Raw genomic sequence first — 144179 nt, 5'->3', positions numbered from 1 at the left:
GAATTGTAGGTGATCTCCACTTCCTCATTAATACTCCCTTCTCAAAATAATATCCTACTGGCACCTTCTCAATTTCACTATCTGGAAGAGCTTGTTCCTTTAATTTGATAATCTCAGGGTCTCTACTCTGCTCTGCTATCATCTTCTTCCGAGACAGAGTCAAATCTTCATGGTCAGACTTACTACCAGAATCTTGATTAAACAATGAAAGTAAGAAAGTTTCTGACACATCCTCAAAATCTGAATCCTGAGTTGAACAGTCATGAGCAACAGACCTATCCTGTACATCAATTTTTTTAGCCATAGCTCAGGTTTCAACACAGGAGGAATCCATCTTTGGTTCCTTGGAAAAGGGCTTTATTGTCAAATGCACTTCAAGAAAAATTTGTTCATCTGTTAAGTCATTCCCTGACAATAGAGAAACATCATTCACGGGTAAACTGGGTTGTAGTCCTACTGTAACAGGTCCTATAACTAAACCTGACCTTAAATTTACTCCATGCAAATGTACAGGCATAAGGGCACTACCAATACCTTATATATAGTTTACCTCACCAATTTCAGACTCATCACTAAACTTTAGACTAGTGGGGTACCGCAAGGCTCAGTGCTGGGACCCCAGTTGTTTACAATATATATTAATGACTTGGATGAGGGAATTAAATACAGCATCTCCAAGTTTGCGGATGACACGAAGCTGGGTAGCAGTGTTAGCTGTGAGGAGGATGCTAAGAGGATGCAGGGTGACTTGGATAGGTTGGGTGAGTGGGCAAATTCATGGCAGATGTAATTTAATGTAGATAAATGTGAAGTTATCCACTTTGGTGGCAAAAATAGGAAAACAGATTATTATCTGAATGGTGGCCGATTAGGAAAAGGGGAGGTGCAATGAGACCTGGGTGTCATTATACACTAGTCACTGAAAGTGGGCATGCAGGTACAGCAGGCAGTGAAAAAGGCGAATGGTATGCTGGCATTTATAGCGAGAGGATTCGAGTACAGGAGCAGGGAAGTACTACTGCAGTTGTACAAGGCCTTGGTGAGACCACACCTGGAGTATTGTGTGCAGTTTTGGTCCCCTAATCTGAGGAAAGACATCCTTGCCATAGAGGGAGTACAGAGAAGGTTCACCAGATTGATTCCTGGGATGGCAGGACTTTCATATGAAGAAAGACTGGATGAACTGGGCTTGTACTCGTTGGAATTTAGAAGATTGAGGGGGGATCTGATTGAAACGTATAAGATCCTAAAGGGATTGGACAGGCTAGATGCAGGAAGATTGTTCCCGATGTTGGGGAAGTCCAGAACGAGGGGTCACAGTTTGAGGATGGAGGGGAAGCCTTTTAGGACCGAGATTAGGAAAAACTTCTTCACACAGAGAGTGGTGAATCTGTGGAATTCTCTGCCACAGGAAACAGTTGAGGCCAGTTCATTGGCTATATTTAAGAGGGAGTTAGATATGGCCCTTGTGGCTACAGGGGTCAGGGGGTATGGAGGGAAGGCTGGAGCGGTGTTCTGAGTTGGATGATCAGCCATGATCATAATAAATGGCGGTGCAGGCTCGAAGGGCCGAATGGCCTACTCCTGCACCTATTTTCTATGTTTCTATGTTTCTATGTTTAGAACACTGTCTAACATAAGTGACTGAGAAGCTCCAGTATCTCTAAGTATGTTTATTGGCACTGGAGTGGATCCCTCTTTCAAGGATACAGATCCTTCGGTTATAAAATGATTATATCCCCTCTTAACTTGGTCAGACTCTGACAAGGTTTCATTTGTATTTATCGAACCCTGTGGATTTACAGGTGTTTCAATATGCTGCACACAAGCACCTGGGACTGCTTCCTTCTCTTTCTTTTTCAATCGAAAACAATTAGCTATTACGTGACCAGGTTTCTTACAATAATTACAAATCGGACCAAAATGTCTTTCCCTTCATCCTTACCTTTCTCACTACCTTCTGATTTAATTTCTGGTTTACCTAGACTCTCTGTGCTATTTTTCATTTTAAAAGTTCTACCTGGAAGAAATTTACTCTTATGGACTAAAGCATAATCATCTGCTAATTTAGCAGACTCCTGCAATGTGGCAGTGTCCCTCTCATTTAAGTATGTCCTTACTTCAACAGGGATACTCCTTTTAAATTCGTCCAATAAAATCAACTCTTTTAATTTATTATATTCCCAATTCACATTTTTAGAGGAAACCCATAGCTCAAAACACATAGATTTATTGTAGGCAAATTCCATGTTTTTTCCACGGATTTCTTCAAATTTCTGAATCTTTCTCTATAAGCTTCCAGAAGCAGATCATACACTTTTAGCATATGCTGCTTCACAATATCATAATCAACTGCTTGCTCAGCAGTTAAAGCTGTATAAACTTGTTGTGCCTTACATCTAATTACACTTTGTAACATCTTTCGGCCACCCTGAATCAGAGCAACAGTTTCGAAATGCTGGATATAATTATCCACTTCTGTCTCATTAAATGAAGGATCCAATATAACTTCCCGACTAGCAACTAACTGTCTCTGAGAACCAGAGGACTGATTCTCGGACCTTAACTGCTCTATTGCTAGCTCAAACTCCCTCTGTTTATTTGCAGCTTCTAACCAACTTCGTTTCGAGACAGCTTCTAATTGTTTCTGTTTTAAGTCTGCTTCTACTCTAAGCTTTTCTAACGCTACCTGTTCCAGGTGTAACTGGATTGCTGCTTTACTTACAGGGAACCTACCTAACTCCGCGTCATCAAAAACTCCCGGATTTATATAGTGTTCTGCGATTTTTCTCTGAATTACTGGCTTTGTTGTAACCTTCGATATTCCTTCAAGGTCCAATCTTCTAGTAATCTTGGATACATCATCATTTTTCACCTTCGCTAATAATTCCGGGTCTGGCGATGCCATAAACTTGTCAATATTCATTGCTGCTGAATGCCACCCACAGACCAATCAAACAATAGAATTGGGTATTTCCCTGTTCCAAGTCAGATTGATAATTAAACAAGCACTTAAGCTCAAAATCGGAACAATTCAGGACGAGCCCCCAATTTTGTCACGTGACCAGCAACAATGAATATAAAAATGAGCTAAGTCTTATAAACAAACATAAACATTTATTAAACTCTACTCAACAATAGCGAAAAGTATTCAAACAACTAATTTAACCAGAAGTTAACTGCTATACGGCAACTCTGGAACAGTTCTTAAAGTAGTAAATTCGAACACAGTTCTTAAAGTGGTAAATTCAAACATAGTCTTAAAGTGGTAAATTCGAAAGTCCAAGTGATTTACACAGTCAATAAGGAGAGACTTCTCTGGAAACGGATTTCTTCGAAGACATGATATTATTGCCGATTCTCCAAAGGATTCACGACGAAGGAAATAAAATGGCTTAAAGAAACTGACCTTTTTCTGGTGAATGAACACGGCAAAAAACTCTCCTGATCTTACGGGGGTTACCTCAGATGCAGGTTACTATTTCTGAACGAAGATTCAATAGGGTCGATCCTGTATTAAACCTCCAAACGACACCAACCTTTACTCAATCCTTCGGGTTCCCATACTTTAGTAAGGTCTTCACTCTCCAATACTAGACTTACAATAGAAAGTAAAACTCCACTTTAAAACGAAACTGCATCGTGAGACGAATACGCAGCATAACAGAGTAACTGACGAATTAAACAATAAACTAAACTGCATAACAACAGGGGTTTCCCGTTATATACCTGTCGAGAACATGTCATCACGTGACCTCATACTGGAGGGAAAATTACATCACCCCACCATCATAAGATCATTGCATCATTCTCACAAGATACTCAATTACATCATGGTCATAAAACAGTCACAAGATACCTACGAGGTATGTAACATTTTATTTTCCCTGTCTAAACCTTGTATATTTCTATTAAATCACCTCTCAACATCTTTGCTTCAAGGAGTCCACCTCAGTTTCTCTACTCTAACCTTACAACCTATGTCAGTTATCAATGTGATTATTCCAGTAAACCTACTCTGCAAACATTTTCGACCCATGCTGTTCCATCAGATCTGCAGATCCTTCCCAAAGTTAGCTGATTTCAACTGGATGCTCTACTCTATTTGCTCAATCGTGTCCTTTGCATGTTCAACATGCTCAGTAACAAATTCCTTGCTTTTGACTACAATATGTATATTTATGAATCTGAGGATCCCATATGATTTACTAATCTTTCCTTCAACATGACTCATCATTTTCATAATCATAAATCATCATCATAAATACACTCAAAATCCAATCAGGTTTAATATCACTGGCATATGTCATTAAATTTTCATCTTCAGGACCAGAAAGAGAGGAACAAGACACTAGAGTAAAATGGTGGGGAGAGGGGAAGGAGGACAGCTTGAAGGTGATAAGTGAAACTAGGTGTGTGGGAAAGATAAAGGCTGGAGAGGAAGGAATCTGACAGGAGAGGAGAATGGTGCATAGGAGAAAGGAAAGGAGGAGGGGATCCTGGGGAAGAGAGATGGAGGAATTGGCAGATGAGAAGGGGTAAGAGGGCCAGGGTGAGAAATAGAAGGGGAGGGGAAGTTGTTTTTCCAGAAGAATAAATCGATATTCATGTCATCAGTTTGGAGGCTACCCAGAAATAATTTGAATTTCTCTTACCACTTCTCACCTGCCTATTTTGTAAAGATAGGTTTTTCACATATACAACTAGCTTCCCTACTCTTATTACTCCTGCTGTCACTTTTCAAAATACTAAATTGATAAACTGGTTTATTATTGTCACACACATCTAAAAATTACCTTGTATTCTGTTCTTACAGATCCATTTATTACAATAGTGCATTGTGGTAGTACAAGGTAAAACAATAAACACTTCAGAATAGAGTGTTGCAGTTACAGAGACAGTGTGGTGCAGACAATAAGGAACAAGACCATGACAAGGCAGATTGTAAGGTCAAGAATCTATCTTTTCTTATTAAGGTAACATTCAATAGACCTATGACAATTAGATAGAAGCTTTTCTTGATCCTGGTAGCATGTGCTTTCAGAGTTTTGCATCTCCCGTGCAATGGAGAGGGGAGAAGAGAGAGTGTTTGGGTTAGGTAGAGTCTTTGATTACACTGGATGCTTCACCAAGTGGTGAGAAATATATCCAGTGTCCATGGAAGGAAGTCTGATTTCTGAGATGTGCCCACAACTCCTTGTATTTTCTTGCAGTCACAGGCAGAATACTTGCTGTACTAAGCTATGTGCTTCCAGATAGGATGCTTTCTATGATGCATTGATAAAAATTTATGACGGTTAAAGGGAATGTGCCAAATTTCTTTAGCTTCCTGAGGCATGGGTGAGCTTTCTTGGCTGTGGTGTCTGTATGGTTGGACCAGGATAAGCAATTTGTGACGTTCATTCCTTCGAACATGATGTTCTCAACTTCAGCACCATTTAAGTAAACAGGAGCACGTACAATGCATCACCCACCACGCAGTCAATTACCACCTCCTGTTTTGCTGACATTGAGGGAAAAGTTGTTGAATTGTATGTTGTCAGTAGGTTTTCTATCTCCCTCCTGTACTCCGAATCATTATATGAGATATGGCTTCGTACGGTGGTATCATCTGCAAGTGTTTGGATGAACAATTTGGCAACATCGTCATGAGTTTATAGGGAGTAGAATAAGGACAATGCTGGCAGACAGATTGCTTGAGACCTGGGCATACATGGTCTGGCCCGCAGAGCACAACAGCTTATCCCAAAAATGTCTCTGTTTTATCACTTTTGCTGATTGTGATCAGCTTGTGCCCAGAACTAATCCCCAGGATGCTGTGCTGATCACTGCTTTACTGTTGAGACAATTACAATGAATCACTATCATTTGCCTTCTCATTTTAACCAATTTAGCATGTGCTATATTCATCCATTATTCCAACAATATTCATTTTCAAAACTAGTCTTCATGGCACCGTGTCAAATTACTTTGGAATATCTGGGTATTCAAGCCTGGAGGCTCCATTGGAATTCTCCCAGTTTTGCTGTCATATCTCCATCTTTTCCAGAGACTGCAATCAAAAGAACTTGCAGATGGGTTAGGTAAAATCTGTAGAAGCAGGGGGATGCTTGCTGTTGTGTGCTGGGGCAGCAGGCTGATGGTAGCAGACACCAGCAGAATCAACAAACTCATTCGTAAGGCCAGTGATGTTGTGGGGATGGAACTGGACTCTCTGACAGTGGTGTCTGAAAAGAGGATGCTGTCCAAGTTGCATGCCATCTTGGACAATGTCTCCCTTCCACTACATAATGTACTGGTTGGGCACAGGAGTACATTCAACCAGAGACTCATTCCACCAAAATGCAACACAAAGTGTCATAGGAAGTCATTCTTGCCTGTGGCCATCAAACTTTACAACTCCTCCCTTGGAAGGTCAAACACCCTGAGCCAATAGGCTGGTCCTGGACTTATTTCCTGGCATAATTTGCATATTACTATTTAACTATTTATGGTTTTATTACTACTTAATTATTTATGGTGCAACTGTAACGAAAACCAATTTCCCCCGGGATCAATAAAGTATGACTATGACTATGACTATGACTATAGTTGGCACTTAATGCTGTTAACCTATACCACAACAGATAATTTGCAATAAGCTTCTACTGAAGCAAGGAGGAACAAGAGTAAGAGAAATTCTCTACAGAATTCTGGGACCTTATTATTAATGCAATCACCACCTGCCAAGTTCATTTAAGAAATTCCTTTTAAATATTAGCTTGGGCATATTCAGATGAGTATTACATGGAGCATCATTTAAAATTTGGATCCATGTTTCACCAGTAGAAAAAGTACAGATTATTAACTTTGCAAAAATTATGATCAGATAAAGGTTGAACATTCTGGCTCTCAGGTGGATGATAAACAGACTTTGGAAGTGAGCTGCAGCTCACTTGTTAATAATAAGTGTTCGGGTGCTGGTGCAGAGGCTTACGATGTGGTTCAGCTCCTCAATTAACTGCACGGCTGCACTGTTTGTTTCTGAAGCCAAAAAAAGATACTATGGAGGAATTCAGCAGCTCAGTCTGTACCTGTAGGCAAAGAGGAATGATCAAGACTTCAGGTCCAGACTCTACACCAGAATCCAGAGTGTTGAGAAAAGTTAGAGGGGAGGGAGAGGGGTTAGACAGAGCCTGGTAGGTAATAGTGGAACCAGCTGAGGTATTGAACAGAGGGCTAACAGAGCAAAGTAGAGGAGGGAGACTGCGTAGTTTTAAAGACAAGAGCTAGTAAGTGACAGGTGGAAGCAGATAAGGTGAAAAGAAGAAAAATAATAATAACATGTAGATGGAGCCAGGTAAGGAGGGATAGGGTAGGGACAGAGGCTGGTAGGTGATAAGTGTAACCAGACCTGGGTGGGTGTGGGGAAGAAGAGCTGACTCAATGTTTTGGGAACAGCCCCTTCCCTTTTACCATCAGATATCTGAACAGTCCATTAGCACATGAACCCTATCTTGTTATTTATGTTTGCACTATTTATTTAGGACATAGTTTTCAGTAATTTTATGATTTTATGTTTTGCACTTTACTACTGCCACAAATCAACAGATTTCACGATATCAGTGATGATAAGCCTGATTTAAATGGGACATGTTACAGAGGGAGTATGGAGCGTCGGCTGGGCCAGTGGGAGGTGGGGGCAGTGGGAGGACCGTTGGTAGTTAGGTGTGTGGGTGAACAACAAGGCAAACAAAACACAGTGTGCTGCAAGTGAATCACTGCCTCACCTGTTGAAGCTGCTGGATGGCAGGCGAGGGAGGTGGTGTAGCAATGATACTGCTCCTCCTGCAGGTGTTCATATTTGAGACTCTCCTGTATGAACCCAAAGTTTAGAAACTATGAGATGAACTTCTTACTTGTTACAGACACCTGTTAGCGTGCATTCTCCAGATACCTTATAAGGTAACCGTAGCCTTCAGCCAGGAGCAGATGTCATCAGCTGGTTCCCAACATTCACTGAGTGTTTCAACCCTTAACCACAACACTCTCCAGTTGGTGGGCCGGCAGTGGTGGCCAAATCACTGGCCATCTGCTCCTGGCTTCCAGCTTCCCTCCTCTCGCCTACTCCAAATCCAACAAGAGGCTCATTCTGCCTCTTCCCCCATCCTACGAGCTGCTTGTTTTTTGCTCCTTTCATCCAGGCCCAGGTCTGACAACAACTGCCATGCTCAATTGGCTGGGAAACCTCTGCAGCCGACCTCCACAGGGAACAGCCATGCCTGCCATCCCTTGTCTTTACACTCCTGCACTAAGGGCTGGTACTTCAAGGCCTTTTTCTCGTGGGCCTCTTCCCATCCCTCCTCCCACGGCACAGTCAGCTCAACCAGAATTATATCCTTGTCTTCCGTTGACCACAGTACAATGTCAGGGCGTAGGGTTGAGTGCACCACATCCGGGAACTGCAACCTCCTTCCCACACTGACCCTCATCTCCCAGGACCTGGCCGTTAGCAGCAGATTGGGCTTTGGTTGTTTGGTTATGAAAGGCCTGGCTCTCTCTTTGATGAAGTTGATGGCCTTCCTCAAATCTGTGCCAGCCATCCTCTTCTTGCATCTCTCCTGCTCTAGTGTGTCAGCAAGAGCCAGAAGCACCTTATCGTGGCGCCACCTATACCGTCTTTGAGTTAGAGCTGTTTTACACCCGGACAGTATATGAGCAGGTATCCCCTTTTGACCAAAGAGCTTACAGTTCGGGTCCTCTCTCATCTCCCATGTGTACAGATGTAATGGCAAAGGAAGGGTGTCATACACGGATTGCAAGAGAAAGGAAATACGGAAAGGCTCCAGTCTCCATAACTCTGCCCATGAGATCTAGTACTTGGGCAGATCCCGTTTTGTCCAGGCACCCTGGGACCCTTGTTCCACTACCTTTGACATCTGCTTCTCTTCCTCAGGGATCCGTACTTCTGCCTGTACCATGTCTCGCCTGTTCCTTATGCTTGCCTTTCCCTACTGCCGGAAGTGAACTGGTCCAGCTGGAAAAATGGGCTGAAAAATGGCAAATGGAGTTTAATACAGACAAGTGTGATGCCACTTTTAGGGAATTTTGTATCTGTATTCCGAGATCCCTCTGTTCTACTGCACTCCTCAGTGCCTTACCATTAACCCTATATGTTCTACCTTGGTTTGTCCTTCCAACATGCAATACCTCACACTTGTCTGTATTAAACTCCATCTGCTATTTTTCAGCCCTTTTTTCCAGCTAGTCCAAGACCCTCTGCAGGCTCTGAAAACCTTCCTCATTGCCTACTACACCTCCAATCTTTGTATCATCAGCAAATTTACTGATCCAATTTACCACATTATCATCCAGATCATTGATATAGGTGACAAATAACAATGGACCCAGCACTGATCCCTGTGGCACACCACTAGTCACAGGCCTCCACTCAGAGAAGCAATTCTCTACTACCACTCTTTGGCTTCTTCCATTGAGCCAATGTCTAATCCAATTTACCACCTCTCCATGTATACCTAGTGACTGAATTTTCCTAACTAACCTCCCATGCGGGACCTTGTCAAAGGCCTTATTGAAGTCCATATAGACAATATCCACTGCCTTCCCTTCATCCACTTTCCTGGTAACCTCCTCGAAAAACTCCAATAGATTGGTCAAACATGACCTACCACGCACAAAGCCATGTTGACTCTCCCTAATAAGTCCCTGTCTATCCAAATGCTTGTAGATTCTGTTTCTTAGTACTCCCTCCAATAACTTACCTACTACCGACGTTAAACTTACCGGCCTATAATTTCCCGGATTACTTTTTGATCCTTTTTTAAACAACGGAACAACATGAGCCACTCTCCAATCCTCCGGCACCTCACCTGTAGACAGCAACATTTTAAATATTTCTGCCAGGGCCCCTGCAATTTCAACACCAGTCTCCTTCAAGGTCCGAGGGAACACCCTGTCAGGTCCCGGGGATTTATCCACTTTAATTTTCCTCAAGACAGCAAGCACCTCCTCCTTTTCAATCTGTACAGTTTCCATGATCTCACTACTTGTTTCCCTTAATTCCATAGACTTCATGCCAGTTTCCTTAGTAAATACAGATGCAAAAATCCTATTTAAGATCTCCCCCATTTCCATTGGTTCCGCACATAGCCGACCACTCTGATCTTCAAGAGGACCAATTTTATCCCTTACAATCCTTTTGCTCTTAATATACCTGTAAAAGCTCTTTGGATTATCCTTCACGTTGACTGCCAAGGCAACCTCATGTCTTCTTTTAGCCCTCCTGATTTCTTTCTTAAGTATTTTCTTGCACTTCTTATACTCCTCAAGCACCTTATTTACTCCCTGTTTCCTATACATGTCATACAACTCCTTTTTCTTCTTTATCAGAGTTGCAATATCTCTTGAGAACCAAGGTTCCTTATTCCTATTCACCTTGCCTTTAATCCTGACAGGAACATACAAACTCTGCACTCTCAAAATTTTTCCTTTGAAGTCTTCCCACCTACCGATCACATCTTTGCCAGAGAACAACCTGTCCCAATGCACGCTTTTTAGATCCTTTCTCATTTCTTCAAATTTGGCCTTCTTCCAGTTCAGAACCTCAACCCTAGGACCAGATCTATCCTTGTCCATGATCAAGTTGAAACTAATGGTGTTATGATCACTGGAACCAAAGTGCTCCCCTACACAGACTTCCGTCACTTGTCCTAACTCGTTTCCTAACAGGAGATCCAATATTGCACCCCTTCTAGTTGGTCCCTCTATATATTGATTTAGAAAACTTTCCTGAACACATTTTACAAACTCTAAATCATCTAGACCCCTAACAGTATGGGAGTCCCAATCAATATATGGAAAATTAAAATCCCCTACCACCACAACTTTATGTTTCCTGCAGTTACCTGCTATCTCTCTGCAGATTTGCGCTTTCAATTCTCGTTAACTATTGGGTGGTCTGTAATACAATCCCACTAATGTGGCCATACCTTTCCTGTTTCTCAGCTCCACCCATAGGGACTCAGTAGGCAAGCCCTCTAATCTGTCCTGCCTGAGCACTGCTGTAATATTTTCCCTAACAAGCAATGCTACTCCCCTACCTTTCATTCCTCTGCCTCGATCACATCTGAAACATCGGAACCCTGGAATATTAAGCTGCCAGTCCTGCCCCTCCTGTGGCCAAGTTTCATTAATTGCAACAACGTCATAATTCCACATGTCAATCCACGCCCACAACTCATCCGCCTTCCCCGCAATACTCCTAGCATTGAAATATATACATCTCAGAAGATTTTTACGACCACTGACAACCTTTCTATTAGCGAATTTACTTGAACTTTTAACATCATTTATTTTCACCCCAGCCACACTGTCAGCTCTGGCACTCTGGTTCCCATCCCCCTGCAAATCTAGTTTAAAGCCTCCCCAATAGCCCTAACAAACCTCCCTAAAAGGATATTGGTCCCCTTGTAGTTCAAGTGTAACCCGTCTCTCTTGTACAGGTCCCACCTGCCCCAGAAGAGGTCCCAATTATCCTGAAATCTGAAACCCTGCGCCCTACACCAGTTCCTCAGCCACTTGTTCATCCTCCAGAGCATCCTATTCTTACCCTCACTGGCACGTAGCACAGGTAGCAATCCTGAGATTACCACCCTTGAGGTCCTGCTTTTCAACTTCCTACCAAGCTCTCTATACTCACTCTCCAGGACCTCCTCACTCTTCCTTGCTATCTCATTGGTACCGAAGTGCACCACGACATCTGGCTGATCACCCTCCCACTTCAGAATGTCATGCAATCGATCAGAGACATCCTTGACCCTGGCACCCGGGAGGCAACAAACCATCCTGGATTCTCTGTCACGACCACAGAACCTCCTATCTGACCCTCTAACTATCGAGTCCCCTATCACTACCGCTCTCCTCTTTTCCCCCCTCCCTTCTGCACTGCAGAGCCAGACTCAGTGCCAGAGATCCGGCTACTGCAGCTAGTCCCAGGTAAGTCATCCCCCCCAACAGTATCCAATGCGGTATACTTGTTGTTGAGGGGAATGGCCACAGGGGAACCCTGCTCTGTCTGCCCTTTCCCCTTCCCTCGCCTGACAGTGACCCAATTTCCTGTCCTCTGCTCCTTTGGCGTAACTACCTCCCTGTAGCTACGATCTATAATCTCCTCATTCTCCCGAATGATCCGCAGGTCATCCAGCTCCTGCTCCAGTTCCCTAACGCGGTTTGTCAGGAGCTGCTGCTGGATGCACTTCTTGCAGGTGTCATTGTCAGGGACACCGGAGGGCTCCCTGACTTCCCACATCCTGCAAGAGGAGCATTCCAACATCCTGCCTGGCATTCTCACTGCACTAAATAATCTGAACAAAAAACTTACCGGAACCTACCCTGGACTCTGCCTGTTCTCGCCGAAGCCTTTTGAGCCAAACCCGTCCCATTCTGACTCAGTCCACTCCGACGATGGCTGCTACAATGAAGGCTGCTGTATATGGTGGTCTGCTTTTAAACCTTGGCGCGCTACGTCACGCGCCTGCGCAGTGCAGACCCTTCTCCCCGAGCAGTGTTTCAAAAAGAAACGTCTTTTTCTACCCGATTTCTTCACTCCCTTCTTCTCAGCAGCTTGCTCCTCTGTTCTAAAAGCACACCCTTCTATTCAGAGGCTGTGCACTCTGAGTCACTCTGTGACTCTCCTGCCATAGGAAACATCCCCTCTAGATTCCTAGATAAAGGCCTTTCACCATTCAGTGGGTTCCAATGAAGTCACTCCTCATTCTTCTGAATTCCAGTGAATACAGGACCAGATCTAACAAATATTCTGCATATGACAAGCCATTCAATCCTGGAATCATTTTTGTGAACTTCCTTTGTACCCTTTCCAGTTTCAGCAGATCCTCTCTATGATAAGAGGCCCAAAACTGCTCATAATACCCCAAATAAGGCCTCACCAGTGCTTTATAAAGTCACAACATTACATCCTTGCTTTTACATTCTAGTCTTCTTGAAATGATTGTTAAAACTACATTTGCCTTCCTCACCACAGACTCGGCCTACAAATTAACCTTTAGGGATTCCTGAACAAGGACTTTCAAGTGCCTTTGCACCTCATTTTTTTGTATTTTCTCTCCATTTAGAAAATAGTCGACCCTTTAATTTCCTCTTCCAAAGTACACTCCCCAGCACTGTATTCCATCTGCTATTTCTTTCCTCATTCTCCGAATCTATCTAAGTCCTTCTATAGCTTTTTGACTTCCTCAAAACTACCTGTACCTCCAGCTATCTTCATATCATCTGCAAACTTTGCTACAAAGCCAGCAGTTCCATCATCCAAATCATTGACATAAAATGTAAAAAGAATCGGTCCCAACAAAGACCCCTATGGAAAACCACCTAGTTATTGGCAGCCAATCAGAAAAGGCTCTTTTTATTCCAAGTCTTTCTCTCCTGCCAATGTCCCACTGTTTTATCCATGCTAGTTAAAGAGTTAAAAAGTACACATGGACTAAGCTGTCAACTGTCCTGTGCTATCACCAGTGGGATCATCAGTTGATCTGCTACCTGTCTTCAGGAGTTTCGGCCCGCTTATGATCAAGACTCCCTCGAGGTGGTGGGCCAGCAGTGCTAAAGCACCACCTCCCACTGGTGAGATTAAAAACTTGGCATCTGCCTCTATCAGAGTTGATGGTCACTTCCATCCAACAGGTAGTCTGCTCTTCAGGTGTCCATGTAACTACTGAAGGGTTTGCAAGATATATATACACTGTCTGACTATCTGCCCCTCTGGACATACTTGGTCCACGCCCATGCTGATCCTTTCTCTGCTGCCTCAGCTACAGCCCTGCTGGTTGACTTGATCTCTCTTCTACTGAAGCCAAGGTCACGTAGCCACTTCTGGAGAGTGAACACAATAAACTCACGGCAGCCTACTTCGAATGGATAGCATGAGACCTTCCACCCTCTGTCCCTGCACTCTGATCTTAATTCTGCATACGTGGTTAACTTGCGCTCATGGGCTTCATCAATGTTGTCTTCCCAGGGGACTGTGAGTTCACCAATAACCACTTCTCTACTGGTGTCAGACCATACGATTATATCTGGACTCAATATGGTGAAAGCTATTTGCTCCGGGAAACTGCCTTTCCCGTCCAGGTCAGCATTGACACACCAATCATTGGCTGAAGAAAGTATGCTTTATCGTGAGCCTGCGCTGTACACCCTTGCCTTGGAGCCCTCTTTCACAAATGATATGCGATGTTCTGTGCAACATGGGCATGAGAAAACTTGTGCTGCAGTACTCTCTGCTCACCGGCTTCTGTTACAACTTTGAGAACGTTGTTATGTCTCCAAGTGTACATGCCGCTGGAAAGATTGACTCTGCATGCACTCAAAATATGTTGAAGTGTTCCCTTCTCACCACAAGCAGCACACCTGTCTGTCTTATCTTCATACCAGGTGCTGAGGTTGGCAGGTGTTGGGAGCAGATCGTACGCTGCTCTGCATAGAAAAGAAATGCGGAGCAGTTCCATCTACCACAGAACATTCCAAGATAGGTGTCATTGTTCAACACGTTCCCACTAGGTCCAAGCCCCTTGTTTGGCCAGGCCAGCTGTTTTAGTTAACCTCTTCTCCTCTTCTACCGCTCGTATTTCTTGTGTTACAAGCTCACGGCGCTCCTTACCTGTAGAAGATGACCAGCACTTGTGGGTTGTCCATCCAAGTCCCTGGCGGCCTAGTTGGATAGCCCCAACCGTCTCCTTGTGCTTCAATCTAGACTCTGCCTCATCAACTGCTACACGGGCTGACCACTTCCTGCCTGATCTCACATCCGGCTGGGTGTTCTTGATGACAGCGTCTTTTAAGTCTCGAAGCATCAAGAATGATCTTACCTTGGCCACCTCGACCTCTTCAACAAGGGATTGCACTGGGATGATAAGCTTTGTGGATTGCAACATTGGTGAGGCTGCTCGGTACTCCAAGCCACTTCTTCACGTACTTGTTGATCTTCCGTTCCATTGCCTCAACGTGGGACATTGCCACTTCATAGACAGTTAGTGGCCACATTATCCGTGGCATTAGTCCGTACTGCAAGCACCACAACTTCAACTTGCCATGCAAGCCACACTTGTCGGCAGACGTCAGGCCTCTGCTGATCTGTTCTCCTGTCTCTTGAACCCTCTTGGTGTCTCTCAGCTCCTCTGTGTCCCATCGCCCAAGGCTCTTAAATGGTTGGTCCTGAATGGATGAAATCTCCTCTCCACAAAGGGTGAAATGAAAGTCAACCAGCTTTCCTCTCCTAAGAACAAGGCTCCGTGATTTCTTGGTCTTGAACTTCATTCTTCCCAAATCCAATAGCTCCTTGAGTCTAGATAGTACATTTTCCACTGCCTCCGTGCTGGGACCCAAAAGGGTAAGATCGTCCATGAACGCTCGTATTGGTGGTAACTCCCCTCTGCCATCAAGTGTGACACCTGGTCCCACTGATTCTGCAGCCCTCACAGTAACCTCCAGGGCTAACACAAAAAGGATGGGTGAAATTGCACATCCCATTGAGATTCCAACATCCAAGCTCTGCCATCTAGTTGTAAACCGCTCAGTGGAAAACCTCATCCGGAAATCGTTGTAGTACTGCATAACAAAGCTCCTCACCTTAGCAGGAATCCACAGGAATTCCATCGCAACCTCATTCAGGACAAGGGGAACAGAACCATACGCATTTGCCAGATCAAGCCAAACTACAGCCAGATTTCTTCTCAACTTTTTTGACTCCTGGATGGTATGCCATATCATACCAGAATGTTCAAGGCATCCTGGGAAGCCTGGTATTCCTGCCTTCTGCACAGATGTATTTACTAATCCATTCTCTATCACAAATGAAGATATTCTTTCTGCCAGAATGCCAAACATAATCTTCCCCTCTACATTCAGGAGTGAAATTGATCGGAACTGATTCAATGTAGAAGAGTTCTCTTCTTTCTGGATGTATACTCCTTCAACCTCACTCCATGACAAAGGAACAATACTTTGTCTCCACACCACCTTTAACAATCTCCACAAGTATTTCCTCAGCTCTTCACACTTCTTGAACACCTTATACGGCACTCCATTAGGTCCTGACACTGAGCCTGACCTTGTCTTTCTGATGAACCATTCGACTTCTGCCATTTTGGGTCCTGACAGATTGAACTTCACTCCGGGCTTGGTAGGCTTCACAAGCCCTGAAATGTCAAGCAAAGGAGCCTCCCGCTGTTCGTTGGAGTAAGTGCTTGCCAGGTGATCCTCAAGTTCTTGTTGAGAGATGTTAAGCTGCCGGCTGTTACTTTGTTCAAACAGTTTCTTTGTGAACTGGTGAGGGTTCTCAAAGAATGACTTTCTTGCCTTCTCTCTCTTCTTTCTCTTTTTACGTTGTGACTCTGCACGATGGAGTGATGCTAACTTTATTCGAAAATGCTCTCGGAGATCAGCAAGCCCTGGCTTGTCACCCTCACTTGCTACCTTCCACCTCTGTCTCAACGATCTAAGCTCTCTCCTCAACCTACTAATCTCCTTCTGGCGCCTGCTTGGTTGCTGTGTAGGCTTTGCTTTCTTCAACTCAACCAAAACAAACCTGTGCTTTCCAACATCATAAATCATATTGCCCATCACTTCTAACTTTCTCTTTGATGTTCCCCTGAGAGTGTTCTCCAACATCATACTGATATCCTCATCAAACACACACCAAGCCTTCTCACCTGCCATTGCTGGCCACTTGACCTTCCTCTTCTTCTCTACCTCCTCACCACCGCCATCATGCGAAGGATCTACCTGGGTACTCTGGTCTGAAACCTGACCTGGGTTATCTCTTGTCTGACCTGGAGTATGATGACTCTCTCCAGAGTGAATCACTGTGGCTTGTGAATCAGTGGTTGAAAAGACCACATCATCTTTGCTTGGTGAAGTAATCTCATCTTCATCCATTGGGATGGAATAGCACTTCAACTTTGCTTGGTGGACTCATAAACCTTTAATGCTAGAATATTTTCTGTAATAACATGGTCTTGTATCTTGTTAAGTAGCCTCGTGTGAGGCACCTTGACAAAGGCCTTCTGAAAATTCAGGTACACAACATGAACCACTTCTCCTTTGTCTATCCTGCTTGTTATTTCTTCAAAAAATTCCAACAGATTTGTCAGTCAGATTTTCCCTTGAGGAAACCATGCTGATTACGGGCTATTTTATCATGTGCCTCCAAGTACCCTGAGACCTCATCCTTAATAATTGACTCCAACATCTTCCCAACCAGTGAAGTCAAACTAACTGGCCTATAATTTCCTTTCTTCTGCATCTCTCCCTTCATGAAAAGTGAAGTGACATTTATAATTTTCCAGTCTTCTGGAACCATTCCAGAATCTTGTGATTCTTGAAAGATCATTATTAATGTCTCCACAATCTCTTCTGCCAGCTCTTTCAAAACTTTGGGGTGCACACCATCTGATCCAGGTGACTTATTTACCTTCAGACCTTTCAGGTTCCCAGGAACCTTCTCTCTAGTAATGGCAACTTCATACACTTCATGTCCCCTGACACCAGGAACTTTCTCCATACTGCTAGTATCTTCCACAATGAAGACTAATGCAAAATACATACTCAATTCATCCGCCATTTCATTATCCCGTTACAACCAATCTACCAGCATTTTCCAGTGGTCCGATATACACTCTCACCTCCCTAACATCTGCAGAAACTTTTGGTATCCTCTTTAATATTATTATTAATGTATTGGCAGTAGGAGCATTCAGGTGGACATGGGAGACCCAAGTCTGAAGTGCTGCTTACAGAACTAATGTGCCATTTTGGTGCGGCTGAGTGACACAGCAATTAGTTTAACTTTAAGATTAGCTTGATCTTGACATTGGATGGTGCCTGTGCAGAATCTGCATGGTCTCTCCATGACTTTATGGGCTTCCTTCATCTGCTCCTGCTTTCTCCCATAACAGAAAGAAATGCTGGTAAGGTATGTTACTTATTAAAATAGGTGAAAGGATTACGGGGTTGAAGGGAAAGTGATGGACCAGGCGTGAGAAGGAACAAGTTTGGAATGTGCAGGGAACAAAGGAAAGGAGGAATGGGTTAATGCTAACAGCAGGGGACGTCTCAGTCAAATAACCCCTTTCTGTGTAATCGTAAGTGTGAAATATGAAGACCAGCTGACCCAAATCTGAGCCAGGTGATAGCTCAAGCATGAGGATGAGGAGGCGTTGTGATCCTCAAGTGGTAGCAGAAGGTTGCAAGACTGTCTCTGAAGACAGTCCAGTGACGTTAGCATTACTTTTGAGAAGACTAGACTATAAGAGTAAAACTGTAATGCTGAGGCTTTAAAAGGCATTGGTCAGACCATACTTGGAGTATTAAGAGCAGTTTTGGGCCCCATATCAATGAAAAAATGTGCTGGAATTGGAGAGAATCCAGACGAGGTTCACAAGAATGATTCTGGGAATGAAAGATTTAATAATGTATGAGGAGCATTTGATAGCTTTGAGCCTGTACTCACTGGAAGTTAGAAGAATTGGGGGTGATCTTATTGAATTCCATCAAATATTGAAAGGCCTAGATAGAGTGGATGAAGATTTTTCCTATAGTGGGGCATTCTAGGACCAGAGGGCACAGAGTCAGAATGGAGGATGCCCATTTAGAACAGAGTTGAGGAGGAATTTCTTTGGTCAGAGGGTACTGAACCTGTATGGCTGTAGAGGTCAAGTCATTGAGTATATTAAAAGCTGAGATTGATAGATTCTCGATTAATCAGGGCATCAAAGCTTATGGGAGAAAGCAGGAGAATGGGGCTGAGAGGATTAATAATCAGCCTTAAGGGAATGGCAGAGCAGAATCGATGGGCCAAATGGCCCAATTTGTCTCCTCTGTCTTATGTCTTGTATTTGGTGATATAAGGCTGCCCAGCAGTGTCCGTGACTGGTCAGGGAAGCAGAGAAAATCATCATCATAGCTTGTCACACCAGACAGCCAGCCACTCTAGTGTTGTTCGGTTGATGTTGAGCAGGACAGTATCAGCTAAATCAGGTGAGAGTGGGCAGATGTGCAGAACGTGTTCAATGTTCTGCACCCTTTGCCACACTCACAAGATTCGCTGATCTTTAAACCCCACTTCACCATATTGTCTCCCGTCCTACAAACTCCTGCTCTCGCTCTGTTGAGAGTTCACCACTTCCATCTGTCAAGCAGTTTCCCGTCTGGTAACATTTCTGTGGGGTCCTGCACTGTATTGTTTTGTGGGGTTCTGGGTTTGTTGCCAGAGGTCAATCCTGGATGCTCCGTGCGGCAGTTCCTCCACTGCAGCAAAGCTTTTCCTCGATCTTAGGCGGTTGGAAACTGGCACATGGTGATGTAGTGGGGGTCTTGAATCCGAGTTCTGTTTACCCTTTTTCAATTTTTGTTGTAGTGTGTCTTTGGATCTCTGCGGGAGCAATGCCTGCAAGTCTGTAAATGATGTTAGTGGGTGTGGGGCACAGTGTGCCTGTGATTATTCAGCAGACTACGTTAAGCAACATGTCTATTTTCTTTGCATGGGCTGATCTGCCAAACACAGGTGCACGGTGTCCTGCAGGTGCATAGCAGAGTGCTAGGGCAGTTGATCTAAGTGTGTGAGCATTAGCTCCCCATTTCGTGCTTGCTAATATTTTCAAGAGAGAATTGCAAGAGCCAGCTTTCCCTTGGAGTTTTAGGATGTGGGTGGCAAATGAGAGCGTCCGATCCAGTGTCACGCCCGGGTAAATTGGAATCGGACGGTGTTCGAGCTCCTTCCCACACCAGAAGATCTTGAGTTTCCGAGCTGCTTCTCAATTCCTCAGGTGGAATGCACACACTTGAGATTTTGATGGATTTGGGTTCAGAGACCATTTTTCATAATACTGCTTCATTGTTTTGAGGACTGCTGTACGTCATACTTCAACTTCTTGGAAGGAGTTAGCTTGTGTTGCTATGCATAGGTCGTCTGCATAGATAAACCTGCATGTGTTAGGAAAAGTTGGTTGGTCATTTGTGTAGACATTAAATAGTAGAGGTGCCAGGACTGATCCCTGTGGTAGTCCGATCTTTTGTGGATGCCACCTACTGTTAATTCCATTTATTTCTACATAAAACCTTCGATTTTCTAGCAGGCTTCTTATTACTTTGCCTGTGGTTTTGTTCATTAACATTTTAGATAATTTCAGTAGAAGGCCTCTGGGATTCACAGTGTCGTATGCAGAGGAAATGTAAGCACTATAAGAATGAAGAGTGTAGTTTCAGCATAGTATTTCGAGCTTCAGAGACACTATAAAAGCTCCTTGTTACTCTTTGTCTAAAACTATAATCCCTACTAATGCCCAGAAACACTCTACAGTACAGTAATTATACCTTTGCAGCTAAATTTGATGTATGAAATAAAATCTTTTCAGCTGTTTTGCAGCCTGAGCCCCTCTCAAGTTCCTCACTGGTACCACAACTGAAGTCTAATATCAGCAGATGGTTAATTCTGAAAAATATCAACAACTATTTTTAGCTCTTCAGCCAATACTTAAGTGCTTGACCTCAGCAGACATCAAGCATGCTACGGCTCTAAAGACGAAGCAAGCACCATGTCATGCTGCTATTTATTATTAATTTCATGATTTTCACACTGCCAATCATTGTATTCTAAAGGAAATATAGATACTTGAGGGTAATTTCAGTTTAATGTAGTATTTTAAATATTACTGTTATCATTTATTTCAATTGGCAGCAAGGCTTGCAAGCTCTATCTTCCTGATTTAATTTGTAAAATTTCTTGGACACGTTGAACATTGATCCATCACTTTCATTCACTGAGAATACTACTTGGATTTACTGTATACAGCACCTTTAATGCAGTTACACATCCCATGTTATTTGACTGCATCATCAGGAGCGTTATTCAAATAGAAATCTATGACAATAAGCCTCACAGGGAGGTAATAAAACCAATAACTGGGTGCTTGGTCATAGATAAAGGTTTTAAGCAACATTGAAAAGAGAAAATAAAGTTAGATTGTAAATTCATTTTTGCTTAGGAAATGGGTGGCTGATTATAGACCAGATGTAGGTGTGTCAAATTCCAAATATTGCAGATTAAAAACAATAAATGATAATAATATTGTTATGTGAAGTTGAAAGTTTAAAATTGTGATTTAAATATTACCAGAGATTCTGGTTTAATTCCAACATGGACTTTGGGTTTTTGCTGAATTCATGATGCATAATTTTGAATTTATTTCCATGAAAGAATTCCAAGTCTCCAAGTCTGTGGTGTTCCAGATAATTTACATATTGTACAAATTGCACAATAATATGCAATGCACCCAAGCACTGAGGTGCAGAGTTCTGAGCATCAGTTCATGAACTAACATAGAACATAGACATAACCTAGTACAGCGCAGGAACAGGCTATTCGGTCAACGATGTTGTGCCAAACCAACTCAAAAGCAAATCAGAAACAGCCAAACCCTAATCGCTCCTACCTACACATGTCCATATCCCTCCAGCTTCCTTACATCCATGAACCCATCCAAATATCTCTTAAAAACTTCTAATATACGTATCTGCCTCTACTACCATACCAGGCTGCACATTCCAGGCAGCCAACGCTCTCTGAGTAGAAAACTGACCCCTCAAATCCCTCCTGAACTTACCTCTTCCCACCTTCAGTGCATACCTTCTGATATTAGATATTTCAACCCAGGGAAACAGATACGCTCAGTCCACTCTATCCATGCCTCTCATAATCTTGTAAACCTCTGTCAGATCTCCCCTCAGCGTTCAATGCTCCAGAGCAAACACCCCATATATAAACAACCCAATAACATGTACAACCTATGTAGCCATCAGCTCAAATACATATTTCTACAGCAATTATTGTCATTAAGCTTCAAATTTAAATGATATTTAAACTGAATTTAACGCTTCTGAAAACTCCACCTCTTTCCAGTAAGAACTACCCACACAAAATACTAACATTTCAAACTCTGGTAGAGTGACCTTTAGAAATGTTGAGATCATTTCTGATCTCTCATAACTTCAAATACACCAAATAACGCTCTTTTAAAGTGATGTGATGTTAACATATAAACATTCAGGATGAAGGTTGGTTTCTGAAGAAAAGCCTCTTATGGAGTAACAATAACAGGAGTTATTCCTGGTAGCAGTTCCATCCACCATGATGAAGTGTTTTAGTAGGTTGATGACGAAACACATCAGCTCCTGCCTGAGGAGTGACTTGCATCCTATTCAATTTGCCTATTATGACAACACATAATAGCAGATGCCATTTCATTGGCTTTTCTCTCAACACTGGAAAATCTGGCAGTGAAAATGCATACATCAGGATACTCTTCTTTGACTACAGCCCATCATCCCCTCAAAACTAATAAATAAGCTAAAAGACCTAGGCCTCAAGATCGCCTTTGCAATTCGATCCTCGATTTCCTCCTTTGCAGAACCCGAGTCCGTTTGGATTGGCAACAAAATTTCCTCCACAATCAGCATCAGCACAGGAGCACCACAAGGCTGTGTGCTCAGACCCTGCTCTGCTCACTTTACACTTATGACTGCGAAGCCAAGCACAGTTCCAATGCTATATTTAAGTTTGCTGCTAACACTGTTGTTATTGGCCAAATCAAAGGTGGCGAGGAATCAGCATATAGTGGAGAGATTGAAAATCTGACTGAGTGGCGTCACAGCAACAACCTCTTCCTCAATGTCAGCAAGACCAAGGAGCTGATTATTGAATACAAGAGAAAGAAAACAGAGGAACATGAGCTAGTCATCATCAGGAGATCAGGGCTGGAGAGGATCATCAACTTTAAATTCTTCAATGTTATCATTTCAAATTATCTGCCCTGGGTCCAGCATGTGACTGCCATTACAAAGAAAGCATGGCCAGTACCTCAACTTTCTTAGAAGCATGCACAAATTTGGTATGTCATCTTAAACATTGACAAACCTCTACAGGTACACAACAAACAATATACTGACTGGTTGCAACACAGCCTGGCATAGAGACTCCAATGACCTTAAGTGGTAAAGCCTACAAAAACTAGTGGCTACAGCCCAGTCCATCACAGGTAAAGTCCTCCCACCATTCAGCACATCTTCAAGAAAGCAGCATCCATTCTCAAGGACTGCTACCATCAGGAAGAAGGTACAGGAGCCTCAGGGCCTACACCACCAAGCTTAGGAACAGTTATTACCACTCAACCATCAGGCTCTCGAACTAGAGAGGAAAACATCACTCAACCTCAGTCGGCCTGACACAAATTGATCCCAATACCTATGAATTCATATTCAAGGACTCTTCAACTCATGTTCTCAGTATTTACTGCTTATTTATTTATTATTTTTATTTTTTTTTGTAATTGCATAGTTTGCTATCCTTTGTACATTAGTGTTTGGCCATCTTTGTTGTGTGTGGGTTTTCACTGATTCCATTGTGTTTATATGTATTTACTATGAATACCAGCATGAAGATGAATCTCAAGGAAGTATTTGGTGACATATATGTACTTTGATAATAATTTTACTTTGAACTTTGAACATTTGCCTTGAGTTTGAAGTTTAGATCACGCTGAGCAATGCAGAGTTGTCTTAGTCTTTAATCCAATAGACAGCAGACCAGCAGAATATGCCACCTGGCTTATTTTTCAGCAGTGCAAATTTTAGATCAGATTTTTATACATTCACAGCAGCATTAATTTGCTATGATATGTCCTAGGAATGGCTATATTCAGAGAACCAGCCCTGTACAAATTCAATTGTCCGAATGTAGAAGTGGAAGTAGAGCATCGTTTACGGCACAGAGGTCACAACAGACTGTTGCTTCATTCCCAACAACCCACACCCCCACATCCTCAGATCATTTTCTCATTTGGTATAATTTCCTATTCCTCTGTTACGATCGCCCACTCTTACAGTTGGATTATCCAGCAGCCCTAAACATTCACACCTTTCTGAGGAACCTATTCGTTTAAGTATTCTCTAGAGTTGTTGCAAATATTGCAGTAGCAATAACAACACACCAAAAAGATTCGCAAGGATGTTGTCTGGATTGGAGAGCTTGAGTTATAAGGAGAGACTGGATACACTACGTTTGTTTTCCCTGGAGCGAAGGAGGCTGAGACATGTCATGACGGAGGTTTATAAAATTATGAGAGGGCGGATAGCCAGTATCGCATGGTATAAGTCTTTAAAACTAGAAGGTAGGCATTTATGGTAAGGGAGAAACAGTTTAGAGGTGATTAGAAGTGAAAAGAGTAGTTGATATCAGCAGTGAGCTGTAGGTGGTGGAGGCAGGAACTACAAAAAAGATTGAGAGTTATGCATGTCAAACACTTAAATAAGCAAGGTATAGAGGGATATGGAAGTAATTCAGACACATTTGTGTATCCATGTGTACAGATAGTCATGACAGTCAGCACGGGTGTGGTGGGCCAGTGGACTTGTTTCCATGCTCTACAGTTCTGTGACTATGACTCTGCACTCTCAACAGGCATGCTTCGATGCTCTACAATTCTATCATTACGACTCTGTAACAGCAATTTGTATTTGTAAAACAGTTTTAATAAAGTAATGCATCAGCAACTGCTTCATTGGTGACTCGATGTCTTGTTATTCAAAATTTAGCAAAACATGGATGATAATGTGGTTAACAGGATCAGCAAATTTACAGATGACCACAAGTCTGGGAGTGTAGTGGACACAAGGAAGACTGTCATGGCTTGTGGCAGGATCTGGACCAGCTGGAAAAATGGGTTAAAAATGGCAGATGGAATTTAATGTAGACAAGTGCGAGGTTAGACCAACCAGGGTAGGTCTTACACTTCGGTAGGACCAATCTGGGTAAGTCTGATACAGTGAACAGTAGGGCACTGAAAAATCCTGTAGAACAAAGGGATCTGGATATATAGATCAGTATTTTATTGGAAGTTTTTTTGCACATTGCCCTACATAAATCAAAGTATTGAGTACAGGAGATGAGAAGTTATGTTGAAGTTGTATAAGATAATCGTGAGATCTAATTTGGAGTATTGTATGCAGTTTTGGTCACCCCCAACAGGAAAGATGTAAATAGGGTTGAAAGAGTGCAGAAAACATTGCAAGGATATTGCCAGGTCTAGAGAACTTGGGTTATATGGAAAGATTGAATAGGTTAGAACTTTATTCCTTGGACTATAGAAGATTGAGAAGAGATTTGATAGAGGTGTGCAAAATCATGAAGGGTATAGACTGAGTAAATGCAAGCAGGATTTTTCCACTGATATTGTTTAGGACTACAACTGGAGGCTATGAGTTAAGGGTGAATGGTGAAAAGTTTAAGGGGAACATGGGGGGAAACTTCTTCAATCAGAAGACCATGGGAGTGTGAATCGAGCTGCCAGCACAAGTGAACAGTGAAGAGAAGTTTGGATAGGTACATGAATGGTAGGGGTATGGAGGGCTATGGTTCCAGAGCAGGTCAATGAGAGTGGTGCAATTTAAATGGTTCGGCATGAACTGGATGGGCCAAAGGACCTGTTTTTGTGCTGTACTTTTCTATGACTCTATAACTAACCCTCATGCTGGGTTTATGGTCTTTGTTCAAGAGGTAGATCATCATTATCATCATCCCATCATTATGTGCCATGTTGTATGATGTAGGCAATCATACTACATCCTGAAATCATACCATGGTCTCATGACCATGATTGTTCTTAGCAATGTTTTCTACAGATGTGATTTGCCATTGCTTTCTTCTGGGCATTGAATTAACGAGACAGATGACCCCAGCCATTCTCGATACTCTTCTAAGATTGTCTGCCTGATATCAGTGGTCACATAACCAGGACGTCTGATATGCACCAGCTGTTCGTTCAACCATCCACCTCCTGTTCCCATAGCTTCATGTGATACTAAGTAGTTCTCCACCTTGCCTAAGGGCGACCTGTAGACTAGCAGAGGGAAGGAATGCCATATTCCTCCCTTTGTAGAGACTTAACTCCACCACGCCACCCAAAGAGTTAAGTAGGTTTTAATAAATGCCTAAAAGGGTGACAAGCAAGTAGAAAGACAAGGAGCTTGGCAGCTGAGCCACTGGTATGGAGTGTCTAAAATCAGAGATGCTCAGAAGTATGAAGTTAGAAGAGTGCAGATGTCTTTCAGGTTGTATAGTTACATAGAAGATATATTGTAACTGAGGAGGCAAAGCACAGAGGAATCTCAAAACAAGGATAAGAACGATTAAACTCAGATGGATGGTAGGTTGACTGATCACTGCAAATAGGCTTAAATATGTAGTTGAGTGTTAGAATCTGGGGGCAGCTGATAAGAATAAGATATGGGGAATATTAGTGGTCTGTGAGCTGGCATTAACTCAGAAGGATAATCTGGTCTCCTTTTGTGTTGTAAAGGGAAATGGCCAAATATCGTTGTAACCCAGATACCAGAGTATCTTAGCAAGCACATGAACAGGGGTGAAGGGGATTTAGGGAAAGATAGGACACAGAGGAAAAGTTTCAGATTATTTGTGAGGATAGAAAATATGATGCTGTGAAGTGGTTCTGTTATCATATCTAGATATTACAAAAGACTTGCATCGGAAATCCAATAACAGCTGGGTAAGACAGAGACAGAGAAGATGTTTGAATCTGTTTGCTGCATTTCTCATTCAAAAATTTCCAGCTTTATGACAAGTCTTTTTTTAACGGCAGCCCAATTGAATCAAAAGAGAAGGCTATACATAGGTCGGGGCAAGAGAATTGAAAAGGAACCTTCACAGGCTTTTGGCTTTTTCCAGTGGCCCAATCAAACCACAATTGATTAGCAAAGGCAAATTAAAAATATGGCTCAGACAAAGGGCATGACCATTTTTGGAGTGGACCAGAGTTAGAGTGGGAAGGCTTTTGTGAAACAGGCTTGGATGAGGTAAGATTTTTCATCATTCTTTGTATGTTAGGGCACAGTTAGTGCAGTGAGAATGGGTCCAAGAGCTATATTGCTTTCTTTGTGTGAGATGTGGGAATTCTGAGAGACCTCCAGCCTTTTGGATAACTACATTTGCATCAGGTGCACCAAGCATCAGCTCCTCAGAGAACATGTTAGGAACTGGAGCTGCAGCTCAATGACCTTTGGCTTATCTGGGAAGCTGAGGAGGTGAGAGATGGGATCTACAGAGAAGTAGTCACCCCAGAGTTGCAAGAGGCAGGTACCTGGGGTGACCGCCTAGAAATGGACGGCCAGTGCTGAGTACCCCTGTGGCCATTCACTTCAATAATAAGTATACTGCTCTGCATACTGTAGGTGGGGGTGGGGGGGTTATAAAGCACTGGTGAGGCCTCATTTGGAGTATCGTGAACAGTTTAAGACCCCTTATCTAAGAAAGGATGTGCTGACATTGGAGAGGATTCAGAGGAGGTTCACGGGAATGATTCAGAAATGAAAGGGTTATCATACAAGGAATGTTTGATGTCTCTGAGCCTGTACTCACTGGAATTTACTTCTGTGCAGTTGTGACCAGATTTCAAACCTTAGTGAATGGGATACTGAAATTCTTCAAAGGAAGTTAAATATTCTGATAAAGTTTCTCTTGAATGAAGCAAGAGGATAGTTCAGCCTTGCTCGGTTGATGAGCTTCACAATGGGGCAGAATGCAATTAACACGTTGAGGGTACATTGTATCAACATGAAGAAGTACCACAATGAAAAGGGGTTTGACTGGTTGGTGTACAATGCTAACAGTGGCTGCCGCTTGTCGTTTTGCTGCATCTATGAGGATATCATTTTCCAGTGAATGTTGAGAAGCCAATGCTACCATAGACATAGACCATATAACCAGACAAATGGCATGTTGCTGATGGACAGAAGAAGTAAGGAGGAGGAGAAAGGGCTGGAGGAAGAATGAAAGACACAGGCACTTTTGGAACAGCCGTCTGATCTACTTATTCAGCTGTGGTTGTACAACCCCATACCCCAAACTCAATTTATCTCCATCATTTGTTGTTGATTATTGCAGCTTCTGCTTGACAAACATAAGATAATCACACTAAACTAAAGCAAAGATTATAGTGAGGTGAACAGCAGTTAATAATCCTCATGCATTTCCAGTGCAGTTGTCGCTTGCATGCTTGCTTCTGTCCTGTTGTTCCCTCAGGTGGTTGCAGTAACACGTGGAAGGCTCCAAAATTGATGACCTTGAAAGTGGACAGCAACCAGCTCTTAGCTGAGGATGCCCAATATTAAATTGTACCTTCATGACATTAGTGGCCACTCTCTAGATTGGTAGCTGACAGACCCCATCAAGGGCATTGATTAGCATGTCATTAGTGTGGTCCTGATGAAGGGTCTCAGGCTGAAACATTGGCTGTTTACTCTTTTCCATAGATGCTGCCTAACTTGCTGGGTTCCTCCGGCATTTTCTGTGCATCGCTCTGGATTTCCTGCATCTGCAGATTTTCGTGCACGTGTGTGGTTATAATCATTGTTAATCTCATGGTGGGCAGTAGATTCATGCTGTGCAGAGGCATGGCTGAGCAATCCAAGGTATTGGTTGAATGGCAGGTTGTTGGAGAGCATCATAAACACGAAAAAGTCTGTAGAAACTGGAAATACACACAAAATGCTGGACAAACTCAGCAGGTCAGGCAGCATCCATGGAAATTAATAGAAAGTTAACACTTCGGACTGAAACCCTTCTTCAGGACTGAAAAGGAAGGAGGAAGATGTTAGAATAAAAAAGTGGGGGTAGTGAATAGAAGCAAGCTGGAAGGTGATAGGTGAAGTCAGGTGGGTGGGATAGGTCGAGGTCTACAGAAGAAGGAATCAGATAGGAGAGGAGAGTGGACCATAGGAGAAAGGGAAGGAAGAGGGGATCCAGGTGAGAGAAGGTAAAATGTCAGAGTGGGGAATAGATGGGAGGGTGGGGAAATGTGTTTACTGGACGGAGAAATTGATATTCATGCTATAATGCTCACAGCCACAAATGCAGCAGTCTAAACTGCAGTCCTGGCTTCCAACTGCAAGCTGCATCATTCCTCCCTCCTACCTGCTCTCCAAAGTCTCTCATGAAGCATCAAGAAACAATAAGCCTGCACACTCATGTACAAAACCTGTTTTCTCTAGACTGCTGTTTATTTGCCTTGCTGCTTCCATCATTTGAGTTGCTTGTTTCTGCTCCATTTCCATTTTTAGTTATAATTTCCATCTCTTTCCTCATCCATCAACTGAATTGGTCGTTTAAAGGTAAAATTATATATTTTACTAAAAAGCTCTACTGTCAAAACTTACCTTAGAAAAAGCTTTGAAATTTATGCCCGTGTTTGTTTGAATGACAAAAACAAACGCATTTTTATTGCTGCAAAGTGTCAGACTTCCCGTACAATATCACAATTTAGCTGCTGAAAATGAAACCAATGCACGCTGAGAATTGCTCCACAGTGCAGACGCTCAGACTGTGACACATTGGGAATGCTAGAAACAGATGTTTGTTGAGATTTTATTTGTTAACTGCTCTCAGCTGCTAGAGTCTGAAATAAATGCCTCTTCAATCTCTTCACACTCAGCAACTCAAGATACTAACAACAAATGTAATTAATCCATCGGGTGAATATACATTTTTAATATCTAATTATGTGCAACTCATATTTTCAGTGTGTTTTGCTTTGCCTAGATATGCTGCCAGAGGTATTTTTTAAAACATATTTTGATGGTTTTGATTGATTATACCATATCTTGTGTAGAGGCAACAGTTGTAATCACCATTTTTTCCAATTGTTTTAACCTTTGTGTTCCTCTTTATCGCTTGTTACTTGCCTCAGCTGCACATTTGCAAAAGTTCCTTTCTTTGGTATCAATGTCATGCAACACAATGCAGCACAAATGTCACTGACTTGTGATGATTCAAAATTAAGATAGCATTTTGCAGTATTCTGAGATGTATGTTTTAGAAATACAGTCAATGACCTTGATGATTTCATAATGAAAGCCTCAGCTTTATTAGAATAGGTTAGTTATGCTTTCTGTAGGTTTTTTTCTGAAAACAAAAATCTATTTATCTACAAGAAAACAATTATTATCTATTAGATTTAGGATAAGTACCTGGACTTTATTAACACAGTAGTACAAGGAGTCATGGTGTTCAGAATGAGTGAAAGTCTTTTACTTTATAAAGCAATACACACAAAATGCTGGAGGAACTCAGCAGGTCAGGCAGCATCTATGGAAATGAATAAACATTCAATGTTGCTGACTGAGACTCTTCTTTATTTCCCTTTCTTCCTTCTCAGTCCTGAAAAAAGATCCTGGTCCAAAATGCCAACTGCTTATTATGACCTGCTTAGTCTGACCTGCTGAGTTCCTCCAGCATTTTATGTGTATTGCTTTGGATTTCCAACATGTGCAGTTTTCCTTGTGTTTATACTTTTGCTTTATAACATTGTTCTAAGATTTGTCAGTATTGGCATTGACTCTGGGCACATGAGACAGATATTGTGAAGTTTGATATCATTAATGTACTGGACCTTGCACTTTGGTGCATGTCCTAATGTTTAAGAGTATGAGAAATCCCTAGATTTAGTTCTGATTGCAGAGAAATTGCATAGGTCAGCTACAATATAAAAAGGAAATCTGTGTAATGTTTATGAGTCTGCACACTTCTGTGTGAGCCTACTGCATGTATGTATGTGTTTGTGGTGGCTTGCAGAAGTGCCCATGATTGTATGTCTGTGTGTGAAAAGCTGGGTTAGAAAGATGAGAAGGACCTGCCACTCAAAAATAACAACCTTGTATGACTGAAAGTTCTGGTAAAACATAGGGAGAAATAATTTGAGAAATATTTTTGGAAAAGAATGGATCCATTTCTGCAGGCATGTACACACAGGAAACATGTGTTATTCTAATAATCTGAAATTCCACAAGATACATCAGTGTGACTGCTGCAGTGAAACAGCAAGAAGAGAAAACTGCTGTCGTGTTGGTGCTGGATGTGGAAGCAGTATCATTGGTAGATGACTTTAGAAATAGTTACTGAAGACTTTGGCCAAGAATCTATTCAGCAAATTGACACTGTGTTTGGCTTCTGCAAATTAAATGATATTTCTTAGTATCTAAAATTCTACATCAAAATATTTATATAGGTAATTATTGCTTTTAAATTCTGGCTGAAATAAATAATAGGCAATTTAACATCTACTTCACCCACTTGATTGCCTCTAGGCCAGTATCTATTATGACATTCTATATCAACAAGCCAGAAGACCTTTCAAAGTCATTTTGATTGAAATGCTTGAAACAATGTGTTAGATTCAAACATCATTACGCAAGTTTTCAAATTTGCTTGAGAAATAAAACTTCACATTTTCAAACAGTTGGTCAATTTAATGCACAAATGTTCCCACAAAGTGCCCTCTTATAGTCAACCATGTTTCTAAAAATACTTTAGATATGAACATGTTAATTTGATATATACATTTTAAAATAGATTAAGTACAATAAACATTCAATATTTAGAGAACAAATGACAGGCAGTGAAGAGATGGAAACATAGTCATTGATTTCATTGAATATTTTCTGATTTTAATGATTATAAACTGTAAATTGTCATTTGCACTTAATGTAGTGCTGCAACATGGAGGTGTTTTGCTCCAGAATTAATCATGTTTGTAGCTAAACATTTTAAGTAAAGTTACAACATGACTATCTATCTAACAATATGGAAACTTATTGAACTATATCATAAAGTCAGAGGGTCACAGAGTCAGACGGCAGTGATTGTAGTTTTGGAGTCAATTACCTGAAGGCCAGAGCATTGTTACCAAAATCTCTTATGAAAACTCTAAGGCCCAAATGTCTTCAGCTGCTTTACCAATAAGCATCCTTCAAACAGAGGTGATTGCTTTATACTCTTTTTCATAAGAACTCAGAAAATGAAGTACATCGTTTGTAGACTACGTGCAGCAAGGCCTCAAATGATTGACATGGAAGTAACATTCATAAGGCACAAGAGCCAAATAATGGCATGTTTCAACGAAAACCACATTTACCCTTGATTTACCCTTAATACTTTCAGAGGATGACACTGAAATTTTCGGTCTATGATTTATGGATTGGACTGTAGCTCATTTGGATTCTTTCAGTTTTATGTTTTATATTCTTTGTTTTTGCCCATTCTTTCTTGTTGCTATTCGTGCAATTTGGTTGTTCTTTTACATGGGGGTTGGGGTTTGATGTTCTTGTTGCCGTTTGCACAATTTGTTTTTTTTCATGGGGAGGATTTGGGGTTTGATGTTCTTGTTCAATTTTTTTTGTGTGGAGGAAGTTAGGGTTTGATAATCTTTTTGCCATTTGTTTATATTTTTTTTCACAAAGGGCTATTCAGGTTTGATGTTCTTGTTGCCATTTGCATGATTTGTTTGTTTTTTTGCATGAATGTTGTTTGGGATTTCATGTTATTTTTGATGTTTCTGTAATTTATTTGTTTGTTTTGCATGAGGGGTGTTTGGGACTTGATGTGCTTGTTTCCACTTGTACAATTTATTTTTAGCGCATGAGGGAGTTGATGTTTTTCTTTTAGTAGCTCCATGATTTTCTTTGGTTCATAGCTGTATGAAGAAGATGAATCTCAGAGTTGTATACACCATACATACTTTGGTAATAAATTAACCTTGAACCTTGAACCTTGAAATTCAACAGCAAAACTGTCATTGGGTCCCTAGCTATCAATATCCTTGAAATCAACTTTGATTATAAACTAAATTACCAACCATGTTAAGTCCTGTGACTGCAACAGTAGGGCAGAGGCTAGGTATCTTTCAATGAGTAATTAGACCTCTGACTCTTCTCTAACCTTTCGTCTGTCAGACACAAGTGTGATGGAGGGATGATGCTGAATGATTCAGCTCCAATAGCACACTGGAATCTCAATATGAAACAGGACAAAGTAACCCACTTAGCTGGCACCCAAAGTGTTTACTCCCTCCACTACTGGTTAACCGTGACTACAGTGTCTGAACCATCCCACCACCCCACCACCCCCTGCAGTTAATTGTGCAATTATAATAGGCTGCAAACTGGACAGCTGGACTCTGAATCGGTTATAATAATGAAGTGTTCTGTCAACAGCAAGATACTCGCACACCATGAAACTTCCCACTGTGAAAGTGGCAGTGGGAGTCTAAATGCAAGCAAGTTCCACGTCTTAAAGATTAATCCATCTCCAACATTTATATCTTTATCATTTTTCTCTTGAATTCTGGTTACCATGTAAATAAGGCAGATAAATGCAGCTGAAGAAGGAAACATTATGGAGTATCCAGAAATTATTGAAGTAACATATCGTGTGTGCATAGAAATTGCTTGCTAAGGGTAAAAATTTTAATATAAGAAATTAATACATAAGTAGTTAGATAATTATGAACGTACTGACCCAAACAATTTCCTTGTCATGCAAGTACAGTACATACATGCATGCATATATATATGGAGCCTTTCTCTATGATGCTTCAATTCCGACCACATTCACATTTGTTATACCACCCACTCCACTTCACTATACATTCAGGTGTTTATTCCACTCACTCCATTTCACTATACATTCAGGTGTTAATTCCACTCACTCCATTTCACTATACATTCAGGTGTTTATAGCACCCACTCCACTTCACTATACATTCAGGTGTTTATTCCACTCACTCCATTTCACTATACATTCAGGTGTTTATAGCACCCACTCCACTTCACTATACATTCAGGTGTTTATTCCACCCACTCCATTTCACTATACATTCAGGTGTTTATTCCACTCACTCCATTTCACTATACATTCAGGTGTTTATTCCACTCACTCCATTCCACTATACATTCAGGTGTTCACACCCCGGGCTGTGGAACGCGTTCCCTATAACTCCACCTTAATTTCTCTCCCATCCGTGGCAAAAATGAAAAAAGGTCATTCATCGGAAAATAGTTTTGGTGGCTATGATATATATTATTGCTCCCTTACTATTTCAGAAATTGAGAGCAATTTTAATTAATTTGTTCATTAAATTCGTTTATTTCAATTATATTTTCCCATTAAAACTTCATTTAAATTGTGCTTTCTTCTGGATCAAATTCATTTGGTAATGTTGCATTTCATACGTTAAACAGCAAACTAATCGACAAGCTTGGCCCAATTACCGGTGGAGACAGAAAATCCCTTCTGACCATTAATTTATTTGGAAATATATGCCACAATATAGAAGTTTATGAAGTTGGGGGGGAGGGGAACAATTGGTTCTGATAGACTTTTGCATCAACCGGTACTGCCAAACTTTCTGATATGAGCTTCCTCTGGATTTCAGACTAACCAGCCTCTCGACGGTCCCTAAACAAGACCGCTAATCCCGGAGTGTAACAATGAAATCGATATTGCACAGAGTACGGTCATACAAAGCAGAGTATTTTCCTGGGTGTATAAATAACCGGAGTCGGATATATGGAATGCCTCTCCGTGGTTTATTTTCAAATATTTTAAAGCAGCAACCATGTTACAGTCAATTAGGTGGCACGACACATGTCAGGGATTGTTGTGAGAATGTAGACTGAGTTCAATTATAGAGCAGTTTAGTGTTCATCTTTCTCCGCCAGCTTCAGAGGCAACAGAAGCAGGTGGGCATTGTCCACTTGTATGGCTTTCTCTTTGACTGAGCTGCTAGTTCTGGGTTTTTACTTTTAAAAGAGGCTTTGAGACTGAACTCCGCTTGAGTTGCAGTCCGCACAAACTGATGGCTAAACAGCAGGGCACGGTACTTCCACGGCGGTCTCAGACTGCGAAGCTCGTCCTGCTCTGAGGACTTAACCATTTACAAAATCCACAGGAGGGCATAGCTGGAGATGGCGCTAAAATAAAAAAAAACTTCAGCAAATCGAAACAACACAACGCCGTGGCGACCGATTCACTGCCTTCGGAAGATTCCTTCCAGTGCTTTGCACTTGGACAGGTGACATCGATCTCTCACTCGCTGCCTCGTTTATCTCCCTACAATGCCACTCAGCGTGGCCCTCCTTTCTGCCGAGATTCCCTGTGCGCATGACTCGGTCGCTGTTGTTGGGATGGAGCTGGTGCTGTGGTGGTGACAAGCAAGGTCTATTTAAGAGAGAGGCCGGCGTTGCCTGTCTGCTCGGTTAAGCACAGCTGAGGGCGGGGGTTGGGAGGGGTGGAGTATTTGTGGAGATAGGGGCCGGTCAGTCCTGTAGTTCCGAAGCCATCATTCGAGGCATCCGGCAGCTCGGGCGAATAGTGCCAGAACCCAGGTTCGTGCTTCTTTATTCGAACAACACCTGGACCTTCTGAACTTTCCATTCTTCTCTCCGAGTCGGCTCCGGGACGTTGGACAGCTCCACTTTCGGTATTTTTTTTTGGTGGGGGGTGTCGTCTCAGTGCGACTGCTGAGAACAAGGCAAATAGGTAGCGAAAAAAGATTCTCACTAGCAGGACTGATGCTTCCTTTGAATCTTTCTCAATGCAAAAGGATGGGCTCTGACCAACTGCTATAAGGCTACCTTTAAGAGATGGACTTTGCAGACGTACTTCTGGTGCTGTTCATCGTTGTAGTGCTGATAGTCTCCTTGCTCTCTAACTTGTTGGTGTTGATATGCTTTATCTACAGTTCCGACATCCGTAAGCAGGTGCCGGGTATATTTATAGTTAACTTGTCTTTCTGCAATCTGCTTCTCACGGTTCTGAATATGCCAGCAACATTACTGGGGATTGTCAGAAAACAACAACCATTTGGTGATTGCATCTGCCAGACCGTTGGATTTTTGGAGACCTTTCTTGCCACGAACACAATGCTGAGCATGGCAGCGTTAAGCATAGACAAATGGATTGCCATTGTGTTCCCCTTAAGTTATGTTAGTAAGATGAGATACAAGGACGCCGTACTCATGATGAGCTACACTTGGCTCCATTCTCTCTCTTTCCCCGCCGTCGCGATGTTCTTCACCTGGGTCGGCTTCAATAACATTTACGCATCATGTACTTTGCACCTACAAGAAGAGACGGGACGAAGACAATTCACAATATTCACCGTCGTCTTTCACTTCACCAGCTTTATGCTCTCCCTTGTTATACTGTGCTTTACATACCTGAAGGTTTTGAAGGTTGCTCGATTTCATTGCAAAAGAATAGACATTATCACAATGCAGACTTTGGTTTTACTTGTGGATATCCACCCCAGGTAATGTCTTGTTTAAGTTTGTTGCAACAGGTTTTCAATTATGTTACAATCTTAACTATTGAATATCATGAATTGCCAATGTACAGTGTGAGTATTACTAAGCACATTCTGAGTGATATGAACGACGTTTGTATGAACTGATCATTAACATGTATGCTAATTGCAGTTTACAGCCAGCATACCAATTCGTTCCATTTCTTTTACAAAGTTTAGCTTTAGAAACCATTAGTTTAATTTTAGAAACTTAGAAAAAATGAAGCATTTACGTGGGTCTCTAGGTCATTATATGGGCAATGTTACCTTGCAAAAATGACCTGTTTGAAAACAAAGTCGTGTTATATTAATGCAGCAGAGGTAAATGGTTAAATAATAATATCATTTGAAGTTCATTTATATGTTTGTTGTAATGATTGTTTTAATCAATTAAGTAACTAGGCCTATCGTAGGAAAACTTCGACAAAGGAGGCCATTCGGTCCATCATATGTGTGTCTTTAAAGAGGAGTACTTAATTCCATTCATCTTTCCGGCATAATGCAATGGCCTGGCATTGAATCAGGTCTCTTTAAGCTGACACCGAGGCTTTTTGTAAAATGTGGTGAAAGCGTTCTTTCAAACAGTAGGTTTAACCCTCGGCATCTCACAATCTTTTCATCAATTACTTTAAATCTCTGCCTCCTGATACATGGTCATTCCGCATAAGCGAAATGAATTCCTGCTATTTTTCGAGTCCCCTCTTAATCTTACGCGTGTAAACTAAGTGTCGCCCAGTTTCGTCTTTAAAACCAGAGTACCTGTACCCCAGTCTACTCAATCATTCTCCATGGATAACATTGTACAGTAACGTTCACTCAGTAGTTAAATTCCTGGTTGATAGGACCGAACCTCGTTGCTACGCCATGGAATTAAGTGTCGGATTTCTCATTTCAGTGTTAAACAGCGTTGCATCGCGGAACAAAGGAGCAGAAGACAGCGTGCAACCAAGAAGATCAGCATTTTTATAGGGTCGTTTATTGTCTGTTTTGCCCCTTATGTTATAACCAGGTAAGGTACCTCAACCATCCAGCTTCCATGGGTTTTGGTGGTTTGCCTAGTTAATCAGTTGAGTTTTATTTTTATTTTATTAAGGGAAAGACGATCCAATAATTAATAGTGTATCTTAAACCAAAATCAGAAACATTCACTATTTTATTAAAAGATCTCTTGTAATATGAAACATCTGTTTTGTTTGCACTGCTAACTGTGGTATAAGTTGGGAGAGGGCAGTCATAGGGTAGTTTCGACTGAAAGAACACAATCAAAAGTTGAAATCGCAGATGCTGCTCAAATTATGGATGGTCCAACAGTTGTACGTGTCCACCAAATTAAAGCCCATTCAGTGTAAGAGCAATGCGTTTTCACATGACAGTGCTATTGGGTTCCAGGTGTGGGTGAGCATCTCATTGCCTCTGGGTGTTAATAACAGTTCAATCCTCCCCCCTCCCTCTTCACCCCCTCACTCTGGAGGTACCAAAGGTAGCACCTCGCTACTCTGACGTAATGGTGAAATACTGAGTGATTATCTGAATGCTCATTCTCGCTCTGTTAGTATCCATTATCCATTACGTGGACGGATCGGGTAGACTCTCTATCAAGAGTGGACTGCATCTTCGTTGCACAATTGTTAAACGATCCGCACCCTAGCAACTCGCAAACAGCATTGTCCTTTGCAATCTACCAATAGAAATCCAGCGTGATTCTATGATGAATGTTACATATTTGTATGAAGGGTACAAATACTGAAATGTACAAATATGACGATTAGAGTTTATTGGCTCACATTGAGATGAAAGCGCGGTTAGGAAAGGAGTGCGTTTCAAGTTTACCGCGTTGGCTCTTAAAAGAGACATTTCCTGCCATCTCTTAATGGGCAGAAGGCGCTGGGCATTTTTCTATAAGTTGACAATGCGCGTGTATTTTAGATAACGCCCTGAATCCATAAAGATTGATTGCATCAATATTTTATACAAGCAAATGTGCTCTTCAAACTTCTCCATGCATCACAAAATCCCACCAAGCATGTGGTGACAGCCGACCGGAAAAGTCTGAACTAGTTATCGATGTGCGTTGTGATCTATTTTGATTCACCATCGCACTGTCATGCCCACGGCCACCCCCACTTAGCACCCGGGCACACAAACTTCAACTGATGCGAAACTGATCTGTGAGTTCAGCGGAAAGAAGCGGTCCCACACTTTAAAATAACAAGTAAGCATTGGGGAAAAGTTAGAGTCTGAGGCGATGTGAAAACTTATCTAAGTCTTAGTTAGATCACTTAGTAGAAATCCATTATATCACAATCGCATCTTGTTTTAAGAGTGCGTATTAAACGTACAAATCTTGAACACTAATTAAAATGCAGTTTCGCCTATTAATGTCAAACTATTTTGCTACTAAAGTAGGATGCGTAGGGGATGCCGAAGGGCCTGTACTGTGCTATACTACTATTCTACTCTAGGGGATCGATCATTTGAATACGGCCACTGGTTTCATAACTAGGCTTTAATTTCTAATATTGAAAGGGATCTTGTACGTGAAACACAGGGCGTTAATGTCAAGCACCGGCTGTTGGTCGAAGGACGATAGGGCAAATCTATGTGCCCCCATTGTATATCGACATTCAGTTTCAGTCTCGTAAACGCTAGTTTAACAATGAAACTTTTGGAAGTAATAACATGGGCAGTTTTACCAGGCCTGCAATCTCTAATCTATTTTTAACTCTCTGGAATTTAGGAAGTGTTCTCCATGTACTCACAGAACGTTTTCTGTAGTACTCTATGGCTCCATTAAGTACATGGATGGGCAGGCAGGGTATGAAGAACTGTGGTCCTAGTGTGGGTCGATGGGATTCGTCCGAGTAGCGGTTCGGCACAGACTTGTTGCGTCGAAGGAAGAACCCGTTTCTGCGCTATAGTATCAATTAGACAGTGACAGGTCTTTAGAAAAGTAAACATTATTTGCACGTGGCGTCTCTATTTTTGAATGATAGGGGCTATTTTCCTTGTTGAAATAATAGAGACGACAAAGCGAGATGGCAAACCTGTTTCCAGTGCTAAGTAGCACACAGGCCGATGGCAATATTTATAAAACAGCCCTTCTCTCCGTATGAAAACCCTCATTACTGAAGTAGAAATTGGTCTCTCCTCCTCTATCACCCTATTCAATTCTAGTCTGTCAAGTTTTCGGGTTTTCTATTGTGCAGACTTCCATTTCTTTAACTAGAAGCGAGAGTTTCGCTGTAACCATTCACAGGACTGCATTATTAACACTTAGCACCTTACACGCTACCTCGCCAAGCTGACATCGATTAGGGAGTAAAATAAAATAGAAGAGGCAAAGACATTACAGAATTGTTTACATGTAAGTACTCTTCTTTATACTTGTCTGAGTAGCGAAAATGTACTGGGTTTTACAGGATCAGAAATAATTATATTCATAGTAATCATTTATGATCTAAGTAAGATTTCCGATTGTTTTCAAGTCGGTAAAGAACGCGAAGAGGTTTAGTGAGGAAATTCTATGGAGATACTGACAATTGAAAGCGTGGCTGTAAGTTCTGGAGTGATTGTACTCCTCAGAATACAGCTGGAAGTCTTAAAAATAAAGGGCTTAAATGTTGCAATGTAATGAGTGGCGATAAGGGGAAAAGTCATGCAAGGTCATGCAAAATAGGGTGCCAGATTTTAAATGGAGGTCGTATTTCTACCCACTTCAACGGGCCGGGCCGATAGGGGACTTTGGGATGAATGGGATTAGTAGCCCAAATGTCTAAGGCCATTTTGATTGAATGGGGTTAGTGGGAGATGGTGCCGTTTACAATGATTATGTTTCCAGTAGGTTAGATGATAATCCTGGTCCTACTATGGAAGCTAACAATGTGTTCTCAGGTAATATCCCACAAACAACATATAAATGAGAGGAGGCCTGGGAATAAAAGTTTAACATGAAGCGGGAAGGCAAGCTATTTATTGTGTGCGGTTATCTGACTGGACAGACAAAAACAAAAAGGGCCTAATAATAACGAGAATACTCAGCTGGTCGGGCAATAATAATGGATAAAAAATCGTTCCTTCTTTCGATTCAAATACTATGGTCTAAATGTACTGGTTTTATAAATTGTACGCTGTACTCAAGTTCCCGCTCAAATTAATTTGCATATTCCAAAATATAACCGTGAGCATATCCTTGGACGAGTGCAATGTTTTAGTATACGAATCTCTTTTCTGCTATTTTACCAAACGCCCTATAGTAACTGAGTGGTAAACTTTCGTAGTTTTATTAAGGTTGAAAATGGAGACCTCACAGAAAATGTACTGTAATCTCATTGTTCATAGAAGAAGGTTGGTTTGAGAATAAAGCCATATAACAATACACTGGTCGGTTCCTTGATAAGTTTGATACTTCGCGTAATAGCTACTTGTCGGGGCCCTCGAACGTGATATGAAACGTCAGAAATACATCAAATGGTCATGAATGGGTGAATTTTACTCGGAAACTCGTCATCGTGGTTATTTTTTCCTGGAAGCAGTTTTGCGAGTTTGTGTGTTTGCGGAAGTGTTCAGATGCAGAGTTTCTCCTCAGTGCTTTTAAACCAATGCACAACATCCGAGGAACTTTATACCTGAATTACCCGAGTATGCGGTTAGAATTCCTTGTTTTGGTTTATGGCCCACAAACAGGGAAATTTCAAACATCCAGTCATCCGGCAGGAAGTGCCGCCCCTTTCCTTCTATTCAGAATGCAGAGAAAAGTATCTCTTAAACCATTAAAGGAGCTGGAAGGAATGCCTCAATCTCTTACACCTGCTACTTCTCCTTGCAAGCGGAGCAAATGTCACGCCTGCCCCTACACCTCCTCCCTCACTACCATTCAGGGTCCCAAACAGTCCTTCCAGATGAGGCGACACTTTACCTGTCAGTCTATTGGAGTCATCTGCTGTATCTGGTGCTCCCGGTAGAGCTTCCTATAAGTCGGTGAGACCCGAAGTAGATTGAGTGACGGCTGTGCCGAGCACCTATCTCCCCCCACCACCACCCCGCCCCCGCGCAGAAAAAAGTGGGATCTCCTGGTGACCACCCAATTCAATTCTACTTCCCATCCCATTCCGACATGTCTGTCCATGGCTTCCTCTACTGCCGCGAAGAGGCCACACTCAGGTTGGAGGCCACACTCAGGTTGGAACACCTTTCATTCCGTCTGGGTAGCCTGCAACCTGATGGCATGAATATCGATTTCTCGAACTTCCAGTAATTGACCACCCCCCCAACCTTCACCATTCCCCATTCCCATTTCCCTCTCTCACCTCATCTCCTTACCTGCCCTTCACCTCCCTCTGGTGCTCTTCACTGACCTTTCTTCAATGGTCTCCTGTTCTCTCCTGTCTACTTCACCCTTCTTCAGCCCTTTACCTCTTTCATCTATCAGCTTCCCAGCTCTTCACCCCTCCCCTTCTCTCAGTTTCACCAATCACCCGCTACCTTGTACTTCTTCCTCCCCTCCCCTCCCCTCCCCTCCCCACTTGCTTAACCTGACTTCTCATCTCATTTTCCAGTCCTGATGGAGGGTCTCTGCCCGAAACGTCCACTGTTTACCCTTTTCCATAGATGCTGCGTACCCGCACTTTGAGTACAATGTTACATTGATTTCCAGCATCTGCTGATTATCTCTTGTTTGGTATTCTTTCTGAAAGACTTATTATCAAAAACAGCACAGACTGCTGTTTATGATGCGGGAGCCATGAGCAAAAAACGATTGATAATTTACGTAGGCCTTGTGCCCAAAGTGGTAACTCCGAGCCGGAGGTACATGAAGCAGGCCTGTTTGATGTGCATAAAGTGAAACAGTGGAAAGTGATGTTGGCGAATGCTAGGCTCTTTGCGCCGGGCCACTGCGAGACAAGCTCAGCAGATGCACCAGCGAGGTCGAAGTGAACCACCACGCATCACTCTCTCCCCTAAAATCAAAGGAAAACAAAGCACACACGCAGCTGCAGGTTTTACGTGTCTGTACGTGTTGCATTTGAATCAAAACTTGCCAAATTGTGAACGCGTTTATCTCTAGCAAAGCGTGTTTGTGCAGAACAGACAAATATCCAGTCCCCCAGCTAAGAAAACTACATGGCGATTGTTTGATAGAGATAGGCAGGGGGAATATTTATGCAGAATATTGTATGTGGGCCGAACGGTTTGTTTCTTTGCTGTCACGTCTATGTAATGGGAAGACGGGGTCCTAACGACTCGCTGCTGATTTAACCACAGGTAAATTACGTGGTATTAAAAAAGAAACAATACTAATAACATCTATACGATTCTGCCACCCCAACCCCCACATAGGTTGATAGAGCTACTGTCGTTTGTGTCTATAAACTATCACTGGGGAGTTCTGACTAAGTGCCTCGCATACTGTAAAGCAGCTGCTGACCCCTTCGTCTACTCACTCCTGCGCCAACAGTACAAGAAGGCTCTCGTCAACATTGTCAACCGGATATTTAAAAGAGATTTGTACCCCTCTTCTGGACACAACAGCTCCTTGGATACCGAGAACGACTACTGCCTGCAGAGAACATGAGCGCCACCTCAGCCGTGCGTGTTGTGACCTTTTCACCCGCTGTAAGTGAAATCTGGCCACCCGGAAGCACGCGAGACTACATGCACTTTTTCATCATTCCAGTGTTATGAGGAAAACTAGAGCCAAAGGCAAGCGTCTTTTTATGATAAATATTTTATTGAAATAATGTAACATGGTCAATTCTTTGTCTTTTTCCGTAAATATTTGTATTTTCGCAGTTTTTGTGCAAATTATTATCAAGCTTAAGTATTTGTATATTGGGAAGGGGAGTTGTAAATTGCAACTATCTGTTTGCACTGTATCACTTAAGCTTCATTAAGGCTTTCTGTAGAGCTGTTGTGGGATTAATAGACTCCCTGAAGAAGAAAATGTTCTTTAACTTGTCCAGGTCCTGTGCCAAAAGGGTAAAACAAAAGCTAAAACAAAAAAAAAGTAACTTTATCATAGGTCAGGGAAACTCCACCAAATATTGGAATTGAATGGAGTCCGCAATGAATGTTTAAAGTCAAAATTGATTTAGACAAGGTTTCAGGGTGAGTGGGGGTGCGAGAGATCGGTGGAGGCGTGTGATTAATACTGGATGTGTTTATGGTGTTTACATACGATGTAAGCTTCACGACCGAAGCAACAATAAATTTTCATGAAAACATTGTGTGTCGCGCAGAATTTTATTTAAACACTAGCCGGCCGTTTGAGAAAAAGATTCGACCGCAAATAAAGCATGTCACGTGGGTAAGATAATCATTCATACGAGTTTTTACACGTTAGTGTGAGTGCAGACTTAGTTGGAGCCCAAATGCTTGCAATTACAAGCTTTTCCCATCGGCTGCTTTTTCCTTGTAATGTCACCATTGTAACTGGACTTCCACGTGGCAATACGGTAACATGATATCCCACCGTATTTCTTATAAAACATGCACATTGCCTTTCAGATCCTATTTCGCAAAGCTGCACACATACATAATAGAAGCCAGTCGTCTAGCGGCGTTATCACAGATCTGTGCAGACAAACGGAGCGAAAATGAACCTGGCCCCGTTTGTTCTGCACGCCCTGCTTGTCACAATAGTGCATTGTGCTCCAAGGTGTGAACCCGTCGATCAAGCACTAGGTAAGAAACAGAAACAAATGTATAAATGTCTGACTGAGCGCCGCAGTCCGGGAGTAAAGACTGGCCATCGTACGTGCTACCCTGTACCTCGATACTACCGAATGCTTATGTTTAACACAAAAAATGTAGGCGTATTTATATAACTTCAGTTTAATTTTGATGGATTAGAAAACAATTCTCACTAGACCCTGCCTTTCTACAGTAGAGTGAGTAATCTCAGACAAGGATTTCCACTGTTCCCATCAACCAAACAACACCGAATACGAAACTTTTCTACTCCCCATGGGCACCATACGTCGACGGCCGGGTTACACGGCTCTGTGTACAGTCTGATTTATTGTTTTAAAATGCGAGAGGTTTGCGCATAAATCGCGAGGAAACAGGTAGAAAAATAAAACATTTGTCCCATACTACCAGGAGGATGCAACGTGCTCTTATCGCACGAGGGAGAAATGTGATTCTCATAGTTTTAACTATGGTCCAAACTTCTTTGGTCATTTTGAAAGGGAGGTATTTGTAGCTAAGATAGCCAGTGTTCCAAATTCGGGTCAGCATTTCATTATTACCGTGGTTGCCGGCTGGTATCTGCTAATATTCGCAAGTACATCTTGCTGGGGTATTTTCAAATTCATCCGAGGGAAATATAGAAACATCCGCCCCACGCACTGAATATCAACAGTTTCGGAGTGCCTTCAGGATTCAATCAGCAGTGCTTTGCAATCTATTGAGAATGACCGAACTGCCCACGTTCTATCTGTATTAAACACTGGAGGCTATCATTGCTTTTGAGTGAAGTAGAGTATGGAAATGTGTAAGATATTATTTCCGAATTAATTTCACCCAGGCTAAACGCACATCATACTCAGGGTGCCAATTAAAGTTTCCATCGGGTCCTGTGCGAATTCAATTATATCTTCCAGCAGATGTTTGTTTCTTCGTCTGTTCAAAGGCGGAGTGGATTTTTAAATCAAGGGAAGAAAATGAAACGACCAGATGACACATCGAGGCGCTTTTGACATTAAATCAATATTAAGCACCTTTCTCCTGTTTTATTCACTAAAGACTGTAGTTCGAAAACTTTATTTAAGTTATTATGAAGTTACTTTTTGTTGTCGCCTATCGCAACTTGTCAGTTTTATTTTCCAAAGCGAGCATAGTCTCTGCTGCCACCTGGTGTCTTTGTGTAATGTACATGCTTGGTCCATCGTTGCAGGAAGAAGCTGTGCTGTGCCCCCCGTTCAGGGCTGCCTGCACCCGATCTTCAAGTCAACCACCTTTAAACTCTTTCCAACGGTCCCAGCCTAGAATATGCTCCTTGACTGAGCGCTCATAGAATCGCAAACCTTCAAAGTAAAGATTTTACCTACCGCTGTCCTTAAATAGACAATTTACAGTATAATCTTGAGACTTGGCAGCTGGTTCCAGCTCTCCAGAAAGAGCTTCTCGCCATCTCTTCTGCCAGTCCCTCTTGCATTTGTCCATGCGATCTATGTAAATCTTAAACTATGTAAATTTCGGCCACCAAATGTTCATCTATTAGATTTAAAAAAATTCTTTAATAAAAAAATTGAAGAGCAGTTTTAATTAACACACACACAAGAAAAAAAGAACTGGTACCAGATGCTGGAAATCTGAAAGAAAAAAAACAAAAAGGAATACAAAACTTTGCCAGCATCTCTGGAGAGGTAGAGAAACTGAGTTAATGCTTTAGGTTGATAACCGCAGTAAACCAAAGACTTCAAGTACAGTCTGGGTTGCCAGTACAAATGCAAAGCTAGCATTTCTGTTGTGATTTTTGGATAGGAGATCAGCAAGGAATAAATTAAAAGGAAATATAGGTACTTTTGTTATTTTATTCTGGGTTACACCATCATCTCCGTGACAGTGGGAGAGTCACTAAGAAGCTCAAAACTATGCATAAAGTGTTATACACCACTGTACACAGACCTGGAGATTCAATTGGCTAACACTGTCTGTTTAAACAAATACAAGTGAAAATCTGTTTTTCCATGGCATGATAGTAACCATTTCTGGATTATTCATGTCACTTAGAAAATTCAGACAGGCACTTGTGAGCATCAAATCCTTGAAACCGGAATGAGGAAATTACAATGAATGTTGCTCCCATTTTGGAACATTTCAGTGCAGTTTGGACTTTGTTCAGGAGTGTTCACCTTCAACCAATACTGGGACAACTCTAGTCATATGGTGGAAACCTAGAGAACACTCACAGTAAGTAAAATACATGCTTAAATTCTTTACAACACCCGAATCCTCCCTCCGTTCTCACATGAAAACCAGGCCTCAAAAACAATCCTAATTTTCAGGCAGCTCTTCACTTCCAATCGGCAAGACCCAAGCTGTGAATACCCATCAACCACTACCCCATCCTCAACTCCACAACATTGGAATCCTTTCTCAGCCAATCTCCAGCCTCTGATCTCCCCACCCCCACCCCCCACATATTGACTGCTGTTTCCAAGCTCCATTTCTCTATCCCTCACAGGAAGAGCTACAGTGTCACCTGTCACTGTAAGAAGACATTCAGTTAATTCACAATCTTCCAACAAATCCTATCCACCTGTCATAGGCCCATCTGGAAACATAACCAATTTTCTGGAGGTTTTATTTTTGAATGAGGAATTAAATCACAACGGAATTTTGGAGCACATTAAAGCCTTTCTCCTGGCTACACTGGACCCTTTCCAGTTCTCTTATTGCTCAAATCGATCCACTATTGGTGCAATAGCCTCTGCCCTCCACTCTGTCCTATCCCAACTGGAAAATGGGGTCTAATATGCTAGGCTGCTGTTTACAGAATTCATTTTGGCATCCAACACCGTCATACCTCAGAAACTAGTGGGGAAGCTGTCCTCGCTGGATCTCAACACTTCCCTCTGCAACTGGATACTAGACTCCTTAACAGTAAGGCCACAGTTAGTCCGTGTGGGCAGCAACAACTCTTGTTCCATTACTCTGAGCACCGGCACTCCCCAAGGCTGTGTGCTCAGCCCTCTGATTTCACACTGTGTCACAGGATCCAGCTCAAGCCGTGCCATTGAGTTCGTGGGTGACACAGCAGTGGTTGGCCTTACTAAGGTCAATGACGAGATGGAGTATAGAGAAGAAGTGGGTCAGCTGGTTGATTGGTGTAAGAAGGACAACCTAACCCTGAACATGGAGAAGACAAAGGATAACATTACGGACTTCAGGAAGGTGCAGACAAACCATCCACCTCTACAAATATATGGTTCCTCCGTAGAGAGATTTAAATGCACCAAGTTCCTAGGAGTTCACATCATGAATGACCTCAGCTTGTCCCTCAATATCACCTCCCTGAATAAAAAGCAAAAGCAGTGCCTCCTCTTGTTGAGGAGATTGAGACAAGCAAGGCTCCTACCACCCTCCCACCCCTCTCCCTCCGGCCATCTTAACTGCATTTTACAGGAGCACTATTGAGAGCATCCTGACAAGTTGCATCTCCATCTGGTATGAGAGCAGTGGAGCATCAGACCAGAATTCTCTGCAAGGACTATGAGAATGGCTGTGAGGATCATAGGGGTCTCCTTACCATCCATCAGGAACATTTATCAGGAGTGCTGCATACGTAGGGCACCTAGTATTATTAAGGATCCTACCAATCCATTCAGCATCCTCTTTGATTTTCTGCCATCAGGCAGGTGACTCTGATGCATAAAAATAAGAACAATCAGGATGAAAAACATTTTCTTCCCTCAGGCCATCCGGCTTCTGTACTCCCAGCTACATCACATTCAATGTGTCTCTAGTTAATCTGGTCTGTTCCTTACAGTAATTTAATAGGAATGTACTTTAATTTGTTACTTATGTGTGATTATCCTTGCCTTCATAAGTTCCCATGTATTATGTGTGTTATGGTTGGTTCAAAAGAACATTGTCTCATTTCTATATATGTTATGTATGTTATATACATGTATGTAGTTAAATGACAATAAACTGGACTTGACTTGACTTGACTTGATGTGGTGAAGTCCCACCACACTAATAGTGCACTAAAGTTTCCAGGCAATGAAGTGTTCTTCTGCCATATTCTTTTAACACCGCTTGTTTATTGCTGCATCAGAACATTCTGGGGCCAGTTAGAAGTTTTTTTTTCAGATAATTAAAAGCAGTAAGACATAACTGTCTCTCTCTCTCACATCTTAGATATATTGTTATGAAGCAAAGTGTAACTCTAAAGTCTGATGTGCAAAATGTGATTTTGCAGTGATTAATATTCATGTGTAGAAAGCAGCATGTGAAATGTGCTGTGGTAATACTACTTAATAATTACAAGTTGTCACTGTTGCTATAAAAATGGCACAATAGGAAAAGACAAAGATGTGAAATATGAATATTTTAAATATTTGCTGTCTTGGGAAGGAAGGGATTTGAGAAGGAAACAATGCAACAGAGATAAAATGCTGAGAAATAAGACATAATTCTTCATACCTGAGAGGGAGTAAATGGAAAAATATATATGTATATCGTCAAGAATAAAGCACAGTAGGGAGAGGAAACTGGAAAATACATGAGAATGAAGGACACCTATTTGATTACTTATTCTCATAAAACATGCAAGAGTACAAGGAAATTGCTAAAATAGCTTTTCCAATTGTGGAAGTCTTAGACTGTCTCAAGATTTATTTGAAGGTGTAAGCTGTCAAGCTGAAAAAGAAATTAAAAGCAAACTTCTTGAAAGCAACATTGACATTGGGACATTACTTCTATCTGGTTTTAGGAAAGGAATATATGTTTTTCAATTGTTGTGAAGCAGAAAGTGAGGCCAATGTAGAAAAAGAGGTGAACTCTTCAAAAAGTATGACATTGCTTTGTTGGGTATATTTATAAGATATGAGGAACAAGGTTTATTTTTGTTCATTTTCTTACAACATAAGTCTTACAACCTTAGTTTATTCCCTCATTAAGGAAGAAGATTTGCTAGTTCTAAACAAACAATGGAATTCTTCAGTTTTTTTTATTGTTTCCCAACTCCCTTATTATTGAGAATTAAACTCCCAGTACTTGTGCAAGTAGTTTCTAATATAAACAGGTACAGAACAACACTCTGCTATCTAAACAATATAATTTCAACTAAATCAGCTTTACTGTGATGCTTTTGTTGTTTTACATATTTTTCCCTTAAATGTCACATTCCATTGAATGTTGGGAATGTGTATCCCATTAAGGGCTTTGGAACCAAAACCCTAAGAATGTCATTTTGATTGTGAGTCTTGACAAGCAACCAATTGTATTTCAACCATCTTGCATGCATTTGGATTGTATGATAAAATAAACCCATGCCTCTTTAATTGAAACTTGTACATACCTGGAAAATTATACTTTAAATCAGAATACGATATTCAATTAAGTTTATCTTATTAAAAAATCTTATATGCTCTAAATCTTTTTGATGAATTATCTTACTTTGCTAATAGTTACTGTATGTTGCCAATCAGAATGAAGGGTTTACTATCCATATGAATATATATGCAACCCTCCCACCGGGGCTTGTATACCAACTTGGCTTGTTAGCTAACTCTAATAACAGCCATGTGTCTCAGCTGTGATGTTACAACCAAAGTACGTCTAGGGTTGGGATGATTTGGGGTTAAATCAAACTGGAAGGTTGGGACGTTCCAATTAAGGAACATTGATTGTAATGAATCTCCACTGTCCGTACACAATTATCGGTTGCCAAGAAATGACAGATTACACACCAGTATAAAATGACAAACAAAGTATCTTTTCCAATTTTCAACTTTATCAAACAATTAATAGGAAAACAAAGAAAAAAAGTTACAGTTAACCAGTCAAAGTGTGCACATAAACGCTGGAGCTTGTTTCTGTACTAGCTGGGTGTACCGCTTTAATCACGGCGCTGAATTTTCATTACCAACCATAGACAGAACTTCCCTTCTTGGAATCCTACTCTCACAGAGCACATCATGCATTAGGTTCTCCCTTTCAGAGGGATCATCCAGGTGTTTTCCCTGGTGGTCTTTTCTCCACACCTGTCACCAAAAGCCCCCAAACCAGACTACTGTACTCTGAAATCTCATCCCGCCAAGCTCTCTAGAATCTTCTCTCACATCCCACTGGCAGAAAGTTACAACGCGTACCTTGACAGTCCTGATTAGCTGACACAACATTCCTAAGTTGGGCTGCATGTCTCCTTATCTTTAGCTGAAGCCAAAGCACTCTTCCAGCAGAACACGCTGGTTTTACAGGAAACAGCTAAAATAATATTCCTCACGGCATAGTAGTAGAAATCTTATCCAGGGCATTCCTTTCTCCCTCCACCAAAAATAAGCATGTCCTCATGAATTTGGAACTTATTAAACCATTATTAATAATACAATGTTTAAATGAATTTCATGATTTCAGGACCCCCAATCCATTTGTAAATAGAGGTAATATATCTCACTATTGGGATGGATGCAACACCTTGTTATCCCTGGTGCATTATATGCCAGCCTATCTGGGGGCTTCCTGATTCTCTGAGACCTTCTTACCTCATCCTTGACTTCTTCAGCTTCAGCCACTCCTTCTGACTGTCCTGTCTATTTCAGGATGCCTCACCTTGCCTATCAGTGATATCTTCCAACAACTCAGGTCCCCCTGCGACCTGACTGAACTTGGTTTCATCTCTAATTATACTGGAGACCAGCTTCCCTTCACTGTCCATTATCACATCTGACTGTCTACAGTAGTCCTCCCCTCTATATCCAGGTCAGGGCTGGGAGATTCAGGTATCTCTTCCATCATAAGGTAAGGCATACTATTCTTCCATTTCCTCACCCTCTGAGTCTGTACAATACTCATTGGCTGGTCTCTCTTCTGGTCTTTCCAATGAAATCACACAATTGCTAGCTGGTTACCTTTCTGTTCTCCTCCTTCTGTGCAGAGTTCTCCTACTAGGTGTAGGTTCCATGTCAGGCTCTGGGTCAACACATACTTCCCGCCCTGTGGGTAAAAGATTATTCTGATGGAGAATTTTGACAGGGACCTAATCTTTTGATAATATCTCTTCTTGTTTCTTTGGTTTTGCTCAGTAGCAGAGATAGCAGCTAGCTCATAAGCTTTTTGCAATTTTTCCTCATGTCAGACACATACTTGAGAAACGCCAACTGCAACAAGTCTTCATGGCTGGTTCCAAAACAGATATCTACAGGTAATCACACTTCATGTCCAAACATCAAACAGTATGGCAAGCAGCAAGTAGCTTCATTCTGTGTACAGTTGTAGCAGTGAACCAAATGCCCATTATATAACGTAAAGCATCCTGACATTGATTAAAATCATAACTTCAGTTATATAGGTTAAAATATTCTGGAAATTTATGTTCTCAGTGAAATAAAAATAATTGTAATGTGTTCAGTTAATATTGTATTCCACTTGAATAAAAAGACCCAACTACTTGTCTGTTAGAAATCCATCTTCTTCTTCTTGGACCCTCAGGTCCCAGTGGAGTATAGGTGATTGATGACCTCCTATTTCCATCATCCAAAGTGGATGGTATGGTTGGAATTCATTAATATTTCTGTAATCCATTGTATCCACTGTACAGAGGACTGGTCTATGCAGCTTCACCAGAGTCCTGGTGGCCTGCCTTACCTGCTTCCACCTCTCACGATGAGGACAGAGGGTTGGACTTGGAGAGGCATTAGAAATCCAGTTGAATACAAAATGGCTAAAGATAAATTCTGGGAAACATAATCCAGCAATTTTTTCTTTGAACAATGATATGGGTCCACTCTGAGGTTTGTCCAATAAGTAATTTATTTAAACCCGATTATAGATTGTAACATTTTAAAGACACTACCCAATTTCCTGTGGAGACAAATAAAACACTTTCTATTTTTAAAATTCATGCATATTAAGCTCCAAATATGTGTCACACAAGCTATGCCAATATTTATGAATACTTTATACTATTCAACAGATATACTATATTTTATTGTTTATAGATTTTAATGTAAAAATTCGGCAACTCGTTTTGTGTCCTTTTTCTAACTCTACCCATTATATTCAATGACTTCCCCTTCGATATGTTCTCCAACTTCAGCAACATTCCTCTGTCTAGGACAAGCACTATATTGCGCCAAGCCTCATATTGTGCAGATCATAGACCAAATATTCATCAGCAGTGAACAGAATATAGAAACAAAAAACATTTGATTTCTGATTAGTACTTTAAAGCAAAAGACAATTTACTGCCTCAGCTTTTTCCATACCATTTCCATTATTAGGATTGCAAAAGTGTATTATATATTCTGGTAACAATATGTACTGTATATTTATCAGTTCTCCTGCTACTTTTTGTGCTGTGTGCATGTAATTGATAATATTTATATTCAATATTTCATAGTGTTATCGTTTTTTTAACTCATTGCTTCATCATGTACATCCTGCCATTGCCTTTATTTCTTTGACTGCACTTTGTAAAATTTTACTTCTGTTGGTTTGACTATTTTTGCCCTTGATATTGAGCATAAGGACAAACAAATGTTTAGAGGCAGCCACCCCATCAAGTTTGCTTCATACCATGATGGCTAAAGCATCCTGACTAAACACTCCTAAAGAAAGCAGGCATTTACAAACCCTATAAAACAGCAATAGAACACAATTTTTGCTTGTCAGCTGTGCTATTTATAAACTTGGCACTAGTCAGCAACTTAAATTCTGTCATTTGTAAATGCCATAGAAAATCATTTCTTTAGCTCTGCTGCAAGTACTCTATGGTTTAAACCATTGTCATGCTTTGCACCATACAGATTTGGTAGAAAAGAGTTATAACACAATTGCAGATGATGGTATCCTGAAAATAGTTTGCTAAGTGAATCATCAAAAAATAATTTTTAATACTGAAGTTATTTACATAGATTAACTGTTAAATTAAAATAATTAGAGACATCAGTTGGATATGATTATAGTGTGCATTAGCAAAATAAAGAAACAGAAAGCACAATGTAATTAAATCAGAAAATTCAGACCGGGTATATGTAGCCCACAATAACACATAGGAGACATTGTTGTATATAAAACATTCACCAAAATATTTACAAAGTAGAGAAAATCTGCAGATGCTGGAAATCCAAGCAACACACACAAAATGCTGAAGGAACTCAGCAGGCCAGGCAGCATCTGTGGGAAAAAGTACAGCAGATGTTTTGGGTCAAAACCCTTTGGCAGGACTGGAGAAAAAAAGCTGAGGAGTAGATTTAAAAGTGTGGGGGGGGTGGGGAAGACAGAACCACCAGGTGATAGGTGAGATGTTGACTGTACTTTTTCCATAGATGCTGCTTGGCCATCAAAATATTTGTCTGAGATGTTGTGTTAATTTGCCTGTCTTCTTTTATTGGATTTGAAAGGAAATTAAATAATTTGTGAAGAAATCATTCTTCATCCAAATAAAAATTCAGCATGTGTATTGGTCACTGCTTCTCCTTAAGTTCTGAGATTCATTGATTTCGGTGAATCTAAGTGCATGGAAGTAGTACAACCAGTGGCTAATCTCACACATGTGTAAGCCGTTGGTGACCAGACACAAATTTCTTCTCCAAAGATATTATGTCTTTCTCAACATCCAATGCCCCAAGTAACTATGGCATGACACCTGAATGGTGCAAAACATGACACTGGCTTAAACCAGAAAGTACTTGTAGCATAGCTAAAGAGTGGTGAATTTATCAGGATTGAATCTCTATACAGTAATATCGTTACACACACCACCACCCACATTATAGTAACGTGCCTTTGTTTGGTTTTCACCCACGAGTGTAATTGAAAAAATTGCTGGGAAGTTTGTTTATGCAATATGGATTGATGGAAGAGCACAGATGGGAGCATTAATGGAAGTAATTTCCTGTATTACCCATCCCTTTCACAACCCCCAGATGAACTGTGGGAAGAGCAGAATTGATCACTGACAAAATGTACAAACACCTTTGCATGAAGTTCAAGTTCCAGTTCAGTTTATTGTCATTCAACTGTGCACATGTATACTGCCAAATGAAGTAACATTTCTGCAGACCAACATGCATAACACAGTACACACACAACACATAAAGTAATAGTACCACTGGGAAATCAACAAATAATAAGGTGTGTTTATGACACAAGTCAAAAAGTAAACAGTATAACACTACTGGCTTTTCATGCATGATGAGATCTGGGTGGTGGCAGGGAGCTCAGTATTCTTACAGCCTGGGGAAAGGAGCAGTTTCCCATCCTAACAGTTGTTGTCCTACTGCTGCAGTACCTCCTGCCTGATGATAGGTGCTGTTTTGTAACTCCAAAACATAAAAATAATTGAAAGAAAAATACAGAGCCAGGGATAACTCATGTAAGTTTATTTTTCACTTTAACGAGGTGATGTGGTGGCGTGATGACTTATGTCATTCACGTACTTTTACATATAACCCACAATGAATTATGGAAACAAACGAAGAATGCTTACTCAAACAATATATTTACAATATTACTCAAGTATTACTGAAATATTAAATACGCAACAGTAGGAGATCAAAGAGATTGATGAATGAATGGGATAGATCATTGAAAAGTGGCCTGTGTATGCAGCACTCCTAATATATATCTCTGGTGGATGAATGAGAGAGCCCTATGATCCCCTCAGCTGTCCTCACAATCACTTGTAGGGACTTGCAGTCAGATGCCTTGCAATTCCAGTAACGAATAGTAATGCATCTGGTCAGAAAATTCTTGATGGAGTTCCTGTAAGAATCGGTTAGTGAAGGGGAGGGGGGGAGCCTCACTCACCTCGATCTCCTCAGGCAGTGGAAATGCTGCTGTGCCTTCTTGACCGAAGAGGTGATATTGAGGGATCAGGTGAGATTGTTCATTATGTGCACTCTCAGACCCAGGAAAAGGTTAATACCTTAACTACCTATTTTTGTAGAAGTCTGACTTCAAGTTCCACATATCTGGTCATCAGAAGAAGAAAAGCACTGAAGCTGCAGGAGAAAATCCATGAGTTTTATGACCTCTGATGAAAAAATGCCAACTTATTATGTATTAACACGTCTGCCACTGCGAATAACTGACTTAAATGTCTAGTATTCATTATACTGTAATTTCGCAGTCGCAGCTCCCAATCGATTCCAAGAACAAAGATAAAACAGGAGAAGGAGTAGGCCATTCTGCCCCTCAAACCTGTCCCATCATTCAAGATGATCATGGCTGAGTTGGTGCCGACCTTAACTCCTGTGCCAGCTCCCATTATTTCCTATTTACTAATCTTTCAAAATTGTATCTTCCTCTTCTTCTGGTGCCTCTAATCATCTAGCCTCCACAGCCCTCTCTGCTTTAAGATTTACCCTCTATATTTTAGAAGAAATCCCTATTAATCTTAGTTTTAAACAATCATCACCATTTCCTGGGAATTTCTTTACTTCCTCACTTCTGTGTACTTGCTCAGTTGTTGCCGCCTATCCTTCCCTTGTCCATTTATCAGTTACCCTCCCCACCCGCCACTTCCACTTTCCTTGTTTTGGCTTTTCATCCAAGTTGCTTCCCTCGTCCTACAGTTCTGCTTAGTTCAATATTGGTTACAAGATCGCCCTGCAAGAGCAGATCCTCAGCTTGATTGTGTTTCATCTGTGATCACAGAGGAAATCCCCGTGAGCGTGGAGAGAATGTACAAACTCATTACAGACGTCAGCGAATTGGGTCGCCGATGCAGTAATAGTATTACACACACCACCTCTCACCTTATAGTAACGTGCCTTTGTTTGGTTCTCATCCACAAGTGTAAAAATTTTAACACGTACCCTCTGTTAAGCCCGATAGAATCTTATATGTTTAAATAATGCCACCCCTCATTATTCTAAACACTAAAGAATACAGGCCCAAAGTACTTAGGCTTTCTTGGTAGGTCAACACTTGCATCCCAAAAATTAGCTTGGTGAATCTTCTTTATACTGCCTCCATAACTTTTCTTTAGCTAAGAGGACAAAAACTGTACACAATATCATACCTCGACTCTGCTTTATCCCCCCTTGTTCAGTCTCTTCCTACCTACATCTGTGACACTTCACATGCTCTGGATCTTTTCAATGATTTCATGTTCCCTGGGCCCCCATCATCTTATTTTCACCATGGATGTCCAGTGCCTGTACACCTCCATCCCCCAGTAGGAAGGCCGCAAAGCTCTCTGTTTCTTTCAGGACACCAGACCCAACCAGTTCCCCTCCACCACTACTCTTCTCCATCTGTCGGAACTTGTCCTCAATCTAAGTAATTTTGCCTTTGGCTCCTCCTACTTCCTTCAAACAAAAGGTGTAGCCATGGCCACTCACATGGGTCCGAGCTACGCCTGCCTTTTTGTTGGCTATGTGGAACAGTCCATGTTCCAAGCTTACACTGGTGCTGTCTCTCACTTTTCCTACACTACATCGACAACTGCGTTGGTGCTGCTTCCTGCACCCACGCTGAGCTCATTGACTTTGTCAACTTTGCCTCCAACTTCCACCCTGCCCTCAAATTTGCCTGTTCCATTTCTGGCACCTCCCTCCCCTTTCTTGATCTCACTGTCTCTATCTCTGGAGACAGCTTATCCACTGATGTCTATTATAAACCATCTGATTCCCACAGCTACCTGGAATATACCTCGTCTCACCCTGCAACTTGTGAAAATGACATCCCCTTCTCTCAGTTCCTCCATCTCTGCCACATCTGCTCTCAAGATGATGCTTTTTATTCTAGAATGAAGGAGATGTCCTCCTTTTTTAATAAAAGGGGCTTCCTTTCCTCCACCATTTATGCTGTTCTAAACCACATCTCTTCCATTTCACGCATGTCTGCTCTGACCCCATCCTCCTGCCACCCTACCAGGGATAGGATTCCTCTTGTCCTCACCTACCACCCCACCAGCCTCTGCATCCAGCACATAATTCTCTGAAAATTCCACTGTCTCCAACGGGATCCGACCACCAAACACATCTTTGCCTTCCACCCACTTTTTGCTTCCTGCAGGGATCACTCCCTGTTCAACTCCCTTGTCCATTCATCCCTCCCTACTGATCTCCCTCCTGGCACTTATCATTGCAAGCGGAACAAGTGCTACACCTGCCCTTACACCTCCTCCCTCACTACCATTCAGGACCCTAAACAGTCTTTCCATTTGAGGCAACACTTCACCTGAGAGTCTATTGGGGTCATATACTGAGTTCGGTGCTCCCGGTGTGGCCTCTTGTATATCGGTGCGAACTGACGTAGATTGGGAGATGACCTCACCAAGCACCGATGCTCAGTCTGCTAGGAAAAGCAGGATCTCCCAGTTGCCACCCATAATCTGTATGAGTAGCCTCCAACCTGATGGCATGAACATCGATTTTTCGACCATCCGGTAATGCTCCCCCACGCCCCCTTCTCCTTCATCATTTCCCATCCCCTTTTCCTGCTCTCATTTATCTCCTTGCCTGTCCATCACCTCCCTCTAGTGCTCCTCTCCCCGATTCTTTCTTCCATGGCCTTCTGTCTCTTTCTCCAATCAACTTCCCAGCTCTTCACTTCATCCCTCCCCCTCCAGGTTTCACCTATCACCTTATGTTTCTCTCTTCCCTCGCCCCAACTTTTAAATCTACTCCTCAGCCTTTTTTCTCCAGTTCTGCCGAAGGGTTTTGGCCTAAGACATCGACTACTTTTTTCTATAGATGCTGCCTGGCCCGCTGAGTTCCTCCAGCATTTTGTGTGTGTTACACAGTATTTCACCAGCATTCCACAGGATTGCAACAAAACATACCTGTTTTTAAACTCCAACTACTTTGCAATGAAGCCAAAAATGTCGCTTGCTTTCTTAACTATTTGTTGAACCTGCCTGCTACATTTTAGTGGTTTGTTCATACACATATTGGGCATCTTCTGTAATTAATGTAAACAATATTAGGATAGTGAGTTGGTATTCATGCATGGCTCCAAAAGTAACTGTAGATTTTAAGTTTTAAGTTCAAAGTAAATTTTATTATCTCAGTGCAAATATGTCACCATATACAGCCCTGAGATTCATTTCCTGTAGGCATACTCAACAAATCTATAGAATTGTAACTAAAACAGGATCAATGAAAGAGCAACGAGAGTGCAGAAGACAACAGCAGTGCAAATGCAAATATGAATAACTACAAATAAATAACGAGAACTTGAGATGAAGAGTCCTTAAAAGTGAAATCATTGGCTGTGGGAAACATCGCAATGATGGGATAAATGTGTGTTGCTATCCCCTTTTATTCAAGAGCCTGATGGTTGAGGGGTAGAAACTGTAATTGAACCTGGTGGTGCGAGTCCTGAGGCTTTCGTACCTTCTATCTGGTGATAGCAGCAAGAAGAGAGCATGACCTGTGTGGTGGGGATCTCTGATAATGGACGCTGCTTTCCTATGACAGCATTTCATGCAGAAAGGATGAATAGAGTGGCAGCATAGCTTCTGATGTAAAGACTTTTAACACCAGTTCAATAATTATCTAGTTTTCTTTTAAATTATTTGAATAATATACCAACTATGTTTACAGAAATTGTTATGAGATTCATTCTGAAACAGGCAAAAATAAGGCTAGAATGCAAGAAAATATTATTTTTTTGTAAAATTTATAACCGCTGTAGGAAATGAAGTCATTTTTATCAATGACAATTAACACCGTGAATAATAACATTTAAAGGCAAATGAATATGGCTCAGACTGTATTTTCATTGTCATTGCAAATCAGATATTCTGGCTTTTATATAATTCTGCAGGACCTCCTGCAGTAATCGCTATACTTTCAGGCACAGCCTTCAGAGTGGATTCTGAGCTTTCATTCTGGAACCTAGAGAATCAGTCAGGAAACCTGTTGGGACTTGCATGATCATTAGATTTCTTTGTGTTCACACACTAATGCATTCTGCACTGTGAGGCATTTAACAAGGTCTTTCACGGTTAGTTGATCCAGAAGATTATAGGCATAGGATCTATGGTGACTTGATAGATTAGGTTCAAAATTGGCTTGCCCATAGAAGACAGGAGGTAGTTGTAGAGGGGTGTTACTCTAACTGAAGGTCAGTTATGAGTGGTGTTCCAAAGGGATCAGTGGTGGAATCTCTAATATTTATACTGTACACACAACCCCACCAAAGTTTGTGTCAGTCACAAATTTACTTATTAGCATATGTTGCTGGACAAATCATATTGCTAAGTGATAATTTCAATGGTCTGAAATGGCCTCATTCTTTGTCATAAGGAAATATGGAATTGATAATTAAATCACAAGTTCAGAGAGTTCACAATAAAAAGAACTTTATGTGTGTTTTCATTAAAGCTAATAGGTTTTTGCTAGTGTAGGAGCTAGTCTTAGTAAGATTCATGGCAATAGGTTAACATGATCATTATTAGCACATATGTACAGATCATCAACTCGGTGAAAGACGCTCTTTGGTCAGCCCGAAACTTGATGATCTACCAGCACATGGAGATGTCCGTGGGAGAATGCTGCCGACTGGCACACTCTAGGCTGCAGGAGTACGTGCTGAGGGACGCACTGAAACTTGGTGCAGCCACTGCAAGGGCCCGGTGGGGAAGGACCACAGTATAGGTTTCTCCACCCGTGGGAGTGGGAGGGGTCAGTGGGCGGGGAGTATACCCCTCAACAATGAGATGCTAAGCTGAACTACTGGAGTGCCACGTGGGTGGCTATAAACACGGGTATTTTACTGAGTATAATGGAAACGTATGTAAAGGATGAAAAGTTATTGAATGGTTTATTGTATATATTTATTTTTGAATAAAGTATATTTTGAAATATAAAAAAAAAATATGTACAAAATAATACCGGTACAGAAAAGGAGATTTATCTCAAGTTGCCTGTCTTCCCGGTAGATCCCATTGCACTGTAGGAGCCTGATTCATTTTATTTTGAATCTAACAATAACGCCCAATCTTGTGGTCTTTCTTGGGAACTTCTTTAAGATCTTTATCATCCTGTGCAAAGATCACTTGTTAACCTTGGAAAAGTAAAGGAAATGTTCTTATCTGCAGAGTTATACAGCACAGAAACAGGCCTTCAGTCACCATGTCCACACTAATCATCAGGCACCCACCTTTCAGAATCCACATACCACATTTCATCTCACATCTTCATCAACTCACCTCGCCCCGTCTGATTAATTTGACCTACACTAGGGACAATTTACAGTTGCAGATGATTACCAGCCTGCACAACGCTGCCATCCGTTTGAAAACTGGAACATCGGAGAAAAATATACAGGCTCACAGGGACAATGTGAGAATTCTACACAGACAGCATTGCAAATGAAGATAATTTCTGAAATTGTGAGCTAGTGGTGCTGGTGTCACTGTATCATGGCCTGGAGAAGGTCCAGAGGAGGTTCACAAGGATGATTCCAGGAATGAAAGGGTTCTCATAGGAGGAGCGTTTGATGGCTCTGGGTCTGTATTCGCTGTAATTTAGAAGGATGAGGGGAGATCTCATTGAGACCTTTCGAATATTGAAAGGCCTAGACAGAGTAGATGTAGAAAAGATGTTTCCCATGGTGGGAGAGTCTAGGACAAGAGGGCACATCCTCAGGATAGAGGGGCGCCCTTTCAAAACAAAGATGCTGAGAAATTTCTTTAGCCAAAAGGTGGTGAATTTGCGGAATTTTTTCCCACATGCAGCTGTGGAGGCCAGGTCGTTGGGTTCATTTAAGGCAGAGATTGATAGGTTCTCGATCGTACATGGCATCAAAGGTTATGAGGAGAAGGCCGGGAACTGGGGTTGAGGAGGAGATAGAAAAAAGGATCAGCCATGAATGAATGGCGGAGCAAACTCGATGGGCCAGATGGCCCAATTCTGTTCCTTTCTTTCTTTACTTCTTTATAAATCTTTTTATTGATTTAAAAGGAACATAAATACAAATAAGAGGAGAATCATCTCAAATATATATATCAATAACAATACAAACCGAGATTGAGATAAACATTATCAAAATCACACATAGTGTTAAGCTAGTATATAATTTATAATAAAAAAGAAAACAGCAATTCTCCTCTTATCAGTTCATGAAGAGGAAAGAAAAAACCTTGGATTTTAAATGAAGAAAAAAAAACACAATTCTGCTCCCATATTTTATGGCCTTATGGTCTTCCACAATCTGAGAACATCCCACAGTGTACTATGGCCAGTGAGGTACTTCTGAAATGTACACACTGTTGTAATGTAGAAAACATATTGGCTTCAATGTATTGGCACGTCTAACAATTTGGTACGACTTCATTATGAAAGTGTTCCTACTGACATTGTGTAATCTGCTTACAAGCCCCATCCATAATGCATTCTGAAAATTAGCACCAAATTGTTATTTTGGTCTCAGAATAATTAAAACCTAAAATGCAGCTTTCAACAAAATGTAACAAAAATGTAAATTTTACAACAGCATTTAACTTAATAAGCTGTTGGCTCTTTTAAGGGTTTTCATTATTATAGTTTGACATGAAAGTCTCATTATTTCTCAAAGTCTCATATATAAATGTCATAAAGCAACAATTCTGCAAAGTGAATTGTGTAACTTGAATTTAAAGTTGTAGATGCCTCATTTCTCTTTAGCTGTACCGTAACCAGTCATACTTTCTGACTGTTATTTTTTCCAATAATATTCCAATAAAAAAATAGGAAAATACACTAAAGAATTTCTCTTGAACTGCCACCTTGTTTGTTATTGACTCTGAAAGAGGAAATGATGTCTGAGGTTTTTTGGACTTGGGTGTCTTCTGATATTTTACCTGAGTAATTATATTCAAACCCAAACAATAAAGTGTTGAATCTATTGCTTCCAAGACCTCTTTGATGGACAGGTTGAGATCAAAGACAGCTGTGATGGAGAGGGAGAATGTAAAATTGGACTTCAGCTATCAGCAGCTTCACAGACAAAGGATGAGACATCTGCTTGAATTGGAACCTAGTTAAGATTCAGATGTTGTTTTTTGAGTATACCTTCAACCCCATGTACTGTTTGTATTAACATCTCCACTAGCAGAGCATGATGTATCCATTGTGTGGAAGCAGAAATGTGTCTGGAGCAACCAACTAGCTATAAATGACTGCTGTAAATTTTCCAGTTCTGCTTATCTCTGAGCTCCTAATAGGCCAGCAAAAGACGACATGTTCAGCACTTTTACCATCCTCTACCTTCCCATCAAACTCTGCTTGCCGTTAAACATCTCCATGCTCTCCAGCCTTGTCTTTCAGCTAATCTTATTCAGTCTTCCCCTAGCAACATTATGCCTACAGCTTTCCTCCTGCTCTGACAGATGAACAATCTGTATGGGAATTCCTAGCTGGCAGGTTCTTGCTGCTAAATTCTTACCCCAATGCACCATCCAGTTTGTCAGTCTGTTTGACTACTGGACATACAACACATTTTTATCTAAATGTGGCATGAAGATCAGGAAGATATTCTGATCCCTGGATTTGCCAGGCTCCCTATTATCTATTGGTACCAAGTGATACATGACTCTGTGATCCCAGCCAGCATCCTGCGAAATGAACTTCTAGCAGGAATAGAGAGATTACTGTTTAACACTCTTCTCTGAAGCTCTAGGGAAGCAAGACTAATTATTCAATTTTCACCAGCACACACATTTATCACCCCAGCATCAAAAGCAAAACCAATGCTATGTAGAGGCTGCTTTCAACCAGAAGGCTATATAGAGATGGGTAACCAAAAAACAGCTGTTAATAACCAGGATTACAATAGGAATGTTTGTGTAAACTTCTGAAAAATGTGTGTTTAATGTGCTCTGTCAAATTAACCACATTTAAGTTTCTGCATACATTCCTAACTAGAACCCTACCTGAGAAGTGAATACATACACTCACTGGCCACTTTATCAGATACACCTGTACACCCTTTGTTAATGCAAATACCTTTTCAGCCAATAATGTGCAACAAATCAATATATAAAAGCCTGAAGACATGGTCAAGAAGTACAGTTGATGTTCAGATCGAACATCAGAAAGGGAAAGATATGTGATCAAAGTGACTGATTGTTGGTGCCAGACTGGGTGGTTTGATTATCTCAGAAACTGCTGATCTCCTGGGATTTTCATGCACAACAGTCTCTAGAGTTTACAAAGAATGGCGTGGAAAACAACAATCAACCAGCAAGCAGCAGTTCCATGGGTGAAAGCATTTGTTAATGAGAGAAGTGAGAGAAGAAAGGCCAGACTGGTTGAAGCTGAGAGGAAGATGACAGTAACTCAACTAAACACGTGTTACAACAGCAGTGTTCAGAAGAGCATCTCTGAACACACGGCATGTCTAACCTTGAAGTGGATAGGTTAAAGTAGCAGAAGACCACTGCTATACACTCAGTGGCCACAGGAGGTACTTCAAAAAGAAGTTGCATGGTCCTGACGAAGGGTCTCGGCCTGAGACGTCGACTGCACCTCTTCCTACAGATGCTGCCTGGCCTGCTGCGTAGACCAGCAACTTTGATGTGTGTTGCTTGAATTTCCAGCATCTGCAGAATTCCTGTTGTTTGCATGGTATCTATTGTATCACTTCTTTTAGTAAAGAGTTGACAGTACTATTGGCCTATGTTGAAAGTATAATTGTTCAGCAAGATTTTGTGCTGCACTTAAGCCATAAGCCAGTCTCATAGCTACACCTCTCTGCTGTGGCATACACAAGGCATGGTCATTGTGCAAAGCAGAATTGGATCTCAGCATTATCCAGGTTTTAACTGGTGGAAACTAAGGCCCTGCTCTGAGCTCACTATTATCAAAGTGTCTTTCACTGTTTTGTCAGAGGCAATTAAAACAATTGATTAAAATAATTAAATAACAATTCAAAGTTCAGGGTTCAAAGTAAATTTTATTATCAAAGTACATAAATGTCACAATATACAACCCTGAGATTCATTTTCCTGTGGGCAAATTCAGCAAATCGATAGAATAGTAACAGTAACAACGCAAGATCAACCAGAGTGCAGAAGACAAAAAGCTGTGCAAATCCAAATATAAATAAATAGCAATAAATAACAAGAACATGAGATAATGAGATAAAGAGTCCTTAAAGTGAGATTACTGGTTGTGCAAACATCTCAATGGATGAGTAAGTGAGTGTTGTTCAGTCTTGAGGCTTTTGTGCTTTCTACCTGATCACAGCAGTGTTTCATGTAGATCTGCTCAATGGTTGAGAGGGTTTTACCTGTGATGGACTGGGCCAAATCTAGTAACTTTTGTAGGATTTTCCGTTAAAAGTCATTGGTGTTTCCCTACCAGGCTGTGATGCAGGCAGTCAATATGCTCTCCACTACCTATTAATTATTAATTAAAAACTAATATGCTTAATCAAAATCTCATTACATTACTGTTAATGGACAACATAAATACATTTGTAGATGGTGAACAAATATGGATATACCAAAAGCAGATTAAGTTTTTACCCTGCAAGAACAGGAGGGTCTAAGACTTATCCCTACACCTCCTGCCTCACCATCATCCAGGGAACTAAGCAGCCCTTCCTGGTGAGACAGAGATTCACGTGCACTTCCTCCAACCTGGTCTAAGGCATTTGACACTTGCAATGTTGCACGAATGGTGGGATCAAGGACTGACTAGGAACAGCTTTACAAAGCACCAGTGCTCCATTCCTAATGGTAATCTTGGGCTTCTGTTTGCAAGTCATTTCATTTTCTGTTCCCATTCCCATTCCTATGCTGAGCTTTCAGTACACAACCTTCTCCGCTGACACAACGAGGCCAAATGCAAACTGGAGCAGCACTTCATTTTCCACTTGGATGTCCTAGTAGAGTATGAACACTGAATTTTCCAATTTCAGGCAATCTACATCCTCTGTGCTCCCTTTCCACTCCCACTGGTCCACCCGGCATCCCGTCTCCTGTGTTCACCTTTTCCATCCCTTCCCCTTCCTTACCTCATGTCTTCACCCTCCCCCATCTGGTTCCATCTGCCCATCATCCCTGCATTATTGGTCCCTGCTATTATCTGCTCTTCCCTCTCCTCCCTCTCACCTGACTCCATCTGCACAATATGAACCCCTTCAACTTATTACCCACGAGCCTTTCCCTCTTTCCTTTACACCTCTATGCAAGGGCTCTCCTCTCTCTCCATTCGCAGTCCTTACCTGAACCTGAAATGTAGACCAACCTATATCATTGACCAACCATCAGTCTTCATAGATGGTGCTTGACCTGCTCCTGATGTTGAGAGTCGGAATCATAACTAGGTTTACTACGACTGACATCTGTTGTGCAAGTTGTGGTTTTCTGGCAGCAGTTACAGTGGAAGACATAAAAATTATGATAAGTTACAAAGAAAAAGTGCATATGAGGAATCGCAAGGTAGTATTCATGGGTTACTAGACTGTTCTGGAATCAGCAGTAGAATGGAAGAAGCTGTTCATAACATTGAGTGAGAGTTTGCAGGTTGTGGTATCTTCTCACTGATGGTTGTAATGAGAAGAGGGCATGTCCTGGATAGTGAGGGTCTTTAATGATGCACGCAGCATTCTTGAGGCACTGGATTTTGAAGATGTCCTCAATGATGGGGAGGGTACTGTCCATCTTGGAACTGATTGAGCCTACTATCCTCTTCAGCCTCGTTCCATCCTGTGGTCCAAAGCCTCCATACCAGGCATTGATGCAACCAGTCGGAATGCTCTCTGCCGTACATCTGTATAAATTTGCGACAGTCTTTGGTGAGATATCAAAGCGCTTCCAGCAATTTATTCTTTGCTCCAGGTGCTGACACCTGCACACTCTCATGACTGACTTCTTGCTAGGGGCTGCATCTGTGCAGAGGGGCTGAAGCTGAACACAAACTGGCCAGCAGGGGGCAGATCAGTGGCAGTCTGTAAGGAAGAACATTCAGCCGAGATGTTTAACTTATGTTTGCATGAGCAGTAATCTGTTTTATTTGAACTAAGGAAAATCAGAGGTTGGAGCTTAATTACACTCTGCAGTCTATGGCTTTTTAAAGCAAATACTCCTGCTTTATTGATGCAGGACTCCACTCAGAAGTAACCCTTCCCATGTGTGGCAGCCAGCTTTTATATATTTATATTAACCACTGCTTTATTTCTTTCAGGACGTTGTCAGACTCAGCCTGTCGAGACAGGTAAGGGTACACATTTTTATCTTATCAATTTTAGTGGATTTTAAACTTTCGATGAAACATAGATTAGTCATGTGACTCTAAAAAAAATCATGATCCTGCTCCAGATGCTTTGCTGAAAACTCAGAAGAAAGTTCTGTTATAGTACAGTACCGTATGGTGATAAAAGCATCTTGATGCTTAACCCCTTAAGGAATATTATTATAATTTTGTTCAGTATGTATGTGTAAAAAATTCCAATCAATTAATAACATTTCCAGTTATCTCATTTCCTATAGTGTTTTTCATTCCCAATTACATTGGGCCTGCCACATGATAAGTAAATAATATGCAGAACAGGACATACACTAGTGGGGAGCAAGCGAGGGGAGCGACACTTCTCAGAATCACTTAACATATATGATCTGAAGCTCTGGACGCATGCTCACTCCTTGCCTCAGAGCTTTATAGACAGCAGAACATACCTTTGCAAATGTTGGCAAACTCAACAATGTGAAGTTCTTTTGAAATAGTTGGCATCTAATGTAAGAAATCACAAAACCAAGTGAAGTGCTGCTTGTTCTGATTTTTTTTGTTTTGTTTAATAAATTCTGTACATCTCTAATGTATTAATTTTAATATCATTTTGATCTAATTAAGTCAATCACTTTCCATTATTTTTCTCAGAGCTTGGCATTGAACAGCTAACATTAGTAACCTATTCCATTTTCTGCTTCTGCAGCACAATGTATAAACAACCATCTAAGTTACTGTACTGTTGCGTCCTACTCAAAGATTATGTTTCCTAACCTGATTGGTCAAGCGTCGAGATCGGAAGCAGAGATGAGCTCAGAGTACGTTCTTATTAGTGTCTTGGACAACCTGATGAATGGTGAATGCACTTTGGACCTCAAATTGCTGGGCTGTTCCATCATAGCACCACGATGTGAGAACAACATGATTCTGAAACCCTGCAGATATTCTTGCGAAGCACTTAAAAGAGACTGCGAGCATACATTTAAAATGATAGAAATGGCATGGCCATATTTCATGGACTGTGATCGGTTCTTTGTAAGTGAGGAAGAGGGTTGCTATGATCCAGTAGGAAGATACACAGGTAGGTACATTTCCATTTCGGTGGGATAATTGATTATGTAATAGCATTTGTTTCCAACTTCCACAGAACATGTTACAAAGTTGAATTAAAAACAGAAAATTCCAGAAATGCTTAGCATGTCAGCCAGCATCAGAACAAGCATGTGTCACGCAAAGGAGATGTGTGAAAAATAGATCTGATCGCTTGATGACATTTTGTCTTGGGTGGAAATGCAAACCTAAATTTATTGATTCAGCCATCTGTCATTCATCACCCCTAGTTTGCATTGTATGAACAAGAATTACAATGCTGTAATTATTGCAGACTAGTCGGATAAACAATTTATACATTTTCTCCCTGCACTGGATGTTCTCTCGGGTTCAGAATCAGCAGTTGCTCCCAGTCATGAGCACATTGTAACTGCTCAACACTATCTATTATTTATTTATTGAGATACAGCATGGCGGAGCCCCTTCCAGCACTTCGAGCCGCCCAGCATTCCCCAAATCTAACCCTAGCTTAATCACAAGACAACTTACAATGACCAATTAACCTACCAACCGGTACTTCTTTGGACTGTGAGAACAAACCAGAGCACCCAGAAGAAACCCACGCGGTCCCGGGAGAACATACAAACTCCTTACAGGCAGCGGCAGGAATTGAACCCGGGTCTCTGGTACTGTAAGGCGTTGTGCTAACCACTACGCCACCTTGCCGCCCATGTACAGCCTGATCCAGTAAAATGCCAACCAATTTCCTTACTAGACCAAAAAATATAGGAGCTGAATTAGAGCATTTGCCATCAGACATCAAGTCTGCTCTGCTGTTTAGAGAAGACTCGATGTCTGATTTTCCCCGCCTCCTCCTGCCTTCTCCTCATAATCTTTGATACTCTTACTATCAAGAACTTACAAACCTCTACTTTAAATATGGCCTGTCTATGGCAATGAAGTCCACAACTTCACCACCTTCTGGTTGAAGAAATTCCTCTTCATTTCTGTTCAAGGGGGAAGTACTTTTATTCTGAGACAATGCCTGCTGGTCCTAGATTCTCCCACTAATGAAATCGTCCTTTCCATGTCCACTCTGTCTAGGCCTTTCAATTTTGGTAGATTTCAATGAGATGCACCCCAATCTTTCTAAACTCCAGTGAATACAGGACTAAAGCCACTAAACACTCCTGCAAAGTTAATCTTTTTATCTCTGGGATTATTCTGCAAACCCCCCTGGATCTTCCCCTATGCTACCACATTCTTCCTTAGATATGGAGCTCAAAACTGCTCACAATATTCCAAATGTGGACTGACAGTTGCTTTATAAAGCATCAGTATTACATCCTTTCTTTTACGTTCTCGGTCTCCTGAATTGAATGTTAACATTGCATTTGCCTTCCTTACTACAAATCAATCTGTAAGTTTTCCCTTAGGGAATCCTGCACTAGGTCTCCTAAGATGCTGGAGGAACACAGCAAGTCAGGCACCATCCATGGAGAGGATTAAACAGTTAACATTTCAGGCTGAGACCCTCCCCAGGTGATGGGGAGGGTCAGTAAGGATGGATGGGCAGTGGGGATGAAGTACGAAGTTGGGAGGTAATAGGTGGAAGAGGTAAAGGGATGAAGAAGAAGGAATCTGATAGGAGATGGCCTATCTAGCACCCTGGAATCTCTGTATCCAGCACACATTCCCTGTAACTTCTGCTATCTCTAACAGGATCCTACCACTAAGCACATCTGTCCCTCGATTCTCCCCGCCTAGCTCCCTGCTTTTCACTGGGATTAATTTCTATGTGACTCCCTTTTCCACTTGTCCCTCCCACTGATTTCACTCCTGGCACTTATCAATCCATGAGGCTTCACCTTGAGTATTGTGAACAGTTTTGGGCTCCTCACCTAAGAAAAGATGGGTTGGCGTTGGAGAGGGTCCAGAGGAGTTTGACAAGGATGATTCTGGGAATGAAAGGGTTATCATACGAGGAATGGTTGATGGCTCCGGGTCTGTAATTGCCGGAAGGATGAGGGGAGAATCTCATTGAAACTTTTTGAATGTTGAAAGGCCTACATAGAGTAGATATAGAAAGGATGTTTCCCATGATGGGTGAGTCTAGGGCAAGAGGGCACAGCCTCAGGATAGAGGGGTGTCCATTTAAAACAGAGATGCGGAGACATTTCTTAAGCCAGAGAGTGGTGTAATTGTGGAATTTATTACCACATGCTGCTGTGGAGGCCAGGTTGTTGGGTATATTTAAGGCAGAGCTTGATAGGTTCTTGATTGGACACAGCATCAAATGTTACAGGGAGCAGGCTGGGGGGTGGGGCTGAGGAGGGGAGAAAAGGATCAGTCATGATTGAATGGTGGATCAGACACAATGGGCCAGATGGCCTAATTTTGCTCCTATGTCTTATGGCCTTATGGTTAATCAGAACAAGTGATACACCTGCCCCTATACCTCCTCTCTCATCAGAGACACAAACAATCCTTCCAGGTGAGGTAATACTTCACCTGCGAGTCTGTTAGGGTCACCTATTGTATCTTACGCTGCCAGTGTGCCAGTGTGGCCTCCTCTACATTCACTTTATCCACCACAAAAGTGAGGATCTCCCTATGGTTATGTTTCAATTCGACTTCCCATTCCTATTCTGACATCTCTGTTCCTGGACTCTTCTATCACCATGATGAGGCCACACTCAAATTTCAAAGTAAATTTGTTATCAAAGTACCTATATGTCACCGTATACTACCCTGAGATACATTTTCTTGCAGGCATTCACAGTAGAACAAGGCAGTACAATGGAATCAGTGAAAAATTACACACAAACAACCAATGTGCAAAAGACAAACTGTGCAAATACAAACAAACAAATATATAGATAGATAAATACATAAATAAATCAATAAATATGAGAACCTGAGTTGTAGAGTCCTTGTAAGTGAGTCCATAGTTTGTGGAATCAGTTCCGTGTTGGAGTGAGTGAAGTTACCCATGCTGCTGGTTGAAGAGTGGAGGAGTAAGGAGTAATACCTCGTATTTCATTTGGGCTGCTTCCGAGGTGAGAGCATAAACAACGATTTCTCTGACTTCCTGTAATTATTTACCCTTCCCCTTCTCTCTTTTTCCATTCCCATTCTGGTTATCATCTCACCCCTTCTCCTCACCTGCCCATCACCTTCCTCTGGTTCCCCTCATCCTCCCCTTTCTTCCATAGCCCCCTGTCGTCTACTATTAGATTCCTTCTTCTTCAGCCCTTTACCTCTTCCACCTATCTCTTCCCTGCTTCTCACCACTCCCCTGCTAAACCTGGTCTCACCTATCACCTGCCAGCATGAACTTTCCCTTCCTCCCTTTCTCCCTCCTCCTTATTCTGTCTTCTGCCCTTCTTCATCCAGTCCTGATGACGGACCTCAGCACAAAACGTTGACAGTCCGTAGATGCTGTCTAACATGCTGATTTCCTCCAATGTTTTGCGTGTTGTTCAAGAGTTCCACCATCTGTAGAATCTCTTGTTTGTATGACTAGGACTCCCAAGTCCCTTTGCACCTCCAATTTCTGAATTCTCTCCTTATTTAGAAAATCATCATACCTTTATTCCTTAAACCAAAATGCATGACCATACACTTGCCTCCAGTGCATTCTATCTGCCGTTTCTTTGCCAATCTGAGCAACTGGTCCAAGTCTTTCTGCTGACTCCCTGCTTCCTCAACACTATCTGCTCCTCCACCTATCTTTGTATCATCTGAAAACTTGGCCACAAAGCCATCAATTCCATCATCCAGGTCATTAATATATAATGTGAAAAGAAGCGGATCCACCAGTGATCCTTGCAGAACACCACCAGACACTAGCAACCAGCCAGAAAAAGGCCCCTTTATATTCACTATTTGCCTTCTGCTAGTTTAGCCTGTCTTCTGTCCATGCTGACAATTCTCCTGTAATACCTTTGGCTCCTCATGTGCTCCTGCATGCCTGCTACCACCAAATAAGATCAAGGCGAATATAAACCTCCAAGCTAATTTATTCTAAAAATAGAAGTTGTTCACATTTAAGTAATCTCTTTTGAGCTTCTCAGGTCCAGTCTGAGGGTCAGTAGATCAAGCTGCCAATGAAGTTGTCTCATATTTCTTCCAGCCAAATGATCTGAGTGCATTTGGAGTTTACTTTAACTCGAGCCAAGCTACAAATGGGACAATGTCAGATCAGGCATCGTTGTAGCGTTCTCTAGATCTTTCATTTAAAGTGTTACGTACCCCGTAACTGGGTTGCCAAACCAGCAGAAATGGGTCACTCAGTTGGAGTCTGGATTACTAGAACTAAGAAAGTTTTATTAAAGAAACAAGCAACACAGTAATCGAAAGGATAATAAATGCAACAGTTCAGCAATGATAAACACACATGTGCACAGAATTAAGATAACAGCATCAATCAAGCTCTATCGTTGTCTAGGGGTAAATGACCAATTTCAAAGTGACACAAAGTTCAGTCCAATTTAGTTCAGTTCGCAGTAATCGTTGCCATGGCGATGGACAATGTGGGGGGAGAGAGAGAGAGAGAGAGAGAACGGGAACGACTGATCATTCAGAACGGCTTCCACTCACAGACTGGCGATATTGCTCACAAGCAGCTTCCGGGCGGGTCCTTTGTGATGTCACCTGAGGTCACCGACTGTGACCCTTCCTCCAGATGCGGTCGATTCTCTGCAGTGAACCCGGCACCAAAGCGAGGGTGGACACACACCGGGTTCCCGCTGATCGTACCTTTCCACCCTGTGCGTTTAAGGTCCGGTACTTCCCACCGACTCGTGAGAGGCGCACCGCTTCCGGGGTCTCGTTACGTCGGGTGTCCTGTGTGTGTCCTGCCTTAGCGAACCTGTCCCTTTTTATCCCCCTGCTGGGGTATCGCCTGTCCATCACTTCAAACAGTTCAGGGTTCAAAGGGGGAGCTGCTCCAGACAGCTCTCTCTCCTGTCCCTTCATTACACATCTCCAGACGCTGCTTCATTGTTCCTTATCTCTCCTTCCCCTGAGGACAGGTGGCAGACCAACTGCTGATGCCACTGATGCTAACCCAGGCCAACAAACATCTTAATTTATGTGTATTTTCGTCACACTTCCCCCCTTTAAGGATTTTTACTGGGAGGTAAAAATTACAAACATGAATACATTAGTTGATACACACACAAATATACATCTTTATCAGCTATTTGGCTAACACAGCGAGTTTGAAGTTGTCAACACCTTGACAGACAGTCATCACGTTTTCGGTTCCTTTTATATGTGTTATTAATAATCCCTTAGACCAGGCTCCAACTCAGCAAACTTCATAGTAGCCAAAAACACTGATGAATTGCGATCAATGTAACCTCTCATTTGGTTTTGTCCCGGACCACAATAACAAGGGTCGTCCCATTCCGACTCAGTTTTCTCTCGCAAGGGCTTAGTAGGAGGGGGAGGGGTAGTGACCGCAGAGTTATTGCAAAACTTCCTACAGTACCCCACCATCTCCAAGAGCCTTCTCAGGGCCCTCTTGTCTGTCGGGGTTGCGAAGTCAGCGATAGCCTGCACTGTAGCTTGCATCGCTGCCAGCTGCCCTTGTGTCACCACAATTCCCAGGTAAGTGACCCTCGTGTGGCCGAATTCATTTTTTTCAAGGTTCACTATCAAGCTGGCTTCAGACAGCCGTATTAAATTGCCAATACACACCTCTGTGTTCCTCAGCCCTTTAGTCACTGAATTACTCATTATATATAGATGTTGTTTACTAGGCTGGCCTATTATAACAGACATCACCCAACGTCCCAGTTCTTTGCATTGCCTCGGGACAATCAACCACACGGGTGCGAGTCGTTTAATTACTCCTAAAGAGTCGCTTTGTTCGGGGATTAAGGGAGAGACCTTATCAGTAGACCTGGCCAAAACAATAGCCTTCTCCCATCTGATCGATCCCATACTAATCTTTTCAAAATGTTTTTTTTCTCTTATCAGGGGGACCCTAGCTTCATTGATTTCCATGCTAACACCGACTAGGTTTGTTAGCATATCAAAAGCCGGTGACCATCTCAGTTCGTGCCGGTCATGATCAATAACATTCTTCCCCCTGGCCAGCCGGTAAACCTCTTTCATGATTCCACCAACTGTTTCCTCCAGCACTGCAAAATGTCCACCGGGGGGTACCTTGTGGGCCATGTTAAAAACCTCATCCCCATAACTCTTTTGCGCCACCCCCCACTCCTCATCTGCGGGTACTGTACTTGATTTCCCTTTTTCCCTTAGCACTTCCTCCTCCGCACAATAGCCTACTAGTTCCCTTGTTAAGTCTGTGTCAGAGAGAGCTGTCTCTGCCAAAACCATCAGCCCCTCGTCTCACTCCCGCGTCTGCACAAATTCTTTCCTGGCTACTGCTACGTCTGTCCCAGCTCCCTCACTACCTCTTGTCTCACTACACTCCTTCTTTTCATTTTCTACCCCCGTCTCGTGCAAGACTGGCAGAAACGTTTCAGCTAAATTCACTACCGCGGTCCCATGATGAACCTGTGAGTCCATGGGCGGGGCCTCAATGCTGGCAGGCTGACCTGTCAATCTCACGACTGGGAACACGATTCCCCCGGCGATGTCGTTACCGAGCAAGACTTCCACGCCTTTCATTGGTAATTCGGACCTCACCCCGATCGTGACTAGTCCAGAGACCAGGTTGCTTTGTAAGTGTATCTGGTGCAAAGGGACTGACTCTGTCCCTTCCCCAACACCTTTGACCTCTACCTCCCCAGTCTGAGTCTCTGAGCTAAACTCTAATACACTCTTCAGTATTAGTGACTGACACGCTCCCGTGTCTCTCCAGATCCGCACTGGAACTGGTTTTAACCCCTCCTTCACTGACACCAATCCGGCCGAGATAAACCTCTCGCGCCCTTCCTGAACTTTGGCAGACCTGCCCTTCCCTAGCGGTTCGCTTAACAGCTCAATACAGCCATTCAAAATTGCCGTTTTTCCTTTTCCTGTCTCCTTCTTTAGGGCAAAGCACCTGGACGCAAAGTGTCCGACTTTCCCGCAATTATAACAGACGACCCCAGGAGACTTCCTGCCAGACTGCTCCCGGTCTACCTTATCCTTTTCACTAGTCCCCAGCTTACTTTCTGACTTTTCCGGCAGACTCTCCCCGCCGTCCTGACTACCCTTCTGGTAGCCTTTACTCGGGGCAAACTTCATTTTATGCATCAACGCATACTCATCCGCTAACTTAGCAGTTGCGGCTAACGTGGCTGCCTCTTTCTCATCTAGGTAGGGTCTCATACCCTCAGGGACACAACCTTTAAACTGCTCAATCAGGATCAGCTGTAGCAGTCTGTCATAATCCCCCTCTACCCCCATCGAGGTGCACCAACGCTCACAATATGTCTGCATCTCACGGGCAAACTCTAAATACGTGCGGTCCCACTGCTTCCTTGCATTCCGGAACCTCTGCCGGTATGCCTCCGGGACCAACTCATAAATCCTGAGGATGGCCTCTTTCACCACCTCATACCTCTGGTCATCTTCCGCGGACAAAGCGGAGTAAGCTTCTTGGGCTTTCCATTTCAGTACACGCTGAAGTAAAACAACCGACTTATCCCTCGGCCAGTCCTGACTTATAGCCACTTTTTCGAAGTGGAGAAAGTACCGATCCACATCGGTATCATCAAATGGGGGAACCAGCCTAACCTTCTGGGTCGCCCGGAACCCTCCACCTTGGTTCGGCACGAGCCCCTGCTCGGCCCTTAACCTTAACTTCTCCAATTCGAATTCCCTTTCCCTCTGTTTCTCCTCTCTCTCCAACTGTCTGTCCCTCTCTTTCTCTTCTCTCTCCAACCGTCTTTCTCTCTCTTTCTCTTCTCTCTCCAACTGTCTCTCTCTCTCTTTCTCTTCTCTCTCCAACTGTCTTTCTCTCTCTTCTCTCTCCAACTGTCTCTCTCTCTCTCTCTCTTGTCTTTCTACCTCTCTCTCCTTCTCTTCTCGCTCCAACTGTCGTACCCGGAACTCGTGCTCGAGTCTTAGTTTTTCAAGCTGCACCTGTACCGCGTCTCCAGCAGGTTTTTCAATAGACACCACCCCCAGCTCGCCTTGGGGAAACACACCTTTAGATACATAGTGCTCTACGATATCTCTGTGTATCTCCTCTCTCCTCATTGTCGACTTCCCCTTAGCAAGATTCAACCGTTTGTCCACAGCTACCAATTCCGATTTCCTGGCATCCTCTAATGCCTCCAAGGTCGGCGCCTTTATAAATTCCTCAGCCTCCATTTCTGCTGTTTGTCTTTTCTTTCTTTCGGGAATTTTAACCCAATCAATTTACTCTGTCCCAAATTTAGCATTCAAAATCACGGACGAGAACCCCACTTATGTTACGTACCCCGTAACTGGGTTGCCAAACCAGCAGAAATGGGTCACTCAGTTGGAGTCTGGATTACTAGAACTAAGAAAGTTTTATTAAAGAAACAAGCAACACAGTAATTGAAAGGATAATAAATGCAACAGTTCAGCAATGATAAACACACATGTGCACAGAATTAAGATAACAGGATCAATCAAGCTCTGTCGTTGTCTAGGGGTAAATGACCAATTTCAAAGTGACACAAAGTTCAGTCCAATTTAGTTCAGTTTGCAGTAATTGTTGCCATGGCGATGGACAACGTGGGGGGAGAGAGAGAGAGAGAACGGGAACGATTGATCATTCAGAACGGCTTCCACTCACAGACCGACGATATTGCTCACAAGCAGCTTTCGGGCGGGTCCTTTGTGATGTCACCTGAGGTCACCGACTGTGACCCCTCCTCCAGATGCGGTCGATCCTCTGCAGTGAACCCGGGACCCAAGCGAGGGTGGACATACACTGGGTTCCCGCTGATCGTACCTTTCCACCCTGTGCGTTTATGGCCCGGTACTTCCCACCGACTCGTGGGAGACGCACCGCTTCCAGGGTCTCGTTACCTCGGGTGTCCTGTGTGTATCCTGCCTTAACGAACCTGTCCCTTTTTATCCCCCTGCTGGGGTATCGCCGGTCCATCACTTCAAACAGTTCAGGGTTCAAAGGGGGAGCCGCTCCAGACAGCTCTCTCTCCCGTCCCTTCATTACACATCGCCAGACGCTGCTTCATTGTTCCTTATCTCTCCTTCCCCTGAGGACAGGTGACAGAACAACTGCTGATGCCACTGATGCTAACCCAGGCCAACAAACATCTTAATTTTATGTGTATTCTCGTCACAAAAGAAAATCAGGAACAGACCTTTCTCTCACATGTAAGAGAAACTGAACAGTCACTAAAGGAAAATAAAGCAAGGATGGTAGAGTGAAGCATATCTGACTCACTATATATTTCAGAACTCTTTGTTTAATCTGTAAAATTTACACATGCATTTGCATTTGGAGTTTAAGGCACAGTCATTTTCTTTGACAGAAGAAAGTATGATAGATGAGCCTGATGTCTTACCTATCTCCCCGGAGTTCAGACACCACAGTTATGTGGAAATGAAAAAGTTGCTGAAGCAGACCGCATCAATTTGTGAAGATATATCGATATTGTACACCCTTGGCCGTAGCTATGAAGGCAAAGACCTTTACGTAATTGAATTCTCAGACAATCCTGGTGAACATGAAGAGCGTAAGTAACTCATGTTAATCTTGTCAATTCTTTTCTCACCATTTATTTTCAGTATCTTTGTAGAAGTAATGTGAATGGAACCTGAGAAGATGCAACAGCATTTTGTTGCTCTTATTCGGTGCTGATAGATTTTATTAAACTGGTCCTGAGTGTCTAGCATGTGGGTCTGGAAGCCAGTTCCAGGAGTTAACACTAATGCTGAAGTGGTGTATCAGTTAAATGACTCCTGTCTGGTATCCACTTATATTCACAGCATGGAGGCTGTGGAGTAGAAAGTACAATCAGCAGGCTACAGCCAAGAACTTATGAAAGGGGTCCTGTGCAGTCGTTTGTGAAAGACTTTGCAGGGGACCAGGGGCCCAGCAGGATCCGAGAGGCTGCTGGAGTTGAATAGGCCCAACAAGTCTATGGCAGGGACAGCTTTACTGCTTCCAGACTACAGGAAGTTTCCAAGGTTGGGCATCTATTCTGATTTACATTAGCTATGAGCCACAACAGTGGGACCTCCCCTCTCACTGAGTTAAACTTACGCAACATTTGAACACTGGGCTGACCCTCCACCCATGTTTTGAATGAGGCTGTCAAGGGCAACTCCTGAGGGAAGTAGTAAGTAAATAGCTTGGAAGATGATATTTTGGAACCTGGATCCAGTACTTTCTTTAAACTCTGATTATACTCAAGCAGGGTGGGGAGCTTAAAGAGAAAATTTACATGGGGTAATTTAGGCTGTATAAAATTCAATTATTTAGATCATTTTGGACAAAATTAATCTACCCGCCAGGCTAGAAACTAATGAATCATGTCAAGTGTTTTTACAAATAGCCTGATGTTACTTTACTTTGACTTTTAGTACAAACAGGAGTCCAGACTAACAGTTTGTTTATTTATTTTAGTGGTACTGCATGGAGTAGTCCTCGCAGCCCTTTGGGTCACCCCTTTTTCACCCTAACCTAATCACAGGACAATTTACAATGACCAGTTCTCCTACCCGGCACGTCTGTCAGCTGTGGGAGGAAACTGGAGCACCGGAAAAAACGCAGGCATTCCATGGGAAGGGCGTACAGAGACTTCTAACAGAGGATGCCAGGGTTGGACTCCAAGCACAGACATCCTGAGCTGTAATGGCTTTGCGCTACCCACTACAGTACCGTGGTGCATTTCTGTCATGAAATTCAGTCAGAGAAACCCGTTTCAAAGTTGCTGGTGAACGCAGCAGGCCAGGCAGCATCTCTAGGAAGAGGTGTAGTCGACGTTTCAGGCCGAGGCCCTTCGTCAGGACTAACTAAAGGAAGAGTTAGTAAGAGATTTGAAAGTGGGACGGGGAGTGGGAGATCCAAAATGATAGGAGAAGACAGGAGGGGGAGGGATGGAGCCAAGAGCTGGACAGGTGATAGGCAAAAGGGGATACGAGAGGATCATGGGACAGGAGGCCTAGGGAAAAAGAAAGGGGGAGGGGGGAAGCCCAGAGGATGGGCAAGGGGTATAGTGAGAGGGAGAGAGGGAGAAAAAGGAGAGAGAGAAAAAGAATGTGTGTATAAAAATAAATAACGGATGGGGTACTAGAGGGAGATGGGGCATCACCTGTCAATCACCTGTCCAGCTCTTGGCTCCATCCCTCCCCCTCCTGTCTTCTCCTATCATTTTGGATCTCCCCCTCCCCCTCCCACTTTCAAATCTCTTACTAACTCTTCCTTCAGTTAGTCCTGACAAAGGGTCTCGGCCTGAAACGTCCACTGCACCTCTTCCTAGAGATGCTGCCTGGCCTGATGCATTCACCAGCAACTTTGATGTGTGTTGCTTGAATTTCCAGTATCTGCAGAATTCATATTGTTAAAGAAACCCTTTCCTTGACAAAGGAAATCTAAATAAATCTATAAATGGTGCACTAACCATAAATCTCATTTTACCTTTCAGTTGAGCCAGAGTTTAAATACATTGCAAATATACATGGCAATGAAGCATTGGGAAGAGAGCTTCTGATTTATCTTGCACAATATTTGTGCTCTGAGTACTTGAGTGGAAACCAAAGGATTCAGACTTTGATCAATAACACCAGAATCCATCTTCTTCCTTCTTTGAATCCTGATGGTTATGAAATAGCATCTGAAGAGGTATTGCTTTCTTTTTTTTAACTTTTTCTGCTCTTAATAACAAGTACTAACAAATTTCTTGTGGAATTGCTCACCATAAATGGATTATATAATAATAATAAAGATAATAATAATAATAATACATACTTTATTGATCACAATTGGGAATTATTTCATTACAACAGTAACATTTAAAAACACACTTAGCAATAATAATAAATATAATAATAATATTAACTAATAATAAAGTACAGAACAACAATATACACAATATTAATTTACCAATGTGCAATAATAATGTACAAAATAATAAAACAGAGACTATTGTACTACGATATGTTTCCTCCTGTCGCACGGAGATGAACTGTTGTATATGCTTATTACATTTGGTAGGAATATTTTTCTATAACGATCATTGTGACAATAGAGCTGAATGAGCCTTTTCGAAAGGGTACTCCGCTCTTATTCAGTAGGTCATGGAGAGAATAGCAGTTTGTTTCGTGACCTCCTCTCCAGCACTAACTCAAAAGAGTCCAGGTTGGAGCCAAGGATGGATCCAGCCTTTTTGATGAGTTTATTTAGTCTTTTTGCATCAACAGCACCAATGCTTCTCCCCAAACTTAAAGCCACAAAGAAGACTGCACTCGCTATGACAGGCTCGTAAAAGATCACACTTTGGAGGATCTCAGCATCCTTAGAAAATAGAGTCTGCTCATCCCCTTCTTGTAAACAGCCATGGTGTTGGTTTTCCAGTCAAATCTGTTGTCGAGGGGAACACCCAAGCATTTGTACTCCTCCACCACAGCATCTTCTCCTCCTAGAATGTATACAGGACTCATCATAGTCCTCTTCCTCCTAAAATCAATCACCATCTCTCTGGTTTTGACCACATTCAGGAGCAAGTGATTCCTCTCACACTCCACAAACTTGTCCAGCTGTCCTCTGTACTCCGACTCCTGCCCATCTCTGATGTACCTAACCACGGCAGAGTCATCACAGAACTTCTGCAAGTGACAAGACGCAGATTTGTATTGAAGGTCTGAGGTGTAGAGTGTGAACAGAAACTGAGACAGGACATAAAACGCAAACATAAGTAAAGATGCATTCAAGCTACAAGATTTAAGATTGTTTACAGTCATTCTTCATTACTCAAGTGTAATGAAGGAAATGATTGTTACTTCAGATCCAATGCAGTATAAAAAGCACACATAAAAAGCATAAGGAACACAATAAAGTATGCCCACAAGAAAATTAATCTCAGAGTTGTATATGGTAATGTATATGTACTTGGATAATACATTGACTTTCTGCTTTAAATAAAAACCGTAACTATAAATATAAAAGCAATTTTATGTACAAATTAATTGTTATATACATAGGCAGATTGTATGTACATAAAGTGATGTTAGATGATGAGTATTTAGTGGTGGTGGTGAGGTTGGTGGGTGAGTGAATGAGTGGAGGTGTTGATCAGTCTAACACCTTGGGGAAGTAACTGCTTTTGAGTTTAGTGGCCCTGGTGTGGATGCTGAATAGCTTCTTCCCTGATGGGAGTGAGACAAATAGTCCATAGGCAGGGTGGGTGGAACCCTGGATATTGCTGGTCTTTTTCCAGCATCTTTCTGTATATATGTCCTTGATGGCAGGTAGGCTGGTGCTGATGATGCATTGGGCAGTTTTAACAACCGGTTGTAGAGCCCACCGGAGTATTTTCCGTGATACAGCATGTTAGGATGTTCCCCTGTGAGCATCTGTAGAAGATGGTGAGTATCGATCTGCATAGACCAGCTCTCTTCAGCACACCAATGCTATGGCAGAAAGTAACTCGGGAGTAAGTACAAATGTGTAAACTCTCAAAGCTTAAAGCTCCATATCTAAATGAAGATAGCATTTGCAACAAGGTACATGAGTTAATAGCACAAATGGAAACATACGTAGGTGTATGACAGAGCAGCTTTTACAGAGAGCTGGTTGTAGGATGACCAGGGCCATGACTGGAAGCTCAGTATTCCAAGTTATTCAAGCAGGTGAGGAAACCAAGTTTGCTGATAAGACAAGGTAAGTGGAAGAGTATGTTTTAATGGGCATTTTGGACTCAGTAACCTGATACAGATAAATTGAGTGAGTGGGCACAACTTGGCAAATAGAGTTTAATGCTGGGAACTGTGAAGTTGTGCAGCTGGTAAGAGGAATCGTAAGGCTGACAGTTATCTGAAGAGGAAAAACAAAGATTGCAGATAAGCAATGGCAAGACGGCATTCGAACATAGAACAGTACAGCACAAAAACGGCTTTTGTGTTTCGCAATGTTGTGCTGAACGAACTAAGCTAATAGTTAAATGCCTAACTAAACCGATCACTTCTACCTACATAATGTCCATCTCCCCCCTTTTCTGCTTATTCATCTGCATATCTATTAATTTGTGCCCCTCATAATTTTATAAAATACTGTTAGATCTCCCCTCAGCCTCCTCTGCTCTGGAGAAAACAACTCTAACTTCTCCAACCACTCTGTTATGTTTTGTAACTTAAAAGCATAAAATTAATTCAAAGAAACTCACGTGAGTCTGAAAATATGGGTCTGAATTTGTCTTTACCTGAAGCAAGGCATGCACATATCATGTGGCAGCGTGGTGGCATAAGCAATTAACGTGTTTTTACATATAAACTGTAATTAACTATTTAAACAAACAAGAATGCATAAACAAACAATATATACAAGATTTTTCAAATATTATTGAAAGATGAAATACACAATTCTCTCCTTATAGCCAAAACCCTCTAATCCAGGCAGCACGTCCAAAGCCTCCAAATCCCTTCTAACACTGCTAAGGATCTTGACATTATCTATGTTCTGTCCCTTAACTTTTGATTTCCAGAAGTACAACACCTCTCACCTGCCTGAATTAATCTCCAGCTAGGTAGGCTTTGATAATAAATTTACTCAGAACTTTGAATTTTGACGTCCTGGCCAAGAAAGTGCACCAGCACATTTACTTCCTCAGGAAGCAAAAAAGAGGCAATGATCTCTGCACGAGCCTCCGCCCATCCAAGCACATCTTAAACACAAGAGATTCTGCAGATGCTGGAAATCCAGAGTAACACACACAAAATGATGGAGGAACCCAGCAAGTCTGGCAGCATCTATGGAAAGGCATATAGTGTTGACGTTTCGGGCTGAGACCCTTCTTCAGGGCTGGAAAGGAAGAAGGAAGATGCCAGAATAAAAAGGTGAGGGAAGAGGAAGGGGCACAAGATTGAAGGTGATAGGTGACGCTAGATGAGGTGGAAGACAGATGGGTTGAAGTGAGAAGCTGAGAGGTGTTAGGTAGAAATTTTTAAAGAGATGAAGAAGAAGGAATCTGATAGGACAGGAGAGTGGGTTATGGGATAAAGGGGAGGAGGGGCACTAAGGCGAGGTGATAGGCAAGTGAAGAGAAGGGAAGAGGTATGCGGGGAGCTGGAATCGTGAAAGAGAAAAGAGGTAGTGGGGAGAAATAATTAAGTTAGATAAATTGATGTTCATGTTGTCTTGTTGGAGGCCACCCAGAAGAAATATGATGTGTTGCACCTCCAAGCTGAGGGTGGCCTCATCATTGCAGTAGAGGAGGCCATGGCTGACATATTAAAATGGGAATGGGGATTGAAATTAAAATAGTCGACCACTGGAAAATCCTGCCTGTTGTGTACAGAGCAAAGCTACTCAACAAAGTGGTCCCCCAGTCGACGTCGTGTCTTGCTGATGTAGAAGAGGTCACACTGGTCACATTGAATACAGTAGTTAACCCCAACGGACTCGCAGATGAAGTGTGGCTTCATCTAGAAAGGTTGTTTAGGGCTCTGAATGATGGTGAGAGAGGAGGTGAAATGGCAGGTGTAGCACCAATGCTGTTTGCAAGGGTAAATGCCAGGAGGGAGATCAGTAGGAAGGGAGGGACATCAGTTGGATTTTTCATTTCCGTAGATAATGCCTGACCTGATGAGCTCCTCCAGCAATTTGTGTGTGTTATTCTGCAATATTCATTCAGCAAGAGTGTACTTAACTACCTACTCTTGAATTTCAATGCCCATCACCTTCCTCTGGTGTCCCTCCACTAGTACTCACCTTTACCATCCTTGGAGTCACCACTGACCAGAAAACTAACTGGATAATCAAATATGCACTGTGTATTTAAGAACAGGTCGGAGGCTGCTAATCCTGGATAAGTGAATCCCCTCCTGATTTCTAAAGATATCTGCCAAATACACGACACTCTCCACTTAATGAAAACCATGCTTACAACGTTCAGGGAGCTTACCATCCCTGTTCACCTTCATGAATATTTATGCACACTGTCACTGATGCATTATGGCTACAGTTGTTACCATCTAAAAGTTGTCCAGTAATAATTCACCAGCCATTGCTTTGCAGCATCTGCCAAGTCAATGACCTTGAAGGACATGGACAGCAAGTACATGGGAATACAACCACTCTGCAAGTAGTTGGGAAGCACATTGACATTCCTTTTTGGTGCTGGGCTGAAATCTGGAACTTTCTCCTTAAAAGCAGTTCTGATGGCTAGTATGAGCAGCTGGTGCATATCTTAAGTCCTGGTTATGCGACCACTGATGTCAGGCAGACAATCTCTGAAGAGTATTGCTAATGACTGGGGTCATCTGTCTTGTAAAGACACTGCCCAGAAGGAGGCAACAACAAACCACTTATGTAGAAAAATTTGCCAAGAACAATCATGGTCATGGAAAGACCATGATCGTCCACATCATCCACCATGGCACACAACAAATGGACAATTAAGCACTAGACTTGCCAGCAATGCCTACATTTTCTACAAGATCATGCCATCATTGATGATTAAGGGAGGACTATAGAGAAGAGCTTGGACAACAGTGCAGCTAGATTAAAGCACTGATCTCGACAACACTTTTAAATACAAAATTGTTGACACTGGAATGGTTTTTTTTTCTGAAGTGGTGATTAAATCAAAATAGTGATCAGAAATGCCTATTTTTGTATTAAATGTCAAAATAATATTCCAGGACTTCAAAGAATGATCTGTTAATCATTGTGTTTGCCTTGTATTGCATTGCAGACTCTGTAATTTCTGCACTAGCTTGTTTATGCCTCATTATTCTCATTTTATGCGTGATATATCACCAAACCAGAAGTGAATGAGCATAAAAGAAAGAGTAATTACCAGATTACTTGAGTTAAAATAATTACTTGAGAATAAATTATAAAAATGTGTAGCTCTGATGTGTAATAAAATAGATTAAGAGTAAAATACTTTGAAACAACCTTTTGAGACAGTGCCTCAAGAAGACACCATCCATCATTAAGGATACTCACCACCCAGGGCATGCCCTCTCCTCATTACCACCAACAGGGTGGAGGTACGGGAGTCTGAAGACCCACATTCAATGTTAGAAACTGCTTCTTCCCCTCCATCTTAGGTTTCTGAATGGACAAGAAATCCATGATCACTACCTTTTTATTTTTGCTCCCTTTTTGCACTTTTTAAGTAATTTTCATTATAATATATACATATATACATATATATATATATATACACACACACTGTATATCATAATATAATTTATATTACATTTATATATTGTACTCTACTGCTGCTGCAAAACAACACATTTCATGATGTACTGTACAGTACAATACTGTGCAAAAGCCTTAGACACATATGATTGCGATCCTGACATTTTGAATGATTGAAATGGAGCCAATGGCATTAACAATTCCGATATAGTTAACATCTTCACTGACATGTGAACATCTAAAATGACCTAAAGGAAGTTTCATGTGACAGAGAAAGACATGCCTTGTTTAAATACAACTTTCTTTATCTCCATTCATTATTCTCACCATTATTTTTAATTTTATATGGATGACAAAAAATGCATAAAAACAATGACACATAATTTTGAAGCTATAAAAATTATCCATGACGCTGTCTCAAGACTTAGGCAGTAGAGCACTTCTTAGGAAGAATAAATTATTTTTAGATGAAGGGTGGAATGGAAGTTTCCATCATTGGAGGACATGGTAGTAATGACTTTAATGGAATAAAATATGAATGGGAGTCTTTAGAGCTAATGGAATTTACCATTGTGGAATAAAATAATCAAACCAATAAAGGCATTAAACTGTTAGAAGAGGATTTGCATTCCATTATGCACAACATATGATTTTCTTTTCAATATTAATAATAATCATGTTTTTCTTTTATGTTATAGAAATATAATGGTCTGTAGCTGCTGGCGATGTTGAAGAGGATTTTTTTTATGAAGGCACAAATGAGGATTTTTTATTTAAATCAGGAGAATTAAGGACTGGAGAAAAGATAGGCATGAGAACTGTGTAATGGTTGAGTAGGATTTAGCCTGGCTTTGATCAGTACTTTGTATGACGTGAAGTTTATGAAGGATTGAGGGAAAAAAGAGCAATCAAGCTAACACTTCAGTGAATAACATTGTTCAGTGAAAAGGACAATTGATGAAACTCACTTATCACTATTCCAAGGAAACATTTATGTGTTTTCTCTAATTATGCAGGGGCCTGGTTATAATGGATGGATTACTGGACGGACAAATATACAAAGCATTGACTTGAACAGAAATTTCCCAGACCTAACAACAGAGTTTTATCGAGAAAGAAGGAAAAGGGGAGGTCGTGTTGATCACATACCAATTCCAAGGTCATACTGGAATGGTAAGGTATGAGCTGTTAACATATTGTTAAAAATCAGACTTGTTTACTCTATTCTGTTATATATGACAAGTTATGGGATTTACATTTACTGGATAAAATCAACTGTCCTTTTCCTGACATTTCCACTCTTACTGTTTTCATACACTACTATCAAGTTGCTTGTTAAGACTGTACAGAATATTTCCATCCACTCGCTTAAGGCCCTTCAACGTTTGATAGGTTTCAATAAAGTCAACTCTTATTCTTCGGAATTCCAGTGAGTAGAGACCCAGAGTCGTCAAGCGCTCTTCATATGACAAGCCTTTCAATCCTGGAATCATTTTTATGAACCTCCTCTTAACCCTCTCCAATGTCAGTACATCCTTTCTTAGATAAGGGGCCCAAACCTGCTCCCAATACTCCAAATGAGGCCTCACCAGTGCTCTATAAAACCTCAACATTACATCCTTGCTCTTATACTCTAGTCTCTCAAAATGAATGCCAACTTCATATTTGCCTTCTTCACCACCAACTCAACCAGCAAGTTAACCACCTTAATCTGCCTTAATACTCATTAGGAGGTTCAACATTTTCTCCTTCTTGACCCCTAAATGCCCTAATATATTTATACACTCAGCCCTGATCTCCCTGTCCTTTTCCTTGGTAATTACTGAAGCAAAGTACTCACTAAGTACCTCACTCACATTCTGTGCATCTAAGCAAACATTCCCCCCTTTATTCTTGAGTGATCCTACCCTTTCCCTAGTTATCCTCTTGCTCTTGGTGTAAATATAGAATGCCTTGGGATTCACCTTAATCCTACTTGCCAAGGACTTTTCATTGCCCCTCCAAGCTTTCCCAATTCCCTTCTTTAGTTCTTTTCAGCTTCTTTATACTCCTCATGTGCTCCGTTTGATCCTAACTTTTGAAGCTTTACATACTTCTTGTTTTTCTTCTTGACTAAATTCATCACCTCTCTGGACATCCAAGGTTCTGTTATCTTTCCATTCCTGTACTTCCTTCTAACAGGAACACACCATTCCTGTACTCTATGCAATTGATCTTTAAACAACCTCCAAATGTCTGATGTGGACTTGCCAGACAAAAAATGTCCCTAATTCACTCCTTTTAGTTTCTGCCTAATGCCCTCATAATTTTCCTTACTCCAGTTTAAAACTCTTCCGCAAGAACCATACCTATCCTTAAAAATGACTATCCTGAAAGTTAAGGTGTTTTGGTCACTGTTCCCTAATTGTTCATCCACTAAAGGTCAGTCACCAGGCCAGGCTCATTACCCAGTAATAGGACCAGTGCAGCCCCTCTTTTCATTGGGCTGTCGACATATTGATTTGAGAAACCCTCCTCGATTCACTTAATAAATTCTGCCCTGTTTAAACCCCTTGCACTAAGAAGGTCCCAGTTTATGTTAGGAGATTTGATCCCCTAAGACAACAACCCTATTGTGTTTACACATTTCCTTAATCTAATTGCATATCTGTTCCTGAATGTTGCGGTGGCTATTGGGCAGTCTGTATATACTGCCATCAGTGTGATTCCATCCTTCCTATTCCTGAGTTCTACCCAAATGGACTCAGTACCTGACTCTTCATTATGTTTCCTGTATTGTCCCTGATTAGTAGTGCTGCTCCAGCCCTCTCCCTCTTTTACATCCTCCTCTATCTTTCCTAAACCTTCGAAAACCTGGTACATTAATCATCTACTTCTGTCCCTCTCTCAACCAAGTTTCAATAATGGCCACAACATTGTAGTTCCATGTACTGATCCATGCTCTAAGTTAATCACCTCTACCCATTATACTCCTAGCATTAAAGTATACACACTTCAATCTATCCAACCCATCATACCTGTTATTTTGAACTTACCTTTCAATACTTTCCCTGACATCCATCTCTGGTCCGATCCTTCCATTACTGGCCTGGTGCTCCAGTTCCCAGGCCCCTACAAAACTAGTTTAAACTCCCCCAAGTAGCAACAGCAAACCTCCCGGCCAGGATGTTGGATCCCCTCCAGTTCAGGTGCAACCTGTCTTATTGTACACGTCATATCTTCCCCAGAAAAGGTTACAATGATCCAAGAACTTGAAACCCTGTCCCCTGCACCATCTCCACAGCCTCTCATTCATCCGTGCTATCACCCCATTCCTACCTGCACTAGCCCATAGTGCTGGGAGTAATCTGAAGATTACTACCCTGGAGGTCCTTCTCTTCAGCCTCTTTCCTAACTCGACATATTCACAGCGTAGGACCTCTTCCCTTTTCTGCCTATGTCATTGGCGTCACCACGACCTCTGGCTGTTCACCCTCCCCTTTGAGGATATCCCAAAGCCAGTCTGGTACATCCTGGACCCCAGCACGCAGGAGCCAACACACCATCCTGGTGTCTCTGTTGCAGCCACAGAACCTCCTTTCTGTCCCCCTCACTATCAAGTCCCCTATAACTACCGCACTGCCTGACTGTACCTTTCCATGTCAAGCCACAATGCCACTAGCCTGGCTGCTGCGGTCGCGATCTGATGGGTCATTCTCCCTGCCATCCCCAGCAGTATCCAAAGAGGTATACTTTGCTGAAGGGGAGAGCCACTGGGTAAGCCCACACTGACTTATTAATTCACTTAACTCCCTTGGTGGCCATCCATCTACTGTCCAAAGCTTGTACTCTGGGTGTGACCACCTCTTCAAAGGTCTCACTATAATATCTTCAGCCTCCTGAATGGCTCCGGGTATGCCCAACTCCAGCTGCATCTCCTTGACCTGGTCGGTCAGGTGCTGACATTGGGTGTACTATCTGCAGATAATAGACAATAGGTGCAGGAGTAGGCCATTCAGCCCTTTGAGCCAGCACCACCATTCACTGTGATCATGGCTGATCATCCACAATCAGTACCCTTTTCCTGCCTTCTTCCCATATCCCTTCACTCTGCTCTCTTGAAGAGCTCTATCTAACTCTTTCTTAAAAGAATCCAGAGATTGGCCTCCACTGCCTTCTGAGGCAGAGCATTCCACAGAACCACAACCCTCTGTGTGAAAAAGTTTTTCTTCAACTCCGTTCTAAATTGTCTACCCCTTATTCTTAAACTGTGGCCTCTGGTTCTGGACTCCCTAACATCGGGAACATGTTTCCTGCCTCTAGCATGTCCAATCCCTTAATAATCTTATATGTTTCAATCAGATCCCCTCTCATCCTTCTAAATTCCAGTGTATACAACCCCAGTCGCTCCAATCTTTCAACATATGACAGTCCCGCCATCCCGGGAATTAACCTTGTGAACCTACGCTGCACTCCCTCAATAACTAGAATGTCCTTCCTCAAATTTGGAGACCAAAATTGTACACAATATTCCAGGTATCCTGAATTCCCACATCTGACAGGAAGGGCATTCTATCCTGACTACTCTGTACAGAAAAAAAAGGCTTACCTCTTCTTATCTGTGCCACCGCCTGTTGAGCTAAAGTCTTCCCACTCTGTCACGCCGGGGTACCACCAACTTGTCGTGGTGGAGAGGCTTGTGTGATCCTGGGAACCTGAGAGCGATAACTCCCTACACTAAGCTCCTGGTAGGCTCACCCATGGCGGTGAGGTCGAAGGGGAGGATCCAGATGAAACGTGGTCCAACCAAGACCTCAGTGGCGGAGTAGGTGGAAGATGCTGGTAAATCAGAGTCTCTGGAATCTTGGAACAATGAGAATCACAACGGCTGTGAGGGCGGAGAAGGCTGCAGCAGAAGATGGCACCCAATTGTTTTGGTCTCCATGCCATTGGATTCTGGCCCTTTCTCTGTCAAGGACTGTGTGTTGGCTGCTCGTGCATCAGCCTCTCCATGTTAAAAGACCTGACGCACAGGCATTTCTCCTGGTTTCGTAATTTGATCAGCCAACTTGAAAAAAGCCCTGTAGTGATCAGGAAGTGATGATAGGAGGAGGACAGTGAAGTCTAAGAGCTCCCAGCCACAACCTGGCGCACAGGTGGTGGGTGTTAGATACAGAAGTTTTGTTCTTGGACTGAAGCAGATGGAGCTTTTAAGGCAGCTGCCCCCATGACTGAGCAGCCCTATTCAGGACTCGCTCTGCTCACCCCACACCGGGAAGGGGCTATGAAAAGTGCCCTAAGAATATTCTGCCTCCTCACTCCTGACCGGATTACATTGTCCAGTGGGATCAGCAAACTGTGGTTAGAAACAAAAGCATATGATTTGGATCCTGAAATGTACGGGCACTTACAGAGAGGGAAACCAGCGATCGTCCTGAAAGACGTACTGCCATCATCTCAAGAGACCGGAGAAGATTCCAAATTGACCTTGCCACCCTCTCTAAGTGCGATTGGCTGAAGAAGAACAATTGAAGGAGCAGAAGGGTAGGGATACACCTTTTCCTGGAAGGGGAAATCAGCAGATGAATCCAGAATCCATGGCGTTGGATTTGCCATAATGAACAGCATCATCAGTCACCTCTCTGAAATGCCTGTTAGAATCAATGAACGCCTTATGACCATGCACCTTCAGCTTGCTAACAACCAAATGGCTACGGCTGTGAGTGCTACATGCCAAACCTAGACTCACTAGATAATGGTAAGGAGACCTCTACACCGACGTACACTATATACTGTCAGATATCCCCAAGGAAGATAAGAATGTTCTTCTTGGAGACTTCAACGCTAGAGTTGGCAGGGACAGCAACTCCTGGAAAAGTACAATCGGGAGGGAAAGTGTCAGCAACATCAACTCCAGTGGTGTGTTCTTACTGTCTAAGTGTGCCGAATATGACCTGACCATCTCTAACACCCTGTTCCACAGGAGAAATAAGGTGAAAACTTCATCCCTGTTCAAAGACTTGGCATTTTATAGATGATGTCATTCTTCAGAGGAGGGATCACAGAGGCATAAAGAATACAAGAACCATGATCAGCGCTGATGACGGCTGAACAGACCATTGGTTTATTCACTCAGAAATGACCATCAAAATCATGTGGAGGAGTAGAGTGCAAAGGAAGCCGAGCTGTCCCATGTTCAACTTTGAAAGCATAGAAGACACGTTGAAGGTATAACATTTCCAGGCTACCCTTTCTGAAAGACACCCAAAGCAGTATCTGGAGGACATTGAAGCACACTGGACCACGCTGAAGACCACCATCCTTGATACTTGTAAAAGCATCATTGGATACAAGACCAGGCAAAACAAAGATTGGTTTGAGGAAAGTGACAATGAAATAGAAGAGCTAATCAACAATGAAAGGAAAGTGTTCTGTCCCTGACAGAAGGACATCAGCTGCAAGGCAAAAAGAGAAGCCCACTCCACAGCTAAGGCTGTAATCCAGCATGGAGTAATGGAAATAAAGAATCAGTAGTGGACAGAGGAAACCCTAGAAATACAGCAGCTTGCTGACTCTGGTGATATTATTGCCACCAAGGCAGCGTATGGCCCAAACCATCATGGCCTAAGCCTCCATTCCAAAGATGGATGAAGGCTACTAATGTACAATGATGTCATCAATTTTCAATGGAAGGAACACTTTCAGGAGCTACTTAACTGTAACATTATTGTTGACATTGAATTCATCAACCAGCTCCCACAACGATCCATGGAGGTGGACGTGAATAAGCCTCCTAGTATCAAAGAGGTGCAGACGGCTTGCAAGAAATTGAGGAGCAACAAGCCCACTGGGCCTGATGGAATTCCAAAAGAAATCCTCAAGGAAGGTGGCACGGAACTTTTAAATCATAATCATACCCTGCTTGTCAAGATCCGGGACAAGGAGAAGGTTCTGGCTGAACTCAGGGATGCCCTGATTGTCACACTCTTCAAAAAGGGTGACAAGGCTAACTGTGGAAATTATAGAGGCCTCTTCCTCCTCTCTACAACAGGAGAGGTGTTCACCCAAATTTTATGTGCCTGGCTTTCACCTCTGGCAGAAGCTCTCCTGCCTGAGTCTCAGTGTGGCTTCTGTCCAGCCAAAGGAACATTGTACATAATTTTTACAGCACATCAATTACAGGAGAAAGCCCGAGAACAAAATTTCCCACTTTATATGGCTTGCATAGACCTTACAAAAGCATTTGACTCTGTAAATCATCCTGTCCTTTGGCAGGTATTGTCCAAAATCGGGTGTCTAGAGAAATACCTCAAGATCCTGCAGCTCTCACACAATGACCTGAATGCAACAGTCATCAGCAACAGCAGCTCTAAAACAGCACTTTTTAAGGTTGAGACCAGCGTCAAACAGGAGTGCATCATTGCCCCAACTCTGATTGCTGTTTTCATTGCAAACATTCTTTACCTCTGTCTGGACACATCCCTCTGCTGACTGCCCCTGTGGCTCCTCCTACAGAGCCCTGAATAAAGACGATTTCGCCCTACTCCTCCCCCTCAGACCAGGGGCAGACACTCAGCATGGAGGTCACGTTTTACTGTGAATAAAAGCCTTTCAGTATTTACCCTACTTCAGTCTTTTGGAATTATTGAAGGTGCTTCAATTTTATTCGCAGTAAAATGTGACCTCCATGCTGAGTGTCTGCCCCTGGTCTGAGGAGGAGGAACAGGATGAAATCGCCTTTATTTAGGGTCTGTGGGAGGAGCCACAGGGGCAGTCAGCAGAGGGGCGTGTCCAGACAGTTAACCCAGTTACAACATATATATATGGTTTACCACAACCTCACAGGCCAAGACCTCCCACAAGGAGTCCAGATTCTCTATAGGACAGATGAGGGGTTCTTTAACCTTAACAGATTCAAGGCAAAGAGGAAGGAGTCAACTACTTCCATCACAGAGCTCGAAAATGCAAAATGCTCACCACTGACTGCAAATTAGTCTTTAGGGAATCCTGCACAAGGACTCTCAAGTCACTCTGCATGTCAGATCTTTGAATTTTTTCTCGATTATTATCCCTCTCAACCCCATTCGCTTGCTTTCCCCCTGTAATGTTTGATATCCTTACTAATCAAAAGCCTATCAACCTCCTCTTTAAATGTACCCAATGACCTGGCCTGCATAGCCACCCATGGCAATGAATTCCACAGGTTCAACGTCTGGCTAAAAATATTCCTCCTTATCTCTGTTCTCTGTAATTTGTACCTCATTATTACAAGATTGGCTAAATAACAGAGAGAAGGACTTGGGGTGAATGGGCAAATAAAGATTGACGTGGAGTACTGTGGGTTGATGCAAATTATCTGAATGAGGTAAAGTGTGGAGGAACCCATTTCTTGAAGGAAGTGCTCAAGCTTTCGCCCTATGCTGAACACATGCTATACCCAAACTATAAGCAGGACTGAAGGTAATAGTGGCTACAAATCTCTATGATTTTCCAGCTTGCCGCTCAAAACATGAGGAACATTTCTGTCCTAACACTTCAGCATATCAGTGAATTAGGAATATGGAGAAAACTCCTTTTCCCCAGGAAATCAACAGTTGAAACTGTCAAAGACTACACAATTCCCAAGGCTACAAGAAGGCAGCAATTCTAGGCCAATGTCTTTGTGGGTATCATGAGAGATGGACAGAAAATGCTGGAGATTTCTATCCCAGAATGTATAGCTGGGCCACAGATATTCTCCCCAAATTAAGATGACCATTCCCCAATACTGGATGAATAACCGTGAGCTGATCAGCCAATCTGTATCATTGTGCCAGGCCAAAAGGTTGTTACTTGGGGATAAGGAATAACCACGAATGTTTGGGTCATGAGACTTGTCTGGAGACATCATAACATCCATCATACTGTTTATTTGGGTCCCTACAAACGCATTAAGCCTTTACTCACTCTACCATGTTTTCACCATGTCTGCAGTGCCCTTAGTACATGAAACTTTCAGCAGCAACCCTCTAAGACTACTTCAAATGCATTCCCAAAATCAGCAAGTCACAGAAGGACAGGGGCAGGAAGTCAACATGTATATAGTCATGCACACACTTTAACCTGACTTGGAAATTAATTGGTGCACCTTCATCATAGCTGTATTAATCTCTTGAAAGTTTTTCAGGAAGTCTCTTTTTTACCATTGATACTACAATAGTTTGGAGACATCCCAGTGACTCCTCTTTAGGGGAAACTGAGGATTGCAACATCCAAATTTCATGATTGAATTTTGGTTTTCTTATTTCCTTTCTGCTGTCACTGATCATTTTAGTGTTCACTTGACCAGAATTATTCAAACTCTTCCTATGTTAGTTTATTGCACACTGGTGTTTGATGTTCTTGTTGCCGTTTGCACAATATTTTTGTGCGAGGGGCTTCAATGCTTTTCTTTTGAACATCTTCCATGAGTTACTTTGTTTCGTGGCTGTCAGGAGAAGACAAATCTCAGAGTTATATACAGTGTACATACTTTGGTAGTAAATGTACATTGAAACTTTAACTTCCAACCTATTGACATTCTGCTGTTTGAGATCATCTAGTTGGCAGTCCTGTGACTTGTTGTATATGTGCAAATAGAAGAAGTTGTTGACCGATCTATTCCATTGGTAGCACAGTACATATTGTCACATGTACCAAGTACTAAAAACTTTTTTTGAATGCCCTCTATACAGATTATTTCAAAACATAAGTTCATTGAGGTTGTATAAAGGGAAAAGCAATAACAAAATGCACAATGTAGTGTTACTGTTACAGAGAAAGTACAGTGCAGGTAAACAGTAAAGTACAAAGCCATAACCAGGAAGGTTATAAGATCAAGAGTTCAGTTTTATTGTACAAGTGTTCTATAACAGCAGATAGAAACTGTCCTTGAAGCTGGTGGTGCATATTTTCAACCTTTTGTATTTTTTGACTAGTGGAAGAGGGATGAAGATAAAAATGACTGGGGTTGGAGGGATCTTTGATTAGGTTAGCTGAATCTCAAGGGAGATAGAGATGTTGACAGAGTCCATGGTTGGGAGGGTCACTTTTGTAACGGAAACAAACCTGACTGATAGATTTAACACTACACAAGGTGTAACCAAGTTTACAGATGAAAAGAAGAGAAAATCTGCAGATACTGGAAATCCAAGCAACACACACAAAATGCTGGAGGAACTCAGCAGGTTAGGCAGCATCTAAAGGGTTTCAGCCTGAAACATCATCTGTACTCTTTTCCATAGTTGCTGCCTGGCCTGCTGAGTTCCTCCAGAATTTTATAAGCGTTACAGATGAAGACAGTGTGGTTGAGATAGACCACAGTACTTGGCAAGTTTATTTTTCAGCCGAGACGGTGCTGGTGAACCATGCTGATGTGTTGTGGGCTACTTACAAAACTTCTGAATATACCCTGCTGAACGTCTCTGACTGCAATCTGCAGCCTGTAATTTTCCTTTAAGCAACTCACTTTAAACCATCTTAATAAACTAGTGATTTCACAATCTTCTGAAGGACACAGTGGAATTAACTCTCAAACATTCAGGTTCATGCAGGACCTTTAAGCAGATGAAGGTATACCACCATGGCTGGAAGAGAATCAGAATCAGAATCAAGTTTATTTTCACCGGCACGTGAAGTGAAATTTGTTAAGTTAGCAGCAGCAGTTCAATGCAATACATAATTTAGCAGAGAGAGAGAAAAAAAAATAAAACGTGTGTGCGTGTGTGTGTGTGTGCGCGCGCACACTTAACTCCTGGTGGAGTTGTTGGGGCACCATCATGACAAGCTTTTTGCACTGATCTTTTTGGTATGCTCATCATATGGCACGTCTTGGGCATCTGAAACCTGGCAGACCCCATCCCTCTCCAGGTTTTTTTTACGAGGTCGAGTTGTTAGCTCGACACTCAACCCAGGCACGGATGGACAGCGTGCAAGGGAGCCTGCCAGGTTCGAACTCAGGACCTCTCGCCCCCAAGTCCAGTGCTGATGCCACTATGCTACCAGCCGGCATAAAATAAAACATAATTATTTATAAATAAACAAGTAAATTAATTACATATATTGAATAATTATTAAAAAAATATGCAAAAACAGAAATAGGGTATGTTAAAAAAGTGAGGTAGTGTCCAAAGCTTCAATGACAATTTAGGAATCAGATGGCAGAGGGGAAGAAGCAGTTCCTGAATCGCTGAGTGTGTGTCTTCAGGCTTCTGTATCTCCTACCTGATGATAACAGTGAGAAAAGGGCATGCCCTGGTTACTGGAGTTCTTTAATAATGGATGCTGCATTTCTCAGACACCGCTCCCTAAAGATGTCCTGGGTGTAGGCTGGTGCCCAAGATGGAGCTGAATAGATTTACGAACTTCTGCAGCTTCTTTCTGTCCTGTGCAGTAGCCCCTCCATACCAGACAGTGATGCAGCCTGTCAGAATGCCCTCCATGATACAACTACAGAAGTTTGTGAGTGTACTTGTTGACATGCCAAATCACTTCAATCTCCTAATAAAGTACAGCCACTGTCTTGCCTTCTTTATGACTGCATCAATATGTTGGGACTAGATTAGATCTTCAGAGATCTTGACACCAGCAACTTGAAGCTGCTCACTCTCTCCACTTCTGATCCCACTATAAGGATCGGTATGTGTTCCTTTGTCTTACCCTTCCTGAAGTCCACAATCAGCTCTTTCGTCTTACTGACATTGAGTGCCAGGTTGTTGCTGCGGCACCATTCCACTAGTTGGCATATCTCACTCCTGTACGCCCACTCGTCACCACCTGAGATTCTACCAACAATGGTTATATCGTCAGCAAATTTATAGATGGTATTTAAGCTATGCCTAGCTACATAGTCTTGTGTATAAAGAGAATAGAGCAGTGGGCTAAGCACACATCCCTGAGGTGCGCCAGTGTTGATCGTCAGTGAGGAGGATATGTTATCACCAATCCGCACAGACTGTGGTTTGGGTTAGGAAGTTGAGGATCCAATTGCAGAGGGAGGTACGGAGGCCCAGGTTCTGCAACTTTTCAATCAGGCTTGTGGGAACGATGGTATTAAGTGCTGACCTATAATCGATGAACAGCATCCTGACGTAGGTGTTTGTGTTGTCTAGGTAGTCTAAAGCCATGTGAAGAGCCATGGAGATTGCGTCTGCCGTTGACCTATTGTGGCGATAGGCAAATTGCAATGTGTCCAGGTCCTTGCTGAGGCACGAGCTCAGTCTAGTCATAACTAACCTCTCAAAGCATTCCATCACTGTTGATGTGAGTGCCACCGGGCAATAGTTGTTAAGGCAGCTCACATTATTCTTCCATACCAGATGCAGCGATTCAGATCAACGGGTTTACTATAAACTTTCAGGATAGATCTATAGAGTCTCTCAAAAACAGAGGTGGAGGAGTATGTCTCATGATCAACTCTTCTTTGTGCACGAATATATCAGTGGTGTCCCATTTCTGCTCACCAGACCTAGAATACTTAGCAGTAAAGTGTCGTCCTTTTTACTTACAATGGGAGTTCTCTGGGGTCATTCTGGTAGCAGTTTACATTCCACCTCAGGCCAATGTCAATCAGGCTTCAGATGATCTGAGCAATGGGATCGACATGCATGGAACAGCATACCCTAACGCCTTCACCATCGTTTTGGGAGATTTTAATAAGGCTGTCTGAGAAAATCACTAAGCAATTACCGTCAACAGATCACTTGCAATACCAGAGGAAACAACACACTTGACCATTGTTACACCACCATCAAGAATGCCTACCGTGCTATTCCACGCTCTCACTTCCGGAAGTCTGCTCACCTGGCTGTACTTCTACTCCCTGAGTATAGGCAGAGACTGAAGACTGCAGCACCAGTAGTGAGGACCAAGAAGGTTTGGACAAGGGAAGCACAAGTGTGCCTACAAGACTGCTTTGAGTCAGTGGACTGGACTGTATTCAAGGATTCATCTTTGAATCTGGATGAGTATACTGCAGTTATTAACGACTTCATTAAAACCTGTGTGGATGAGTGTGTGCCTACGAAGACTTACTGTACATTCCCAAACCAAAAGCCGTGGATGAACCAGGAGGTACATTGTCAGCTGAAGGCTAGATCTGTGGTATTCAAGTCTAGCAACCCAGGCCTGTACCAGAAAACCAAGTATGGTTTGCGGAGGGCTATTTCAAGGGCAAAGGGACAAATTCAAACGAGGTTGGAGGCAATATCAGATGTACGGCAACTCTGGCAGGGACCGCAAGACATTACTTCCTACAAAGCAAAACCCAATAGTATGAATGGCAGTGATGTTTCACTACCAGATGAACTCAACGCCTTCTCAATGAGGGAAGAGGGGAGGACTCCAAGCCAGAATGACACAACAAGGTATGAAAGTTCCTCTATCCAGTATCTTGTTAGCAAATGTACAGTCACTGGAGAAGGGGATTGAGGACCAAAGGGCAAGATTGCACTATTGGAGGGAAATGAGCAGTTGCTGTGTTCTGTGTTTCATGGAGACATGGCTCACACTGGACAAGTTGGATATGTTGATATGACCTAAGGGCTTCTCAATACACAGAATGGACTGGACTGATGATACACAGAATGTAAAAGGTGGGATCTGTATTTCATAATAAACTTCTTGCGGTGCTCAGATGTAGCACTTTTGTCGCATTCTTCTTTCCCCAACCTTGAACATCTAATGATTATTTGCCGACCGTTCCACTTACCAAGAGGATTCTTCTCTGTAATCCTAACCGCAGTTTATAAATGGCCAAAGTCCAATTAATCAGGACTCAAAAGGCTGAATGATGCCATCACCAGACAAGGAACAGCCCTCTCTGATGCATTTCAAATCATAGTCAGGAAATTCAATCAGACTTATTTGAAGAAATTCTCATTTATCATCAGCATTTAACCTGCAGCATCAAGGGTCCCAGTAGACATGAACACTGCTATACCACCATTAGGAAAGCCTACCATTCTGTGCCTACCTGCATACAGGCAGAGGTTAAAGGGCAATGCTCCAGCATTAGGGACAACAAAGAGGTGGTTGTTGAGGCAAATGAGCAGCTATGAGATTCCTTCAAGCCAGTTGACTGGGACAAATTGAAAGGACTCACTAGAGAACTGAAAGACTACACTGTGGTTTATAAAAACAGCTACAGATGAGTATGGCCTCACTAAATCATTCAGTTTTCCCCAAACAGAAGCTCTGGTGGAACCATGAGATCCACAATCTGCTGACAGCCAGATCAGTGCATCTGGGTCTAGCTAAAATGCAATACAAGAGGTCAAGGTATAATTTCCAGAAAGCAATCTCACATGTGAAGTGGCAGTTCTGGACTAAACTTAAATCACTGAAGGATGCTCAACAGCTGTGGAGGGGCATGAATGCAAACACCTCTTACAAAGGAAAACCAAATGATATAGGTGACAACAAGGCTTTACCTCCAGATGAGCAGAATGCCCTCTATGCTCACTTTGACTATCAAAATATGGAGGAATTTTCTCAAACTCTGCCCCCGATGAGTCTGTTATTTCACTGTCTGAGGCTGATGACGGAGCGTTGTTCAGGAGGGTGAACCCATGAAAAGCGTCCAGCTCAGACGGGATACCTGGCTGAGAACTAAAGACCTGTGCTGATCAACTGGCTGCAGTGTTCACCCATATCCTTGGCGATATGAGGTGCGATCCTGCTTCAAGCAGGCTTCAATTACACCAAAAAAAAAGTGGTAACCTGCGTCAATGACTATTGCCTAGTAGCTCTTACATCCACTGCGATGAAATGCTTTGAGAGGTTCGTGATGAAACATATCAATCTCTGCCCAAGAAGCGACCAGGTCCACAGCAGACACCATTTCATTGGCTTGTCACTCAACCCTGGAACACCTGGACAGCATAGATGAGTAGAACAATATGCTTGCCATCGACTACAGCTCAGGTTTCAATACCATCACGCCCTCAAAACTAATCAATAAGCTTCAAGATCCTGGCCTTAGTACTGCCTTGTGCAATTGGATCTTCGATTTCCTGATTTGCAGACCCAAGTGAATTCGGATCAGCAACAACATTTCCATAATTTCTATCACCACGTAACTACGTGCTGAGCCCCCTGTTCTCCTCACATAGTACTTATAACTGTGAGTCTAAGCAGAGCTCCCGTGCCATATGGCACTGCCAAAGTTATACCAACACGTCTCCTGGCCCCCTAGAGGCCCGAATATACTTGACCACTGCTACACAGCAGTCAAGGATGCCTACCGTTCCGTCCCACAACCTCACTTCAGAAAATCGGACCATCAGGCCGTACTCCTTCTCCCAGCTTACAAACAGAAACTGAAGCAGGCGGTCACGGTGTCAAAAGTAGTGTCACGTTAGACGGAGGAAACGGATGAGGTCCTCCGTGACAGCTTTGGATCGGTGGACTGGTTAGTATTCAAGGACTCGGCAGCTAACCTTGATGAGTATGCCTCAGCTGTCACGGACTTTATTTGGAAATGCACGGAGGACTGTGTGTCTCGCAAGACGATCCGGGTATTCCCTAACCAGAAACCTTGGATGAATTATGAGGTCTAGTCCCTTTTAAAGGCTAGTACTGCGGCTTTTAGATCCGGGGATACCAGTCGCTACACAGAATCCAGGCGTGAAATCCGGAAAGCCATTAAGGGCGCCAAGAGGCAATATGGAGCCAAGTTGGAAGCCCAGGCTAACCAGAGGGATGCCAGTAGACTATGGCAGGGTCTAAATGAGATCACTGAGCACAAAGAAAAGGCTAGGAATACCAATAACTGTGGTGCTTCTCTTCCTGACGAACTTAACTTATTCTACGCAAGACTCGAACAGAAGAGGAGCGTCCCGCTCCCTCCAGATGAACCTGACCTGGTGGCATCGAGATTCATCATCACCGAGGAGGACGTTAGAAGGGCCTTCCTGAAGATAAATCCAAGGAAGGCAACGGGCCCAGATGGCGTCCCAGGATGGGTTCTCTGGGCCTGTGCAAGCGAGCTAGCTGGAGTGTTTGCTGATATCTTCAACTGCTCCTTGCTTTAGTCTAAGATCCCCTGGTGTTTTAAGAAGGCAACGATAATCCCAGTGCCGAAGAACAGCAAGGTGGCATGCCAGAATGACTATCAACCTCTGACATCAATTGCTATGAAGTGCTTCGAGGGATTGGTTATGGCACACATCAACCACAGTCTACCAGTCAACCTCGACGCTTTGCAGTTCGCCTACCGGAGCAACAGGTCAACGGCAGATGCCATCTCTCTGGCCCTACATTCCTCCTTAGAACACCTGGAGACTAAAGACGCATACGTAACGCAGAGCGCGCCCCGAGCAGCCGCTCTCCCCCAGATTCGGTACGGCATTCTCGCCGGCATTGCTTAAACACGTGCCTGTTAGCAGCCGTTAGCAAGATGAGTTCTATGGTATCGGAATAGCCTGAAAGAGCTCGTAAGGGTGTTACAATTTGCGTAAAACTAGACATAATTAAGCGTTTTGATCGTGGTGAACGAAGTAAGGACTAAGTGAGTTTGGCTTGTGGAAGCTGACGAAGATGATGTTGAAGAGGTTTGGCATCCCATGACCAAGAACTGATAGATGAGGAAAGGATAACAATCGAAATCAAATGAGTAATGATAAAGTATGACTTTAATTTTGAAAGGGTACATCGGTTTAGGGGATATTTGCAGGATGGTTTGAGTGCTTACGAAGAACTGTGTGATAGGAAAATGCGCGAGGCTCAGCAGTCAAGCAAGCCTTCCACATCAGCCACAGCAGACGATGAACCTCGACCTTCGACATCGAGGCAGACAGTCATAGGAGAAGATGAGCTGCCTGCCCTAATGGAAACAGACGACGAGATGACACCCCAGTGTCCCACCATCCCAACACCCAGGCCGCAGACAGATACTGATTCGTGGAGAATGCAGTAGCTGGGAGACACACAGCACATCTTTAAGAAAAAAACCAAAATAAGCATGCTAATTAACTAGGTGCCGCCCGACACGTAATTCTTGGCCCAGATCAGAGGCGATGCAATCGACAATTGGCACTGATCTGGGCCGACAATTACGTGCCGGGTGGCACCTAATTAACTAGCATGTTTATTTCGGCTTTTCTCTTAAAGATGAGCTGTGTGCCTCCTGGCTACCGCTGCATTCTCCACGAATTGGTATTGGTTCGCTGCCCGGAGGGTGGGGGCCACTGCACCACCTTAACTCCGACGACTCAGTCTAACGCACCACCATCAGTGTGTTCGACGCTGTCTTCCTGATTCCCGTAAGTGATACTACACTGTACATACATTATTTCTACTTTATATCAGCTGTGTATTTTTACGTGTTATTTGGTATGATTTGGCAGCTTCATAGCTTAAAGGTTACTGGAGAGCGCTTGCGCCGTGTTTTTGCCGAGGGCGCTTGCGTGAGATTTTCGCTACGGAGGACAGTTCAGTAATGATTGTGGAAAAGTATTCCTACTTTATATAAGCTGTATATTTATCATATCATTCCTGCTTTTATTATATGAATGGTTAATTTAGGTTTTATGTGTTATTTGGCATGGTTTGGTAGGTTATTTTTGGGTCTGCAAATGCTCACAAAATTTTCTCATATAAGTAAATGGTAATTGCTTCTTCGCTTTACGGCATTCTGGCTTACGAACCGTTTCAAAGGAACGCTCTACCTTCGGATGGCGGGGGAAACCTGTATAAGTTTGCTGATGACACAACAATTGTAAGCCATATCTTGGGTAATGATGAGTTTGAGTACAGAGAGGAAATTAAGAACCTGGTGGCATGGTGTGAAGACAATAACCTATCCCTCAACATCAGCAAGACGAAGGAATTGGTTGTTGACTTCAGAAGGAGAAGCAGACCGCACGACCCAATTTACATTGGTGGAGCGCAAGTGGAACAGGTCAAAAGCTTTAAGTTCCTCAGGGTCAATATCATAAATGACCTGACCTGGTCCAACCAAGCAGAGTTCACTGCCAAGAAGGACCACCAGCACCTTTACTTCCTGAGAAAACTAAAGAAATTTGGCCTGTCCCCTAAAACCCTCACTAATTTTTATAGATGCACCGTAGAAAGCATTCTTCTAGGATGTATCACAACCTTTTATGGAAGTTGTTCTGTCCAAGACTGAAAGAAGCTGCAGAAGATCGTGAACACGGCGCAGCACATCACACAAACCAATCTTCCGTCCTTGGAAACAACAGGAATACTGCAGGTGCTGGAAATTCAAGCAACACACATCAAAGTTGCTGGTGAACGCAGCAGGCCAGACAGCATCTCTAGGAAGAGGTACAGTCGATGTTTCAGGCCGAGACCCTTCGTCAGGACTAGTCAGGACAGACGAAGGGTCTCGGCCTGAAATGTCGACTGTGCCTCTTCCTAGAGATGCTGCCTGGCCTGCTGCGTTCACCAGCAACTTTGATGTGTGTTGCTTCCGTCCTTGGACTCACTTTACACCACTCGCTGTTGGAGCAGTGCTGCCAGGATAATCAAGGACACGACCCACCCTGTCAACACACTTTTCATTCCTCTTCCCTCCAGGAGAAGGCTCAGGAGCTTGAAGACTCATGGGTCCAGATCTGGTAACAGCTTCTTTCCAACTGTGATAAAACTGCTGAACAGATCCTGACCCGGATCTGGGCCGTACCCTCCAAATATGTGGACCTGCCTCTTGGTTTTTTTGCTCTACCTTACTTATCATTTTTCAATTTTCTATTTATGATTTATAATTTAAATTTTTAATATTTAATAGCGGTAAGCACAGAATCAAATATCGCTGTGATGATTGTGCGTTCTAGTATCAATTGTTTGGCGACAATAAAGTATAAAGTATATTTAAGTTTGCTGATGACAACACTTCCTTTGGCCAAATCAAAGGTGGTGTCGAATCAGCATTTTGGAAGGAAACTGTAGGTCCATGAGCCAGTCCTCATCAGGTGATTAGAGGTGGAGAGGGTCAGAAACCTTAAATTTCTTGGTGTTATCATTTTGTGTGATCTGTCCTGGGCCCAGCACCTAAGTACAATTACGAAGAAAGAATAGCAGTGTCTCTATGCCCTTAGAAGTTTGTGAAGCAAGATGGCATGACATCTAAAACTTTGACAAACTTCTACAAATGTGTAGTGGAGAGTATATTGACTGGCTGCACCACTTCCTGGTATGGAAACACCAGTGCTGTTGAACAGCAAATCCTACAGAAAGTAATGGATACGGCCCAATCCATCATGAGTGAAGCCCTCCCACCACTGAGCACATCTATTCAGCATGCTGTTGCAGGAAAACAACAACAATTATCAAGGACCTCACCATCCAGGCCATGCTGCCTTCTGACTTCTGCCCTCAGGAAGTAGGTACAGTATCCTCAGGACCCACACCATCAATTTCAGGAACAGTTATTACCCCTCAACCATCAGGCTCTGGAACCAGAGAGGATAACTTCATTCAACTTTACTGAACTGTTCCCACAACCTATCAACTTAATTTCAAGGACTTTTCCTCTCACTTTCTTGATATTCATTGCTTATTTATTTATTATTATTATATATACTGTATTTATATTTTGGATTGGCACAATTTGTTGCATTTTGCACATTGGTTGTTTGTCCATCCTGTGGGGTGAGGATTTCTATTGTGTTTCTTGGATTTACCATATATACCCGCAAGGACACAAATCTCAGTGTTATGTTACGTAACCGACAACAATGAATATTAATCGAGACAGGTTTTATAAAAACAACCAAACATTTATTAAACACGTAAAAACGATAAGGAAAAAAAAACAAAGGAAAACTTTAACCGGAGGTTAAACAGGTATGCAGCCGTTCATCAACTCCACTCGGCGCTGGTTCTTAAAGCGTTAAATGCGGAAACAGCTCTTAAAGCGATACAGTCAGATATAGTTCTTAAAGCAATAACTTCGAAAGTCCAACAGTTTTACACATTCAATTGGGAGAGACTTCTCTGGAGAAGGATTTCTTCACAGATGCACCTTTACTGCTGGTTCTGTCTACAGGATTCACGATGCCAAAAATAAACAGTTTGAATCGACTGACCTTAAATTCCTTTAGAGAGAGAGCACCTTTTTCCATGAACTCATTGTCCTACTGCAAGAGTTATCTCAATGCAGGTTCTCTCCAATGAAGACTCAATAAGGTCGATTCTTTATTCAACTGCCAAACGATGCCAACTTCTCTTGATCCCTCACTTCAATGATTTCTTCACTCTCCCTTCAGAACTGTCGGAATTGAGTAAATTGGCACTTTCAGCCACAAATTTCCAGTCCAAATACAATACCTTGTAAGAGAGTGCACCTTCCATTTTAAAAATGAAACTGCATCACAAAAACAAAGATCCAACAGAAATGAAGGCACAATATGTTCTACCTGGAAATCTACAAACTCAAAAACCCACTGCGTCACCTGGGTCGACCCTTATATAGTCACGGGGCACATGTCATCATGTGACCTCACATCGGCGGGAAACTCACATCAGGTGACCTCCAAAAGACCATTACATCATTCTCACAAAAAACCCAGATCTCCTTGAGCATGTAACACCTCCTTCCAAAAAAAAAAATCTGGTCTCTTGAAGAACAAAATTTTAACAATTTATACAAAAAAAAATACAAAGGTATAAAATCTACAAAATACACAATATATACAATCTTATCTTTCAACCCTTTACAAACTAATGTACAGTAGGAGTGTTACAAATGATAAAATATCACTCCAAAAAAAACAAATTTTCATTGTACATTTAACATCTAAATAGTTAGCGATCACATTATCTTTACCCTTGATATGAGTGATCAAAATATTTTACTCCTATAACATTAAACTGGATTATTAAATTGGAGTTTAATTTCCTTAACCCTTTTCCTTAACAGTCACAGTAGTAACTTCTCTCTCATAATATGGTTTTATCATATTTATAGGACACAACTGTGTTGTCTTTCTCCTATCTGGGGTTTTTACCACATAATCCACCTCGTTTACTTTAGATTTAATCTCATAAGGACCATGGAATTTGGCTTGTAATGGGTTCATCTGCACTGGGAAAAGAACCAACACCTTATCTCCAGGCTTAAATGACCTCATCCTAGCTTCCTTATCATACCACGTCTTCATCTTCTCTTGAGCTAACCTTAAATTTTCCTTGGCCAAACTACAAGCTTTGTACAATCTCTCTTTCAATTTCAAAACATAATCTAACAAACTAGTGTGTACTTCTTTATTAATCCACTGTTCCTTCAACAAAGCCAAAAGTCCTCAAACTCTATGTCCAAACACAAGTTCAAAAGGACTAAAACCTAATGATTCCTGTACTGCCTCCCTTACTGCAAAAAGTAGTAAATGTATACCTTCATCCCAATCCTTTTCATTTTCTACACAATATGTTCTAATCATAGATTTTAGTATAGAATGAAATCTCTCCAAGGCTCCTTGTGATTCTGGATGATAGGCTGAGGAAATAATCTGCTTTGCTCCCAGTTTATAAACTATCTGCTGAAACAACCCAGACATAAAATTACTACCTTGATCTGATTGTATTTCCTTAGGCAACCCAAAATAAGTGAAGAATTTTATAAGAGCTTTTGTCACAGTTTTGGCTGTTATATTCCTAACAGGTACTGCCTCTGGAAACCTAGATGCTGTGCACATAATAGTTAATAAATATTGATGTCCAGTTTTAGTTTTTGGCAAAGGACCTACACAGTCTACAATGATTTTTGAAACCGGCTCACCAAATACAGGAATTGGTTGCAGTGGAGCCAATGGAGTATCCTGATTAGGTTTACCAACAATTTGATATGTATGACACGTTCTACAAAATGTCGCCACATCTTGTCTTAAACTAGGCCAATAAAAATGTTTAGAAACTTTGTTCATAGTTTTCTTTACCCCTAAATGGCCACCTAAAGGAATACTATGAGCCATAGTCAAAATCTCATTTCGGTAAGTTTTAGGAACAACAACCTGATGATTAACTTCCCATTCCTCACTAGCAGGAATTGTAGGCGATCTCCACTTTCTCATTAATACCCCCTTTTCAAAATAATATCCAACCGGTGCTTTTCCAATTTCACTATCTGGAAGAGTTTGTTCTTTTAATTTAACTATCTCAGGATCCCTACCCTGCTCTGCTATCATCTCCTTCCGAGATAAAGACAAATCTTCCTGATCAGACTTACCATCAAAATCCTGATCAAATAAGGTAGGTAAGAAAGTTTCTGATACATCCTTGAAATCTGAATCCTGATTTGAACTGTCATGGGTAACAACCTCATCCTTTACATCAGTCTTTTTAGCCGTAGCTCTTGTTACAACACAGGAAGAATCTGTGTTAAAATCCCTCTGTGATTCCTCAGAATTTGAATATATTGTCAAATGCACTTCAGGAAAAACTTGTCCACCTGCTAAATCATTCCCTAACAAAAGAGAAACATCATTCACAGGTAAACTGGATTGTAGTCCTACTTTAACAACCCCTGTAACTAATCCTGACCTTAAATTTACTCTATGTAAATGTACTGGCATAAGGGCACTCCCTACTCCTGTTATATAATTTACCTCATCAATGTCAGACTCATCACTAAACCTTAACACATTATCTAATATTAGTGATTGTGAAGCTCCAGTATCTCTAAGTATCCTTATCGGTACTGCATTGGATCCTTCTTTCAAGGATACAAATCCTTCTGTTATAAAAGCCTCCTATCCCTTCTTAACTTGGCCAGACTTTGACACATCTTCATCAATATTTTCTAAACCCTGTAGTTTTACAGGTTTTCCAATATGCTGCACACAAGCATCTGGGGCCACTTCTTTCTCTTTCCGTTTCAATCGGAAGCAATTAGCCACTACATGTCCAGGTTTCTTACAATAATTACAAATAATACCAAAATGTCTTTCCTTCACATGTCTCCCTTCATCCTTACTTTTCTCACTAACTTCAGATTTAATGTCTGATTTACCTTGACTCTCCATGCTAGTTTTCTTTTTAAAAGTTTTACCTGGAGAAAATTTATTCTTGTGAATTAAAACACACTCATCAGCCAATTTAGCAATCTCCTGCAATGTAGCAGTGTCCCGTTCATTTAAGTATGTTCTCACTTCAACAGGAATGCTTCTTTTAAATTCCTCCTGCAAAATCAGCTCTTTCAATTTATTATACTCCCCATTCACATTTTTAGAGGAAACCCATCTCTCAAAACACACAGATTTCTCATAGGCAAATTCCACATAAGTTTTTTCCACCGATTTCTTCAAACTTCTAAATCTTTCTCTATACGCTTCTGGAACCATCTCGTATGCCTTTAATATATTCTCTTTAACAATATCATAATCCATTGCTTGTTCAGCATTTAAAGCTGTATAAAGTTGTTGTGCCTTGCCTTTAATTACACTTTGTAACATCACTGTCCATTGGTCCTTCAGCCATTTTAAACTCAGAGCAACTGTTTCGAAATGCTGAAAATATGCATCCACATCAGCTTCATTAAATGGAGGAGCCAAAAACAACCTCACCACTAGCAATAAATTGTTTCATAGAACCAGAAGACTGATTCCCAGACCTTATTTTCTCCATCTCTAGCTCGAATTTCCTCTGGTTTTCAGCTTCTCTTGCTCTCATTTCCACCTTAACTCTTTCAAACGTTAACTGTTCAAGATGCAACTGCATTTCCAGATTACTCATTGGAAACTTCTCTAACACCTTCTCATCAAAATATTCCAAATTAATATAATGTTCAGCAATTTTCCTTTGTACGAAAGCCTTGGTAGAATTTCTCATAATTCCTTTAATATCCAACTTCTCAGCAACCTCCAATACACAGGTTTTCTCGCATTCTCTAAAAATCCCGAGTCAGGCATCTTCAAAAACCCGTCAATATCCATTGTTGCCGAATACAACACGCACACCAATCAAACCAAAAAAAATCGGGTATTTCCTTTTACCAAATCAAAAATGGCATTACCAGCACTTAAACTCAAAATCGGAACATATCCCACAAGCCCCCACAAATCATGTTACGTAACCGGCAACAATGAATATTAGTTGAGACAGGTTTTATAAAAACAACCAAACACTTATTAAACACATATAAACGATAAGGAAAAAAAAACAAAGGAAAACTTTAACCGGAAGTTAAACAGGTATGCAGCCGTTCATCAACTCCACTCGGCTCTGGTTCTTAAAATTTTAAATTCCCAAACAATTCTTAAAGCGATACAGTCAGATTTAGTTCTTAAAGCGATAACTTCGAAAGTCCAACAGTTTTACACATTCAATTGGGAGAGACTTCTCTGGAGAAGGATTTCTTCACAGACGCACCTTTACTGCTGGTTCTGTCCACAGGATTCCTGATGCCGAAAATAAACAGTTTAAATCGACTGACCTTAAATTCCTTTAGAGAGAGAGCACCTTTTTCCATGAACTTATTGCCCTATTGCAAGAGTTATCTCAATGCAGGTTCTCTCCAACGAAGACTCAATAAGGTCGATTCTTTATTAAACTGCCAAACAACGCCGAATTCTCTCGATCCCTCACTTCAATGAATTCTTCACTCTCCCTTCAGAACTGTCGGAATTGAGTAAATTGGCACTTCCAGCCACAAATTTCCAGTTCAAATACAATACCTTGTAAGAGAGCGCACCTTCCGTTTTGAAACTGAAACTGCGTCACAAAAACAAACATGCAACAGAAACGGAGGGACAACACATTCTACCTGGAAATCTACAAACTCAAAAACTCACTGCGTCACCTGGGTCGGCCCTTATATAGTCACGGGCACATGTCATCACGTGACCTCACAGCGGCGGGCAAATCATATCAGGTGACCTCCAAAAGACCATTACATCATTCTCACAAAAAAACAGATCTCCTTGAGCATGTAACAGTTATATGTGGTGACATATACATATGTACTTTGATAACAAATTTACTTTGAACTTTGAAGTGTCACCTGGAAGACTGGTCCAAAAAGTTAGAGCCATGGCAAATTAGATCCAAACTTGGCCTGATGAGAGGAAGAGTTGTTTGTGAGGTGCACTATAGTGAATGATAGTGGGACTTTCTTATTTGGTACATGTATGAACAACATAGGTGTCAATGTGGAAAGTATGGTTAGTAAGTTTGTAGATAGCAAAAATGTCGGTGTTGGGATAGTGAGAAAGATAGTCTAAGACTATAGAAAGATATTGATCAAATGTTAAGAGCAATGGCAAATGGAATTTTTCTTCTGATAAGTGCAAAGTAATCTTAGGAGATCAAATAAGTATGTCACACACAGTGATTAGTAAAGCCTTAAGGAGCATTCAGGAAAAGAGGAAACTTGATGTGCAAGTCCAAAGATTCCAGTAGGTGGCAGCACAGACAAACAGAATAGCAAAATAGATGCGTAGGATGCTAGCTATTAGCTGGGCACTGAATATAAGAGCAATGAGGTTCTGCTCAGGCTTTACAAAAAATATTGTTGATGCCATACCTGGGATATTTTGCACAGTTTTGGTTTCTACAGCCTGGGGAGTTTGTGATTGCTGTGGAAAGGGTGTAGAGTTTGTATCTTGGGATGGAGTTTCTCAGTTATAAGGAGTGGCCGGGCTTGTTTTCTTTAGAGCAGAGAAGGCTAAGGGAACACCTGATGGGGACTTTCAAAACAATGAAGATCAGAGACGAGGAAGATAATGGTAAACTTTTCCCCATAGCAGAGTCATCTTGGACTAGTTAGAATAGGATTAGGTAAAGCAAATGCAGTAAGGAGTTTAGAGGGATGCAAGAATTTTTTTTTCACTCAGAGAGTGGTTAAAATTTGGAATGACAGGATTAAAGAGGCAAGTTGTGTCACAACATTTAAGAGTCGTCTAGATCAGCACTACAAGTATAGAAGTTTAAAGACAAAGTGTTATTAAACATGATTAGTATAGATGGCTACTTGATGGTTGGCATGTGCTTAATGGGCCGAAGAACCTCTGTACTATATAACTCTATGACTTGAAGATCCAAGCCTATGCCTCTTCCCTCAGGCTGAAAGTTATTTTGTTTCCAATATGTGCAGTTATGACCATTTATGAATAATATTATTTGAAATGAAAAAATGTGTTTAAATTTTGCATTAAGCCTGATCTTATTTCTTTGTAACATTTATAGGTAGCACCCGAAACACGAGCAGTGTTAACATGGGTGAAGAAAGTACCTTTTGTTCTGTCAGCGAGTTTACATGGTGGTGATTTAGTGGCTAGTTATCCTTTTGATATGTCAAGACTTCCAGAAGACAAGCATTTTTCACCCACTCCAGATGATCAGGTGCATTATTTACCACATTTGAGCTGTTCTTTGGTGATAACTAAATTAATTTAATCTATTCATTATTATCTTAAAATTTTTGATTTCAGATGTTCAAGTTGTTGGCAAAGGCCTATGCAGATGCACATCCTGTTATGTCAGATACGTCAAAAGATAGATGTGGAGGGAGCTTTGCTGAAGACGGAGGCATTATAAATGGAGCACAGTGGTACAGTTTTGCTGGAGGTAAAACAGTTCCATAGGCCTTTGTATAAAACAGAATAAGCAAGGTTTATCGCATTCCATTATGAATTAATAAATTAGACAATAAGTTATACGAGCACCATTACTGTTTCAGTTTTAAGATTAGAATTTTATTGTATTGCAGTTTTACCTGCTCCAGTAATAACACACTTACTTTCTGTTTTCAGTTTAGGTAGCTGTTTTGTTCTGTTTCCAATTAAAATTTTTAATTTCTGTTACAGAACAATGGACCCGCCCCCCCAATTATGAAGCAAATCCAAGCACTGTCTGTGGAACGAGAAACAGAGTTAACTGAGTTATTGAGCCTTCGCCTGAACTCGGGAGAGAAAACAACTGAAAAGCATCTGGTTTCTTCCTTGCCGAGTTCACACAGATGACCTTCAACCTAAAAAAAACTCTGTTTCTCTTTCCTGACTTGCTGAGGGTTTCAGCATTTTCTGTTTTTATTTCAGATTTCAAATATCTGCAGCTAGTTATTTTTCTGTGTCAGTCATTTCTCCAGGGACTAAAGAACACAGTGTCCATCTAGAGGTTGAGTGAATATGCTCTCTACTGCATAATAACTCCAAGAGAAATGCAATGAGAAGTGCAATCATTCTACCTGGCCACTTTTTGACCTCTGAAAAACCTTTGACTATCATGAAAAGCAATTCAGAAGCAAAGGACAGTATTTTTCTCAGATGCTTAATAAAGCAGCAGTTCACCATCCCAAATTAACAGTGAAAAGGTAGTTAAAATGGAACAGCTCCCTTTCCAGTATATCTGTGATTTTAATACAGTACTAATAAGGAATTATTGCTAATAGTCTATCAAATTTAGCTATTGTGAGGTCACCGCAGTCAAAGAAGGCAAGCTACAAAAAGCCCCTTTGATGACGAACGCTAAACGAGGTACGCCTGAAGCTCTACTTCTCTGGACTCCCCAGTCTTCAACCATTAGTTCATCAAATACTTGTCCTACTGAACTTAAAACCCTCAGCTTCTGTCATCTGAATTCACACCTAATTAATCTGTAAAACATTTGTTCCTGGGTAGCCACGCTGTAAGTGTTATAGGACTCTTAGAAAATGATGCAACTTCAATATGTGATAATAAATCTTTAAAGCAGTTATATTAACTTTACAATTTCAGGGATGCAGGATTTCAGCTACCTGCACACAAACTGCTTTGAGATTACACTGGAACTCAGCTGTGAGAAGTACCCCGCTGATGAAGATCTCCCCACAGCTTGGAATGAAAACAAGGAAGCCCTCTTGACCTACATGGAAATGGTACTTTTTTAAAGTTTAATTTAGAAAATACCGCAAGGATACTGAGGGATTATTTGCCAAAAGTTAACATTGTATCAAAATTAAAACAGTCATTTTTATTCGCTTTTAACCCTGACCTGTGCTATTTTAAAATATTATTTTCCACTATTAACTTACTTATAATAACATCCTGTAACCTCCGCTTGTCTGTCTTCTCTTTATCTCTGGTGAAATAATGGATATGAGAAGGAAATCTATTAGCATTGGCTTTTCATATTGCTTTTGTGGAAAGATTCTAAGGAAACAGATCTGAGGTTTTATAATATTCATTGAGGAGCACTGGCAAAGTAGTAGAATTGTCATCGATAATTTAGAAAGATCATCAAGTAGTCAGTTTAATAAACACTTTGATTTACAAATTCCATGGAGTTTCCTTTCAATTTACAAAAGACATATTGGCAGAGAGGTAAATACTGAAACTGATTATAGTGATATATATTACTTAATAAAAACAAAAGAAAAGAAAACTATAGGAGAAGTAAGTGCCAAGGTGTTATTGGATATATCCAGGGATCCTGAATGAAATGGGGAATGAAATACTAGGGACTCTAGATAGTACTTGTTGAGTAGGATGCCGCAGTTGTAGCAGGTATAGTGATTGTCCTGATCCTGCCAATAAGGTTAATGGAGCCTACCCAAAGACAATGATGGATTGTGTGCTGCTTGAGTCAGACCGGGTTTCTGCCCTTCTAATACACAATTTGATTCCAAGTCTTTGTTGCTACACTGATAACTATCCTTCCATCATAAGATCAGAAGTGAAAATGTTCACTGATTGACTGTAGTCAATTCTGTTGCAAGCCCTCAGAAAATGAATATATCCATGCTGTAAGCAATAAGACTTAGACAATAGCTGGGCATATGCTGTTGAGTGAACATTAACATTGTGCTCCTAAAGCACCAGGCAATAACCTCTTCCAATAACAGGGAGTATAATTACCTCCCTTTTACATTCAATGGGAGCTTATTAATACATTCCCCACTCTCAATGTCAGGGTTTCTATTGATTATCAGCTGAACTAGCCATATAAACTTAGTGGTTACCAGAGAAGATCAGAGGTGAAATATTCTGCAGCAAGTAATTTACTCCTGGCACCCCAGATCTTTAACACTGTATTCAATGCAAAAGTCAAAAGCATAGTGGAATACCCTTCACTTGCTTGGATAATTAATATCCCATCCACCACAATACCCACTTACTTACTTCAGTACTGGCATACTGCAATGTTTATCAAACTTTTTAAAAAAAAATTATTTAGAGATCCATCTTGGTAGCATACTCTTCCTGGCTCATTGGGCCCACACTGTCCAGTTACACTATGTGATCAATTAACCTACTAACCCATACGTCTTTGGAATGTAGAAGGAAACCGGAGCACCTGGAGGAAAGCCACAGGGTCACAGAGGGGAAGTATAAACTCCTTACAGGCAGCAGCAGAATTGAACCCGTGTTGTAATAGCGTTACATTATTGTGCTGTCCACTCTGACAACACCTCTGAAACCCCTGACCTTTATCACCAAGATGGGCAGGATAACTGGAGGGAGCAGTTCTCCCTCCATGCCACCGAGCAACTTACTCGAAAGTCCATCACCAATCCTTCTGTTACTGAGTCTAAATCCTGAAATTTCATACCTAGCAGCACTGTGGCAGAAATTCAGTGGTTCAAATAGATCATTACCAGCCAAGAAAGGTCACTTAGAAATGGCCTTGCCAGCAACACCAAAACCCAAACACAAAGAATAACAATGCACTTCTGCCAGAGATCTGTGCCAATCTCATTAATGCTTGAAGTTTGACAAAAATTCTGACTTAAGCTCAGACAGATATGTTGTTAAGAAAGTGAAACATCAGTTACAGCAGCCAACACAAACACCACCCTACCAATCAAAATGACCATACCACAAGTTGAAATCAGAAGACACTTACATGTATAAATTCAGTAGTGACCCACTAATTTAAATGGAATTGAAGGATCTGCAGTGGTCCACTGTTGAACAAAATTATAGTGTAAGGCAATGGCTTGGTTTTCCAACATCCATATCTCAGTCTATTAATGAACATGTTGGGGGAGTGTTGTTATGTATTTAATATTTCAATAATATTTGAGTAATCTTGTATATATATTGGTTGGTTAAGCATTCTTGTTCGTTTAAATAATTCATTACAGGTTATATGTAAAAGAAATGTTAATTACCTACGAAACCATGCTACCACGTAACACGTGCATGCCTTGTTTAAAGTAAAAGACCCTCAAGCCCAGACTCTGGTGTTTTCTTTGAATTAGTTTACCATTTTGAAGTTACAAAGCATAACAGGTGTCCATTTATAACATGGCCACATAAACTTCCTGACACATGAGAATTATTCTTATTGAGAAGAAACTAATTTGCACTACTACGTTGGTCTTGTAGGTGCACCGAGGAATAAAAGGAATTGTAAAGGATGAAAGAGGAAGAAGAATTAAAGGAGCACGCATCAAAGTTAGAGGAATACGTCATGACATCCTTTCAGGTAGAAATGGAAACAAGTTGTTGGGAAAGTGGTTCCATTGGTTGCCATTGACATTGATATTGGAAAGTACCACTCAGGTGCCCACACTTGCTTCTAATATAGAAAATGTATAAATTATTTTCTGTAGGGCTGTGCTACCACCTTATCAGTAAATAAATCCTGTATCTAAAATGTTAATGCCCTGCATTGTGGCAAGATCTTGTGTGTGGTTATTTCATCACCTGTGCAGACCTGATCAAGCCACAGCTGGATAAGAAAAACATTGGCAACAATGGAGCCTCACCCCTAGTCTCTGCTTCACATTCAAAAACGTTGAATACTGTGAAACATCATTTGAAAGGCTAAGCATTAAAATGTAATAAAAGAAATTATTGAAACTTTTAAAGCAAATGTATGTAATTCCAAAAAAAAAAGCACGTTAGATTTGTCCGTCTCTACCGAGATCTTTTCATTCCAGTGGTCAGGCCTACTACTTCTGCTCTTGGTGTAGCCTGGCTGAGCTCAGCAGCATTACAATAGGAGAACTCAGCAAGATGCTGCTCCAGTATTTCAGTCCTCAGGAAGAATATCAGAGCACAATCTGGAACCCTTGGAAGAGCCCAAAACCAGTGAGCTCACAATCCCCAATAAATACCAGCAGTTTGATGTGAAATTGCAGCATTTTCCAACAAATTTTAGCCCAATGTAATTACAGTTTGGAGAATTTGCTCCTCAATACTTCTAAATATTCATTTGCATTATTCACATAAATGTGTTTTTCCTTTTGGTTGCAGTTGCCAATGGCGAATACTGGAGACTGCTCCCCCCAGGCACGTACTATGTAAGTGCATATGCTCAAAGACACACACGGGTTTTGAAGAAAGTATATTTACCTGCCAAGATGGAAGGGGCTGGTCGTGTAGACTTTGTTCTGCGTCGCCTGCAGCCCTATATTATACCTGAAGATTCGAAGGAGTATATGGATGAAATTGACTTATTAGATCATCTTGAGAGGACTGAGAGGAGACATGAAGATGAAGATAGTGAATATTCAAATTCACACGGAAGAAAGCCTGGGTGGTGGTCCTTCTTTGCTTCTTTGGGACAGAGTTCACCAGACTGGCTTTTAAGAAACATGTAACTTCTCTTGTGGGTATTATATTAAATGGAGGTTGCACGAGCAAGTTTTCATTAATGCATACATCAGTGATTTCTACTTTAGATAAAACAAATTTAGTCCCCACATGATCTGGGAAACAAAATATGTTTTGCAAACATCTTTCATTAATCTTTTAGTTCTGAGAAGTCAAATGTAATTGAGTGTTTTAAACATAAGAGGGCATCTGTGATCACAGTATTATGTAATAAGCACAAACGAGTGCTTTGTGAATCATAATGTCCAATGGATGCTTGCATATTATAGAACACGTTGTCTATACCAATGAAAGGGTTTTGGGAGATACTTCATTTAGGATTTTTTTATTAGAAGATATTTCCCTCAAAATATTTAACTTATATTGCTTTCTTATTAATATAATAAGGTAAATGATGGCATAAATAGCCATATCACCTTAATCTGCTCGAGTAACTTCCACCATAATACAATGTAGTTCTTACCAACTTTGAGTAAAGGTAGAGTTTCCAAAAGAATGAATTGCAGTAGAAAGAGAAACTGATTAAATCACCCAAAAATAGATGTAGTAATAGGGTACAACTTAGTATAAGCAATAATTTTTGTAAACATGTAAAAACAAAAAAAAAGCTTAGCCAATATAATGGAACATTAAGAGACAGAAAAACTGGCTGTCTGAAACAATTGATGTTACTCCAGAAAATGCATTATTGCTTTAAGCTTTGCAAAGCTAACAACTATCTTAGTAACATTGCTTTCTTATTTTGAACAGCCTTAATTACAGGGTGTTTATTGACAAATCTATAATTATTTAAAATAAAACTGAATGGAAACATTGGAGGATTTTAACTAATTGCTTTATTTAAATAATCAATATTCTTAAAAAATAGTCCCCGTTAAAGCAACATTGAGCCTGATCATGTTTGATGAGTCCCGTGCCTTATGCTTGTCCCTACTCCTGTTCAATGGTTGTCACTGCACTAGCCTTTCCTCGACTCGTTCAGGTTGCAGGATGCTCAGTGGGCCATGAGCAGGAACTAGGCTTCAAGTCGCAAATCCTGGGGTGATGTCCCAAACGAGACAAAAATTTTGATTGTTCAAAATAAAACTGAAAGGAAGCATTTGAGGATTCTAATTAATTGTATCCTTTAAATTATCAATATCGCCCCCATTAATGCATCATTGATGACTGTATGATGGCTCATGCTGTCTACGGCCTTCTAGATAGTTTTTTAAATGGCTTTGATTATCAATGGCATTCAAAACAGTTAAAGTAGATTTAAATAATTAACATTTGAAAAAACTGAATAGATTCATTATAAAAGCAATTCAAATGATTTAAATTGATATAAAACATTAATCTTAATTAAAATAAGAGGGAAATAATCACTCATTACATTTGCCTTTGCCAACTAAGTTGGGAAACCCTAATTAAATCAATGGGGTCACACCTGCTTATGACAGGCTGAGGGGCCAGAAATGCAGAGCCCCAAGCTTTGTCAATGTGCTGCTTCCAGCTGCAAAGGAGTAAGTCAGATGCTCCATCATGTGACCCTTAGCACATCCCATTCTTTGATGCTGAAACGTGCAGGTGCAGTATTTGGACTGAACTAACATAGTCAATGAACCTAGCTGATGATTCTACACAACTGTGCGTGCTGAAGAGAGCACATTACAAACTATGATAAGTCAGTGCATTACTTTTAATTAAAGTGCTTTATTACTATGCAAAACTTGTTGAAAACTTGATTATTCAGGAGAATTTAAACCACAAAATTCCCAAGTATCATCTCTGATAAGCATGTCTGATTAACTTTCACAAATTTAGTGAATCTCATCCACTAAGAAACCATTGTTCCTTCTTGTTTCTCTACAAAATTTACACTGAGTCTGTGGCTTTGCTGCATTATATTGAGAAAGGAAATCTGAACTGATTTCTAAGTGAAGTTAATAGGAATAAACATATCCTTCTGAGAGTCTGGATAGTTTGCTCTCCCTTAGAATTTCTTTATTGTAAAACTGTGGAAGATGGAAGGGAATGGAGACTCAATCAATGATGTTTCAGTAGGCTATGGCAGGCTGTCTCTAGCTTGGGGACGAGGGCAGACTACATCAATAGTGCTCGGTTGGGCAGGTAGATACACGGCACTAATGCGAAATCAGTTGTTGATTGAAGAATGAACAAGTTCATATCTCAAGTGGGATATCAGGTGTCTCCGCATGAAGCCAAGACCATGGTCCTGGAACAGCAAGACCATGGCATTTGTATGAATCTGTGAAAGAGCTAAGTATAAGAACACTGCAGTAAGTCAGGGAGACCCATAAGACCAACAAGTGGCACTGTTCTGATTCTCATGCTAACAGCCTGCAGAAGATGTTGAAGTCAGTACTGGAGGCTGCGTCACCATATGCAAGTCAACTGAATGAATAGAAATAACTTACAGGACAAAAAGTTTACCATGTTCTAAGTAAATTTTGTTAAGTTATACTGACTTTTTCCTTACTGCTTAATAAACATAGAAGTAGAATTATGCTATTCTGCCCAGGACTTTCATATTCAGCAGGTTTCAATAAGATCCTCTTTCATCCTTCTTAAGTTCATCAAGTGCAGGCCTTGAGCAATCAAATGCTTATCATGCATTAAGCCTTTCAATCTTAGGATCATTCTTGTGAATCTCCTTCATGCTCTTTCTTAGATACAGGTCCCAAAATTGTCACAATATTCCAAATGCAGTTTGTCCAATGCCTTATAAAGCCTAAGCAATCCTAGCTGTTAGATTCTAGTCCTCTCAAAATGAATACTGACATTGCATTTACCTTCCTTACCACTGATGCAGCCTGCAAGTTCACGGGAATCCTGAACTAGGACTTTAGAGCTGCTTTGAGAGTCCTAAGCTTCTGAATTCTCTCGCCAATTAGAACGTTTTCTGTGTCTTGACTCTTCCTACTAAAGTGCTAAACCTCAAACCTCCCTATGTTGTACTACAAATAACTCTGCCCACTCTCCCAAACTGTCCAAGTTCATTTGCAGAATCCATACCTCTGCAACTTTATCTAATCCTTTACTTATCTCTATATCATCTGTGGAAATTCACTAGTCACCAGCAACCATCCTGAAAAAGTTAAAACTTCAAAGTAAATTTTATTATCAAAGTACATATATGTCCCTCATACAAACCTGAGATCCATTTTCCTGTGGGCATACTCAGCAAATCTATAGAATAGTAGTTATAACAGGATCAATGAAAGACCAACCAAAATACAGAAGACAACAATCTGTGTAAATACAAATATAAATAAACAGCAATAAATAGTGGGAACATGAAATAACAAAATAAAGAGTCCTTAGAGTGAGATCATTGGTTGTGGGAACATCTCAATGGATGGGCAAGTGAGTGTAGTTGTCCCCTTTGTTCAAGAGTCTGATGGTTGTTGGGTAGTAACTGTTAGTGGTGTGAGTCCTGAGGCTCTTGTACCTTCTACCTAATGGTAGCAGTGAGAAGAGTGCATGGCTTGGGTGGTGAGGATCTTTGATGATGGATGCTGCTTTCCTACAACAGTCTTTCATGCAGATGTGTTCAATGGTTGGGAGGGCTTTATCCTTGATGTACTGGGCCAAATCCATCGCCTTTTGTAGGATTTTCTATTCAAAGCATTTGTGCTTCCATACCAGACTGTGATACAGCCAGTCAGGTTACTGTCTGCTGCACGTCTATTGAAGTTTATTGAAGTTTTTGATGCCATATCAATCCTCTACAGACACCTAAGGAAGTAGAGGTGTTGTTGTGCTTTCTTCGCAATTGCATTTACATGCTGGGTCCAGGATAGCCCTCTGTAATAGTAACACCAAGGAATTTCAAGTTGCTAACCCTCTTCACCTCTGATCCACCGAATGAGGACTGGCTCATGGACCTCTGGCTTCCCTCTCCTAGAGTCTACAATAAGCTCTTTGCTCTTTCTGACATTGACTGAGAGGTTGTTATGACACCACTCAGCCAAATTTTCAATCTTTCTCCTGTATGCTGATTCATCACCACCTTTGATTCATTTGCACAAGGAGGTATTGAGGGCAAGGTTTTGGAGTTAGTTGATTAGTTTTGAGAGGATGATGGTATTAAATGTTGAGCTGTAGCCAATAAAAAGCATCCTGATGCATGCGTCTTTGCTGTCCAGATGTTCAGGGTTGCGTAAAGAGCCAGTGAGATGGCATCTACTGTGGACTCGTTGTGCCGGTAGACAAATTAGAGTGGATCCAAGTTGCCTCTCCGGCAGGAGCTAATATGTTTCATCACCAGCCTCTGAAAACACTTCATCACCGTGGATGTGAGTGTAACTAGACGATAGTCATTGAGGCAGGTCACCACTCTTCTTGAGCACTGGTATAATTGAAACCTGCTTGAAGTGGGTACCACACACTGCCGAAACGAAGGATTAAGAAAAGACACTTTTACCCCTGCTATCTGACTGCTGTCAGTCAGCTATCTCCTATTCATTGTTAGATAAGTGGGTCTTGACCAAAGGAGTCACTTAACATGCTAGTGCAAGGGTGTTCATTAGATGCTTCAAAAATCAAACTTAACAGAAATTAGCGAAAATAGTGAAATGAAAACTGCCAATATTTACAAAATGTTATCTCCCAAAAAACACAATAACAGCTTCTTACTATTTTGTCCAGTGTGAAATCCTGACAGCCCCAGTCTCTCTTTCCCACTGAGAGCAAACAGCCTAATTTTTTTAGGCACCAGGACATACCATCTTTAATTACCCATAAAGTTAACTTAACACTACACATGAATTAGAATATGATGCATCTCACAATGTAGTTACAATCATATTACAAAATAAACAGAAGTACCTACCTTAAATGCAGTATACAAAAAAACAAATACACACTTATACATCTCCATTACTACAGAACTGGAATATCCCACAACGTATAGCAGGAAAGGCATGACAAAGCCAACCCATTATGAGAATATACAGAGAAGCCTTTAAAGTGCACACACTTAGTGCAACAACAGCAGAATGATAAGGCAATGTTTGTGTGTGTGTGTGAGGTGTGCATGTACTCAATGTGCTCCATCACAACAAGCTCATAACATCCACAAAATGCTGGAACAGCTCAGCAGGCTAAACAGCATCGATGGAAAAAAGTACAGACGACATTTTGGGTGGTACTGCCGAAGGGTTTTGGCCTGAAATGTCGACTGTACTTTTTTGCATAGATGCTGGCTGGTCGGCTGAGTTCCTCCATTATTTTGAGTGTGTGTTGCTCGGATTTCCAGCATCTGCAGATTTCTTCTTGTTTACAACATGCTAATTCCTTGCTTTAACGCTATGGGCTCTTGTTTCTCAGCCTCACGTGCAGCAGCTTGACAAAGGTCTTCTGAAAACCCAAGTGAATAATATCCACTGGCTCACTTTTGTCTAGCCTGCTTCTTTCCTCTATATTATTGAAGGTAAGGTGTTCGGATGTTCTGTGCGATGTCTCTTCCAGAGTTTGTGGCTGGCTAACCCTTTGTTCTGCCCCTATCCATCATGTTGTTCGCTATCATGGAACAAAGTAATTAATAATTTGCAGTGAGGAGGTTTGCAGAAGATACCTGTAAAGAATGCAATGGACTTGGCTGGAAGAAAGAGACCTTGAGCTGTGCGCGGTCATCCACCTCAAGAACAGAGTTTGTAATGAGGACGTGCCTGCCAAAGTAACCCATGGGCCAGAGATAAAATCACAAGAGATAGGAGCAGTAGTCTTTATTGCCATTCATTAAATCCTGGCTGATCTTGGCTTCGCCTCCATTTTGTTCCTTGTCTTCCACACCATTTTACTTCTCTGAGCTGTGGATATAAGGATTCAATTTGGGTTGATATAGAGATGAAGGAAGTATAATGATTTAACAGCCATAGAGGTTAAAGAGTGCAAGCAGGTGTTATGACTGTATGTCTTGTAAAATACTAAGAGGTAGGTACTAAAGAGTGAGCAGCGATTACAAGGCAATTTTCTTATCCTGGCTGTTTTAGTGATTGAACTTTTTATCATTGCTATAAAATCTGGATTCTACATCCCAGACACTGATATGTTCTGTAATTTTCTTCCCTTCTTGGTGCAACTGGTGCTTGGTGGGTATCGAGTCCCAGGAGAAACAGGTTGTTCCTTTCTCACCCTACTTCAAGCCTTCACCAAAATCTCCAAAGCAGCACTCAAGAATTTTAGTGCCACAGGATGTTTGTTTCAGACATTTCTTATTAGAGTGAAAATAGGTTCCATCTTAAGGAGGTACTGACTACGAAGTGGCTTCCGATATTTTCTGTCAACTGGGAAATTGTTTGGAATGAAGTTCTGTGAAGAGTTGAAATGCTGTTACTGCTCCTCAGAAAGTCATTTAATGAGAAGAAAATTGTTGATTGTTGGAGGAAACATTTCAAGCATGCAGTTTCTGAAGATGACAGAAAATGTGTAATTTGTTTGTACAAGGAGTGATCGAAATTTCTTGATTGAAAGCAGAGTCAAGGTTCTTATGCAGTTCCTTTCATCTTCAAAACTTGGAACTTCAGCCAGTAACAAAACTGCTTCCGTTCTGGCATGAACAGTGAACAAGGAGGTGGGGAAGGATACTGTGGTGACAGTTTTGGGAATCTTAGATAGGGGCAGGACAAAGGGTTAGCCAGTCAAAAACTCTGGAAGAGACATCGCACAGAACATCCGAACACCTTACCTTCATTAATATAGAGGCGAGCTATAAATCGAATAATCAGAAACAATATCTGCAACAACTGGTTGTTGTCATCCACTGGGAACAGCTAACAGCATTAATTCTCAGCTGCAGGCTAAGCAGAAGGCATCTCCTGCTTATTTAGTCACAGATGAATCCTGTTAAACTCATTGTCACTGTCTTATTTGTGTGCTAGAAAGAATGGTTAGTGCTTACTTCACTGAAAGGCCAGATGTATAGAGTGGCTCTGAGCAAGAGCTGCCATTTCAAGATGAAGGTGGATCTGGGGAAACTAAATTGGTTACTGTTGACTACTCATCAACTGAGCTAGGCTAGGCAACTCACTACGCCGCTCTTAATTATTCAAAGCTCACACTTCATTGTCTCTGCATAAACAACAAAGTAACTATGTTGACCCCAAGCCAACAACTTAAAACATGAATTCTATTGTTCCTTCTGTACCAATACTCACAGACCGATTCTCCAATTTATAACATTGGAATAGAAATCTCCTGATGACCAGACAATCGATCCTTTCTTCTCACAGTGCTTGGCATGGGGGTCCTACCTCATGATAGCTAGTCACCAGAGCTCTCACCTCTTTACGTTAGAAGCCACCCATGTTTATAATTCTTTCCTTATCCGTTCAAATGTTGTGCTTTCATCTTGTTTGCTCAAGGTCATTTGACTTGACCTGTGTCAGATTCCTATTGGATGTTGTCCTAGGGCTGGCTACACAACTTTGTTGTTCTACTCCACTGTGGTTCAAACCAGTCAAACCAAGTCACTCAGACACTGGGCTGAGATAACTAGATTACTTCTGCATTGTACACAATAAACAGTTTATCTGAGAATGATCTCAGGTTTAGCAGATCAATAGCAGAAATTCCTTGTGTCCATGTTCAATTGTTCTGATTAGAGTATCCCAGAACAAGAATCACTTCATCAAATAGTTCACAAGATGGAACTCACAGAACAGCTGTACAAAATGGCAGCCTCCTTCAAGCACATGGCAAGATATCTGGATAGTCTACTTCTACTGCCCTTGGCCCATTTGAGTTCAATAATTTCTTCAAACAACGGGAATTCTGCAGATGCTGGAAATTGAAGCAACACACATCAAAGTTGCTGGTGAACGCAGAAGACCAGGCAGCATCTCTAGGAAGAGGTACAGTCGACGTTTCAGGCGAAATGTCGACTGTACCTCTTCCTAGAGATGCTGCCTGGGCTGCAGCGTTCACCAGCAACTTTGATGTGTGTTGCTTCAATAATTTCTTCCATATTTTAATTCCTTCATAGTAACCTCTGGTGATGTATCATTGAAAATATTCTGTTACATTGCTGAGAAAACCCTTTAGGATAGATCATATTTGTTTTTGAAATTGTCTATATATGTTATTTCAAGTCATAATATTTGATGCCATGATTAAGGAAGGCATTTTTGATGATCCACAAATCAAACAGTTCATCATTGACAGGCAATTCAAAGAACTTCTAGTGGGACAGGAGAAAATCACATGGAAGACATTCAAGAATGCTGTCAAAAATTTTCTTGGCAACTACAGAGCACCAAACTACATGCAATTGGTTGACAACATGCTTCAATCATACAAAACCATGAAGTGCAGCATGTCACTAAAGATTCATTTTCTGCATTCCCATTTAGAATCCTTTACTGAAGATCTTGGTGCTGTCAGTGATGAGCATGGTGAGAAGGTTTCACCAGGACATTGTGGTCATGGAGAAATGGTGTCAGGGCAACTGGAGTCTATCAATGCCGGCTGATTATTGCTAGACACTCAAGTGAGAAGCCTCAGACACTGAGTACAAATGAAAATCATCAACAAAACACTTTTAGTTTAGTTGAACTATTTGCAGTGTCAGCACCATAATGCAATTAAACACATTATATTCAATAAAAGTTCATTTCTTGTTTCTCCAAATCCCTACGTGATACAAGTAGCCTGAAACTATATTTCTGTTCAATGTCAGGTGGCCTATCATGAATTAAAAATAAGTTTTGAGGAAGCCACATCTTCAAAAAAAGTTGTTGTCCAGAGTTATCAGCAGTTCGATGAGTTGTAGATAAAGACCAATGCACCTTCACAAGAAACTCTGAAGATGATGGAAATGCAATGCACTACACACAAAATGCCGGAGGAAATCAACTGGTCAGGCAACATCTATGGAAAAGAGTAAACAGTTGATGTTTCCGGCTGAGCCCCTTCATCAGGCCTGGAAAGGAAGGGGAGAAGTCACAGTAAGAAGGTGGGGGGGTGGGTGTAAGAAATACAAAGTGGCAAGTGATAGGTGAAACCAGGAGAGAGGGAGGGGTTGAAGTAAAGAGCTGGGAAATTGATTGGTGAAACAAAAAAGGCTGGAGAAGAGGGAATCGGATAGGAGAGGACAGAAGGCCATGGATGAAACGGAAGTGTGAGGAGCACCAGATGGAGGTGATGGCCAGGTAAGGAGATTGGGTGAGAGGGGGAAGCAGGAACGTGGAATGGTGAAGTTGAGGTGGGGTGGGCATTAGCAGAAGTTGGAGAAATCGATTTTCACGCCATCAGGCTACCCAAAAAGAATATAAGGCAGGATATAATTGTGTTCTTCCTTATAGTATGTTGGTTGTTTGGACAAATGTTGAAAGGGTTTGGGAATCTCTGCTAACTAGTTGAGAACTCTCTCGCTGGTAAAATAAACGAGAGAACTATAAGTGGGATTTTTTCTCTTAAATATAAACACGTCATTTTGGGGAAAATAAACAACATTTATTTTCATATCAGTTATGTTTCGAATTGTAGACACAGCTGAAACAATTCATTTGGCAAAGGTTAAAATGAAGTTGTGCTCACTCCCAAATTTGAAGCAATATGCTGCTGGTTTTAATTTCGAGAACAAGGGCCAATGTTTGAAATTGGCTGAAATGAAGCTAACAAGTCATTTGTGATTCAGTCTGTTCAGAACTGACAAGGTGAGCGCCAACAAAGGTATCTCCCCTAATAGTGCAGGTTTAGAATAAGGTTTACCAATTTCAGGTGGAGATGGAGGGGAATTTCTTTTTTTGGAGAGTTAGACTATAAACCTTTGAAATTCTATACCTGAGAGAGACATCAAGATGCAGATATGGAATATATTGAAGACACAGGTTGATAGAGATTTAAAAAAAAACAAGGAGTAGGGAGTGAACAGAGATGAGGATGGAGCAGAAGAGTGAGGTTGAGGCCACAATTGGATCAGCTATGATCATATTAGTGATAGAGCAGGGGTTTGGACCGATGACTCTACTTCTGCTCGTACACCATTCAGTCAAAACCTCCATTCCACTAGAAACTAATGGAAATACTCTCTGCAAATAGATATGGACTGGAGACGGACTTATGGTAGTTCAAAGGAGAAACACGACAGTGCCTGGGATGTTCTTTAAGATTGGTGAAACTTTATATTCAGCCGTTAACCAATGTAATATTATCTTTCAGCACATTCTTATGGGTTGGGAGATAAAGTATGGTCATCATGCACTTTCCCCAAGTGCCTGGGGCCATCATAAAATTAATTTTTATGACAAACATGAGAACATCTGTAGATGCTGGAAAACCAAAGCAACACAAGCGAAGTGCTGGAAGAACTCAGCAGGTCAGCCTACGTCTATGGAAAAGAGTGAACAGTTGACATTTTGGGCCGAGATTCTTCTTCAGGACTGAGAGGGAAATTTGGGGTTGGGGTGCAGGGAAAAGAGGAAGGTGATAGATGAAGCCAGGTGGGTGGGAGAGATCAAGGAGAAAGAATCTGATAGATGAGGAGAGTGGAAAATAGGAGAAAGGGAAGGAGGAGGGGACCCAGTGGAAGTGATGGGCAGATGAGCAGAAGTAAAAGTTCAGAGTGGGGAATAGAGGAACAGGGGGAGGAGGAGTTTTGTTCTTTGGAAGGAGAAATCAATATTCATACCATCAGATTGGAGGTACCCAGAAGGAATAAAATTTTTATGAGTCAGGAAAATCTTATGCATAATATATAATCATCAGTAGCAAATAGCTCTTACTTCTTTTTCCTGTATCATTGTACAACATGATATATTTAGCATAAAATATTACCATTTGTGTAGCTTAAGCTTTAAATTTTAAATGTCCTTTGACATGATTACTTCGGGATGAAATTATGTTAATTGGGAGACATCAGATACAATAAAGAGACAAGCTGTTGACTTCACAAGCTTGCTACAGCAGTATAAAAGACTGATGTTGTGCCATAGTTAATTAGTTACAATTGGCTACTTAATAAAGCAATCAGAGCCTTAAATGCCTCCTAGACAAAGAACTAGTAGATGTACAGCTGTAGTGTATTAGAACTCAAAAATAATTGTTCAGTGACAATGTCTGGTTAGGATTTTCAGATAGAAAATAGGAATCAAGGCTCATATGTTAATTCCAAAAATTATTAATTTAATGATCATGTTTTTATTATTTGTAATTCTCTTCTCAAATCCAACAACACAGTCTAATTCTACTATTTCTTATAATTGTTGGACATAGAGTTATACAAAGCTGAAGTGAAATGCTTTAGAATGAAACATGTCTTTTGCTGTATCTGGAAACGGCATCAAGGGCACACACAGGGTAGAAGTGAAAACGATACTGGACTAAATGCTTGAGCCTGATTAAAGTGCAAAGATTCAGCCAGGGTGGTCTGCAACCAGGCTTTAATTTGGTCAGTGTAAGTTGGCATCAGATTTCCCGCTTAAGACGATGGCCTGAGAAACATGACTGTTTTCCATCTGCTTTTTTTTCTGAAACCTCATGCAAAAGCACAATAAAATCAGATTTTACTGACTAATTTGAATGCACACAATAATCTTTACCAACGTATCTCCAGGATAAAGGAAAATTGGATTAAATTTCAAAATCTAATTTCAACTCAAATGGATAGGCACTGGGGAGTGAAACGATAGTAATCATATTAATTGTTTATCTTACATAGGATAATTAAATAGCCATTACTTAGAGGTTAACATGGAAAGCTAAATGATCTCATACAAAGCTATATAGCACCAATATGCAAATTAATTTTATAAGTGTTGAAGCAGCTTCATGCATTGTTAAATTGTTTTATTAGCAATGGTTTGATGCGTATAGTTTTTGAATCCATTTGATTTCAGCTTCTGAACTAGAACATAATCTAGCAAATGCTATTCCAAGAACTGCAGTGGGCAGGAGGACAATTTTACTGGCTTGACCTCCTTGATACAACTTTCCAACTGTGCTTTCTTGCCATTTTAATTGAATGATTGAGCAACAGTGTGACCTTTTATATAAGCTGGAAGAGTCCGCTGTGGAGACCCAACACAATGGCGACAATTACAGGCCTACTGCTTACAGTGGAGGAATTCCAGTGCAACAAGTCAGTTTTGCTGAGGCTGAAGCTGGGCCTGGGGATGAGGAGTGAGCACAGATCTCCTCTGGGACCAGACACACAAGATTTCCACTTGTGGCTCAGATTTCCACAAATGCCATTTGCAGTCCGTAGGAAAATTAATGGACCATTTTTAACCCTGGTATCTTTCCAAGGAATATTTACTGATCCCACTAAATTAAGGAAGGTCATTACTGGTTCCTTCTGGAGACCGCTGATCCTACAAGAAGAAGGTCATCAAGTTTGTGGGGATGCTTTCAGTTTTTGCTGCGGGAAGACAACAATAATTGCTGGAATTGTCTCAACATCACTCCTTCTAATCTTAATTTAAACTTAGGATAAAAATCACTGGCGAGAATCCCTAGTGAGAAGAAAGAAGCCATAATTTTTAAATGAACTGTCAATCTTGATTAGTGATGAGGCAGAATTAAGAAGTCAAAGCCTGATACTTACTTTACACAGAACTCTCCTTACTATGTTGTGTGGATTATATCCTTGTTATAATATATTACCCTTCATGTTTCTAGTGTCAATTAAATCACTTTCCATTGGAGAGTGAATAAAAATAATCATATTGCACCATCATTCATGAGCGTCTGACAGGAAGCAAAATTGGAGCACATCTATCCAAGTTTTTGACCAACACCAATAGAACCAGCTTGAATTAGAATAATAATTACTCATGGGGATTAATTTTATGATTTACAGCTTGAGAACCTGCTTTCTTTAGCAATAATACCACCCATAGCTCTCCTCCGAAGACAAATTAATCAGATATTTCTTTGCCACGAGGTAAATTTGAAATGTTGATTTCTGCAAAGACATAGCCATTATGGGCTCTTCTCTATCACGACAATCAAAAGCAGAATATCTAATTGTAATTAATTGTAATAGGGCTTGGAAGAATTATCTAAGAATTCCTCAGTGAAGAGCTAATAGCAAAATCACATAATGATAAAATTATTTCCCCCCTTCTGTTTGAAGGGTGATAATAATCTATTTAGTTGCTTCAAGTGTAATGACAAAATCATCTTAAGCATACAGAGTTTCTGTCTAACAATACCCAGTAAAATGAATTAAGTCGATCAGACGAAATATACTAATGTATAAAAAATATCAAAATGGTACTGAATCCAAGGACTATCAGGAATTCTCAAACAGAAGAAAGAAAATTGTAGTTATTGTATTGGGTTTGTAGTAAAGGAGTTCACATTGAAAACACAAACATGAGGAAATCTGTAGATGCTGGAAATTCAAGCAACACACATAAAAAATGCTGGCCCGAAACGTCGACTGTACTGCTTCCTATAGATGCTGCCTGGCCTGCTGCGTTCACCAGCACTTTTTATGTGTGTTGCTCACATTGAAAATAGATGGTTTTAGACAGCTAAGCAGATCTTCAAAAGATTTTGTCATACTTGTTACAATTCTAATAATCTGGAATAGCTACCATAAATGAGCAATAAGTAGAGCCATAAAATAAAACACGTGAAAACAAGCCCTTTAATATAACTCGACATGCTGCCCAAAGTGCTGCCCCATGCTGGTGCTATTTGTCCACTTCCCTCTACAGCTCTCCTATCCATGTACATATCCAAGTGGTTTTTAACTGTTGCTATTATATCAGTTTCTCTAACAGCTCATCCAATACATGTAACCATCCCCTTGATGAAGATGTCCCTCAAGTTGCCTTTTAAATTTTTCTTCCCTCACCTTAAACTTATACCCTCTAGTTTTTTTTATTTCTCTGGGGAAAGTTGTCATAAACCCTGTGCCCCTCTGTGGCATGCTGTAGAGCATTGGGCTTCTTGAGTACCTGTACTTGCTGTTTAATCTTGTCAAGGTAATTGTTACTGGCATGGGTTTTCCACGTTCTGTGAATGCTCATCGCGGGGTCCTTGTGTTAAGAGTGATTTGTCTCAGGGTGTCTCTCAGTCGTGCCACTGATGTTCTGTTGGAATTCCTATGCTTAAGCTCTCCTTTCTGTCTCTACATAGGAGTCTGTCATTCCTTGGCACCTGCGTTCACTCGTTGCTAACATTCACTTTGACAGGGCTCACCATGACAAAAAGTTCTATGCGCATTCACTATATTAATACTTCTCATAATTATATACAGCTCCATCACCAATCTCATGTATTCCAAAGTATAATGTCTTAGCCTGCCCAATCTTTCCCTTTTCCTTAATCTGTTAAGTCCTTGTAAACCTTATCTGCACTCTTTTCCACTTAATGGTGTCTTTCCTATAATAAGGTAACTAAACCTGTACACAATATTCCATGTGAAGTCTCGCCCTCTTGTGCAACTGCAATATGACAATATCTTCTTCACCACTGTGTTTATCTGTGACACAGCTTTCAGTGAACTATGGTTTTGTACCCCTTGCTGCCTCGCTACAAGCATTCTCTAATCCCTGACCATCCACTGCCCAAGTCCTAACATGGTTTGACTTTTCAAATGCAACACTTCACACTTATCTGAATGAGATCCATCTGCCAAGCAGGCAAGTATACTCACTTGCCTAGCTGATCAAGATTCACTTGTAGTTTTGGATCATCTTTTTCACTATTTATGATACCACCTATTTTATAATCATTCACCAACTTACCTTGCCTTGTGCATTCATGTCCAAATCCTTTATATAAGTAATAAACAACAATCCTAATTTTAATTCTCAGAAACAGCCATGTGATTAATAAAGGGAGAGATTTTGAAGTCTAAATGTGGTAAGATCAACAAATGTTGAAACTGCATTGCAATTTCCAGGAGACCTACCACTTGTGTAATAGTGGATAGTCACAGGATACAGGATATCGGTGGAATGAGCAGAGGGATAGAGGAACCTCAGGGTATAAGTCCAAGGATCCCTGAAGGCGGCAGCATAGATAGATAACATGGCATAAGGGGTAGCTGCTTTATTATCAGGGACATGGAGTAAGAGCAGGAGGTTATGATATAAATATTGAAAGACATTGGTTAGGTCACATGTTGGAGAACTGTGTGTAGTTCTGGTTACTGTACTTTCGAAAGAATGTGGCTGGAATGGAGGTAATGCAGAGGAGATTCACTAAGAAGTTGCCTGAGATGGAACATCTCAGTTAGAAGGAAGGGGGGATAGGTTGGGTGTAATTACCTTGGTGAAGAGAAGACAGAGAGGTCACCCTAATGTAGAGGTATACAAGATTATGAGGGACATAAATAGAGTAGAAAGTGAAAATATTCCTACTAAAGAGAGATAGCTAAAAACTTGAATATTTGGATTTAAGGCAGGGCACAAGATGGAACAAGGGAAGAATATTTTCACAAAGAGGTGAAATTTGAAGGAATATTTTCACACAGGGTCAATTTAGAATTTGAATATACTGCCTCAGAGAATGTTGGGGACATGTACTCCTGCAGAATTTAATATGTATCTAGACAAGCACTTGAATTAGCAAGGAATGGAAAATCATGGACCAAGTATTGGAAAATAAGATTAGTGTAGATGGATGCCTGATGTTCAGCATGAACATGGGTTGGTGCATGGGAGAAATGGGTGAAGTTGAAGGCCCTATTTCCATGTTGTGTAATGCCAGCACATCCTCAGATATCCTTCCACATGATCAAGAGGACAAGCATTGTATTAACAATTTACTCAAACCTGTACTCAAACCTCCTTGCATGAATTCCTCCAGTAGTGAGTTAACTTGGTGAAGTTTGCTGATTTGATTTCAATGTGTAGCCATCACTAACAGTGTTTCTTTTATTGGATGGTATATCAATCGTTATAATGACTCTCTTCCATTAATTAACCCACGTCAACTAAAGTCAGTTTACATCAAGTTGCGGTGTTAAGGCTCTGGCGGGTATTAACAGTCATTCTTCTAGTGACCTTGACCTGGGAGTCATTTTACAATGCAAGACTGTAATAGAAAAGTGGAATCCATTGCCTCCTGATCCGATACTGAGAAGCTTTGTTACCAAAGTACAAATGAGGTGATTACCATTTGAAGAAAATTTGACCAGAGATATGTGGAGTTAAGCGCCACAAATGGATCCTTGGAATCTGGATACAGTGCATTGATTTCCATGGAATGTCAAATACCATATCCCACTGACTGAAGCATAAGCCTCAGATAATGCGTATTTGATGGCTCTGGGCCAGTACTCACCGGAGGTTAGAAGAATGAGGGGATCCCATTGAAACACATCAAATATTGAAAGGCCAAGATAGCGTGGATGTGAAGAGGATGTTTTGTATAGCAGAGAAGTCTAGGACCAGAGGACACAGCCTCATAATTGAAGAATATTACTTTAGAACAGAGATGAGGAGGAATTTCTTTAGCATGGTGGTAAATCTGTGGAATTAATTGCCACAGACAGTTGTGGAAGCAATGTCATTGGGTGCATTTAAAGCAGAGGTTGATAGGTTCTTGATTAGTAATGTTGTCAAAGGTTATGTGGAGAAGGCACAAGAATGAGATTGAGGGAGATAATAAATCAGCCGTGATGGAATGGTAAAGTAGACTCGATTGGCTGAATGGCCTAATTCTGCTTCCATGTCTTATGGTTTATAACATTCCATTCACCATATTCATCATTCACTTACAAACAATATTTCTGTTTGGAGTTGAAGTGAATATTCATGTGCTCCATCACACCTTCACATGCTTGGAACTGTATTTTCATTTGTACTTTCACTTTCTTTCTCTCTCCAATCTATCTACAGTATCTCTATCTACCTATCTACCCATCCATATCTATCTCTCTCCCTCTACCTCTGTCTCTGCTTATCCATCTCCAACTCTTAGGACAAAGTGTCACCAAACTAGTTGACAGCAGCTAAGAATAATAATGAATTGCCTGTTGCTCTAAATTGATGTGGCTAATTAAGAGCCCATGACCAAGTATCTGGCTGAGTCACATCATCAGACATAATCTTCATTCTCAAATCCCACTTCCCTGGTAACCCACAACTGCTTCTGCTTTACAAGTTGCAGAAGATATAAACGTGTACATCTCACTTTCCCTTCCACCCCATATCACAGTCCCACATGGCTTTCTCTTTACAGACACAGAAGGACATATAGCCCAGCACGTGGTTTATCTGCAAACTCCCATCAGACAGAAGGTACAAAAGCCTGAAAACACAAACTGGAGAAAATCTGCTGATGCAGGAAATCCGATCGACACACACAAAATGCTGGAGTAACTTAGCAGGCCAGGCAGCATCTATGGAAAAAAGTAGAGTCGATGTTTTGGGCTGAAACCCTTTGGCAGGACTGGATAAAAAAAAGCTGAGGAGTAGATTTGAAAGGTGGAGGGAGGGGAGAGAGAAACGCCATGTGATAGGTGAAACTTGGAGGGAGGGGTGAAGCAAAGAGCTAGCAAGTTGATTGGTGAAAGAGACAGAAGGCCAAAGAAGAAAGGGAAAAAATAGGGGGGAGGGGGGGAGGAGCCTCAGAGGGAGGCGATGGGCGGGCAAGGAGATAAAATGAGAGAGGGAAAAGGGAATGGGAAATGGTGAAGGGGGTTGAGAACATTACCGGAAGTTCGAGAAATCGATGTTCAAGCTATCAGGTTGAAGGCTACCCGCACAAAGTATAAGGAGTTGTTCCTCCAACCTAAGTGTGGCCTTATCCCGACAGTGGAGGAGGCCATGGATAGACATGTCAGAATGGGAATGGGAAGTGGAATTAAAATGAGTGGCCACTGGGAGATCCTGCTTGTTCTGGCAGACAGAGCATTGGTGCTCGGTGAAGCGGTCTCCCAGTCTACGTCGGGTCTCACCGATATACAGGAGGATACACCGGGAGCACTGGACACAGTAAATGAACCTAACAGACTCACAGGTGAAGTGTCGCCTCACCTGGAAGGACTGCTTGGAGCCCTGAATGGTAGTAGGGAGGAGGTGTAGGGGTAGATGTAACACTTGTTCCACTTGAAAGGATAAGTGCCAGGATGGAGATCAGAGGGACAAATGGACAAGGGAGCCGCATAAGGAATGATCCCTGCGGAAAGCAGAAAGTAGGGGGGAGGGAAAGATGTGTATGGTGGTGGGATCCAGTTGTTGGTGGCAGAAATTTCAGAGAATTATGTGCTGGACACGGAGGCTGGTGGGTGAAAGGTGAGGACAAGAGGAACCCTATCTCTGGTAACATGGCGGGATGATGGGGTAAGAGCAGACGTGTGTGAAATGGAAGAGATGTGATTGAGGGCAGCATTGATGGTGGAGGAATGGAAGCCCCTTTCTTTGAAGAAGGAGGACATCTCCTCCATTCTAAAATTAAAAGCCTCATCCTGAGAGCAGATGCAGTGCAGACTGAGGAACTGAGAGAAGAGGATGGCATTTTTACAAGTAGCAGGGTGGGACGAGGTATAGTCCAGCTAGCTGTGAGAATCAGATGGTTTATAACAGACATCGGTGGATAAGCTGTCTCTGGAGATAGAGACAGTGGGATCGAGGAAGGAAAGGGAGGAGTCAGAAATGGACCAGCTGAATGAGGGCAGGGTGGAAGTTGGAGGCAAAGTGGATGAAATTCGCGAGTTGAGCATGGGTACAGGAAGCAGCACTAATGCAGTCATCGATGTAGCACAGGAAATATGCAAGACAGTCACCAGTGTGGGCTTGGAACACAGACTGTTCCACATAGCCAACAAACAAGCAGGCATAGCTGGGATCCATGCAAGTGCCCATGTCTACCCCTTTTATTTGAAGAAAGTGGGAGGACCCAAAGGTGAAATTACTTACAGTGAGGATGAGTTCCGCTAGGTGGAGGGGAACGGGTTGGGTCTGGTGTCCAGAAAAAAATGGAGAGCTTTGAGGCCTCCATTACACTTCGTCCCTTACCACCATTCAGGGCCCCAAACAGTCCTTCCAGGTGAGGCAACACTTCACCTGTGAGTCGGCTGGGGTGATATACTGCGTCCGGTGCTCCCGATGTGGCCTTCTATATATTGGCAAGACCCGACGCAGACTGGGAGATCGTTTTGCTGAACACCTACGCTCTGTCCGCCAGAGAAAGCAGGATCTCCCAGTGGCCACACATTTTAATTCCACATCCCATTCCCATTCTGACATATCTATCCACGGCCTCCTCTACTGTAAAGATGAAGCCACACTCAGTTTGGAGGAACAACACCTTATATTTCGTCTGGGTAGCCTCCAACCTGATGGCATGAACATTGACTTCTCCACCTCCCCCTCGTACCCCATCTGTTATTTATTTATATACACACATTCTTTCTCTCTCTCGCTCTCCTTTTTCTCCCTCTGTCTCTCTGACTATACCCCTTGCCCATCCTCTGGGTTTTCTCCCCCCCCTTTCCCCTTTCTTTCTCCCTGGGCCTCCTGTCCCATGATCCTCTCATATCCCTTTTGCCAATCACCTGTCCAGTTCTTGGCTCCATCCCTCCCCCTCCTGTCTTCTCCTATCATTTTGGATCTCCCCCTCCCCCTCCCACATTCAAATCTCTTACTGACGCTTCCTTCGGTTACTCCTGACGAAGGGTCTCAGCCCAAAACGTCGACTGTACCTCTTCCTAGAGATGCTGCCTGGCCTGCTGCATTCACCAGCCACTTTGATGAGTGTTGCCTGAAAGACAGCTTCTTTACCCAGAGGGAACTGAGTAGCTGGAATGAGCTACCAGAGGAAATGGTTGAAGCAGATACAAATACAGATTAAGAAACATTTACATCGGTAAATGGAGAGGAAGGCTTGGAGGGTTATGGGCTGAACGTAGACAACTGGGACGAGCAGAGAGGACACTGTGGGTGCATTGGACCAGATGGGCCAAAGGTCTGTTTCCATCTCGTATTATTCTGTGACTCTATGTAATATATGTAACTCTCCTTCTACTGGAGGTGTGAGCACAGCGGAACTTCCAGATGGTTCATTGCAAACATATTATGTTTCCATGACCACTTTCCACTGTGTGTATAAATGTAAGAAGTTTAATGGAACTGTACATTAAGTACAGATAAGATCAATTTAAAAGGGGGAGTTGAATTTTGTCTGTACATTTAGAGACCGCATTTGGTTTAGATTTCCTATCTACAGCACATCAAACATTGAGTAGATAATGCTAATCCAGAATAATATTTCAGTGAAAATCAGGATAGGATATCCATAAGAATTCAGAATATTTCACAATAATTTATAAAGTTAAAACTAAAGATTAGCTTTATTTATCATATGTACATCAAAAGCATTGAAACGTGCAGTGAAGTGCATTGTTTGCGTCAACAACCGATGCAGTCAGAGAATGTGTGGGGGCAGTTCACAAGTGTTGACATGCTTCTGGAATGCCAACGTGGCATTCCCTGATCTCACTGCCCTAAGCCATACATCTTTGGAAGGTGGGGGGAAACCCAGTGATCACGGGGAGAATGTACAAATTCCTTGCAGGCACTTGTGAGAATTGAACCTAGATTTTACAACTGGCACTGGAAACTATTACGATAACCACTACACTGCCTTGCCATCCCTACTAGGAAACTTCTAGGAAAAAATATACTAACTTAAAGGAGACTGGGTAAGGGAAACTTTAGAATCGTGACTGCTAATTGGATGGCAGGCTTTGCTCCACTGTGGGCGGTGTGGCGTGACGTCCAGGCTGGAATCATTGCTGCCCCCCATGTTCGCTCGGTAGAAGACAAGCTGTATTATGTTTGACTGAAGACTTCTGCAGCATTCATGGACTCAGGGACTGGACTTGTTTTGTGTGGCTGTATTTTACTGATATGTTCCATGTGTCTGCTATCTTGTATGTGCTATGTGTGCTTTGTGCTGTGTGTGACTGTTGGTATTGCATTTTGCACCTTGGCTCCAGAGCAATGCTGACTCATGTGGCTGCATTCATGGTATTCATGTATGGTTGAATGACAATTAAACAAATTGTTATTTGTCAAGTAGGGTGCCGTTCACAATCCTGATTTGATGGAGATGGACGTGAGAGCACGGAGGAACATCTGGTGAAACTTCTGAAATGCCTGCTTCGCTGCTGCTGCTACTGTGTGGTCCAGAAGCTCCGGAGGAGAAGGCCCCAAGTTCTCGGCTTTGCTTGTTGCTCGGCGGCCGGGGCAGGGTCGAAGCACTCGACAGAGGATGGTGCTCGGAGAGGCTGTGTCGGAGGGGCTGGTCGGAGGCTCAAAGTTTTTAGACGGACTCAGAGTCCGCTGCGGTCAGGCGCTTCCAATAGTACTGCATCGGCAAGTTGGCGGTGCTTGGAGGTCATGGCAGGGAGATTTTCTCCCTTCTACCACCTGCATGGGATGACGAGCCTATCAGAACTTTGTGACCTTTTTTTTTACCATGCCCATGGTCTACTCTTTATCAAATTATGGTATTGCTTTGCACTGTTGTAACTATATGTTAGAATTATGAGGTTTTGTAAGTTTTAGTCTTGGTCTGTCCTGTGTTCTCTTGTGATATCACTCTGGAGGAACATTGTATCATTTTTTAATGCATGCATTTCTAAATGACAATAAACGAGGACTGAGTGTCCTCATAATCTCCAATCTAATCTAATCTAATTGAATTGATATACAGAGGATTATTAAGGAGATATAAAGTTTCATAAGTCAAATAATCTGCATATCCGTGAAGATTTTTGTGCTTTTATTGGTGGAGGAGTAAAGTAAAACTGACAGGCTCAGCATAGCATTCAAGGTTCCATTGTGTTACAAGCAGAGGTGATCATCTGTTCTAGATGCTTCAGGCAAAATGATACCATTGACTACCATTTGTGTCTTTTTAAAAAGGAAAAACTACCCCAGGAAAATCCTGGAAAAAGCATCTTTATGGTCTTAGAAATATCCTTGCAGCAATTATGGAAATATTCAGTTATAGTTCTATTGAATGTTAAGTATTTATTTCATTGAGAATTTCTGAACTCTGTTCAACATTTAACAATTGTGCCAATACATATGCCACAGGAATCTTCAGAATTTAGCAGGGTATGCGTTGGACTATTTGATAACATTCCCTTTAAGAAAAAAAAGTGGAAATCTTTCAAATTGTGGTTATATCAGCAAAATAGTTACAAAATTCTGAACTACTTTGGTACATGGAACTTAGAAAAACAGAGGACTATGGGTAAGCCTAGGTATTTCTAAGGTAAGGAAGTGTTCTGCACAGCTTTGTGGGCTGAGAGGCCTATATTGTGCTGTAGGTTTTCTGTGTTTCTATTGATCCAGAGGGAGGATAATTCCAACATGTTAACTGTGAAATTTCAATTCAAGTAATCAAATAAATATTGAAATTTTAAATTTAAAAAACCATTCTCAGTAATGTTCATCATGAAATTTCTGTGATACCATTAAAATTCATCTAGTTCAATAATGCCTTTAGGGAAGAGATCTGTGTGTCTCTAGCTGGTAACTCCAGAACTATTAAATGCCTCCTTTGGTCAGGACAGTTAGGAATGGACAATAACATCCCCTCAATGTTCATATTGCATAAATGAAGAAGAGTGTGTGCACCTGTTTGTAAATTGAGTTAATATACAGGATAAACATAAGGGGCTTCCATATTTCTTTCATCATCATCTGTTGGCCTAACTTATTCCCAAAGACTTGTTTCTGTAAGTAAGCTTGAAGTATTAAGACGAATTGAGATTGCTCCTTAAGTGGATAATATGCAAACCACCTGCAACTGTCTTTGCCCCACTGACCCACCGTTGCCTAGGGTAAATAGCCGTCGACCCCGCCAAACAGTGCAATTGCTTTGGTGCGGATACGGTGTGAGTCGCCCAATGAACAGCCGCAACACAAATATGAAACAATATACCAAGTGCAAGTAAAGAATTAAACTTTAAAGCAAATTTTTGGTGATGGGTTAGTAGAGATAACTACAAGAAAAAGGTGCCACATAAGGAACTTATCAGTCTTGTGCACATAGGATTTTAATACGTTGGAGCTCATGCCTCCGATTCCCTCCACACGTCCTTCCGAGACTCCGGCCACCCTCCGAACTCCCGAGGTCCAGTGTCTGCCACCCTGGAACCGCTGTCCGTTCTTCATATGTCCGTCCTCTCCGCTCGCCTCCCGAAAAGCCCGCGCTCCTCAACTCAGCACACATATACAAGATAACAGAACATGACTTCCATTGGCTAACAAATGAATACAATTTCCATTATCTCCCTGTATAACCCAAACATTGCAGTTACAGAGAACCCCTTGCTCAGCAGTTAACATTACGAGAAGCCATTTCAATATAACACCTCAGAGAAGCCATTTTGATAATAAGCGATCAACAGTTAACAGTCCACCTAGTATGCTGAGAGCCCTACACAGTTTATATAGTTAATCTCCCAAATGAAAATACTTCTTAGTGTACTGTTAAGCCTTAGACGTTGTCAAAGGAAAACACCACAGTTGGTGTGGAGCATTGCATCTGCTTTGCACAGATATTGTTTCCATAGATCACGCTCACAGGAAGAATTTTATAGCAAGATGTTCTAAATTTTCCCAGTCTACTTCAACGGTCTCCAAAAATATTGTAATAAATTATATTGATTTTCCTGATCACCAGTTGTAGATACTCATATTGGTTTTGGGTAAACCACATTAGAATAATAAATATGATTAGCAAAAAATTTTATATGTAGAAACCAATGTGAGCAATTGAAACTTCTCAAAAACTGTTAGGTTATTAACAAACTGCATCCATCACAAATAGCAAAAGATTGCAGAGCCTGAACAGCAGTTCTCAGACACCTCCTCATACCTCCCTTTCATCAATATCTCATCAATGAGTTCTAGTCCACTGTCTCTTGGACTGTTACAGGAGTCACCACATCAGGAGACCACAACCTCTAAACTGATAGTCACAGAATCACAGACACTGTCCTTTCAGCCCCACTTATCAATGCCAATGTCTTCCTGAGCATGTCCATTTGCCTGCTTTTGTTCTCTATCTCTCAAACCACTTCCTATTCATAGACCTATCCAAATGCTTTTTAAATGTTATAATTGTACCTAGTTCTAATATCTCCTCTGATAGCTCATTCCATATACTAGTGACTGTCTGTGTGACAATCTTGATTCTCAAATGCCCTTGTCTTTCCTGCCTCACCTTAAAACTATTCCCTACCTGGAAAAAAGACTGTAACTACTTAACCCTATCTATGCTCCTCATACTTCTCTAAACAATCTATAAGGTCCAAACCTTAGACTCCTTTGCTCCAGGGAAATCAGTTCCAGCTTAATGAGTTTCCTGCTACAAGGAAAGCCCTCTGGCAACATCCTTCTGAATCTTTTCTGCACCCTCATCATTAATCACACCTTTCCTACACATGGTGATCAGTACTGAATACAATATTGTAAGTGCACTCTCACCAATGTCTTGGACACCTTTAGCAATTCTTGTACTCAGTGCCCTGGCCAATGAAGCCAAGCATGCTAGATGCCCTCTTCACTCTTTAACAAAGTTGCCAGTTTCATAGAACAATATACTTGGATTGCTTGGGTATTTGCATTTCACTGTGTAAGCTCTGCTTTGACATAACTTCCAAAACTGTCTCACTTCACACTTGGCTGAGTTCATTTCCATCTGCTGTTCCTTTGCCCAGTTTCCAAGTGTGCTTAGTCCTATTGTAACCTTAGACAACCATCTTCACTATCCCCTATGCCACCAATTTTGATGCTATCTGGATTAGTTAATCATACCTTGACTGGACCTTGGACTTTCTGACTAACAGACCCCAATCAGTTAAGTTAGACAACCTTTCCTCCTCCACTCTCACCCTGAACACCGGCGTGCCTCAAGGCTGTGTGCTGAGCCCTCTTCACCTATGACTGCGTTCCTGTACATGGTTCTAACTCCATAATCACGTTCGCAGATGACACCACGGTGGTTGGCCTGATCAGAGGGGATGACGAGATGGCCTACAGGGACGAGGTCCAGCACCTGACTACATGTTGTGCCAACAACAACCTGGCCCTGAACACCCAGAAGACCAAGGAGATCATTGTGGACTTTAGGCATGCTAGGAGCCACACTCACATCCCCATCTACATCAACGGAGCTGTAGTGGAACGTGTATCAAGCTTCAAATTCCTTGGTGTCCAAATTTCCGAGGATCTCATCCGGTCCCTGAACTCCTCCATCCTGATCAAAAAGGTGCAACAGTGCCTTATTTCCTGCGGAGCATCAAGAAAGCTCACCTCTGTCCCAGGATACTGATGGACTTTTACCACTGTACCATTGAGAGCATACTCACCAACTGCATCTCAGTGTGGTATGGCAATTGTCCCGTATCGGACCACAAAACACTCTAGCGTGTGGTGAAAACTGCCCAGCAGATTGTTGGCACCAAATTGCCCACCATTGAGAACATCTACCATAAACGCTGCCTGGGCAGGGCAAAAAACATTATCAAGGATGCATCACACCCTAACCACGGACTTTTTACTCTCCTCCCATCTGGTAGGTGCTACAGGAGCCTCCGCTCCCGTACCAGCAGGCACAGGAAGAGCTTCTTCCCTGAGGCTGTGACCCTGCTGAACCTCTCATCACAGCGCTAAGCGGTATTGGACCCATATTGTATTGTGTCAGTACTTTTATATTTGTGTGCTGTAGCACATACTTTTTATTCGCAGTTATTTTGTGAATAACAGTATTCTTTGCATTTCTGGTTAGATACTCACTGCATTTCATTGGCTTTGTATCTGTACTTGGCACAATGACAATAAAGTTGAATCCAATCTAATCTAATCCAATACCACCAGCTTTCCCAACCACAGCATTGATAAAACGGTGTGAATTATATATATATATAGAATTCACAGCTGTAAGCTTCAGCAGCCTCAGCCGTGAACTAGTAGCCTGTTTATTTACACAGTTATCCCTACTGGTCCACAGCAAGAGGTCATTGAACCGATATGGACTGCAAGACAACATGACCATAAATGATGTTCATATGCTTCAACCAACTACAAGACAATGGTGCTTTGCTAATCAAACTAGGCATCAGAATGCTTCAGCTGTTACCTTGCACCAGTGCGACAGAGTTCAAGGAGGGACCCAAAACTAGATTGATGGATTTATTATTGAGATGCTGCGTGGAATAGGCCCTTCCAGGCCTTCAAGCCTCTCCACCCGGCATTTCCCTGATTTAATCCTAGCCTAATCATGGGACAATTTACAATGATCAATTAAGCTGTTAACCAGTACAGCTTTGGACTGTGGTAGGAAACCCATGTGGTCATGCGGAGTATGTACAAACTCCTTATAGGCAGTGGCAGGAATTGAACCCGTGTCATCTTTACCGTATGGTGTTGCACTAACCACGACACTATCGTGTCACTTAGCACTTCAGACTTTCAATTAGCATATTAATACACCAAAATTGATTACTTTTTGTAGCTTACATTTGAACCATTTGTGTGAAGTATGAATCTTGCTTGTATTAATCCCTGCTATCCACATAAATCCTGAATAATATGCCATGGGTACCAATCCATTGCAGTCCACAGGAGGCTGGTGAGATCCATTCCAATCCAAAGGCTTTGCTGATATCTTTCTGCTCAAAGCACACAAAACCATGCAGACCTTCTTGTGTTTGTGACATGCAGTTGGTTCTCCAACTTGCTAACCTGATCAGCCAACCAACTCAATATGCAGATTGGTACATCTCATGCTGTGGCAAAATGGGGAGGTGGGAAATAGATTTTATTTGTGCTGTGGGGCCCAAAAGGGTAATATTTTCCCTCCTGGTCCCAAAAATATAAGAACATTCCTCTTGGGGTTGGTCATCAGCAAATATCAGAGAGGGATTGATAATCCAGCTGCTAAAAGCTAAAATATCAGCACCTTCAGCTGTAAGAAGACACTAACTAAGACAGCAAACAACAGGAATTCTGCAGATGCTGGAAATTCAAGCAACACACATCAAAGTTGCTGGTGAACGCAGCAGGCCAGGCAGCATCTGTAGGAAGAGGTGCAGTCGACATTTCAGGCCGAGACCCTTTGTCAGGACTAACTGAAGGAAGAGTTAGTTCCTTCAGTTAGCCCTGACAAAGAGTCTCGGCCTGAAACGTCGACTGCACCTCTTCCTAGAGATGCTGCTTGGCCTGCTGCGTTCACCAGCAACTTTTATGTGTGTTGCACTAATTAAGACAGAACTGGATCACAAACGTTTTTGAAAGTGTTACTTCTTCAGAATTTTTTTTTGTTTATGATAGTCCACTTGAAGCTGAACACAAATTAAGATTTCAGATTACTTGTATCACGTAGAAATTTTTAAAAAAACAAGAAAATAACCTTTATTGAATATGTGCTTAATTGCAAAACTTTGCTGGGGCCTTACAATAATTCAACTAAGCTAAAAATGTTTTCTTGATGATTTTTGTTTGTACTCAGTGTCTGAGGCTCCTTGCTTAAGAGTTCAATAATAATCAGCCAGCATTGATGGATTCCGTTTGCCAAATAATAAATACAGGCTATTTAAAGAACTGGTCCTTGATAGGGAAATTTCATGGTTATTTTCATGATCAGCAGCCCAAAGTCCATAACATACATCCAAAAATATTCTTGAAGCAAAATCTTTGTTGTCCAGTGTAATTTAATGAATTATGTGCTTACACCTGATTTTTAAGTTTCAAAGACCCCAGCACACAAGGCGACTGTCATTTTGGTAGATAAAATCAGTGAATGTGTCCTTTCCTGATTTTTGGATTGCTGCCTTAAGGTTACTGCTTCATGTAGGTTCCTCAATAAGTGCAATCTATGAAATGAAAAAGAGCAAACACCAGGAAATCTTCAGATGCTGGAATTTCAAGCAACACACATAAAAGTTGCTGGTGAACGCAGCAGGCCAGGCAGCAACTTTTATGTGTGTTAAATGAAAAAGAGCTGAGGGTTTGAAATTAATGGTTTTGTAGTGAACATAAAGTGCCAGAAGAGGGTGCTAATGCTGCAAAGATGAAGAACACTTTATAGCTCTACTTAATGCTTTCTTTTGCAATACTTTAAGACAAAAGAGGGTATCAACAAATATGTGAGTAAAAACTATGTATAAATATGTGACTTTTTAGATTCCTCAAAGCTTTACTCATGAACAAATAAATTGAAACTCCAAGTGTTTAATTATTGAAAATTCTGTCTTATCATTAGCGAGAAATCACAGATTTCCTAAGCCGTGTAGGCAATTTTTGATCAGAATCAGAATCAGCTTAATATC

General features: G+C 41.6%; 2 protein-coding genes across 2 annotated transcripts; both read left to right on the top strand.

Annotated features, from left to right (window-relative positions):
* Positions 1-35559: 35559 nt before the first annotated feature.
* LOC140197070 (G-protein coupled receptor 26-like) lies at positions 35560-42831 on the top strand. Its single transcript, XM_072256989.1, has 3 exons — positions 35560-36227; positions 37156-37269; positions 42597-42831. The coding sequence occupies exons 1-3, from the start codon at positions 35560-35562 to the stop codon at positions 42829-42831; spliced, it is 1017 nt and encodes a 338-aa protein (XP_072113090.1).
* A 957-nt stretch (positions 42832-43788) lies between these two features.
* Positions 43789-117585, top strand: cpz (carboxypeptidase Z). The gene is made up of 11 exons (XM_072254687.1): positions 43789-43940; positions 66059-66088; positions 66807-67181; positions 76585-76788; positions 78703-78899; positions 85442-85603; positions 110565-110720; positions 110810-110945; positions 112094-112233; positions 114686-114785; positions 115559-117585. Exons 1-11 carry the CDS (start codon positions 43853-43855, stop codon positions 115903-115905), a joined length of 1935 nt encoding a protein of 644 aa, XP_072110788.1. The 5' UTR covers positions 43789-43852; the 3' UTR covers positions 115906-117585.
* The last annotated feature ends 26594 nt before the right edge of the window (positions 117586-144179 follow it).

The sequence above is a fragment of the Mobula birostris genome, chromosome 4 (assembly GCF_030028105.1).
Source record: "Mobula birostris isolate sMobBir1 chromosome 4, sMobBir1.hap1, whole genome shotgun sequence".
In the NCBI taxonomy this organism is placed as follows: Eukaryota; Metazoa; Chordata; class Chondrichthyes; order Myliobatiformes; family Myliobatidae; genus Mobula; species Mobula birostris.
The sequence above is the reverse complement of the archived record's forward strand: the minus strand, read 5'-3'. Positions and strand labels throughout refer to the sequence as shown.

Coding starts and splice junctions, on each gene's coding strand:
- cpz (XM_072254687.1), top strand. CDS start 43,853: ATGAACCTGGCCCCGTTTGTTCTGCACGCCCTGCTTGTCACAATAGTG. Junction 110,721..110,809: donor CACCCACTCCAGATGATCAG/GTGCATTATTTA, acceptor TTTTGATTTCAG/ATGTTCAAGTTGTTGGCAAA. Junction 112,234..114,685: donor TCTTGACCTACATGGAAATG/GTACTTTTTTAA, acceptor TTGGTCTTGTAG/GTGCACCGAGGAATAAAAGG.
- LOC140197070 (XM_072256989.1), top strand. CDS start 35,560: ATGGACTTTGCAGACGTACTTCTGGTGCTGTTCATCGTTGTAGTGCTG. Junction 36,228..37,155: donor CTTGTGGATATCCACCCCAG/GTAATGTCTTGT, acceptor TTCTCATTTCAG/TGTTAAACAGCGTTGCATCG. Junction 37,270..42,596: donor GCCCCTTATGTTATAACCAG/GTAAGGTACCTC, acceptor ACCCCCACATAG/GTTGATAGAGCTACTGTCGT.